Source organism: Thalia democratica, chromosome 5 (assembly GCF_965202585.1).
Source record: "Thalia democratica chromosome 5, ktThaDemo2.hap1.1, whole genome shotgun sequence".
Classification (NCBI taxonomy): Eukaryota; Metazoa; Chordata; class Thaliacea; order Salpida; family Salpidae; genus Thalia; species Thalia democratica.
Genome location: NC_139169.1, coordinates 73,753,962 through 73,884,967, shown reverse-complemented (window position 1 = coordinate 73,884,967; position 131,006 = coordinate 73,753,962). Strand labels below are relative to the sequence as shown.

The window sequence follows — 131,006 nt, the reverse complement described above, 5'->3', positions numbered from 1 at the left end:
GATTCTCTTCAATAAGTGTAGGGGCAGCAGATGAGAACGATTTAAATAAAATGAGGAAAATGGTTTTAACTGCCAAGAAAATGAAGCGGAATGCAGGTCAGATGAAGGAAACAATATTTTTAATTAGATGAAAAGGTTGAACTGCTAATAAAGATACGGAGAAAAAAAAATTTACTACATAAAATTAAAAAAAAGTGTCTGATTATCTTATTTTTTCTTTTAAGATTTTAATTGTAAAAGTTCGTTGTTGTTTTAAGGTTTTAGTTGTGAAAGTTTGTTACTAATTTAATGTATTAATTTTAAAAGTTCCTTAGATGTCTTTTCGTTTATTTAGATACATTTATGTTAGGAAATGCTAAAAAGTTTGTCTTTTTTCAGACAAGCTGTATTTATAAGGTAATGTTACAAGTATTTTGCTAGTAGAGCTGTGTATTGCATTTACATCAATCATACACAGATAGTTCATGTGATGTAGTGGAAGTTTGACGGTTGAATTCAGCAAAAAAAAAAAAAACTGTTGTTTCAACCTGTATAAAATTTAGTTTGAAAGCTTAATATAGTTTCAAGTGTTGATTATAAATTTAAGAATAAGTTTAAATTAACAGTTTGATTTGTAAAAGTCAGGAAAATTTTAGTAAAAAGTCAGGAAGTTTTTCTCTATTTGATCTGTGGCCACCCTGCTTTTGTATGACTCAAATTGTAATTTAAACTTTTGTGCTTCGTTTCTCACAGATTTTAAATCAAGTTTTCCTTTTGTTAAATGCACACATTTTTAAAAGGACAATTAAATGTTTTTATGAAGAGTAAAACTGCTCAATTGTTTAGTTTATTTTGATTATACTTAGACTTTCATTCAGTGTTTAATAAAAACGTTTTAATATAGTTCTTTTTTTATATTAATTTGTAGAAAAATATTATACACAGGTTCTTTATGAGTACTACCAAACTGTTTAGTACTTACTTTTTATAAATCTAAAGCAAGTAGTCGGAGTACTTTTAATTTATAGAATATGTATTAATGACTTTAATAAACTAAATCAAATAAAGGTTTGCAATAACTACCTAAGGCTAAAACTTGAATGCAAAATTTTAAATTTATTTTTTCATGCCTTTTTCGTTATGATCTGGTAATCAACGAAAAGTATCAAAAACAACTGTTTTTAAATCATACAAACATAGAAAACTCTATTTGCTTAAAAAATCATTTAGGTTAAGTACATTTCATGGGAAATTCCAAACTTACACTTGATAGTTCGAGTCTGTTGTGAAAGGTAAAAACTAAAATTGTGGTCCATGAATAATTTTATTTTCAAAATTTGGCTCGCTACTACCAAATGCCTGCTGACCCCTGATCTGAAATAACTAGGCTTATTTTTTAAATTGTTAGTATGTTTAGCCTCAAAATAAGTTTATAAAGAACATTTGTGTGGATTTTTTTTTTCATAACTATCTAGAAAAGTTGTAAACAAATTAATTAAAAAAGTTATTTAAAAATGACATGTACTTCCTATAACGATAATAAAATGATGTGTATTACTAGCTTACAACAATTAGAAAACTACTAAGCTTTTATAAAGTTTTATTTTTTTTCTGTATGCTGGTACTTAAATAAAATGGTTAACTTTCTTTTAACTAAACATCATATGAGTTTAAACGTAAGAATAGTCATCAAAAGAGACAGTTTATAAGTTTTCATATGTTTTTTACTTAAGTGTTTACTTGAGAAGTACGTTTTCAAATTTATCGAGTTAACTCTGTGAACATTTCGAGTCTATCTTAAGATATTAGTTTTGTAGAAAAAGTACTTGAATTAAGACATAGTTAAATAAGCGTGATAGAACAAGTTATAGACCAATGTACTAGTTGTCAAAAGTTCATTTAAACGAGGGTTTCTGAAAAAAGGCAACATGCGCCTTCAAGGACAATTTTTGCTATTGGGGGCAAGAACTAGCAAAAATTAAATAAGTAACTAATCAGTAAAAGGAAATTATTTCGTTAATTTCTCCCAAATGGCAACTATAAAAATGAGCTTGCAAAACCCTGATCTAAGTTATCGAAATTGTTAACATTTTTTGAGTATTTTAAACAATAAAGTAAGGTATAATTTAAGATTTGTATTTTTTTTATATTTTAAAAGTCTACGTACCTTAAACTTTGAATAATTTTAACTATACATACAAGCTACATAAAAAAATTTAAGATATAGTTTGTTATGTCATTTTAGAGCAATAACAATTTAACAAACTGAAAATGTTATTTTCAAAAACTTTAATCCAAAACTCTCTAGTTTTAAAAGAATAATACAAAGCAAAAAAACAGTAAGCTTGTTTAAAAAAAAAACTAAAATAGTTTGAAATGCATATAAATTGTTAAAGGAACCAGTTTAGGACCTTTTTTTAGTATTATCAGTTAAAATCGAAAAAGCTTTCAAATAAACTTTTGGCTGCATTAGTTTTCAATAGTTACTAAATACCAATAACAATGTAATTTATTTACAGAATCTATCAAACGCATAAATTCAAGTATGTCGTAAACTTAACTTTAGATACTATAACGATTATTGAAGAATACGAAGCTCGATAATCGTTTAAAAATAGCTAAGCATGAACTATACTTTTTTACTACTACCATTTTTCTACTTACATTAAAAAAGATAGTGTACTTTAAAGCTAAAAACATACAGTTTATCTTTGGTACAAAAACTATTTAAAGTTTATTAGACTGTAATTATAAAAAAATATAAAAAGCTATCAATTGTATAAAATTGTTTACTAGTTGCTTAATAAAAAATAATAATATTTTGTAGATTCGTTTTAATACTAAATAATATAACACTTATTTTCTGCATTTAGCACTTTAGTGAAGGGTATAACATTCCTTCACTAGATTTTGAATTAACAAACATTGTGATTCTCGTATGGTCAATAAAAATTATTGAATCCGAATAACGATTTTACAACTATTAAATCAAGAGTTAAATCGTCTACTAGTTGCTGTTACGTAAAAACTTTAGCAATGATATCCGTCAGGGTTTGTCAAAGTAAAAAACCCACAAGGTACTTTTCAACTAGTAAAACATTTTTTTAGATCATTAAAAAAGGTTGTGTAGTACAAACTTTAAACTAGGTTCTTAAATAAAAGAATGCTTCAGCCATATGTCCTGGACAAGACGTTAAAAGGTGTCTTAGAGGGGTACGCCTCGATAATCGAAAAGGTTCTAGTACCAAACATTTTGAACAATTTTTTTGTCGTTTGATAAACAACATAAATATATTAATACAACACTAAGTTTTACTGAACAGCTCTTTACTTAGTTTATTATAATAGTATCTTAAAATATAAATCAAAATGAACGTGAAATTAAGCAACAAACTTTAAGGATCGTTACGTCACTAAATAAATCATGAAAAATATAAGACACACAAAGTTTTAATAAACGTTTAAAATTAAATAAATCCTAGAAAAATGTTAACAATTATAAAAACCCATTTTGTTTATTTAAGACTAGATTTTGGTTTAATTTTGAGATGTCGTGCTTTTCCATGTTTCAGAGAGTGCAGCCATTTTTTTAATTAAATTTGTTCTTGTTACTCGATCTAAAATTTCCCAGCTAATGCTAAAATCTTCATTTCTATCATTCTAATCTCAAATATATTTCAAAAACGTAATTTTAGTCTGTATTTACTGTTGTGAAAAGAACATTTATATATATACTAGCTATAAATATATGTGACTAAACATTTCAAAATTTTAAAGAACCTGGCTATATTACATATTAAGAAATATGCATAAAATATTAACCAATAAAAAAATAATAAAAACTATCGTAGACTAGCCTTAAATAAATTTCAACACACAACTTTACAGTTAGAATACAAAAAATCATCTTACCTACACGACCAACAACAAAAGCAACAATTTAAGTTTAGGTTAAAATCGATTTATACGTCAACATGCGATTAATGATAATTAATATCAATTTGAACATCGAAAAGTTATAAATTAAGTCAGGTTTAGTGAAAGTACGTGTCAGACTTGGTTAAAAGTAGTGTTAAAATAGTTTCAAAATCCCTGGCGATACTACCGTAGATTTCAAACACTTTTAACTCTGCCTTTTACGAAGTCATGTACAATTCAAATAAGTTAAATACTTTTATTCAGAAAGTTACATACAAGTCTATTTTAAAATTTATTCTTAATATTTTAATTCAAGGAAAGTTTTAGTTTCTGGTCTGAGTTTGACTTAATAGTACGTTATTAAATTATTGTTTCCAAGTGATTGCATTTACACTAATTCTTTTTTTTTTTTTAACATTTATTTTTGTTAAAATCTTTGCATATAAAAAATCCATTTAATGGTGAAAAAAAAGTGTTAAAGTAACTGAAATACATTTTTTAGTTTAATTTTTTTACTAGCAGTCATAATTTAAACTTTTTTTTATCAAAGGTCTTGATTTGGTGCGCCAAATTAAACCTTTGGTCGACGAATTAATTTATTTAGCTTGATATCAACTCATGTAAAACATAAAAAAATTGAGTATGTACTTTTATAGCTTTCATTTTTCAAAATTAAATGGCTCATAAGAACTTTTTTTAATTCTGGTCTATAAAAAAACTTATATAGTATAGTTAACCACTTCTCTTAAACCCGACTTAAATATCAGTTTTCATCTTTTGTTTAAATATTTAAAAAGTTATATTTTTGCTTATTTTAATTTAAACAGTTGTACTATTAACCTTATTTCAAATAATCCTTTAAGATAATGATACAAATGTTCTAACACTAACAGATAGTTTACAATTTTATTTAGTAGTCGATTACCTTAAAAACAATTTATTGCAAACAGATATAATATGGAATAAAAAAAAGTGAACTATTTGCTTTTAAAACTAAACAGAATAAAAGACTGAAAAATTCGTGCTAGTGTCTAAAAATTATAAGGTAAATCATCAACACAATAAAACGTTCAAAAAATAATTATTTCAATGGTGATAAACTACAGATAGAATTTTTAAAAGCAATATTTGCTTCAAGTACTTTATTTCAAAGAAAAAATAAAAAATTTCTGTTACCTAAGACAAATTGTTACGCATATTTCTTATAAAAAATCTTAAAACTTGTTTTGCAATGGGCAAACAGCAAAAAAATATAATACCGAACTTTTGTGGATAGCAATATGTCAAGTAAAATAAAATAACCACAAATAATCCAACTCCAAGAAGCTTCATCATTGTAGGTCCATACTTTTTTGTAAAGCTTTTGATATTGTACAGAATTTTACGAACAAGTTTCGAAGCCCAACTGACTATAGCAATACAAATTTGAAACATCTTATTGAAACACTCAGTCGATTTAAGTTTATTTGCAACATAAATCAAAAACGCAACAATAAGACCTGCGATAACTCCTTGTGCTATATTATGTACTGTAGTTATAGTAGAATCCTCAGCCATCTTGGCGAGACTGAGTTTCAATCTAAAAAATGAATTATTTATTATAGTTTTGTATTACACAAAATTTGACCAATAATAAAACATATAATCTATATTTGAATTAGAGTTAAATTTTTATATTACAAAATTTTTAAACACCTTGAAGCCTAACTCTGTTCTTAATCTTTATATCTAAAATAAACTAAATTAATTTTAAAACTCTTTTACAGTTCAACTAGTTTTATTAAAAGTCAACCAATTCGCTTAATCAGTTTTTTGCTTAAATTCAGATCATAAATTAAGAAAATAATGTAATTAAGCAAAAAATTGAATTGCGCCTGATAAATTAAGTGTAACTTGGTGTTATTTAAAATAATGCTACATTTGAACTAAAAAATCGTTTTAACTTTTATTTTTTGTAAAGTATATATATATATATATAAATAAGAATAACAAAAGTTATTATAGTTGTTATTTTTTTAAACTTTTACTGAACATTGTTAATAAAGCAACAAACTTCATATTAATAAGCATTTTATAACGTTACGTATTTTACTAGTTAGTTTACAACTTAACTGCTTTTATGCATTTGCCATTAGTCTGTAAATAAATTACCTTTTCTATAATTGGTATTGAGTATGCATTTTAATTAACTATATTTACGTTACGTACTTTTAGTAATAATTATTTAGATATAAAGCAATAAGATAAATTTTTGTAGTAAATATTTAATTAACTAGTGTAATATTTTAATTATATGTTTTTGTTTTTTTTTTTATCTAACTTTACCTTTCAAAATGTTTTAGTGTTTAATATTTCTAGACATTGATCCTCTAATTAACTTAACTTTATTCTTTTAGAGCATTAAAGTTTTTAAAAGAGAAATATTATTTACAGACTAATAGCAAATGCATAAAAGCAGTTAAGTTGTAAACTAACTAGTAAAATACGTAACAATATAAAATGCTCATTAATACGAAGTTCAATGCTCTTTTAACAAAGTATAGTAAACATTTAAATAAATAACAACTGTATAAACTTTTGTTATTTGTTTTACGCCTTTTCATTGAATTGTACATTCTAGGAAAAAACTTTTTTTACAGCTTTAGTTAAGTTACTTTTTTTACATAGTAAAACATTTAAATTAATAGTTTAAACTACAACTTTTGAAGTTTTTCTAGAAATTACTTATTTTAGATGCCGAAATCCGTTAAAAAACATTTAAAAAGCAAAGTTTGAAAGAAAACATATATAAACAAAACTTTATGTTTTCAGCTTTTAGAAAAACAGAATTTAATTTTTGAAGAATTGAATTTTTACAGACAGTATTTCGAACATAAACACTTACCCTAAAATTCTTTTTATAATTAAACTAAACAATTTAAACAAAAAATGGAAGCTATTTAAATACAGTTTATTTATTTTTCCAGAACAGTGTATGTCAAACAAGAATCTAGCAAAAAAAACCATAAATAATTTCAATTTGAAATATTAGATTTTATTGTTGAAAATACTATTAAATAAATGGTTACAGATTGGACATGCTTTTTTGAAAGAAATTTTTTCAACTTAAAAATAAAGATTATATGAAGTAAACATACTGATATAACTTAACTAAGTGGTTTTATTTATTTAGAAAAGCAAAATAATAAATAAAACACGCCTATAACTACTACTTATCAAAAGAGAGTTAATACATCACAATTATTAACCATACTGTCTCTTACAACAAGCAATGTATACTGCACACCAAAACCAATAAATTAGTTAACTACCGTACAAGACAAACTTCTGAAGATTCGTTTTTTAACGAATGGTTATACACACAAAAACAATAACTAAAAAGTTTAAAACAAACAAGTTACTAAGTTATACGCCAGAAAGTTAATTAGGTTTGTTATGTAGTTAATTTTAAAGACGACATAACAGTTAGTGCTAACATTTTCTCTTTTGGAATAAATAATTGATATATTATTTACTGTTAATTATAACTTGGAAGCAGTTTTTTTAAAACCGTATTAAACTATTAAATACTGTTAAAAAAAATTACCGCAAAATTCAGTAAAGTTCAACAAAAGTTAACAAAGTGCTCTGGTTAGAACTGCTCCAGCTGAAAAACTATAACCAATGACACCTGTACAAATGTTTTTCACATTTATTAGGAAGTGTTGAGCAATTCGGTTACGTACACAGTCATAAAACATTTCGAAACACTTTTACTTTTGTAAATAATACTAACAGAAGTTTCAATCTGTAAAACTAATTGATCACTTTTTATTAAAACAAAAACCATTCATATCTTTAAAAGCTTAAACAATAAAAAAACTTAAGTGTCTCTACTTAAGCTATTTATTATATTTATAGTTTAACTACAATATACTTAACAATAAAAAAAACAATACTATTTTATAAATTATATTGATATAAATATAAAAACTTCATTATTGCTGCAATCGGCATCTAAGAACTGTATTCTTCTTCGATTAAATTTATTATAACAAGATAGAAATTTGTTTGATTTTAGAATTTTTTTCCATAAACAAATAATATTATTTTACTTTAAATCAAATTTTATAGTGTTTTTTTAGTTTTTATTTACTGTAGTTATGAATAAAGTTAAAGTTTACTAACTAAGTAAGAACACGAACATTAAACTAAAACTTTACAAAAATATTTTAAAGACAAAATCTTAGTGTCACTATAATTAAATATATTTCTTTTTAAAATACTAGTTCCTAACACTTACATTTCTACTTTTCAATCACTATTAATGCGTATTTAGACATAAAATTGCGAAGTTATCTTAGTTAGTCTCAAAATAATTTGATTTTTTTAATTAAACCGATACCAACATTTTTCGAAACAGTGTAAATTTATTGAATTTACATGTTTCCTATGTGTATATTTAATCATTTAGTTTGCTATACTCACAATTCCCACCCGCGTACAATTTTCACCACATCAATTCCAACAAAAATTGTCAATCTTGCAAGAACTTTCATTTTTGGACTGCGTCATTTTTCCTCGAAGTGTCAATTCTGCACGAGTGTCCACTTCTGCACGGGTCACATTTGAACAAGTCGCTAACTTAGCATTAGTTGTCACTTTTGCATTGGTGACACTTTTGCACAGTTTAGCTTTGCGAAACTTAAATAAAACTTTACTTAAACAAAAAATTCTATGTTGAATTTAACTTTTTTTTTAGAAATCAATAAAAGATTTAAAATTGATTTTAACTTACAATGTATAAAACATTTAATGAATTTAGTATAAAAAAACTAAAATTAAAACAAACTAAGCCTAAAACTACATTTTAAAAATTGTATATTGCTAATTAAGATTAATTAGTAAACAAAATAAATAAACAAAAAAAAGCTAAATGCTTACTTATTTCAATTTTATAATTTCGTTAAATAAATATCAACTTAAAAACGACTTTGACTCCTTTAAAATCAAAAATATAAAGTAAAATACATATAATAAACTAGATAAGTATTAAGAAATGCAGGTTAGAAACTAATTTTGAAAAAAGTTTAGTTTTTTTCTAATGTTTTCAGTTTAAGAAAACCTATATTTTAAAAACTTGAAATTATGTAAATATAAAATGTAACTACTTTTCTCGCAAACCTGGTTTATCATCTGTATATTTAAAAAGTTGTATGATGTTTTAATGTGATTATTATTCCGCCTGTTTTGATTGGTCAGTTTAAATTCAAATTCAAATTTTGAAACGTTGTTTTCATTCACAACAGCTAGGAAACCACACAAGCCACACTGCAATTAATTACAAGTAAGTGAATTTCATATTTTGATTGTTTTGAAAAAAAAAAGTAAGTATTTACCTAAAACGTTTTTTCTAAGTGATATAAAATACTGTTGTGTATCTTATAAAAGTTAAAGTGAAGTTTTTTAATTTTAATATGTTTAATGAGTGTTTAAGATTTTATTACATATTTAAACTTAAATTATAGTTTTTTTTACTACTTTAATTCATACTACTAGTTTTAACTTTATTTAATCATAGCAGGTTTAAACTATTGAGGTTTTAGTTTTTTTTGTCAAATTTGAATAATTCTTTTTAAGATCTTGTAGAAACCCCACAAATGGTACAACAAATATTTTTGTAGTGATTTATTTAAAACTAATACTTTCTAACAGAGCCTTTAAATATTTTACAATGTATAATTTAAAAATTTTAAGTTATTAATTTCACTATCAGTTTCATTTACTAGTTTTACCTTTATTTAATCATAGTAGGTTAAAATTATTGAGATATCAATTTATGTTGTCAAAATTTGAATAATTCTTTTTAAGATCTTAATTGTTAGATTAATTATCTAAAAACTTTAAAATCCCTTCAAATGCTAAAACACACATTTGTATAGTGATTTATTTAAAACTATTTCTTCCTATCAGATCCTTTTAACATCTTACTATGTATAAGTTCAAAATTTTCAGTTATGAATTTCATAATTTTTTAACTTTTATCAGTTTTGAAACACTAATTGACAAAAAAAAATATAAAGACCATTTTCCAATTTAAGCAATAGGTTTCTTTTTTTCAAGTATTTTTTATATAAGATAAACAAGTATTTATCAAAAAAAATAGTTAAAATTTAAAATAAATTCTTCTATTTTCAATTTGTTACAAAACAAGCAACACTTGAAGAAACAATAAAGTAAACTTCTAGAAACATTTTATTTAAAAGAGTGTTTTTGATAAAAATAATTAATGCTATTTATATAGCTTTTAAGCAGTAACTTTTGTTATTAGCGTCTTTTTGGATCACATTTTTCGAGATCACATTTTTGTTGAAAACAATTTTCTAGACAACATTTTTGAAGTGTTCTGTGATTAGCTTACTAAAAGGTTACTAAAGGTTAAAGTTAAAGTTATTTTATAATTATAAACAAATATATGAAATGTAAGCAAGTTAAAATAAATATTACGATTTTCACGTTAATAAAAAAGTAAACAAAATAAAATTTAGATAACCAGCAAAAGATATTTTATTAAAAAAAAATTACAAAAAAAAATTAAAAATGAGAATAAAAAAAAAAAAAAACAAATAAATAAATTAAAATACACTTTTAGAAAAAAAAAAAAAATCAATAGAAAATATTGAAACATAAGTTTTATAAAAACTTGAAAAATATTTTAATAAAATAGTAACAAGTTTAAGAATAGTTATTAAAACTAAAATTAAAAGTAAAATAACATTAGTTATAAAAAATTATGTTAATGATATAAAAGTTTAAAACCATTTTTTTATAAGTTTAGGTAATAAACCAATTTATATCAATCTAAAAATTTATTAACAAATAAAAAAAAATATAATCATATTAAAATTTTATGCCATTTAATTATAAAACTATATATATCTACATAATAAAAATTATTCGTGAAATGTATAGAAGTTATGTTTAAAAACGTAACGTGTATCATTTACTAATCGACCGTTTGAAACTTATCATCAAAAAACATTCATTTGGTTGTAAAAAACAGTCTAGTACCAGTACAAATCTGACTGACTCATTTCTCAATATAAATAACTGAAACTTTGCAAATATGTAATTAAGGGGTAAATCTTGAGACCGCTTTAATTTTTTGCATCTAGCTTAAATATTTTTGAAGTTATGACCGCCTGAAATTTACCTTGAATAAACACAGTCGGTTGACTTTTAAAAAGACAACTTAGTACTGCTGGACCTCTAACTCATTTGATTGTAAATAAAAACATATTAAACTTTGCCAATATGTTTTCTTATGTTTTCACTTGGTTGAAATTAATTATCTCATTTCTAACATGTTCGGTTTTGAAAATATGATTTGACCAATTAAATCAGCAAAATAGTTGTAAATTCCGTATAAAAACACGTTCATTTTATTAAAAACAAAACAACGTAGTACCAGTACAAATCTGACTGACTCATTTCTCAATATAAATAACTGAAACTTTGCAAATATGTAATTAAGGGGTATATCTTGAGACCGCTTTAAGTTTATGCATCTAGCTTAAATATTTTTAAAGTTATGACCGCCTGAAATTTACCTTAAATAAACACAGTCGGTTGACTTTTAAAAAGACAACTTAGTACTGCTGGACCTCTAACTCATTTGATTGTCAATAAAAACATATTAAACTTTGCCAATATGTTCTCTTATGTTTTGACTTGGTTGAAATTAATTATCTCATTTCTAACATGTTCGGTTTTAAAAATATTATCATATAATATATTACCATACGAATAATCATCATGTTGATAACAGCTTTTTTTTAAATTTAGTTAATGGTATATAATTTATCTTTATAATAAGAAAAATATTTTTAGGAACATTATAAAAAGTTGCTATTTGTCAAAGAATATTACTAAAAATTGTTAATTTTTAAGTATTTATTATGATTTTTATTTAAAAAACGAACAAAACATAAAGTTTAAAAGCTTTTTAACAACATATAAGTAACCCTTCCTTATAACGTTACATCCCTTGACCGAGCACACTAAGGTAAGTGCAAATGATTTGGTTTTAAGCTTATAGTACGTATTAAATGCGTAACAATGACAGTGCTTTATTTTAGGGTGCAACTTTTTGCGTAACATCTGTAATACAAAAAACATGATTTTTTAAGGTTTATGTACATTGTATGATTATAGTTAATTATAATTTAGAAGTTTTTTTTTCAAAATGAATAAATTTATTATGTTGAAACATTATAGTGTTTGAAGCTTAAATACATAATACCAATAAAAAGTAACTACTTACATCAGTCCAACCTAACTTAGTCATTTTGTATCTTTGATCATTTGGTTTTAAATATTCCTTGGTTTCATCATACATCTTTTCCCATTCATCTTTAGAAACTGTTAATGATATGCGTGTATTTTCTTCTCCTTCTAATTCTTCATTCCTTTCTTCATTTGAATAATGCGCTGGTTGTGGAGATTTTCTAAAAAAATCATTTGCTTCATCATTTTGAAATGGCGATTGAGAACTATCACTCAACATTGGTAGTAGTATCTCCACATCATCAATTCTCAGTTCTTCATCTGAATTCTCTAAATATGCTCTGCATGCATTTTATTCTTCTTTTTCTATTTCTTCCTCATCTTCATTTCTTTCTTCATCAAAAAAATGCGCTGGTGGTTGAGTTTTTCTAAAAAATACATTTGCTTCATCATTTTGAAATGGCGATTGAGAACTATTACTCAACACTGGTAGTAGTATCTTTCATCATCATTTCTTAGTTCTTCATCTGAATTCTCTAAATATTCTCTGCATGCATTTTCTTCATCAGAAATGTGAGGAGTTTCATCACCTAATTCTTGGTTTATGTTGTGCTCATTTTCTCCTGAAGTTTCAGGTTTTTCCTCTTCGCCCTTTTCCTCTTGAGGAACTTCTTCAACTATTTCTTGGTTTGTGTTGTACTCATTTTCTCCTGAAGTTTCAGGTCTTTCCTCTTCGCCCTTTTCCTCTTGAGGAACTTCTTCAACTATTTCTTGGTTTGTGTTGTACTCATTTTCTCCTGAAGTTTCAGGTCTTTCCTCTTCGCCCTTTTCCTCTTGAGGAACTTCTTCAACTATTTCTTGGTTTATGTTGTGCTCATTTTCACCTGAAGTTTCAGGTTTTTCCTCTTCGCCATTTTCCTCTCGAGGGACTTCTTCAACTATTTCTTGGTTTATGTTGCACTCATTTTCTCCTGAAGTTTCAGGTCTTTCCTCTTCGCTCTTTTCCTCTTCAGGAACTTCTTCAACTATTTCTTGGTTTATGTTGTGCTCATTTTCTCCTGAAGTTTCAGGTCTTTCCTCTTCGCCCTTATCTACTTGAGGAAATTCATCAACTATTTCTTGGTTTATGTTGTGCTCATTTTCTCCTGAAGTTTTAAGTTTGTCCTTGTGACCCTTTTCTTGAGTTTGAATAAACTCTATTGCTGCTCTTTTACTTAGTAACATAGATTTGTACTTGTAAACCTTTGAAACAATTATTTGTTTCATTCTTGAAGTTAAAGTGAAAGTGCGCTTTGTCTTAAGATACTTAAGGCAAATTTTTTTCATAAGAAAACTTCTGTTCTTTTTTTCTTCAAAAATTCTGAAAAATTTTTCAGGATCATTTTCAACCTTTCTAAACTCAGTTGGAGAACTGAAAAATTGTTCCATTTTCTCGGTGAATTCTTTTAAAGTAATACGCATTTTGACATTAAACACAATCTATAAATTATTAATTATGTTAATAGCATAAGTAATATGAAACTGCGACCTTACTTTAATGGCTAAATATCATAGATAAAATAACTAATGAAATAAAACTAAATAAAATCATTATCTGAATGAAAACTAACTTATGTTTAGTAGAGACTATCTAAGAAAAAAATACAATTTTAAAATGGTAAAACTTATGTTTAGTAGAGACTATCTAAGAAAAAAATACAATTTCAAAATGGTGTTTACAATAAAGAAGTTTGCTTAATATTTAACACCTAAAAAAACTAAAGTTAACCCAAATTCAATACTATCTGTGACTTGACTAAAAAATAAAAGTGAAAAAAAAAATCAAATTTTCATTCAATAATATGTTTAAAACCTTAACATTATTTTTAGTTCAGGCAGTTTTTAAACTATTAGATTAAAAAAAATTACCCAAGTACTTTTTTAAAACTATTTAAGTCTAAAAAATTAAAATTTTCTCAAATTAAGAAAATTCTGTGACCTTACTTCACATTTAAAAATTAAAACTGAAAATTTAATAGTTGTGCATAAAACCTTTATATCATTTTTAGTTCTAAACTGTTGTGTTATTTTTGAAAAGTTTATGCATTCTACTATGCTTGATATAAAATTATAAAAGAATGTAAAACTAATTTCAACTAATTATATCTTTTTATCTTACTAAAAACAAAAAGAAAACAAACTTTTATTACTCTGTAACAGGATATCAAATATTATTTGAATTATTTATAAATTCAGTGTAAATCTTCGAGCCTAAATCCATGTTTATCCGAGCGTTTAAGAGAAAGCTCGAAAGGTCATGTGTTATACTGATGCAAGTTAACATAATGAGAAAATAAAATGCAGACAAGATATTACTGATGTAATGTTGCAAAAGTTTAAAACGCTGCTTTACAAACCAGCCATAGAAAGTATTTTGAGAATCTAGCCAAAGCCTGCTGCAGTAAACATGTTATTCATGTTAAATAGACACTTTTAATGTAAAATTGTGAAATTTAAAGTAAAGATTTAACAATGTTACTTTTTATGTTCACTTTTAAATAAGTCGTAAGTATTTGAATGTTAATTTTATTTTATACAAACTAAAAGTATATTGCTGTTAGAATGATTACTAAGTAAAGTTTAATAAAATGAACGTGTTTTTATACGGAATTTACAACTATTTTGCTAATTTATTTTGTCAAATCATATTTTCAAAACCGAACATGTTAGAAATGAGATAATTAATTTCAACTAAGTTAAAACATAAGAGAACTTATTGGCAAAATTGAATTTTTTTTTTAGACAATCAAATGAGTTAGAGGTCCAGCAGTACTAAGTTGTCTTTTTAAAAGTCAACCGACTGTGTTTATTTAAGGTAAATTTCAGGCGGTCATAACTTCAAAAATATTTAAGCTAGATGCATAAACTTAAAGCGATCTCAAGATATACCCCTTAATTACATATTTGCAAAGTTTCAGTTATTTATATTGAGAAATGAGTCAGTCAGATTTGTACTGGTACTACGTTGTTTTGTTTTTAATAAAATGAACGTGTTTTTATACGGAACTTACAACAATTTTGCTGATTTATTTCGTCAAATCATATTTTCAAAACCGAACATGTTAGAAATGAGATAATTAATTTTAACCAAGTGAAAACATAAGAGAACATATTGGCAAAGTTTAATATGTTTTTATTGACAATCAAATGAGTTAGAGGTCCAGCAGTACTAAGTTGTCTTTTCAAAAGTCAACCGACTGTGTTTATTCAAGGTAAATTTCAGGCGGTCATAACTTCAAAAATATTTAAGCTAGATGCATAAACTTAAAGCGGTCTCAAGATATACCCCTTAATTACATATTTGCAAAGTTTCAGTTATTTATATTGAGAAATGAGTCAGTCAGATTTGTACTGGTACTAGATTGTTTTGTTTTTTATAAAATGAACGTGTTTTTATACGGAATTTACAACTATTTTGCTGATTTAATTGGTCAAATCATATTTTCAAAACCGAACATGTTAGAAATGAGATAATTAATTTCAACCAAGTGAAAACATAAGAGAACATATTGGCAAGGTTTAATTTGATTTTATAGACAATCAAATGAGTTAGAGGTCCAGCAGTACTAAGTTGTCTTTTTAAAAGTCAACCGACTGTGTTTATTCAAGGTAAATTTCAGGCGGTCATAACTTCAAAAATATTTAACTAGATGCAAAAAATTAAAGCGGTCTCAAGATATACCCCTTAATTACATATTTGCAAAGTTTCAGTTATTTATATTGAGAAATGAGTCAGTCAGATTTGTACTGGTACTAGACTGTTTTTTACAACCAAATGAATGTTTTTTGATGATAAGTTTCAACGGTCGATTAGTAAATGATACACGTTACGTTTTTAAACATAACTTCTATACATTTCACGAATAATTTTTATTATGTAGATATATATAGCATTATAATTAAATGGCATAAAATTTTAATATGATTATATATTTTTTTTATTTGTTAATAAATTTTTAGATTGATATAAATTGGTTTATTACCTAAACTTATAAAAAAATGGTTTTAAACTTTTATATCATTAACATAATTTTTTATAACTAATGTTATTTTACTTTTAATTTTTATTTTAGTTTTAATAACTGTTCTTAAACTTGTTACTATTTTATTAAAATATTTTTCAAGTTTTTATAAAACTTATGTTTCAATATTTTCTATTAATTTTTTTTTTCTTTTCTAAAAGTGTATTTTAATTTATTTATTTGTTTTTTTTTTTTTTATTCTCATTTTTAATTTTTTTTTGTAATTTTTTTCTAATAAAATATCTTTTGCTGGTTAACTAAATTTTATTTTGTTTACTTTTTTATTAACATGAAAATTTATAACTTACATTTCATATATTTGTTTGTAATTATAAAATAAATTTAACTTTAACCTTTAGTAACCTTTTAGTAAGCTAATCACAGAACACTTCAAAAATGCTGTCTAGAAAATTGTTTTCAACAAAAATGTGATCTCGAAAAATGTGATCCAAAAAGACGCTAATACTTTTGTTTGACCATATAGTAAGTATTTTTATTGCATTGTAAAGAAATAAACAGAATTTTATAAAACATCTCTATTAGCTGGTACAGCTTCTTTTACATGATAACTAGGAAGTTTTAGAGTCATTTAAGTAAAAAAAAATAGTGACTACTACAATGATAAGTGTCTTAAAACATAAAAGTTTTACAAAAATAAAATCCAAAAATTTAAGCTTGATGAATGTAATTAAATAGATTGAAAATACTTTTATGCAAAGTTTTTTATTTAAGTTTTTTTCACATGAAGTTTAAATTAAAATTGTTACTCAATACAAGTGATCTTGTTTTTGTCTTGGTGACATTTTGCTAAATGTATTTGCTAAATGAAATTAAATTTTAAAATGTTCAAGCTTGTGAAAAAAAAAATTATTAACTATGACCTAGCTAAGGTGTATTTTTAGTTTTACATATTTGAACAACTAATAATTTTTATGAAATCATTTTATTAAAACTCTTAACAAACCATAATTTATTTTAACTTTTAATATTTCTCTTGTAAAATACTTGAAGTTTGATTTCAATTAACTCGTCTTATTCGTTCTCTTTATTTTAAATTTTAAATAGAACTTTATTTTATTATACGTAACTCAGGTAATATTTTTAAATACTTTTTTTGTCATTTTTGTAGTTAATAAGATTTATGTAACTGTCAAGTTTTAACTGTTTATATTTTGCATAGCAAAAACAATTTGGTCTTAAAGAAAAAGCTGACCTTGAAATCTTAAAGGGATTTGGAAACTTTACTGCCTCTATATTTTCAAGTAAGATTATAACAAATTCTCACTTACTGTAAATTTTTCAAATTGAAGCATCTTAAGTAATATATTATATGGTTTTTAAATCACCCAATCAAAAATAATCTCATAAGCCTTTAGTAAAAGCTTCAAAAATATCGATATTAATTAATTTTTTTTGTCAAGTTAAGTAGTCAAGAATAAAACTTCATTGTCTAAATTTTACAATTTTAAATTCTATTTTAAGATTTTTACATTTTTTTTCATGTGGTTTGGTTTTATAAACTTGGTTTCAATTTTTTTGAGTCTAAATTTTTTGCCCTAGTTATCTTTTCTTGATGAATAACAGTTCATCAAATGTTAACAATTATTGTACAACACCATAAATTCTATATTTTAAATTCACAATGTAGTTCAATAGAAATTATTTTGATTCTGTAATAACTAGAAGCTGTTTGTTTAACTGTAACTACTGAATAAATATTACACAAGTTCAACTTACCAAAACTGAATGTAGTTTAAAATTTACAATCTTACTAAGCCTACATCACGAAACTATTTATTTAAACAAGTAAGATACACATTTACATTAAAACCTTTTTTGTATATCTAACTGAAAAAATGAACATTAATTAAGATTTTTTTTATTTATCCTTAGTTATCTTACAATTTAGTATGAAACACATATATTATAAGATGGGTAAGAGATGCAAAAATCATTGAGTCTAACTGAAGATCACAGAGACTTAACAATCATGGAGCTTATTTGATGATCATTGGAATATGATATTTGTGAGCTGACAACAGCAGATAAAATGGGACCGAGGACAAATGAGGAAGAAGCGAAGACGAATTTGCTGCATTGTTTTGTTTGTTAAGTTTATTAGTTTACAGCAAGAAGTTAAACTAGTTTTTCATAAGTTTTATTAGGTTTTATCCTCTACTAAAGACTAGCTAAAATAACTTGACATAATCTTATTAAGTTTTAAAGATTGGGCTGTAGCTTATATCAAATAATTATTTTCTAACAATTTAAGTTTGATCACAGTAAAGAAGCGGTATAACATAAAATTAATTTGTATTGCGGTATAATGGTTATATGTAGTTTATGCTAAGTCAAAGAAACAAATTGATCAGAATTGCTAGACTGATTTCATAAATATTGTTTGGTTTTTACAACTTAAAGTAATCACCTTTCAGAGTTTTTTACTACTTTCCAACAGTATTAACTTATTTTGATCTGTTGATATTTAAACTTATAAAGCATTTTTTAATTTCTTGTTTAATAACATTAATATTAAAGTAACTGTGTCATGTAGTCAGTACTTAAAAGCAAAATTATTTTATTTATTTTTTTTTATTATTATTTATAAAGTTAAAATTAATATTGTTACTCAATAAAACTGATCTTGTTTTTGTCTTAGGTGTTTGCTAATTAAATTTAATTTTAACATGTTTAAGCTTGTGAAAAAAAATAAATTAATAATATATAACCTAGCTAAGGTATTTTTAGTTAAAATATTTCAACAACTAATAATTTTTATGAAATCATTTTAGTAAAACCCTTAATGGACAAAAATTTATTTTAACTGTTTTTTTTTGCTTTTCATAATTAATGCCAACAGCTTTATCTAAAACTAACTCAAATTTTTTCTTTTAAAAGGTTTAATTTTGGCGCTTCAATTTTGATTTCAGTAAACTTGTAGTCTTATTTATTCTGTTTATTTCGAATATTTCAATGAATTTTTTTTTGTTTATATCTAACTCTGGTATTAATTTTAAGGTTTTTTGTGTCGTTTTTGTAGTTAACAAGTTATATGTAACTGTTGAGTTTTAATTATTTATATTATGTATAGCAGACCTAGTTTGTCCCCAAAAGAAAAAGCTGGCCTCGAAATTTAGAGGAATTTAGAAACTATACTGCCTTTATATTTTCAAGTAAGATTATAATAAAAGTTATATACAAGATAAGTATAACAAATATTACATACTGTACAACTTACTAAAACTTGAAGTAGTTTAAATGATACTAAGCTTACATAAATGTTTGATTAAACAATAAAATGTACAACTACATAATAACAAAAAATTTGTATATATAAAAGAAAATAAAACAAACACCTTGTTAGGGTTTATTTGATTTAAAATTGGCACAATTTTACACTTATTTATTTAAAATATTTTTTTGTAGTTTTTTAGTTAAAAAACTGTAGCTTTTTGTATATTTATTATAGGACAAATCTGAGATGTGACACTCATTGAGTCTGATGATAACAGATGTGACGATTATGGGGTCTATCTGATGATACAGTGACTTTTCAATTGTTAGGCGACAACAGCAGTGAAAGGACAAATGAGAAAGAAGTGATTATAAAGTTACTGCATTATTTTGTGTTAAGTTTGATAGTTTACAGCAAAAAGTTAAAATGATTTTTCATAACTTATTAAGCTTTAATAGTCTTGTATAGAAATAGCTAAAGTAACTTGTAACTATCCTATAAGCTATAAAAAATTGTCTGTAGCTTAAGTAAAAAAATATTTTTTAACAATTTAAGTAAGATACAATAAAAGAAGCAGTATTATATAAAATTGCAGGGTTGCCACACACTCAGGGAACTCAGGGAATCTCAGGGAATTTTCAAACTGTAGAAAATCTCAGGGAATCTCAGGGAAACTCAGGGAATTTTGGCATTTTTCTTTTAACTCAGGGAAACTCAGGGAAGTTTTGATTTTTTCTCTAAATTTCAGGGAAGTTTTTGAAAATCTCAGGGAAATTTTTTTCTAGATCTAGAATGAGGTTTAGTTAATCCAGTTTCAATATTTTGTTCAAAAGTAGTAATTTTTATTATTTAAGTGGTTATTTAGAATTTTTTTAGCCTTGCGGCTAGTTCTTCAATATTCTTACTATAAACATTGTAGTTTTTTTAAGTTTTAAATTTATATTTACTTAAGTAAAATCAAACAGTTTAGAGAAATGAAAGTTGTTGAAAAAAACAGAAAACAGTATAAGATTTTGTTATTAGGTAATGTGAAATTGTTTTAAAATCAAAATTATGTTTTCAGTTATTTAAAATAGATTGTGTATGAACAACTAAAATACATAAAAAAATTTTAATTTTAGATTATTTTGTATCAGTTGTTAGGTATTAAGTTCTACTTTGATATAAGATATTTCTTTAGGTATTTCTTTTAATTTTCTTTTTGCAGGTTTTTTTACAATAATGTTAAGCTTTTAAGTTTTAATTACTGCATTCAGAACAGTTGCTAGGAAAGACATACAAGTCATAATGAAGTTATTATGTTTGCATTTGAGTGAGTTCTTCATTTGAAATTATTATTATAGTATAATTAAATTTTGTTAATTAAAATTTCAAACAAATTAAACTTTGTTCTTTTATGTAGAAAGTTAAATAACAAGTTTACACAAAGTTGTGCAAAAATTTAGTTTTTAATTTTTAATTGGTTTAAACCTTTTAAGATTGAGTTTTTGAAAACAGTTTTTTTCATAAATTTAATGCAGAAGCATACACATACAACCTTCCTTTTATTATTAAAGAAGAAAAATGAGAATGAGGTATTAACAATTTGTGTTAGAAGAGAAAATTGTTTTTTTTAAGATTTGAAAAATACTCAGGGAAACTCAGGGAAATTTAAGGTTACTCAGGGAAATTTTTGGTCACTCAGGGAAGATTTTTTGGCACAAAGAGTGGCAACCCTGAAATTGACTTGTATTAATGTATTATTGTTTATAAGTAGTTTAGGCTAAGTCTAAGAAACAAGTTAATCCAGATTACTTAAGTAATTTTTATTTGGTTTTTACTACTTAAAATAAGCTATTTACAAGAGTTTTTCATTATCTTGCACAGTTTTAACTAATTTTTGATCTGTAAGTAGTTGAATTTATATAGCGTTTTTCAATATTTTCTGCTTTTATGATACTAATGTAAAAGTATCTGTGCCATATGTCTTAATTATTTAACTAAATAGTATAAAGTAGTAGGTAGATAAATGTTTTCTAGCTATAAAAATTATTAAGTATGTATAGCCAAAAATATTGTAATACATAAAAAATAGTTATAAAGTAAACATGAAAGTTTAAGCAAGTGTAAGTTAAAATAGTAAAAGAAATGTACACAATGTTTACTTTATAGTTACAATTACTGCACCCATTTGAAATATAATTTTTAGTGAAATTCTAGCATTCTGATTTTCTATTAATTATAAAGTACTAGTGTGTGAATTTTACAAAAAATATTTGTTACATTTGCTTATTAAAAATAATTTAGTTACAAATTTCATTAAATAGTAATTTTATTATTATTCTATATATATATATATATATATATATATATCTATATACCACAGATGTTTTTGTGTCAAAACTTTATTCCGATTAACGGCGTTTCACTAATCTCAAATAAATTTAAGAAAAGATCTACGGAGTCTCAAAAAACCTCTAAATCTATTGAGACTCCGTAGATCTGTTCTTAAATTTATTTGAGAGCAGTTAAATGCCGTTAGTCGGAATAAAGTTTTGACACAAAAACATCTGTGGTATATATTCCAATATGCTTAGCTTATCAGGATCTCCAGGATGTAACGCCTTTTAACGTTACATCTAATGTATAAGATGGTAACTTATATATATATATATATAATTTATTTAAATGTACGGTTTTAGAAATACTGCAACATATGTTTCATAAAGACAAAAAAGACTGTCTTTAATCTTCATATAAAGACTTTTTTTTGTCTTTATGATACATATGTTCTAGTATTTTTAAAATCGTACATTTCAATAAATTTATTTATAAAATAAAAAGCTTTAAGTGAGCTCAGTAGAAGGTGTTTAAGTTGGTAAAATAACCTTATTTTATATATATATATATGTATATATATTCAAAGTTTTATAAAAAAATTTGGTCGATAGTGCTCGACAAATTAAATTGAAGCTAAATATTTATCTAATTATATAAAAACTATAATTTATACAGCTGTTTCATACGTGAAATATAAAATTTCATGTACTCCCCAGTAAGCTACAATTTATTACAATAAGAAACAGAAATACAGATTTTGAAAAATTTTATAATAATTGTGACGTAGTAATAATACAGTTTACTGTACAGTTAGCTGAATTTGAAATAATACGCTGTAGTTGTTAATTTATGCATTTTAAGAAAGTTTAGAAAGGTTATTTTAGAAAAATGTCTTAAGCTATTTAAATTTTTTTTAAATTGTTGGAAAAATGTTATAAAATACTCATGTTTGCCGCTTAAATATTTATTTTTAATATTTAGTTGTTTTTAGTATCATAGTAATAAAAATCAAACAAAAATTTTAGTATCAAAAGTAACAATTTTTTTTTAATCAAAACCAACTAAATACTATAACAAAATAAAATTTAAGGGGGAAACACGATTATTTTATAACATTTTTCCAACAGTCTTAAAAAAGAATAATAATTCTAATAGCGTAAGACATTTTTCTAAAATAATCTTTCTAAACTTTCTTAAAATGCATAAATTAAAAACTACAGCGTATTATTTCAAATTAAGCTATCTGTACAATAAAATGTATCATTATTACGTTACAATTAATATAAAAAATTTCAAAATCTAAATTTCTGTTTACTATTGTAATAAACTGTAGCTTACTCAGGAGTACATAAAATTTTATATTTAATGTAAGAAACAGCTGTATAAATTATAATTTTCATATGAGATATACATTTAAATATATATATTTACAAGATTGATAACAGTTTATAACTATATCTTTTTAATTCGTGATTAATATTAAAATAATAGATAAATTTGTCAGTTTAGTTATTTACTTATCAAATTTCTGTTTAATTTTTTTATAGTACACAGCGTTATTTCGTAGTTTAATTTTATTTTAAATAACATTTTTTTAAACAGCCGTTTAATTTAAATAATGAATAAATTTAAAAAAAGTGTGATCCATAAGTAAAAAGTTTCAATAACCTTACTTGATTGTTAAAATTTTGTTAATAGATATTTGAAAAATATATTAACTTTGTAAACTAAAATCCTTTTTTAAATAATTTCAAAAGAATAATTTAAGAATATACATAAATATGGTATAAATTTTAATTGTTTATATATATATATATATAAAACCATAATATAACTAACTAAAATTTTATATATAACGTTGATTGTATGCAATTAAAATTCCGACAATTTGATTTATAAATAAAAAATGAAATAGAATAAAAAGCTAAAAACACCATATTTGATAAAGTGCCTATGTTGATCCAATTATTAAGATTATGAAAGAATAAAACTCGAAAAAAATCTATTTTTAAAGAATCTTCAAAACTATAAAATATTAACAATTTTACAATTTTTTTTTTGTCTACTTTAGAATTTGTTTAAATTTTTTCTAAACAAAAATGGTTTGTAGGCAGTAAATAGATCAAAGTACATTAAACTTATTCTATATTTTTAGTTTTGGCCATTTAATTTTTTAAAAGTTCGAACTGTCGGAATTCAAATTTTTTGAATTTGAATAGTTGTGCATCCTATAAAGTTAGACAATGGGTTATAGGAGGCAGCAAAACAAGTTTTTAAAATAAAATATTCGCGGGCCGTAGTTTTAATTATAGTGTTTACTTTAGTAACAGAACCCGAATACCTATTGTAGGTTTCGAACTTCTCGTGAAATTTATCTGAAATTGTTTTTACTCATTTCACTTCGAGTCCAAGAACATTTAGTGTAAATTTCAAAGTTATCATTCGCGAGACAAACTTGCGTGTTCTCAGGCAGTAGTCTTTAACTTTCATCCCATTTAGAATAAAAACATGCTTGTTGGTCGAAGTTTGCCGACCCCTGCGTAGGACATTTTTAATTATCTAAACTGGCAGTATTCAACCTTTTTACATATTTAACCCCTTTTTGAATGGTTATTATCGAATTTACCCCTTTTTGAAGGTAATTAATTACCAAGTTTTCCCTTAATGTACAAAACTGTGTTTAATTTGTAAAAAAAAGTTTTTTTTTGAGCTTTCAGCTAACTAAGAATATAAAATCTGTAAAATTCGAAGAGTAAAATTCGAAGAGTAAAATTTACCCGAGGTTAAGAATCTCTGATTAAACTGTATTAATACTTATTTATGCAATTTTCATTATTGTATTATAGATTAGATCTTGAACAACAGAGCAAAAATAACTCTTCTTATGACATCCCAATTTAAATTTTTTAATAACCGTAAGTTAATAAAATAAGGTGCACGACAATTCAAATTCTTGTTAAGTTTAAAGAATCACAACCTATTGTAAAATAAATTTAAGTGTGTAGATGTAATTGATGTCTAAGTACAAAAACTTTTTTTTCTTTTGAAATTTGTGAAAAAAAATTGAGATGAGGCTATGATAAGTTTTTTGATACAGCGATTAGTGAAAAAAATTAATATATACTTATATCCAAAGCCAAAAATTCAAATATTAAAACTTATTGAGTTGTGGCCCTTTAAAACATTTCTAAGAATAAGTTTTGTTTGAATATGAATTGGCATATAATCGTAAAAAACGTTATAGGTATATCTGGCGAAGTGTTTTGAAAGTTTGAAAACTGTACTTTTGTTAAAGCTTAATTTTGATCTTTCAGCTAAATAGTTCACTTAACCTGCGAGTATTAAGTAAAATACAATTAAATAGATAAAGAATTGAAGAACATCAACTTAAAACTTAAATAAGTTATGAACATACTTAAATATATTGAAAAATAATAAGTTAATAATAAGCACAACTTTGATTTTAAATCAAGTGAAATTATAGTATACCCTTTCGACTTCTACTTAGTTGTTTCCCATAAAATAAAAATTCATTTCTAAAAATTGAAAATAATAAAATGATCATCTTAGTTGTTAAACCCTAACATAGGTAAAAGTGTACTATGTTTTTCATAAAATATTTTTTTTTAACAACTAGTAACTGTATAGTATTAAAGTTAAAACTTAATTTTTCTTGAACTTTTTGCTGTAAACTAATCTTAATTTGCTTTTTCGTTATTTTGTGGTATTGTCTGTTTTTTTTGTCGTCTGTATTTTTTACATGTGCTTTATTATTTTGCCGTCGCATGCAAAGGTCCTAAAATGTTCTAACCCGGTAGTTAACATACTTAAAAACAAGTTTATTTTTTTGCACTTCCTAATTTTATTGCGATTATGTCCGAATTATCAACCCTAGGCGCATTTTAATTTATTCAAAGATCTTTATTTTTACGGGACTATGGACAAGGTTAAGTTAAATTGTAGGGTTTTAAAAATTGTATCTACGATAAGTGATTAATGTAAGGCATAAAATTAAATATTGAAAAAGCATAGAGCAAACGACCAAAATTTCAAGTAGAAGGTTATATAAAGTTCTCAATTATAAAGGATCTGGCTTTTTAATACGTTAAGGGTTAATATCTAACGTAGAAAGGTTTTAGCACTAAAGTTTAAGGTATGTTTTAAATAACAATCAAAAAAACTAAATTTTTTTACCGCAGTTTCAAATGTTATTTAGCAGAAAGCACTTCAGTTGTCATACTAATCAGATGTTGAACTTTCAATACATGCAATTGAATTATTTTAAGCAGGTTGATTAAAACTTAAAACTAAAGGAAAAGTTCTTAAACAAGCAACACTTTTAAATTAAAGGAAATTTTTAAAAGGCAATTACAATAATACTATTGTTAAATAAAAGTTAGAGCTTGTACATACCAGCCTCATAGCAAAGTCCTTTTAGCATTATTAATTTTTTTAACACAAACTTCTTTTGAGACTAAAAAAATATGTCCAGGGTTGCCACTCGGTCAGGAAAATTTAAAAAAATGACAAAAGTCAAGAAAAAATAAGGGTTTTGAAAAAAAGTCAGGAAATTTGATAAGATTAAAAAAAGTCAGATTTTGTCGGTTTAAATTTCTTTGTTTTCCAAAGCCTTCAAATAGTAAAAATTAATTGAAAGTTCTTTAAAGTCAGAAAAAAAATCAGTAATTTCCTATAAATTTACAATAATATTTAATTTTATTTCCAATGCCTTCATCTGGTATAAATTAGTAAAATATCCTTTACAAAACTTCAAAAACTTTCTAATAACATATTAAACAAGTACCCTACTTGAACAAGAAGATTTGGTAAGCTTTTCAGTATTGATGATCTGTAGCAAGGACACTTCCATAGTGAAACTGATATATACACTAAAGTTTATCTTGCATAATTTTAGAATCAAAGTGTTTTTTGTTAAAGTAAATAATTGAGTTCTTCATAACTAAGCAGTTAGTTTAGTATTTTATTTAACAAATTAATGTGTATACTTCACCTCTTTGTAGTTTTTTCAAAGTTGTTTAAATTTATAAAATAAGTTTTAAGAGAGGTATATGCCAGGATTAAGTTTACTTATTATTTGTATTTTTTGTAGAGTAACTTAAGTTTTAAAGTATATAAGAGTATATTTATTTGTTCAAGTTTAATACTAAATTATAAGAGGAAATATTTTATAAATATAAGTAAAAATAAATGAGTGCCAAAAGAAATGAAGCCCACAAGTTGTGGCTTGATTTAGAGAAAATATTCTCTTCAACAAGTGTAGGGGCAGCAGATGAGAGCGATTTAAATAAAATGAGGCAAATTATTTTAACTGCCAAGAAAATGAAGTGGAATGAAGGAAACTATACCTTGTTGGATGAAGGAGTTGAAGTGCTAATAAAAAACGGAGAAAATAAATTTTAGTACATACATTTTAAAAAACAGTATTTGATTAAGTTCGTATTGTTTTAACTGTAAAAGTTTGTAATTGTTTTAGGGTTTGAGTTGTGAATGTTCCTTATTGATTTAAGGTTTCAATTGTATTGTTCCTCATATGTCGTTTCGTTTATTTAGGTACATTTATGCTAGGATATGCTAAAAAATTGTATTATTTATTGTTTTAAGGTTTTAACTGTAAAAATTTGTTATTGTTTTAAGATTTTAGTTTTGAAAGTTCGTCATTAATTCAAGTTTTAATTGTAAAAGTTCCTTAAATGTTGTTTGTTTATCTAGATACATTTATGCTAGGAAATGCTAAAATATTGTGTCTTTTTTTAGACAAGCTGTGTTTATAAGGTAATAATACAAGTATTTTGCTGATAGAGCTGTTTATTACAAACACCAATCATACACAAATGGTTTGATTGATTTACTAAAAGTTTGATGATAGAATTCAGCAAAAAACTGTTGTTTTTAACCTGTATATAAATAAGATTGGAAGCTTTATATAGTTTCAAGTGTTAGATTATGTATTTTAGAATAAGTTTAATTTAGAAAAGTCAGGAAAATTTTGGTAAAAAGTCTGGAAATTTTTCTCAGCTTGATCAGTGGCAACCATGTATGTCGCATGCCAGAGATTTGTGCCAGACATTGTAAGCCCTAGGTTGAATATTATATTGCAGATTTTGTTTTTGACAGTTGAAGTTTACCTTATTAAAAACTATTGCCGTTGATTGGTAACCAATTTTTCTGCCCCTAAAGTTCAGAGAATTTTAAATACTAGAATAACCTTTGATAATATATCGCTATGTTCTCAAACTTTTTTTTGCCCTGTTCAAAATTATAAGTATTAAGGGAGAATTAATTTTTCTTAACATTTGCAACTCTGCTACGAACGCCCATAGAAGTTTTGAATATCCGGACGCTTTAAACAGTTTTGCTTTAATATCTTCTCCGTGCAACGTGTAGATTTATGATGCTTGAATAACTTTTTATTTTCAGAGCACAACAGGAAAGAAGAGTAAAAGAAAAGTAGGAACACTGCATACTTCTTAAAATAAGTTACTTTTCTAAATTTTTAATCTGCTGAATGTTCTTTGATATATTCTTAAAAACACTAAATACTTTAAACATGTATGTTGATAAATAGGTGTTGCCTTTAGATATAACTTAAATTAGTAATTTTTTACGCAACTTTTTAACATTCAGTTCATTTTTACCTTATTAGAAAATTCTTACTGTATTTCCTCAAGTGTTTGCTTTCATAATTTTTAATGTTAAAATTGGTTATTGAACGACAACAAAAAGCGTTTAAAAATTATTCCTACGACATAGTGAACGATAAAACTTTTCGGTCATCGTGTTGCACACCACTTTTACATTTTTTAACATCTCGTCCAGGACATTTTTTAACTCGTTTTCCAGCATTTCTGAAAGTTTAATTTGAATAAAGATTTTGCTATTTTTACTACAGGTTTGGTTGTTGAAGGATTAAGCATTTGTACTTTGTAGAGAGAGTAAATTTTATTTTGTTGTAATAATACTTACCAAATTAACTTTTACTACAAAAGCTCCTCCGTATACTAAATAAGACAAAAACTTTGAAAATTTAAGTGAAAAGTTATTTGTGCATTTAATTACATACAAAACAAATTGTCATCTTGAGACAAAAATAAACAACCAAGTGAAGTTTAAACCATAATTTTTAAACAAAAACAACAACTCTTTTAAAGTTACTTCTGTAATGTAGTAGTCTTAATAATTTGAAAAAATATTTTATTTATAAAATTTGTCTGCCTTTAGACTTACCTTGTTAGTCAATTTGGAACTTAAGTCAATTACCAAATCACTAATGTAAATAATTATTTCTACCGATTAGTTAATACCAAAAACTTAAATGCTTGTTAACTAACTAAGCCAAAATGTTTAAATGGGAACCTATAAATTGAATTAATTTTAAGATGAATTAGTCTTCAATATTTTGGTGTAGTTTAAAAATTACAGACAATATTTAGACCAGTCAATAAAAAATTAAACTATGTTTTTTTCTAAATACTCGTAGGTTGTAACTGGTTAATGTTAATAAAGTTGGTATTTTAGCCAGTGGCGACGCGTAGTATTTTAGTAGAAAGGTGCGAAAATTTCACAAGTTCTTAAAAAATCTTTTTATTTGACCAGATTACTGAGACAAATATACTGCTATTACAACAAATCTTAAGTTCTCAAAATTTAGTACTATGATAAGTTTTGATTTTATTAGGAGGAGCCGAAGATTATTAATATTGTAAGAAACAGATATAATGCTAGATTTAAATAAAATTGCATTTCTATTAATTCTGAATAACGTACTAATCCTAAATATATACAATTTGATAATAGGTTTTGCTTAAGTTTGAATGAAACTTCGCTATCTCACAAAACTCAACAAATAACATAAGTATGAGTGAAGTCATTTAATTAAACAAAAGTTACAGATATGAAGAAATTGTTATCTCTTAAATAGCTCGTAAAAAGTTATTCAGTAAATGTTATTCTAAGACATCTAGATTTTAGATGTAGTAAAAATTTGAGTTTATAACAATTATATTTATAGAGTACATATAATAGTATAAAGTTAAATTGATTAAAATAAACTTTTCTTACAATTTATAAATACTTGTTTTAACCTACTATTCATTAAATCCCTGATATAAAACGTTATAAAAACACAAAAAATAATTCTTTTGATAAAAAATAAAACTTGGCATTTGACCAAAAACTTCTTTTTAAATATTTAATGTTCATTTCTTTAAAGATTCAGCGTATTTTTATTTATTTTTTTATAAAGTAAAATGTAAAAATTAAAGTTGCAAATCATCATGCTTACAGCACTAGTAAAATAGATAACTTAAAAAGTTTCAAATAAACAAAAACTTTAAATTTTATATAAATTATTTGAAATTTTGTAAAACGATTAAATGAATTTTATACAACTAAAAGGTAACTTTACTAGTATAAAAGAATTATTTAAAATAACAAAATTTACAATCCAAAGTTGTCACAAAAATGTAAGTTATATAAAATAAGATAGATACAACATCTGAAAAATTATAAATTTTAAAAATAGTTAAAAGATATTTTTTCTTTCAATGCATCGAAAAAAAGGTTTCTTATTCATTTGAGCAATAATGTTCGTTACATGTATAAAAAAATTTGACGAAAATGTAACTAACACAAATAATATAAACGTTTTTTATCAATAATAACAGTATTACTTTGAGTACATAAAGTTTGTTTAATAAAATTAGTAAATAAGATTAGTATAATGCTATTTATCACATCAGTACTGCTTTCATTACTTAAAAAACATTTAAAATACGAAATGTTAAATTAAATAATGACAAATTAAAAATAAAGTAACAGTTTTGCTTTCTATGCTACAAAAATACAAAAAATAACAGTTATTTTAGATAATGGCAATTGAAAACACAACATCAACTATGACAAAGCAAAACATATGATAAACTTTAACATGATTTTAATGCAATATTTTATGTAATTTAAAAGATTGACTAGTTTTAACTGAAATGTTGAAGTTAACTTTAAATTTACATAAGCATCAACTCATTAAAATATATAAATACTAAAAAATTAAAATAAACAAAAAGAATTTCCATTGTTTTAAATTTTCATCTCTTTCGTAAATACATAAGTCTATGTAATAGAATCGGACCTGTAGGGTCAAATTAAATAAACATGGTATATGTTATTCTTTTAAAACATTTCAAAATGTTTCTTAAAAAAGTAGCTAGGGTTTTAGATATAAATTACAGTCATACTTTAGAAACAGTTAGGTATATTTGAGTTGTAAGAAATGCAAAAAAGTAAGTTGACATTAATAAATTCAAATTAATATTTTTCTATTTTAAAATTTAATTAGAATGATTATTATATATCATAGACTCTATAGAAAACAACCACTTGTCTTTTTTGAAAGATCACTCAAAAAAGATATATATTTTTTTTTAATTTAATAGATTATGTACTATGTAATATGATTATGTATTCAAATTACTTAAAACAAAAACTTCAATTGGTTTATTGAACTCCTCTCACAATGCAGACCTGTAATATTTAGAAAAAATGTTAATTTTGTTAAGAAACTAAAACCTGTTTTCTTATAAAAACATTATTGATTTTATAATATAATATGTAGGTATATATCAACTTTGATTAACTTGAACAGTTTTCATAACTTAGAATAAGTTTTATACAGGGTTGCCACTGGTTTTTAGCAAAATTTTCTCCAGGTTACAAAAGTACACGTTTTTGAGTCTATTTTTAGTGTGAAATTGAGTTTAAGGTAAAAAATGTGTATATTGGTTAAAAAACATTTAAAATACTTTGTAAAGCTACTTTAAATGTGTTTTATAATTGAAAATGATGATGACCAAAAATGTTGTCTATATGATAAACTTTTTGTTTAAAATTCCAGGTTTTTTTTACAATTTTTTAAATTTTAGGTTTTTCAATGTTTTGTGGCAACACTGTTTATAGCAAACTTATATAGTTCACATTGTAAAAATTTTAGTAATTTATAATTTTAAAGTTTAGATCTCAGTAGGTATGCTTACTATTTACAAAGAAACCTAAAAGAAAAAAAAAGTTACAATAAATATTAACTTTTATCAAACTTTAACCAAAACAACTAGCAACATATTTTCATTATACAATAATATTGTTCTATAATTTTTTATCTGAAAATTCATCTTTCAAAAGCTATCTACCACGTTTTAACAATCGATAAATTTTAATCTATTAAGATTTAATTTAATTAAAAACTCACTTGGAAAACTTCACAACTAGAATGAGACAACTATTTCTTTTTTAATTATTATAGCTTAGTTAAATACTACACAACAATATAAATGCTTCCTTCGTTTTTCCAATACCTTCTTAAAAGAACAAATACTTTTTCAAATCATCTGTGCTCTTTAAGGTTGCTCTACCGGATTCTGATTGTTTTTTCTGCTGTAAAAGTTATTTTCTGTCACACAAAGACATAAAAAGTAGTAGAAGTTTTTCAAATTTATGCTATTGAAAGGCAAAATAGTCTATTATATGTTTTCAAATGACCATAGTGAACTAATAAAAGATTAAATAATATTTTAACAATTTTCTACAAGAGTCTTATTGATTAATTGATTACTAGTTGAAATGTTGCTTAATACTTTTTAATGAAATGAAACCATATGATAATAAAATTATAACTTGGTTTTATTAGCTCCTAAAACATAATGCTTATGCAGTTTACTTGAAAATACTTAGAAATTTTAATAAACTATATTAATCATTATAGGTGTTGAACAAACAGTTTAGATTTATAAAAATATTGTTTTAATGCAAAAAAATAACTCAATAATTCTACTAAAAGCATATTAACAACTAGCAAGAACTCACTTATTTTTTAAGCATAATAGTTATCAAACTGAGACAATTAAATTTAACTTACTAACAAATCACTGTGAAAATTTGTTGAGTTATTTTAAAGATAGGCTACAAACTACAACAGGATATCTTTTTATTATTTAATTTTGTTAATAATATCTTTATTTTTTTTTAAAGACAAAAATAATTTTTTGTTGGTCATTGTATTTTGTTTTAAGTGTGATATTTACAAAAAAAATAGTTACAAAACTATGAAACTAAACAAAATTAAAAAAAACAACAACTTTCTACAAATTTTATACAAACTAAGCTACCTTTAGGTTAAATATATAATTTATCGACATTCTTACATATTTATATACAAAAGATAAATAAACACAAAAATATCAATATAAAAACTTCATCTAAGACCAATGTTAATCTTTTAACTTTAAATGAGCTATTGCATAGTTTCTTACTTTATTTAGCAAATTTTAATGGTAAATATTAAAATTTATGTACAATATAAGATTAGTTTTATATAAGAAAATCAAAAACTTATGTTTGACTATAGATCAACAATAAAAACACTTTATTTATACATTTTTAAACTAGCTATTTACGGCTAAACTTTGAAATGGAAAAGAAATAATAAATTGATGATATGTGATATTTAAAGTTATAAAATCCTAAATGTAATTCATAAAAAAAAAACAATAACACAAAATAAAAACAAAAATGTATTAACTAATTTTTAAAAAAATACTAATAAATGTTTAACTAATATGCATAGCTCACTTAGAAAATAACTAAAAATACAACATTATTGGGAATTAAAGCTTAACTTTAATATAGCATATAAAAATAAAATAAAATTTGTAAAGTATAAAATGCAGTTAATTAGAACATCATCACATATACATAAATACTTCATAAGGCAAACACTAATGGATGTAGCTAATTTTAACACAATATTTAAATAAAATTTGAAACCAAACAACACCAACAAACTCACCCTAATAAAACCCACACGAAACCTCTAACACAAATGCACACCAGGTCCTTTGCCCCTGGCCAAAACTAAACTACTGCAAATAGAAGTCAAAGTGGTCTTTCCAGTAACTGCTCCCGGCAAGGCGGGATTTCTCCTGACACTATTCACTGTGAATGTGTTGCCCATCTTGTCTGTCAAACCGGTCACTTCAACGTCAATCACGTGCCAGTTTTCAAGGCTCGGGTCAGCCACAATGCAGCCAATGACTTCGTCAAACCCAAGGTTGTGGGCAGCCAAGCAAGCCACTGCCATTGTGTTCACGTTAACCGGGGCAATCTGACACACTTGCCTGACAGGACCTTCAAACAAGACAACAGGATCCTTATTTGTTCCCATATTTTTTATCACTTCATCACATTTCTCCTTCACTGAACCATGCAATCTAAATGAAGAAGGGTGCTTTGCCATTTTTATCTTCAAACCTTTCAACACGTCCAAAGTGGCCATCTTCTGAATGTCAATGGAACCCCACATGGCACCCGCAGGGACGTAGAGGGCGTGGTTGTGCTTTTCAGCGGCTTTGTACAATGCATCTTCTACTTTGGAGTTGCTGAGTATTGAGGGGGAACCCATCATCAGGTCAGCCACTGAAAGCAGGAATTCCCCCTTTTCCTTGCAGATGATTGGATGAGCCACTTCGACTATCAAGTCTGGTTTGAACTTTCCAATGTCATCAAGGTTTTCCAGTATTAAGCTTTTTGGAACTTGAGATTCATAGAGTTTTTGTGGAGAACGGTTCCAAACGCATGCCAGTTGAAGGTCATGTTTTGCACTGTTTTCCTCAATGAACTTAATGAGAGTTTGTCCTATTTGACCATAACCAACAATTGCAACTCTCATTTTTATTTATATGTATTAAAATGATCTTGAAGTTTTGTTATTTTGTCTGTTTTTATTTTGTTATGAGAAGGAAATGGTCTTGATTATAATAATATAAAGTATATCACCTGCAAAATTGTTTAAAAAATAAATTGCATATTTAAATAACATAAAATACTACTAAAATTATACTTTTCTTTTATTTAGCATTTACATATCAGTTGTCTTAAATAGTATAAAACTTGGTATTTGGTACAAGTATATTGTTAATTCTAAAAAATATTTGCATACATTCAGTTAAATTCTTTTATTTTTGTACAATTTTTCCGAATGTCAATATATACAATTTAGTTAAAGAGCTTATTTAAAGTTACTTAGTTAGTCGTTTTTATAAAACTATATATACCCCATACTACTTTTATGACAATAAAATGCATGTTGTTTTTTAATTATAGATAAATTTTGTGACTGTTTTGCTTATATAAAACTATAACTTGTTCTTAAAAACATCTTACTTTTGTTTTCAAAGACTTGATTAGAACTTTTGAATGGAAAGGAAGAATAATAATCTATATTATATATATACTTACGATCAAAATTCTAAAGGAACTTAACAAAAAAGTGGTAAAAAGTTAATAACTGTTATAAAAATGCACCTCAAACACACATATTTATTATATAATTATTTTTCAATTTCAAAAACTAACCCAAGGCTTACACATTATACAATTTCAGTTTTTAAAGTAATAAAATGGAACTAAGACTTTCCAACACCAAGGTTGTACTAAAAATTCCAAAAGTTTTAAGAAAAAAGTCTGAAACTGAAGTAACAAATTTCAAAATAAATATAGTTATGGAGATATTATTTAAAGTTGTTCTACAACCTTTGATGATTTTGTTTCAAAACTTCTTTAATATGAAGTTTGTTTATTTAAATTTAAGAATTTAAATGTAGCTTCCTTCCTTAGTAAAATGAATTTTAACTTCCTAGAAAAATGTTTGAGTTGTAATAAAACTTCTACAAAACTCAGATTTGTAACTGAAAGACCTTGAACAAGACTTGACTTAAAATTTTGTAGGTATTTTGATCACAAATCAATAGTCATACTATTATAAATTTAAAACTTTAAATGTTATTTTTAATGTTGTTATAATTTATTTATAGATTGTTTCAATGTGTAAATTTAAAGATTATTTGACTGTAGGTCTAATATTTTCTGAACTTTGCTGATTTGTAAATTATTTTTTTCTGATTTTCTTTTCTTTTATGATTGTTTGTATAATAAAAATAGTAGGTTTAAAATATTATGTTTATATATTGTATAATACCTTAAAGTTGTTTTTTAAACATGAACACACCTACTATTAAAAAAATATATTAGTTTTAAAAAGTAGAATACAAATGAAGAACTTTAAATTTTCATCAAGTTTTATGTTTTTTTAAACTACTCAATACTCAACATACTGTTTTCTATTAAATATTTTTTTATATACTTCTATCTTTTAAGTACTGATTTTTTTTAAATTTTCAATAGCTGATGTTTACTTAGATGGCAGTGGTTTTAAAATTAGATTGTTGATATACTTTTTTGTTATGTTTATGTTAAAACTTGTTTGGGAAGTTAAACTTAATATTATTTCATTTTGTGCTTTTTGATGTTAACCTTGTGAGTTAAGTTGTTTATCAAATATGCGATCTTCAAACTTTCAGCTCAATAGTTTTTTACATGTGCCAATTATCACAAAAAAAAACATTATAAAATATTTTAGCTGATTTAAAACCTTCTAGCTATTGCTTTTTCAGTTTCTGTAAACAACTCCAATGCAAACTGTATGGGACCCAAAAACTATACTTTAGATAATTTAGCTCCTTTGGAATATTTTAATATGTGGTAGTTATCACAAAAAACACATTGTGATTAATTAAAATGATTTGAAGAAAGTTCATAGAGGATTTTTTTCATTTTCAGTAATTTTTTATAATTTCTTTTTTTTTGGACAAATTACAAAGTGCCTCCATAAAACTTTCTTTAAACCATCTTAAAATAAGCTTAATATTTTTTTTGTGATATTTTTCAAGCCTAAAAAAACTATAATAACTATAAGGCAAGGATTCCTAAAGTTTTTTTCAATTGGCCCCCTTTGAAGAAATTAAAAAATATTTGGCCCTCGTCAATAGTATTACTCAAACCACCATTAAAAACACCTAAGATCTTTTTTTGCTCTTCATTATCAACTCCAGAATATCTAGTATAAGTTTCCAAATACAAACACCTAAGATTATTTTTTTGCTCTCTCATCATCAACTTCAGAATATCTACTGTAAGTTTTAAAACTACCAATAAAAAACACCTATAACTTTTTATTGCTCTTTCATCACCAACTCCAGAATATCTAGTGTAATTTTAAAACTCCCAATAAAAACACCTATAACTTTTTTGCTCTTTTATCATCAACTCCAGAATATAAAGTGTAAGTTTCAAATTAAGACTTCATGGCTCCCTTGTGGCTACTTTACTGCTCATGGCCCTACCTTTGGCCCCTTTGCTGCTAATGGCCCCCTGAACATCTGTCATGGCCCCCAAGGGAAACCTTGTTATAATATCACACATTTTTCTGGTTCAATACAGTTTACATTGGGGTTGTTTTCAGAAGATCTAAAAAAATCTAACATGAATATTTTTTAATCAGCTTTAATTTTGCACAGTGTGTTTGTATATATGCGTGAGTGTATACTTAAATCTGTCAACAACGTTCTTTTGTAAGTGTAAAAGTCTTTTATTTAAACTATGAGATAATTTAAGGTTAGTTCCTAAAGGAATAGGAACAATTTTAGATGATTGTACTTTTGATTTTACTTGTACTTCAAAAATTATTTATTGTTGTAGATTAGGAGTGGGTAATTTTCTAAGTAGAATTACTAGAAAGTGCACTAAAAATCTGATAAATACCAAACTTTATAATATTTGTTAATAGAAAGTTTTTTTCTTTTTATTGTGTCTAAATCAGATTTTTATTAAAAAAAAATCAACTCAAAAGTATTTGATTTGCACAAGTTGTCTCTAAGAGCTGCGGACCAGAGCTTAAGTTGTGTTTGAATTAAAGTAAAACAATAACTGGAGATATCTAACAGAGTCAAAACTTGTTCTATACCTAACTCTTTGCAATATAACAATTGTATTTGTCTCTTTGAACCCAAGTTGAATAGTATAATTGTTGAACTGAAAACCTAAAGTATACATGCACTTAATTCAACTTATCTTGATTAGCATCTTTTGCAATTTTTAAAAAATGTCTAAACTTTAGAGTCAATTATTTTCCTTATCATTAAAGCTAACAAAGATTTTTTTATTCTAGAGAACGCTCCTTTGCCTTTAATTTTAAAAAATGCATTGAATTGGGGGTTGAATTTTTGAGTGGGGCCCTTTAGAATTTTTTTTTTAAACAATTTTTACTCTAACAGATGTTTTAGCCAGAAAATATTTTCTTTTTTAATATTCTTACTTTGCTGCGTTCTCAATAGTCTGGTTGTTGTTTTTATTTTTCCAACTTTATAACTTTTTAATAATATATACAAACATGACCAATTGTAAAATTGATAGACCTTTATATTTTTAAGGGTCACTGAAGCAAAAAAATATATATATTTTAATACACTTAATTATGACTGTTTTAAATACTCCAAGCTTTTTTTTATCTAAACTGTTTTTATGTAAGACATGACTCATGCACATTTTACTAAAATCAACATTATTTGAACATAAAACTCTTCATATTTATCATTACAGTGCTTATTAACTTACCCAGACTTCACTTATACGGACGCTCACTTATCCGGACAATTTCAGTCAGAAGAATATTCAAAAAAAAATCAATATTAAACTCTTACATTTTTGTATGATACAAATATTTAAGCTCTTATGTTGTGAGAAATTTAAAATGATTTCATAAATTTTACAATTTTGTTCATTATTATAATGTAATAATACTACTAAAGATTACATTCTATCTTTGCTCAAAACTAGCTTAGTTATCAGCAATTTGTAAGCATGTAAAGTTAGTCAGTTTAGAAGTTTTTAATTTAATCAATTATTTTTTTTTAACTATATTTTCTTATAAACAATAATTAATCTCTTTTCAGAATTAATAGTTAGGGCAGTTGGAATTACAAATGATAAATTTTACTTGCTTGACCTTCAAAAAACGTATATCGTTGCAGAGGGTTAGTAAGTCTGATGTTTTTCTACTTTCAAAAAATTAATTAATTAATCTGTAATTTAGCTTCTATTATTTATCATTTTATTATACATTACTCACAATTATTATGTATTTGATTTTATCATAATATATAGGGCAGTTATATCATTTTATGTAAAAATTGATTTTATGTACTTATAAGGATTTTTGGTTACCCAGACATGTTTACAGAAAAACCTTGCCCAATAAGTCCATAAGTGAAAAAGCACTGTACTTTCAATTTTGCAAAAAGTTTCAAGTTTTGTTTAAATGTGGTTTCAAGCTAGGTTGTTTTTAGAACTATGATTTGGCTTTTTTTAATTAAGATTTAGGTGGAATGAAAATAGTTTAAAACAAATGTATTCTTTTTTTTTCGAAAACAAAACCTTAAAAACAAAACACCGTATATTTTAAAAGCACTAATAAAAGTTCCGATTATTTAAAAACAGTTTAAGTTACATTACTACCAAACACTTTTTATTAATTTATTTTGTCTGCAGAAAAAGTTCGCTGATAAGATTTAAAAGATAACAAAGTACAATTTTACACTAAAAGTCATCAAAAAAAAACAGTGATTCATGCATTAGGAAATTTTACAAAAAATTTGAACATATATTATTACTTATTAGGGAAGTTTACAATTTATTAACGTTGCTTAATGCTCAAAACAATTTGTATTTTAATGAACTTTAAGTATTAAATTGTAATCGGTTGTTAAATTATATAAACTTTATTAACAAGCTGTAGCTGTTTCAAGTTAACTTTAGCTTGCAGTTAGTTTACTTATAGTCTTAAAACTTATGGCTTTTTATATAATTAGTTTAAACTATTATTTAAGTCAAAAACCGGTCAGCCAGCGGGGAGGTTTTGGCACGAAGTGTAAACATTTATGGTTTTTGAGTTGTTTTTGATTTAACGAATTTTTGACAGTAAACCATAATAAGAATTTTTTTTAATGAAACGTAATGTTAAAAGTAAGTCATGATTCATGGCTTTAGTTGATAATTGTATTCCTATTGTATAGTTTTTTTTTTAAGATCAGTTTAAAAAATTAAAACGGTTTAAAAAATTTCAGAATCTTATGTCCAATCCGAGCTCCGAGTCCGAACCGATTCGTTTCTTGTAAAATGTTTCTTATTCTTGATTTAAGTCTTTAACTACATTACTTAAATTTAAACAAACCACTTAAGTAAATGCTCACTTTTTAAATACTTTATATGAGTCAAATACATTTGTTTTCCATATAAGCTTGATCACTATTTTACTTAGCTTCAACTTTTTACTTATTTTGAATATACAGCTTAGATATATAAAAATAAAGTTCAACATTTATTTTCTTGTAAATACTTTTATGAAATTTGTTTTTGTTAATAGTTGTTTATAATAAAAGTTACTAAATTTATTAAAAGCAATGTGCATTGCTATAAACAAAATGAAAGTTAGGACAGACCTTAGCGACAACTTATATAATTCTTTTTTTAATACAATATTTTAAGCTAGAACAAACGTATTTAGCTTAGTTTATAACTACTGAACAATATTAAAATAAAATAGATACGTTTAAGAAAAAATACAATACATTTTAACATATTTTTGTGATGCAAAAAAATGTTAAAATAAACTTCATTGAAACAGTTTTATAAATGATGTAATAGTTTAACAGTCAGTATAGTTATTATTTTTTAACTTTTAACTTTTGAATTAATTTTTTCTTAAATTTATTTTCATGTTACTAACTTTATCTTTAATATCTTGAAGTACAAAATACACAGTTTAACTATAGAACTTTTAATAAAAGTTTTCAATGAAATTTTCCCTGAAAATAATTTCCCTTATATAATTGAATTTAATACATATACGATACGCTTAACAAAATTTGTATAAGAAACTTCTTTAAATTATTAAAGGAAAAAATATTTCCAAATCGATTGATTTATTCAAATTGTATCAGATTGTCATTTTTGAAAGGTTTAGAATTAAGTTATCTGTGTAATTTTTTAAAATGCAAGTGGGCAATGTAAAGCTTGTGACTGGATTAGATTAACAAACCTGATGGAACATCAGTTTCTTAAAAAAGTATGAACTTTGAACATTGTGCCAGCAGTACTTATTTGAAGTTGCATTCAATTAAATGCTTATTTCAAGTTAATTTACTTAATAAATTGCAAGAAGACTCACACTTATGGTAAATGGACAAGGTGTTAAAAAAGACCTTTTGATTACCAAGCTGCAAAACATTTTATTTAAACAAAAAAAAGCAACAAAAGTCAAAAACTTGAAAAAAATTGTATCTAAAAACATGTTTAATGCTCATTACAGAAAATCCAGTAGTTCTTATTACACTTTAATTATTCTCTGAGTTGAACTTTGCAAGATCAAAACCCAATTGTTGACACATATACTATAAAAAACAGTCTACAATTGACACTATACCATTTACTGCCTTATATTTTGATTTAAATGATAATTTAAGCTCAATTTTATATTCTGTTCCCCTTGTTATACAAAAGCAACTGTAATATAATTCAAAACATGACAGAAAAATAGTTTATAAAAGAAAAATTATTTATATAATACAAAAATAAATTCTTAGTCACAATTCACCTTTTATTAAAAGGTTACCCTAAAACCTAGAATCCTTAAAAAATGTTGAATTTGACAATAAAAGCAAAAAATAAAACTTGAAAAACTTATGAAATTTTATCATAAAAAATAATTAAGTTTAGACTGTATTCAAAAGAGCTTTTTTTTATAAGGAATTTATTTCTACTTATTTCTATTTATTTTGTAAAACATTTTCAAAGTAGCATTACTGTATCTATTAATTTTAAGCTATTTAACACAGTTCTCTACCATAAATATAACTTTGTACTAAAGTTGGATAAAAACATTTGTACTTTCAAAATCCTAAAGGAAATTAAGAAAGCCTAAAAAAAGTTCTAATAAAACATTTTTAACGACAAATTTAGTTCATTCTGACCTATCAACCATATCATACAAAGAGCAACAAGAAAAATGTGAATGTAGATGATCATATAAATTGAAATCTAAGGGGAGGAAAGAGTCTGGTGCCCATGGTAGACTATGGTTTCCAAAGTCAATATTGGCAGAAATGGGTATAAAAAAGAATGCAAACTAATTTTTTCTTTAAAAAATAAGTTTATTTAAAGTTTATTTAAATAATGTACTTGAAAAAAAAAACAATTAGTTGATAATGATATTGTATTTTCATTGATCTTAAATTTATTTTTTATTGTTTTAATTAAAACTTCTCAAAAAATGTTATAAATTGTACGGTGTGAGGCTCGATGACCAATCCATTGACCATAGTTGTAAGTGTTCACATTTTTCTTTCTTTCTATCAGACATTTTTAATTGCTTAACAAAATTTAAAGTAATTTTCAAGATATTAGTGATCAAAGTTAGTTAGTGACCTCAATAGGCTTCTTGAAGAAGGCACAAAACAAAAATGCAGAAAAAAAGACTAAAACACTAAAAATATATGTTCTTCATAATTTCTAATTAATCTTCTTCAAATTTTCACAGTAAGTCCACAACTATAATTTAAATTGATTGAATGCAGGAATTTTTTTTAATTAAAAAAATTAAAATTTCTTAAAAAGGAACCACCTTTTTTAATCTAAATTTTTGTTTTTAACATTTTGAAAACCAAACATTCAAAGTCTTAAAAAATAAAGAAAAAAATAGATTTTTAGTGAATATATAAATATACCAGATAATTGACAATAACAATGGATTCATATGTTTATAATGGAAAATTGAAAAATAATGTCTATATCTCAATAAAAATTAGAGTTTTTGGCTTGTAGTCTATACTTCAAGCTTTCACATTAGAGCCAATGTTAATTTTTGTAAAAAAAAATGCTGGGCCCCTCTATGTCCTTAACTTTGAGCACAAAGCAAAAAAGTATAAAAATTATTTTGCAACAGAGTACAGAGTTGCAACTATTTAAGGCAAATAATCAATTCTGATTGACCAAAAAATAACCTGAGTTACAAGAAGCCAACTTGAGATGGACTAAGTTTATAAATAATGAAAATATATAAACTGATAACAAAAAAATTGTTAATCAAGATTAAATACCTAAAAAATAACAAAAAAACTTAATACAGAAATAATTTTCAAAAAAAAAAAAAAGTCATTAAGACTAGCTTTAAATATATAAAACATAACAAACTAGCTTTAGTTTTGCAAAAGTTAAAAAAGTCCGATTCAGCCTGAGTTTTTCAAAAATATTTTACTAACCTAAGTTATCCTGCGCTTGTTTTAATTTTGCAGGGTTGCCACACACTCAGAAACTTAGTATAACTTAGGCTAATTAATTTGTTATGATAAAGACCAACTCGGGCATGTTTGCATCTTTTTCAATACTGGGATAGCTTGTTTTTATTTCTCAGAAATTTTGTGCTACCTTTTTGAGTTAAAATTATTAATATTTTTCTAAATAATGAGTCTTGTTAATGTTTTTACAACTTTTAAAATGTATTCAAGCTTAAATAAAGCAGTAATTTTTTTTAAGTTTTTGCTCTTACTATTTAATTTTTTCTATAAACTTGAGCAAAATTGGACTAGTTTGATGTTACTCAAACTAGTTTTTGGTCACTCATGCTAGTTTTTTGCTTGTAAGAGTGGCAACCCTACTAGAACAACTCAACAGTATTTTTTGTTAGTTAAAAAACTTCTGTTAGCAATAAATTAAAACCCAATATTAATGTAATAATTAGTTTGTAAATCTTGTTTGAATACAAATAAAATAAGTTACCTTTTAAAGTTTACGTTAAAAAAGAAAGCTTTTATATTTACAATATTAATAAATTTGTAAACGTTAAAAAATAATACTGTTCTAGTACTAAATATTATTTGTTAATATTTAACAGTAAAGTTAAAATAATATAGTTTATTGTTAATAAGAATAAAATAATATGTTGTGTAATTTTTGTTATAAAGTAGTTGATTGATGTTTATAACAAAAATATTCATTTATAGAAATAACTTTAAGATGACTTCAAAACAAGAAACATTTGAAAAACTTGAAAATTTAAAGCTCTTGAAGTAATTATTTTATTTTTATTATTATTATTGTTTCATGGAAATTTATTTGTTTTAAACAACCAATTGTATTGTTATTTGTGTAAATTATAGTTAAAAATAACAATTAGTTAAAAATTTACTTAAAAACAGTTGCAAATTGCTAAAGCTAAGTTATTTAAAAATTCAACACCATTAAAAGTTTGATTGTAAATAAAAAAAAAAAAGTTTCAATGAAACTAAAAATATGTTTCAATTTCTTTCAAAATAAATATAAAAAAAAGTGACAACTTTGCTTATAATAAGCAATATTAAAGTTTAGCTGAATATTTTTATTTAAAGTTTTGCTGAATATTTTTATTTAAAGTTTAGCTGAATATTTTTATTTAAAGTTTAGCTGAATATTTTTATTTAAAGTTTTGCTGAATATTTTTATTTAAAGTTTAGCTGAATATTTTTATTTAAAGTTTAGCTGAATATTTTTATTTAAAGTTTAGCTGAATATTTTTATTTAAAGATTGGCTGAATTTATTTTTTTTAAATAGTTCTGATAAGCAAAATACAAAATACAAATAGTCTCTTATAATTATTAAAGATATTTCAAGACAATATAATGAATTCCAGGGACAAGATGTCGGAGATGAGTGAGAAGAGGGATAAGATGAGGAGTTTGTACGAGGAGGTAGAGGAGGAGAGTGACAAGTTGCAGGAGTACAAGCAGGAGGTGCAGATGCTCCACCAGGAGAAGATGGCTCACGTTGAAGAGCTGAGATTGATTCACACTGATATCAACACTGTTTGTTTTTGTAAATATAAAAATTAATTAACTAAATTAATACTAAACTAATTCACTATGATCCAATACTATTCACACTGACATCAAAACTGTTGGTTTTAGTAATTGTAAAAATTTATTAAATAAATTGATAGTAAACTAACTCACTGTGATCCAATACTATTTATATTGAAGTGCTCAGAGAAGTTGAAGCTTATTCACACTGACATCAAAACTGTTAGTTTAATAGTGAAAAATAATAACTGAATTAATTAGCTTATGGATCCTGTTGAAGAACTTAGGCTCATAATATTTAGCTCCCTTTTGCTGAAACTGTTTAAACACGTTTAAATAAAACAACATGAAACATTAGAGTAAATATAAAACTTATGTGTAGTTGTTAGAATGCTTTGGTGATGTAGTTATTTAAACTTCATTAAAAGGATAACAATTTAAAAGTATAACAATTTAAAAGAAAAACAAAAAGTAGAAGTAGTACATTTGATAATGATATTAACATATATGTATAATATTTGGCTAGTTTTTTATACCAGTTCCTTAAAGTTTTATTTGCTCAATACAATTTAACAACTTTTTATACATAATTGAAATGAAAAAACAACATGGATTCTTAAAACAAATCTTACAACAAAACATTCAAGTAAAATTTAATGTGAAAAAATGACTGGTTTATTACAGATTGTGAAAAACATGTTAGCTTTTAACAGTTGACAATTTTTGTTAAACATTATTTTGACTAGAATAATAAATACTGACTTAAATCAATTTCAGATGGAGAATGTAGTGAAGCAGAGCAGTGTTGAGTGCACGAGCAAAATGCAGCAGATATTGCAGATGATGAGCGAACTTCAGCCAATCACGAGCGAGATTGACACGATCAGGTGCGAACTCGGGTTGAATAAAAGTGATAATGGTGGTTCAGTTGAAAGCTTTGACTCCCACTACAACAGGGTTGACCGGTAAAATATTTTATTTTTTCATATGAATAGTTAGATTAAAACGTTTCAGATTTAATATTAGTTTTGAATAATTAATAATAATAATTTATCATTTTAGGCTTATAGGCTATAAAATATTTGAGAATTTTGTTTTTGAAAAAAATTAAATAATAAAATTGCCTTTTTTCTTGATTAAATTTAGTACAGACATTAATAGACTATTGAAGTGTTAAATATTTTTTTGCTACAAAAAAACAACTTCAAAGCATATTTTGAATTATCTATACCATGTATAAACTTTATTTAAAAAATTAATTTACATTACATTACTTGCTAAATTTTGTACCAAGTAGTTAAGATATCCGAGTCAATAAAGTTTTAATTTACAGGTTGTACAAGAAACTGGGAAATCCGCATCGCGACCTTCACCCTTCCTTTTTGACATCACAACGCCCAACAACTTCGTCACACTTCACTGGTTTCCACCAAAGTGATGTCATATTGGGCGATGTCATTGCGGAAAGACACGCGTCACAGCCTCCTCCCATGAAGGTATATATATATATATATATATATATATATATATATATATATAATTTTTGTGTTACTTTTTTTCTTGTATGAAGGTTTAAAGTATTGTATTATACCAATATCTACCTCAACTTAACCAATTAAACATTATAACATGTTTATAAATATATTTATTAGTACTTTAAAGTTTTTTTTTAAGATGTAAAAACTTAAGTTTGATAATTCATTGTTAGCCGTTCAGTAATTGAGGCTTTAAGGGTTTGACACATATTTTTGGTTTTAGAATTAGCATGTCTTGCAAAGTTTAAAAATATTATTATAGTTATATGATTCTGTACAACTTGTTAGGCTAAACTGTTAATTTTTGTTTTTTCAAATCAACTAATTAAGTGATCTAAAGAAAGACTTGAATCTAGTTGTTTTTTATTTGCATTTTGTAGACTAACTCTCTCTGTGTATACACAAGCCAAGAATTATTTGCAAAATGATGTATAAAACAATTGTATTTTTTTTTAGTTTTACGCTTTGTAGTAACTTATATACAACTATATAAGTACATATCATCATATAACTTAAGTTATTGTTGTTAGAATCAACAATTATTACAAACAGACTTGCATGTCTTGCCACCAGCAAATACACAGAAACGCGCCGATATGCCCGCTTTGCAAGGCCAAGAGCAGGAGCAAGAATCCGAAGAGGAGCAAAAAGTCGAGCGTCAACAAGTCTCAACAAAAATAAGCATACTATATAATTTTCTATACTGTCACATTGCATTTGTATGACTTTAAGAGGTACAAGTATCTATCTGAGAAGATCGTGTCAAAACATATTTTGGAAATTGAAACTTTACTGTTTTATTGTTATGTAAAAAGTTTTAACAAATGACTGAATGATTTTTTCTGTACTAACTGTTTGTGCTAATGGTTGAGTTTTAGCTCTTAATTTTTGTTTGGCTGGCATTGTTTTACATTGTAAATTTAATATTGATGTATACATTTTTTCTAATCATTTAAAAAATTACCGTCCGATTCATTAAATAATCATACTTTACTTTCTTCAAAATTAATATTTCATAAAATCATTGTAAAGCTGCTGGTATTATTTTGATTTATTTTTCAGTGTTGACCACTCTTTTATTCGGTACACAAAACTACCTTCTTCTATAATTGTTTTTTCTTTAATTATGTTGAGATTTTAATAAACGAATTTTTTAGCGTAACAAAATTTTTTCATACTCAACATGACAATCTTGTTTTTGTTGCAAATATAAGTATTAACTTATTAAACCCTATTTGTTTTAAATTTTCTAATGATTTTAGTTACAAATCGTTTTTATTTGTCTTTTTTGAACTGGTTAAGGAACAGTAAAAAACTAATCTTGCTAATTACCTATCATTTTAATATCAATAATATTTTTTTTTGTTGACATAAAGCATTTTAACTGTTTTAATTTGTCATAGGTCTTACGATTATCATGAAAATTTTGTTTTCTGTTAAAAACTTTACAAAAACTTTTATACTCTCTCAGTTTTTTAAGTTTGTACGGTTTCTATTTTTGTGTTTGTAGTCTAGTTTGTACTTGTCCTTTTTAGTAGAAAATTGTAGTAAATTTGTGTTAGTTTCCAGGTATAAATATATAATAATGGGTAAAAACAAGTATTCTATTCTTCTCCCCACCTACAATGAACGAGAGAATTTACCAATTATTATCTGGTTGATCGTCAAATCATTCACTAAAAGGTTAGTTTTCTAAACAAAACCAATAGAAAAAAATAGTGTATGTGTTTATTTAATTTCTCTGGTATTTAATAAAACGTTCATGTATAATTATAATAGTTAGTTTAAAGAATCTGATTTATTAAAATATCATGTCAAATGTATTCAATAAAACTTGAGTTACACTTGTTTTGCTTAAGCTAATTAGATGCTAAAAAGTAACTTTTGTTAATGCTATTGCTAAAATTTTAAACTGTTGAAAATAATTTTTTGATAAAGTTTTCACCAAAATGAATTTTTTATAGATATCATTGTTCCCAGCGGAGAAAATTTTAAAAATTTTGTAATATTTGTTTTACTTTAACTATTTAAAAGTTGAAAACTGCGTTATAACAGTAGCATTGCTAAAACGCATACAAGCTGTTTTATAATTCCAGCGGAGAAAACTTCGAAGTGATCATTATCGACGACGGAAGCCCGGATGGAACACTGGAGGTCGCCAAACAGCTGCAAACTATTTACGGGGATGATAAAATTGTTAGTTTTTTTTTTGTAGTAAAACGTCTTAAACTTGGTTTTGTTTTTAAATGAAATTACAGCCAGTTATTTCTAAACTGTAAGTTTTTCAGAAGACTTAAAATGGTTAAATGTAGTTTCAAGTTGATAGTTTTTGCTGCAAGACCACTGTTAAGATCATATATTGAAAATTATATAAAGGTTTTTAATATATCATAGTAAGATATTTTAATTGAATGTTATAAGTTATTATGGTATTTGTACTTCATTAAGTTAAATAAAATAAGTTTAAAAGACAATATAAAGTTATTGAAACTAGTATGATGTTATCACTAAATATTATTTATTCTTTATGTAAAAAATAGAATCTTGTTAATTTTTAATTATATTTGATATTCTACTATTATTCTTTTATAAGAATAATTGAGTATTAACTTTCACAAATACTAAGGTAGTGAAATCCCATTTTAAAAATTAAATTTCAAATAAGCTTATAAAATACTAAGCAAAATCAAAACTAAGTAATTGTATTTTTACGAAAAGGTTTTGAGACCGCGTGCAAAGAAGTTAGGATTGGGAACAGCTTACGTACACGGAATTAAAAATGCCACAGGAAACTTCATCATTATAATGGATGCTGATCTGTCTCATCATGTTTGAATTTCATGTATATTTAATAAAAAAAAACATTATTTATGTGAACTTATACGAACTCATATTTACTTTGGTTTTACAGTTTTAGTTTATTAGCATAAGCTTTTTGTTTAATTTTCTAATTGTTAAACTTTTAAGTGTACTGAAATTGTTCTATTTTATAAATAATGAATAAATAAATAAGTCTACTAAATTACATATTTTTAGTTACTGAATAATCAATTTTTAGCGTGCTAAAGTTTCAAGTATCGTTTGTAGACACAAATAAGTTGAACACTTTAAAAACTAAATTAAAAGTACTTTATTAATGTATTTTTTATTTTGCAGCCTAAGTTCATTCCAGACTTTATCAAGTTAGTTCATATTATATATTGATAAACTTTAACTTAAAAAAAAATTTTGATAAAACATTATTTTACTGCTTCGATTTATAAAAATTTTTTGTATATGTGTTTGAAAATTTATAAATAAATAAACAAGAAATTGTAAAACTTATTTTAATTATTCAAATACTATCAAATAATATTGAATAATTAACTTTTCGAGAAGCAGAGAAATTTTTTAGTTCTAATTTTTTTAAATATCCTAATATTATTTTTCAGGAAACAAAGCGAGGGCGATTATGACGTAGTAACCGGAACCAGGTATTCTGGTAATGGAGGAGTGTACGGCTGGGATTTGAAAAGAAAACTCATCAGGTTTTTACACAGTATAAAAAATTATCACTATATAGATCAAACGAAACTAACTTTGATGCTTGATGCTTTTTAGGATTTAAACTTGTTTTTTACAGTTTGTAAAACCACTACACCATAACCAAACTACTAGGGTTTGGTGTTTTTTTCAATTTCCTAAAAAGCTCCACTAGTGTAAAAGTTTATTGATCATATGTTTAGTTTTTGTGTACTTGTTGTATAGTTTTATTTATCATATACTTTTTTTTTAAATACCACGTCTTGTGTTTAATCAAAATACTTTAAACTCATAAACATTTAATGAAATATACTTGACAACAATCTATATTGTTTTATTATCTATAACATTTGTGCATTCAATTAGTTTAGTCCAGTCTAAATATAAACAAAAACTTGTGATCAAGTTGTCGAATTTATTTCGATTTATACAAAACTTGAATTTTTGAGTTACTACAGTTACGTTTTGTTATCTTTTAAAAAAGTTGATAAATATAATTATTTATTAAACGCAGCGGTGCATCCGATATTCAATTTTTATTGGGACCTATTTATGAAAAACCAAAGTTTATTTTAATTTTCTGTGCCAGTTGACTAACTTTTTTTCTCAAATTTTAAAAATCTGTGGAAATAATTACTTTCATACAACGGAAGGCTCTGAAAAACGAGCTTAAATATGACTATGCCAAAATATTTGATTAAATATCCACTTACAGCCGCACAGCCAACTACATCACTCAGATCTTACTGAGGCCAGGAGTGTCAGACCTGACGGGTAGCTTCAGGTTGTACAAGAAAAATGTTCTGATGAAACTCATTGAAAGTTGCACTTCGAAGGGGTACGTGTTAAATAAAATTGTATATTTGTAAATTATATAATATTAATTTGTTTGTAAATTATTATTTTTTTAGTCATATTTGTATTTTTCGCAAATGTATGGGTTTCATAAAATAGTATTTATGAATTACATAATATAAATTTGTTTGTAAATTATTATTTTTAAAAATTACTTTTGTATTTTCTGAAAGGTATGTGTTCCAAATGGAAATGATGGTCAGGGCAAGGCAACATGAAATGACTATCGCAGAGGTTCGTATTCTTTATTTATATATATATATATATTTTTTATAATACAAACTAAGCACTGTTAATAAATAAGTTTAAAATTTATAGTCATCTTAAATTTTTTTAATCTAGAAATTAATATTATATGTAATTTTTTTGTAACTAAGGTAACTCTGACTAGTTAAAATAATAAAAATGGGACTAACCCATTTTTGTATTTAGAAAAAATTACAAGTTTTTTTTTATTATTTGTAGAATTATGTCTAAATTTAGACAGTAAGTAGTATATATTATGCTTTACTGTTAGCACTTATGTTTTATTTTAATAAGCTAGACTGGTGTTCAGTTTTTAATTTATAAAAATTTCGTTATTTTAAGTTTTTTCAGCGTTTAAAGTTTAAACTAAATGGCGGATGACTTTTAATTTAAAATAAAATAAAAGTCTAAAAGTTTTTTTTTAAGTGTATGTATTACAAACTACATGCTTAAAAAACTGTAATTTGAGTAGAAAATTAAGTTAAAAATTTTTAACATTCAGAATTAACTACCTAAAGCCAAATTCTAAACATTTAACGACTTGCAAGCATAAAAAAATACAAAATCTTTTATTTTTTGATAAGTGTATATTACAATTTACACGCGTATTAAAACAAAACGTGTTTGTCCACAACGAGAATCGTTGCAAATTAAATTATTCCATACAAATGAATCGTTACTTCATTTATTATTTATACTCTGCCTTGCTTTTTCATGTGCTACTCGAGTTGCTAAATTGATAAGTCACATTTCAGCTTAAAATTGTTACTTTTGTCTGACTAAACCCTTTTAGCTAATTTGTGATTAAATTATTTATGACTCAGTGTTGCTAACATCCACTTTTTAAATTCTTATGCTTTTATGTAAGATATCAGCTGTCCTAATAATAATTAAGTTTTAATTCATAAAAAGTCTTTTAAAAAGTGGATGATTTAGCATTTCTATTTAACTTAAAATAAAATTTTGTTTATTAACGTGTTTATAAAACTTTTTTTTTTGAAATAATGTTTTTTTAAACATAATTAGTATAATTATGCTCTACAAAAAAAACCACTCATTTTTTTAAACAGTATTGTAATTTATAAGAAACACTTTTAAATGTGCTGGTAAAATTACACATTAAAAACAAACTGAAATTACTTGTCATCTTAGTCCTAGAACTAAAAATAGTTAAAGATTTTAGTAATTAAAAAGTAAATTTAAGTTGGTCATTAAATTTTTGAAAATGTTTCAGTTTTGCACTTGGTTAGTTTTGTAACTTTGTTAGAAATGAATGAACCTTGATAACATTTCATATTTGCTAATTTTTTGTTATTTTTTATTTATAATATTGTAACTTGTTTCAAATTAAACAAGTCAAAGTTCTCGATTCAAATTTTTTCAGATTTATTTACAACAACTGAGGATCTCCTATATGCAAATATAGGAGTGAAACATTGTTTTGTTAGTAATAAACTATTAAAATAAATAATATATTTTTTATAATATTCTCAAATTATAACAGGTCCCCATCACATTCGTCGACAGATTCTATGGTGAGTCGAAACTGGGCGGAAATGAAATATACGGTTTCGTGAAAGGACTTCTCACGCTCTTCGCTACTACCTAATACAATTAGCCAATATTTCCTTACATTGTGTCTGTTTTCAGAAGCTTTTTTCAATGCAGTAGTATTGTTACGTATTTAATAATTAAAACTAGGTTTTATGTTAGATAAGTTCGATATTTTTATAATTAAATTTATTGCGTTTACTTTAAACTTGGTATCATTAATATCACCTACATAGATTATTGAATTACATCAAAAGTTAGTATATTATCGTTATATCTTGTGTTGTATGTTTTTTATATCTTAGCGTATAAAAATAATTTTTGTTAATAAAATTTCACTAAGATTTTTTTTTTAAGTCGTCTATTTTCAAAGGATTTTTACCAATTAATGACATACTTAAGAAAAAACTAAGTATTTTTTTAAATCATAAATATGACAGTTAAGTTTAAAAAACAAACAGATCTTAGTTGTTAAGATTTTAATATATACATACAAACATTAAAATGGAGTTATTATTCGTAGCGGAAGCCTTTTTGCTGGTCACAGGCCGAATTTTCTAGAAGAAATTACACGCCGCAGTTATTTAAAAAAATTGCAGTTTACAGGATTAAAGAGCTGTTTTAAACAAAAATGTGATAATTTAGATATAAAAATTATAAAATAAGGTAGTAATGCACTAGTTACTAGCACAATTTGTATTAAAATGCCAATTGTAATTTTCACCTCTTCAATTTTATGGTTGTTTTGGAAAAGTATGTTTGTGGCTAAAAATTAAAGTTTGCTTGATGTAGTCAAAAAACTCTTATGTAGTTTCAATAATGCAACAAATATTTATTTACAAGTAAAATACTGTTTTCAGAAGGGTTGCCACTCGGTCAAGAAAAATTTCAAAAGTCAAGAAAAAATGGGGGGTTTTGAAAAAAGTCAGTTTAAATTTACGAAATTCCTTGTTTACCAAAGCCTTCAAATGGTAAAAATTAATCAAAAGTCCTTTAAAGTAAAAAAAAATTTTCCTAGAAACTTACAAATATATTTATTTTTATTTCCAATGCCTTCATCTGGTATAAATTAGTAAAATGTCCTTTACAAAACTGAAAAATTTTCTATTAACATATTGAACAACTACCCTACTTGAACAAGTAGATTTTGTAAGCTTTTTAGTATTGATGATCTTTAGCAAGGACAATTCCATAGTGAAACTGTGATATATACTTAAAAGTTTATCTAGCATAATTTTAGAATCATAGTGTTTTTTTTATGTATATAATTGAGTTCTTTATAACTAAGTTATTAGTTTAGTATTTTATGTAACAAGTTAATGTGTATACTTTACCTCTTTAAATTTTTTTCAAAGTTGTTTAAATTTATAAAATAAGTTATAAGAGAGGTATATGCCAAGATTAAGTTCACTTATTTTTTGTAGAGTAACTTAAGTTTTTAAAGTAAATAAGAATATATGTATTTATTACAAATTGTATACTAAATGATAAGAGGAAATATTTTATAAATTAAAGTAAAAATAAATGAAGCCCACAAGTTGTGGCTTGATTTAGAGAAAAGATTCTCTTCAACAAGTTTAGGGGCAGCAGATGCGAGCGATTTAGATAAAATGAGGCAAATGATTTTAACTGGCAAGAAAATGAAGCGGAATGCAGTTCAGATGAAGGAAACCATATCTTCATTAGATGAAGAGTTAATAAAAAAACGGAGCAAATAAATTTTAGTACATACATTTAAAAAAACAGTATTTGATTAAGTTCTTTATTATTTTATGTTTTAACTGTAAAAGTTTGTTATTGTTTTAAGGTTTGAGTTGTGAAAGTTTCTTATTGATTCAAGGTTTTAATTGTAAAAGTTCCTTATATGTCGTTTCGTTTATTTAAGTATATTTATGCTAGGAAATTCTAAAAAATTGTGTTCTTTATTGTTTTAAGATTTCAACTGTAAAAATTTTTCAGACAAGCTGTATTTATAAGGTAATAATACAAGTATTTTGCTTATAGAGCTATTTATTACAAACATCAATCATACACAGATGGCTTAAGTGGTGTACTGGAAGTTTGATGATAGAATTCAGCAAAAAAACTGTTGTTTTTAACCTGTATTAGAATTAGATTTAAAGCTTTATATAGTTTCAAGTATTAGATTATGTATTTTAGAATAAGTTTAGTTTAAGAGTTTGATTTAGAAAGGTCAGGAAATTTTTCTCAGCTTGATTAGTGGCAACCATGTTTCAGTGATATTGAAAATTTAACTTGCATGTTGACTACTAAGTTCTAATTGCGAATTTCGTGTAGATACCAACTTGCATAAAAAAGTTTCAATGTCGACCGTTAAATGTCATACCTAAAACTATTTCAAACTAGTTTTATTTTTTTGTTGAAATACACTTATAGTACGCAGTTAATGAAAAAGAATTAATTTTACTAATGGGTTAAAAAGGGAGTTTAAGCGTCAACCAGGGTTGCCACAAGGTAAGGAAAAACTATATGGAGTCATAAAACATAAACATAACAAAAGTCAGGAAAGAATTGGGGTTTATGAGAAAACATCAGATTTTGTTAGATAAGATATACAAAATTCTTAATTTTACAAATCGTTCAAATAGTAAAAAAAAATTAAAAATCCTTTAAAGTCACAGTGAAATTTTAAAATTTTCCTTGAAATTTACGAAATTACCCAATTTATAATGCCTTCATCTGGTAAAAATTAATAAAATGAGTGCAAAAAGAAATGAAGCCCACAAACTATGACTAGATTTAGAGAAAAGATTCTCCTCGACAAGTGTAGGGGAAGCAGATGAGAACGATTTAATAAATTGTAGCAAATGGTTTTAACTGCCAAGAAAGTTAAAAGATATGCGGACCAGGTGAAAGAAACCATACCTTCATTAGATGAAGAGATTGAAGTGCTAATAAAGAAATTAAGAATATAAATTATGGTACATATAGTAAGAAAAAACTTTGTTTGATTAAGTCCTTTATTGTTTTAAAGTTATAGTTGTAGAAGTTCGTTATTGTTTTAAGGTTTTAATTGTAAAAATTCCTTGTATGTCTTTTCGTTTATTTAGATACGTTTATATTAGGAAGTACTAAAATATACATTCTTTTTTTGAACTAGTTGTGTTTATAAGTTGGGAAATAAAAGTATTCTGCAGATAGAGCTGTTTATTGCAAATACATAAATCATACGCAAATAATTCGAGTGATGTAATTGAATTTAGATGATTGAATTCAGCAAAAAAACTGTTGTAAAACCTTTATAAAAATAAGATTGAAAGCTCTATATAGTTTCAATAGTTTTATTATGTATTTTAGAATAAGTTTAAATTAACAATTTGGTTCAGAAAAGTTAATAAAATTTTAGTAAAAACTCAGGAAGTTTTTCTCAGCTTGATCTGTGGCAACCCTGGTCAATTGACTACAAAAAAGTGTTTGGTAAATCAGAAATTTAAACCAAGTGTCGTACATTTTTAGATAAAACTTGGTTTATTATTTTCAAAACTGGTTTTATTTCTTTGCTGTCTCTAGTACTTCAGTGTAATTCCAATGTAAGTTCAACAGTAAAACCTGTTTTTTTTTTGTGTCAGTTCAAAAACTATTCATATTTTGTATTAAAAAAGGCTTACAGAAAAATACCTGAAATATTTGTTTATAAAAATTAATCTTAGCGTTTTTCTTAAAATGGTACAATAAATATCAAAAAATAAAAGTTTTTTCAAAACTTAAAACTCTTTTTTTTTAAGAAATATCTTTAAATCGTAATAAGTTATCGAAATATAGTTTACAAAAACATATCAAAAACTAATACGGCAAGTTTAAAATTAATATTACATTTATTTTCAGCTACTTATTTATATATAGTCTAGTCTATTAAAACAATTAGCTGTAGTCTACTTAATATTCTGAAAATCATTTATACTCATTATTCCTTTAAAGTTGCTTTTAAAACATCTCTATGTTTTAGAATAAAAAAAATCACTTTTATAAACAAATTATAAATTTTGAGTTTCAAACAACTTATGTTATTCTCTATAGAAATTATACGAAAAAAAGTAATAACTGTAAATGTAAAATATTTAGATATTTTTCTATAGTTGTTGCAAGCTTTACTTATGTAAATTTGAAAAATATTTTGGGTAATTTAACAAAACTAACAAAAATCGACAGTGCTGACACTTACATACCTTCTAAAATACTTGATGCAAAAAAGAAACCAAACAAGTTTTCACAAGAAGAGACACAGTTTTATTCAATAATATCTAACTTAAAGTTTAGTTTTTCAGTCACCTAATTAGTCCTTACCGCTTGACAGTACATTATGATTAATTTTAATAGTTGACAAGATTGTTTTGTCGAGTGTCAGATGCAAATGATGTCTCATTGTTTTTAGTTTTGTTTGGTTATTTTGATTAAACTATTTTAAGTCATTGAACATATAATTATCGTACTTTAACTAGTCAAGTATGGTTATGTAAGAAATACAAAATGTTTATTCTACTTTTTTCAAACGAATTTTTTGACAAGTATTTAATTAAAGTAATTCAACTAAAACAAATATAGTTAAAAATTTAAACAAGATTCTTTTAACTTTTAGATAGACAGCTTAACATTTCTGCTTTATAAACATTAAGCTTACATATAATTACAAAATGTCACAGGAAACCTTAAACGAATAAGCTAATAAAGTAAGAGTTTTTGCAAAATAATTCAGTTGTAGCGATTATCAATGTAAAATATACTTCAAAACTTTAAAAAACTACTACAACAAAATCAAATCTGGTATATTGATAGCCTTAATATTCACTTATCAAAATACAAAAAAGCTTAGTTTATTAGGCTTTAAAACAAACCCTTGTTATAATTTAATAAGTTTAACACAGAGTACTAATTATTAAAAAACATTTTAGTTAAACAATATTATATATCAGAAGTAAAACTTTACTGTTTGGTGTTTGATTTGAGCCTTAATAAATAAAAAAAAAAAACACTGCTAAACTAAAAGAATGTAAAACACCAATTTATCTCCAAAGAACTCGCAACAAATAAAATATTTTGAAGGAAAAACGTGTGAACGATGAACACTAAACATATCAAAGCATTAAACACTTGGAATTTAAAAAGAAACTTGAAGCTTCATTCGTTGGAAATATATATTCCGTGTATGTCGGGGGGTATGTTGGCGTCGAAGTGGACTCTCGCAACTTCCGTGAAATCTTCAGCATCCAACATCAGCAGGAACGGGTTCCCGTTGGCATGGTGAACGGATGATATCAAAATACCTGTAGAGTGTGTTAGTTTTAATTGTGAAACTGAGTTTTAGTAGACTTATATAAAGAAAATAAAAGTCTATACTCAATTGTTGTGATGATTACAAATTAGAATTAGAAGTAGCCAGTGAAAAGTTAAAGAGTTCTACCGTAGAGCTTAAAAGTACAAAAATAACACAAGTTTTTCTGTAAAAGCTCAAGGAACTTTATTTCAATAAAGCGTTTAACTATAACTGAAGAACTCTAGTTGACTAGAACACTGTTATATAAAAGAATATTTTTAAACAGTGTGTTTTTATTTATTTCGTTGGACAGCACTTAAATATTATTGATATATAAAAAGTGATGATTACTAAATCTAAAAGATTGTTTTTTTGTACTAGGAGCATAAATTTCATAATAATAATCTGTGAATCTAGTGATTAAGCCTAGATTAAACGTTAATTTTGTAAAACTTAAAGGTTTTTGACTTTAAATAAAGTATTCAACTCTAACAATGTTTGATAGGAAGAAAATCATGGCTAATTTTGTAACTATAAACTATCTTTGGAAAAGTTCATTTTGAAATGTTAATTTCACAAAGTGCAAAATAGTTGTAAACTATTTTTTTATATCTGTTGTAATTTTAAAATAATACTATGTTTTGTTAAAAGTTATAAAAATACTTGTGTTTAATTCTGAATCTCTCTACATAAAAACAAAATACACATATAACACTTACTTTACTAAACTTAAAATAAAAAAAAATTTAAACAAGAAAGTTTAAAAAAGGTAAAGTTACTATGGATAGAGATTTATTCAACTAATTTTGTTATTACACCTTTATATTATCAAACTGATAAAAGAAAAATAAGTAAACTCGTTTAAAAATAGAACTAACTTCATTTTTAGTTAAAACAAAGTAAAAAATTAACTTTGGCACATAATATGTAAACACAGAAGAGCTAAAATCAACTAGTTAAAACTAGTTTACTTTTAGCAACCAAAGGGCTGTACAACAATAAAACATTATTTTAAGATAAAGATGCATCAGTTTTTTATGTTATTTTTAGATTACTGTTATTTTTCGCTATGAAGTTGTAAAGTTCAACTTTTAGACTAAGGTGTTATGCAACCATTGTCAGATTTTATTTTTATCATTTTATTAAATCAAAATTTTTGCTACTGTAAAAGAATTCTGTTATAAATCCTAGGCAAGACATTAGAAGGTATCCGTGGTGTACGAATCGATAACCGAAAAGTTTTTCGCGCATAAGGTCCTAGGACCAAAGATTTTATTTTGATTGTTTTTTTATTGTTCAATTAATTAATTACAACAGCCATTTCAATATTTTTAGTCTAAACCCCTGCAAAACCATTTAAAAGTGAAAAGTAGTACAAAATAGTTTGAGTTACGATTTTATTCAGGTATGTAGAAAAAAAATTAATAACAAAATTCTCTATTATATAGGATCTCAATGTTCTCTTAGATTTAATAATTTTTTCACTTTCATGTTGTTTAAAATAATCAAATGATACTTTTCAAAAACTCTTGGTGTATATACAGTTTTTATTTTAATATTAACTTTTGATCGATTTTTAGTTTTGCATGTAAGATAAAAGACTTAACTTTAGTATTAAAAGTTTTACAAATTAAAATTATCATTATGTAGCGCATAAGCAACTCTATTTTTTTAATTAAAAAGAAAAAGAAAAACCAAAAATGGTAGCGGTTATATGTAATATATATTGTTTATTGAATGATAAAAAAGTGCTCAAAAAGTTTTGTCTTTGATAGATAAGAGCATTTTATTTTAGACGGAAGTAAAAATAATCTGCATTGTCTTCTTTATTGTTTAATTTTTTCAAGTTTCGTAAAAGGACATAAGCTGCATTTAAAACAATAGATAAGTCTGTACGTAAGAAAAGAGAAACATTCTTTGCTTTCCATACAAACAGACAATGTTTGAAAGCACAATCATTCGGCAGTCAGGTGGTGAGTTGAGCGTAAAAATTTTAGGTTTTATTAAATTGAGTGTTTAGAAATTTTTGAAATTATTAAGGTATGCAAATATAAGCAATCAAATAGTATATTTATCTTTGTTTATGTTATAATTAATTGTCTTGATTCTGTTGTGTTGATTTTTCTTTCTATTCTTTAATTTATAAATAAAGTATAAATTAAGTTTCTATACATAACAATCTAGATAATCTTGTATACCCTCTTAACCCATGAATAAACTCCGTGTTTACAAACAAACAAACTAATAAACTGTTCTTACAATGAGTCAAAGTATTCTAAAGTAAAAAAAAATTAAATAGAATTCATAGTCGCAAGTTGAAAAAAAATTTTTAAACATCATTTTAGAAAAATGACAATTTTATATTACAAATAGCATATCTTAAAAGTTCTAACAACTTTATTTATATTAATTTTGTATCATTTTTAGATTGTTGTAACTAAATAAGAATTACTTAAACATAAAGTATGCCATTGAAAGTTACTTATTCAATAAAAATTGTTAACATGAGAAAACGAGATTTAATTTATTGTACTTGTAGTTTTTTAATAAAAAATGCTCGTTGAAAATTTCATTATCTGGATTTCAAAAATGTTCAGTAAAAAAGCACATATTTAAAATCGACATTACACCTTTATAAAAAAATCGTACTTTGTTTTGTAATACATTTAAGTTTGAATATAAGTTGAAAAAATTAACCTTTTAATTTTATACATACCTAAGAACCTAATATAAAAACTTAACCGTTTGCATATACTTTTTTTAATCTTGTTTTGTTTTTATTTAAAATAATATAAATTTTCCAGATCAATTGGTCACTGACAACTTATAAAAATACGTACTGCATTAGGTCAAACGATTTAAACACTTTACTAAATATTGCGTTTACTAAATCCCCTAATTCAAAATTATTTGCAAAGTTTCTACAATTTCCTTATAAGTATGTATAATTTTTTTCAAAAGCAGAAGTATCAACAGCAGAACAAAAATGAATGTGGATCACGAAGTAAATCTTTTGGTTGAAGAAATAAAAAGACTTGGAAGTGAAGGTTTTTTATTAAAACAAATATGTTTTATAATTTTAGATGTAAATTTTTGCAGTTACATTTTTTACTTTTAAATGCAGAATTTGAGTATATTTTAACATAGTTTGGACTAAAAAGCTTATAGTTTATGCATATAATAGTATTCGTATATACTTTTAAGTTTTACAAACTTTAATCTCCAATATTATACAAGAATATCACAGTTTAAGGGCAATAAGGGGTTCACCTTGATTTTTACAAGTTGATCTAATTTTATAGAGTTTTATCTAAGCTATCAGAAAATTTTAACCCTTGAAAAAATTCAAAGTAGTTTTCAAAATATGAGCGATAAAAGTTGGTGACCTCAATAGGTTCGTAATGGGAGGCAAAACTAAAAAGGCAAACAAAGACCATTTCACTAAAAATATATCTCCTCCTTCACTTTTTAAGCAATCTTTTTCAAATTTTCACAAAAAGTCTTTTATTCAATTTTAATAAGATTAAATGCAGCAATTTTTCAATTAAAAAAAATTAAGCTTTTATTTAAAAAAATCACCTATTTTTATTATTTTTATTACAGGGTTGCCACTTGGTCAGGAAAAGTCAGGAAATCAGGAAAAGTCAGGAAAAATTTAAAAAAATGACAAAAGTCAGGTAAGAATGGGGGGTTTTGAAAAAAAGTCAGGAAATTTTATAAAATTTAAAAAAAATTCAGATTTTGTCAGTTTAAATTTACAAAATTCCTTGTTTTTCAAAGCCTTCAAATGGTAAAAATTGATTAAAAGTCCTTTAAAGTCAGAAAAAAAGTCCAAAATTTTCCTGGAAGCTAACAAAAAAATTTAATTTTATTTCCAATGCCTTCACCTGGTATAAATTAGTAAAATATCCTTTATAAAACTGCAAAAATATTTTTTTTTAACATATTGAACAAATACCCTAGTTGAACAAGCAGATTTTGTAAGCTTTTTAGTATTGATAATCTGTAGCAAGGACACTTCCATAGTGAAACTGTGATATATACACAAAATTTGTAAAAGTTCCTTTTATGTCATTTCTTTATCTAGATACATTTATGCTAGGAAATGCTAAAAAATTGTGTCTTTTTTCAGACAAGCTGTGTTTATAAGGTGATAATACAAGTATTTTGCTGATAGAGCTGTTTATTACAAACATGAATCATACACAGATGGTTTAAGTGATGTACTGGAAGCTTGATAGAATTCAGCAAAAAACTGTTGTATTTAACCTGTATAAAAATTAGATTGAAAGCTTTATATAGTTTTAAGTGTTAGATTATGTATTTTAGAATAGGTTTGATTTAAGAGTATGATTTAGAAAAGTCAGGAAAATTTTGGTAAAAAGTCAGGAAAAGTCAGGAAATTTTTCTCAGCTTGATCAGTGGCAACCATGTTATTATCTTAAGTTTTTAGTTTCAAATATTTTTAAAATTCCAACATTTAAAGTATTTTAAACTATAAAAGAAACTTTTCCTGAACGTTTGAGGTCTCTAGCTCTAAAAATGAAGGAGAAGATGGATTTTTAGTGATTTTTTAAAATTCAAAGAAAATTGACCCCGAAAAAATTTGTAGTCCATGTGTTTGTATCAGAGACTTTTTATAAAAATTACAATATCTCAAAAGTTAAAAAAGAATAATCAGTCATAAGTAATAAGAACAATAGTCAAATAATTATATAAAACTGATCATGTGTATACTTATCTAAAAAATTTAAACATAACTCACTCACTTTCGAAAAAAGTTTATTAATTAATTTTGTTTAGCTCATCCTCAACTAATAATATTATAGTGTAATTTTAGTTATAATCATTGAATTTGAAAAGTCTAGCTAAAAATAGTTACACCATAAAGTATAAAAGTCTGTTTAGAGAAAGTTTAAAATAGAATTGAGTTGTACTAAGCTAATACTTATATGTTTAATAAATCATTACTTAAACCTTATTAATCAACTATTAAAGTATTAAACCAAATTACTTTTTACTTAATTTAGATAAAGTTTTAGTGTATTATTGTCAATTGTTAATGTTTTTAATTTTTCACTACCTTTGTCTATTTTGTCTTATTATTTAATAGTCTTTAAAAACTGATCATCTATTTTCAACTAATATTATTTATTGCTATTGACTTCCATTTAAATTTGTCTTTTTACTGAAACATAAAAAATGTTTTTATTTTTAACATTCTTAGATAACACTAGAGCAGGGTTTCCCAAAGTGGGCGATATCGCCCCCCTGGGGGCGATTTTAGTAATTTGGGGGGCGATAACTAGTAAGGGGGCGAAAAGGGGGCGATTTTAAAATTTTGGGCTGTCATGAGATTTTTACTTTTTTTCTTGCTATTTTACTAATTTTAGCTTGCTCTAAATTGTATGACCCTGAGGTAAAACTTAAACAAAAATGTTTATTTTATTAATGTAAAAAGTAGAAAAAAATCAAATGTTTATGACTCCTACTTTCAAGTAAATACTATATTTTCATTCATATATTTCCTTGTTTAACAATTACATATATCATAGATGATTGAAATCCCTCTAACTATTTTATAACCTGAGATATATGTTATTTGGGATCATAAATGGTTTGTAAAAATCTATGTTATCTTTTATTAACTATCACCTCATGATATTTCCAGTTGTTTTTTGAAAAGTCACCATGTTAGACTAAGAAATAAAACTATACAGGGTTGCCAGTTTACCTAGAAGCCTTGAAAAACCTGGAACTTGACAAGTTCGGCAAAAAAAAAAAACTGGAAAAAATCTGGAATTTTTAACGATTTTAACAAATTAAGTAGTAAATTTAGATCTGACACAAAAAAGCTATCACATAGATAAAAATATGGATCCCTTCGAGGCAGATACTTTTGAAATAAACGACATACAGGAAACCTTCTCAGACTTACAAACTGACCTTAAACTTAAAGTAAATTCTTCCAAACAACGATATGAAAGCTTTTGAACTCAACAAAAACTAAGGCAAAAGTATCCAGTCATTTAAAAGGAATTTAGATTGTTGTTTATAGCTTTTCCTTCTAGCTATGTTGTTGAGAAAGCTTTCAGTTCAGTTATCAACGTCTTGAGCAAAAGATCTAATCTAGATATTTATAAAGGAGGTGACTTAAGGCTCTATTTTACTGATTAAGAATCAGATTAGAAAAACTTGCAAGCAGTCATGAACCTCATCCTTCACATTATATTAGACTTCAGTAGCAAACATTATTTTATGAAAGTTTTTTAATTTGATTTGATATTTTGAAAACTTCTTATTTAACCTGGTTTGTATTGTATTTAAGTAATTTTTTTATAATAACAACTTTATTAAGCTATTTATTCTACAACAGGTTTGCATAATGCCTAATAAATATTAATTACGGTGGACTTCCTCTTGAGTTCGCACTTTTTACCCAAATAAAAAGAGCAAATTTATATTTTCTTGTATATAACTAAAGTAAAGTCTATTACTAACCAAATATTAACAAAACAAAATATAAATAGTATTTGTTAGCTTATATACATCTGTTTTATTTTAATGAAAGTTTGTTTTATGTTTTAGTGGATTTCATGTTTATTCATAACATTATTGCATATAACATATTGAAATTTGTCATTTTGTAAAAAAAAATATTGTAATAATTCTTTTAGTTTGCACTTTTTAGTTTTTTTCAAAGTGCGAACTTAAGCGGAAGTCTACTATGTTTATTAAATGGTTTATGTTTTAAAGTTGTTAACAGTTTTATTTTGACCTGTTTAATTTTGAAGTTTATATTCGTCGTTTTACATTACATTCTAAAAGTTTTTATAGCATAGTGATAAAATTAAAATATTTGTTTGAAAGACCTTTATTTGACAGGTTTTTGTTATTACTTGTTTAATCTGTATATAACTTATATAACTATATACCTATTATCTGATTGTAAAATTTTGATAAGTATTAAAGTTTTAAATTCTAATATGAATTTTTTGGTTTTAAAAGAGTATAAATTTGAGGTTTCTATTTTAAATGACTTCTACTCTTTCATTTAAAAGTTTCTTAAACTCAATTTTATTTTCTAACTTGATTTATTATTGTTAAAAAATTATTATCATATAAGGAGTTTTAGACTATTAATAAAACTGTTTTTAGTTTTTTCTTAATTCAATAATATTAGCAATTAGAATATACTTAGTTTATTTTAATACTTCAACACTAGCTTTTAGTTTTTCACTATTTTCCTCTGTTAATTTATTATGGGCTAATAGCTAGAAAAAAAAAATTAAACAGAATTAAATAAGCCATCAAAAAGACTGCTACAGTTACAAAACAAAATTTTATCCTAGTTAAAAGTTTTTTTATTTGATTACTTTCTGTTCACAGAATTAAGTGTAAAACATTGGATTTTTTTTTGAATTTAAATAAAGAAAAAAAATTGTTAGAATTAAGGTTTAGTTCCTTAAATATTATTCTAAGTCAAGTACTATTTCATGGTATTCTACTACGAAGCAAATAGTTTAAAAAGTTTAGAATTAAATTTTAAATTTTACAACTAACTTGCTTACAATATATCTTAGTATTGAAATTAATAAATTTACTGCATTAACTGAGGCTGTTGATGAAACCACTTTTCATGTGAGAAAATCAACCAGTCGGTCAAACTTCCTCAAACTAGATCAGAAATTAATTTTTATTTTTTATTTTATTATGTGTATAATTAACTGTTCATTTTTTAGTTTTTTTAATCTCTGGTATAGTTATTTTAGAAAATGCCTATTTATAGAATAATTTAAGTATTTTGTGCGGCTTAAATAAGTTACTTAGTATTAACTTCTAAATTTCCGAAACTTGTTATATGAGATATTATTATAATTTCAGGTTTCAGTTAAGATTTCAGATAGGTAACGTAAGGCTCAGATCCAGTCGCAGATCCAGTCGAATTTCGACCCGCTAAGTAAATTGAAAACTACTTGTGCATAATAAATAAAATTTAGTTTTTTGATACTTAATATTTTGAAATACGCTTTCATTTCGTTTTCAGTTCACAATAATATTTCCTAGATCACAATAATAGTACATGAGTTTATTACAATTTTGCTAGAGTTTTTTAATTTTCTTAGTTGTTATTTTTTTAAAATCATGCAGTCCGCAATTACATTTTTTTAACGAGTTGAAACTAGAAAAGATTTTTTAGTAAATATGAATAGCAGACTACAAAAACTGTCCACCACTGACCTAAAAGTTTCATTAGTTTCAAAACAGTTCATATATAAACAGGATTGATTACAGATAACACAAGGCTTTTTAATAATTAAGTATTTTAAAACACTTTACTGGGCTTCTAAGAAAATAACTGTAAATTATTTTCTCAAGCCCTGTAAACTACTTTGAACACAAAAGTGCGTGCATAAGAAGTACCAGACTAAATTACATTTCGAACACAACTTTTTTAGCTCAAAAGTTTGTACTCAAAAGAAAAACTACTTTGTGAAATCAGGGGGGGGGGGCGATTTTTTTTCAAATTACTGAAAAGGGGGCGATTTAGTAAATGAGTTTGGGAAACCCTGCACTAGAGCTAAAGTTTCAAATATTATAAAAAAAACCAGTCATATGTTGACTATTAAGGGTTCAAGGTATTTTTTTAATAAAGTTAGATCATATGTATAAACTATAAGTGACTTTTTATACAATATGAAAACTACATAACATTTTAGACCAGATACTGGTATATAGTCAGTTTTATAGAAAATTTCCAATACAAAGTATTTACCTTTATTCCTTTGTAGTAAAATTTCTTCTAAATCAAAAAAATATTTTACATTTACTTTTTTAATATTTTTTTAATTAATAAAAAATTTAGATTATATAATTTAGAAAAACAAATGTTTTGTCAAAATGTAAATTTTTTTTGTTGAGTTATAAAATTTACTACAGATAAATGTTCTAATTATTAGTTATTAACCAACTGTAAAAATTTGAAGAAAAGTAGTTGAAAGTTAGGGAAAAAGATAACTTTTTTTGAAATTTTTTATGATACTTCTATACGGAACCTCTACTGAACTCACTAATTTTAATCTCTTATATCTCGAAAGGTACTTTAAGTTTTATAAGTTGGTAACACATGTTTGATACCTAAGATAAAACTCTTGAAAACAATATCAATGATTTAAAAACTTGAAAACAAGAAAACCTTTATAGCTTTACCAATAAAAATATTTAAGCTTTGAAAATACTCTCTAACGTTGTTTGTTTTAAATCCTTATAGCATTCATTAGTTTTGTAATCATTTAAAGCTTTAGTGGTTTAACTTGAGAACATAATTTTCCTAGTTTTTATCAAGACAGTTTGGAATAACTTAGTCATTTAAACCCTAATAAAATAAAGTTAAAAACTAAACCAAAATAGTATTTAAAAAACTTAAATTCTGAAATTTTATACTTAACTATATAACTAAATAGATTTTAAATTATATAATACTTTAAAATATTACCTCTTTTAGTTTTTAAATTATATAATAGTTTAAATTATTTCCTCTTAGTTTAAAATTGTTCACTTAAAAATGACAACATAATGTTAAAAAACAAATGTACTAAAAAATTTCTATGTGCATTTTAAAAAAACTTCAATTTACAACCACAAATTTTACAAAAAACTGAATTGTACTAGTTTTAGCCAATAAATCTAAACAGTTTTTTGAGCTTACATGACAATTCATGTACTTATTTAAATTTAAAGCACATTTTTTCTAAAAAAGATTTTGTACTTTGAGAAATAAGAAATACGCATTTAAGTCTAACAATAAGATTATGATGATAAAATAATACTGAAAAAACTATTACAAAATAATAAAATTTGTATTAACTAAACTGTCTATATTTTATTTTGTATCAATTTTTTTACGCCAAATCTCAATAAAAGTATTAGTCAAAATTAAATTTTTTTTTACTACCAGGTTTACGACCTTGTCAAAAACAAAAAATATGACTTTGTCAAATATAATAAAGTAGTAAACTATAAATAAAAAGTATTATTAGCTTGAAGGGTTGTAATTTTTTGCTATCGAAACCTGGTAGTAAATAAAATGTTTAATTTGCAATAATATTATTACTTGAATAAGCTTATCACGTTTCAGTAAGTTCAGCAATATTCCTTTTTTAAGACAAATAGCTATATAAGCCATATCTCAAAAAACACTTTAACTTTGAAAAAATAAAGTTATCATGTAATACTAAATTTCTAGATTCCAAAATTAAAATTAAAAAACATTAAAAAATGTTTGTTAAAACAGATATTTCTCAAAAGCTGAAAATGTTAGTACTTTAATAGGTCATGCACCCATTTTTGTTTGTTTTATTCTATAAAAAAATTAAAGCTCAGTATTTCTTGAAGTAAGTTAAAATGCACAAAGTAATTTAAAGATAGTACTTTTTGTTAACTTTGTTTCCCTCTTCAACGGAAAACTCTTGAAAAAATTTTGTTATCAAAAAAAAAAAAAAATGGGAAACAACTTGATAAAATCAAATACATAAAAAAAGTTTAAGAGAAAGTAAAAACTTCTTGTTTTTAATTTTTAAGACGATCTTTCTAGTGGTATATACCAGTGGTTATCAAAGTGTGCACACTAATTTGCATAAAAATTATTTTACTGTGCATAAAAATTTTTTTAACGTAAAGTGACAGTAATATTTTTTCTATTGAAATATGCTATATATAACACAAATTTAATAGCTCTTAAACCGCCATTTATGTATTAAGACACTCAAACATAAAAAATTGTTTTTCAATTGGAAATTATATAGTATCATAGTCATAATATTACATATATATTTTTATAGTATATAAATTTAATGCACATAATTTATTTTCTAGTAATTAAACGCGCACAGCTTTTATAAAAGTTGAAGACCATAGGCACATGCAATTGCTTGAAATATAAGTTTTTATTGAGTAAGTTTTTATTGTGTGGGGAAGTATGTTTGCAAAATTTAAAAGTGATCTGGCTGAAATTTTTTGAGAAGTATTTCGATATTTGAGTTTTTTAAATGAGGTCTAGTTTTAGTATTGTATATACTCTTGTAGTTTATATAAACAAAAAGTACACTTATCAATTTATTAAGTGTTGACAAAATTTACTTATGTTAATTTTTTTTATTTTTAGTTTAGGGTTGGGCAAACATAAATCTCCTGCCTGGTAAATATTTGTAACTTTGAAATAATTTGTGCAACACTATTACATACTTTTTAAATAAAAACTTTTTTAATAAATAATTAAAATTTTGTTATAAACATATTTTCAATAAACAGCAATTCTTGTTTCACTACAATTTTTATTAACTTTTATTTCAAAAGTATGTTTCCAATAATGTTTTTTGTCAGTTTTACCAATATTATTATCAGACACAATTTTTTTCGTCGTAAATCTGGTCCTCTGAATACAAAAATTGTTCACTCATATGGTAGCTAGTACTGCTTAACTTATAGTTTTTGATTTATTTTAAGGGTCAAATATAAATTGTATGATAAACGAAAATTATTAAAAATTTATGGCCACAGTAGTCTTAATAATTTAACCATTACTTTATTTTACTCATTAGTGTTGTTGTAAATATTTTCTTCGTATACTAGTATAGGTACAGTATAGTAGTTAAAAAAGTACCTTTTGTTTTTAATGTGATAAAAAATGATGCCTAAAACTTTAAAGGTATGTTGTTATATTGAGATCATTTAAGCCAATTTTCTTTTAGCTATTTTTTTTCTAAAATAAAAAACAAAACTTTTATAACTACCTATAAATATTGATATGTGTTTTAATAAACCTTTGTCAGTTTTCTTATTAAATTCCATTGATAAACTTTATAAATATCAATATGTGCTTCAAATACCCCTTTTTAGTACCCCATTTTTTGCTTTTAATGTGATAAACAGAGAAGCATAAATTAAAAGTTTTGTTGAAATGTAAAAAAATTTTTTAAACCTAACTTGGATACTTTAATAATATTTTTATAACTGTCTTTAAAAATTGATATGTGTTTTAGTAAATTTTATCAATTTTTTTATTGTCATATTATTACAGTCGACGGAAAACACACATTGAAGTTTATTAAAAAAATAAAAATAATTTGTGCTTCAAATACCCCTTTTACCAATTTAATAAATTTTATCAATTTTCTTATTCTTATATTATTACAGTTGACGGAAAACACACAGTGAAGTTTATAAAAATACAATGTAAATGCTAACTTTTTATAAAGATTAAAATGTCCTTTAAATACTCCTTGAACCAAATTAATGAAATTTATTTAATTTTTATCCTAAATACAGTCGACGGAAAACACACGGTGAAGTTCGGAGTCCTGTTCAGCGACGACAAGTGCGCCAACTTGTTCGAAGCATTGGTGGGAACACTGAGGGCGGCAAAGAGAAAGAAAATTATTAAATTCGACGGCGAAATGCTGTTCCAGGGCGTCCATGACAACGTGGACATCGTCCTTTTGTAAATTTTATTGCCTTATATGGTTATAACCCTCATATTTTAGTTTTTTAATGACATATTATGATTATGATCCATGTTTTGTAAAAGAATTAATATTTTTCAAAAACACCCTATGTGCTTTATTATTATTTACTAATATTTTAGTCATTTTTTGTAATTTTTTGAGATTAATCCAACTAGCAATTGTTATTCCACATAGAAAACTTACAAGCTTTTATTCCTGAACTGATTGTTTCATTGCTCTAAACATTTCATGTTTTTGATCGTTGTTATGTGTTTTTTATTTCTATTTGAAAACAATTTTTTTAACGATGATAAATATTTAAAAATATAAGTTGCTTTGATGAAGTCATTTTTATAAATTATCTATTTTTCTCAAGTGTATCCATACTATGTATTTAAAATAACAATCTGGCAGGCTATTAATGAAAGTTTCAAACTATTTTGCAAATAGTTATTTTATTAAGTTTTCTGAAATTATATTAAAGACTGTATGATGTATAATCGTCATTATACTAAATTTTATACTTTGTTACCTAATAGTAGTAAATGACCTCGCTTTGAAATTAATTTCTAAGTCTAACTAAGTTTAAGTTTAATATTTGGTTTTGTTCAATACAGTAAAATATTGGTTACCTTTACAAGTACATCCTTCAAACTAAGTTGCACTTATTTCAGTTTTGTAATGATTCTTACAGTCCAATTATATTTTTTAAAGCTACTTAAATATTTGTTTTTGAGATTCACTACTTCGTATAAAAATTTAACAATATTTTTTTTAATAATCCTGCTTACCTTGGTCCTCAGCAGATTTTTCCGGGTTCGGTATGAAACAGGGTTGGGAAAACCAGCAATCCTTTTCTTTAAACTCGTGCGTTTTTCGCTTCGTTTTCGTTGAAACTTTGCACAACTGTGGTTTATTATATAAAATAATTCTTAAAAAAGAAATTTATGCATAAAGAGAAAAAAATAAATATTATATTTATGGCAATGAGCATATACGTTAAATTATTGTTGCAAGCTGTAGTTAAATTGTATATTTATTTATGTTAAAATTTAATCTAATAGCAAAAAAATATAAAATGTTAGTTTTTTGAAAATTTGTAGCTGAAAAATTTATATTTCAAAACAGTAGACTATTAAATTTTTAATCTTTAAGCACTTCCTCAAATGATGAAAATTAATACAAAAAATTAATTCTTTACTAATCTGCTTTATTTCAGGAAGTATTAAAATTATCTTAAGTTTGATAATTTTTGTTTTTATTGTTATACGAAATTAAAAAAAATATTTCATTACTAACCTACAAGTTTTGAGAAAATATTAAATTACCTTTTAGTCAAGTTAATTAACTAAAGTTTTTAGATTAGGTGAAAGATCTAAATTTAAAAAACTCTTTTGCATAAAGTTATTCAACACTTCTGTAAAATAATATTAGTATTATAGTTACGGTTTAGATGATGATCAAATTTATAAAAAGTTCTTTGTAATATTGTACATTCAGTTGATTATAAAGCATGTAGCCATATATTTTTAACTTGGTTAACATTATCAAACTAAAATGGAATAAATTAAATATTTAGAAAAAATTCGCAATTTTATTTGTGTACATGTTGCGACAACTGGGTTTTTAATCTTGCATTATTTTAAATGTTGTCCTTAGGACTTCTAAGACATCAAGTCAAATAATTTTTGGAAATTTTCTTTCATAAACTAGCATTTGAAAGTAAGTTATAGTTCTTTCAAAAGTTGTTGTAAAGTCTGTAAAAACTTTTATGATTTAATTAAGAGCTTTTAGTTAGACCATGAAATTAGTGTGTGGGATGTTTAATATAAACATAAATTTATTTTCATTTAATAATTTAAAACTTTTATTAAGAAAAAAGTGAACTAATATTTTTATTAGGTTTTTGAAAAAATGAACAAAACTTTTTTACGATTACTAAATATGTAACAAAACTATTAATAAGGAAAAATAAAGGTAATTTTAAAAGTATAGTTTATATTATTTAGTACTTCTATTAAAATAGGCTAGTTACAGTATTTAAACTTCTTTAATTGATTATTTAGTTTTAATAATATATTAGATTAAAAGTAACATTTGTATAGAGAGCTATTGTTTGTTATCAACAAAGCATATCACCCAAAAAAGTTTAGATCGCTTAAAGGTTTAACCTAGTAGTTTGTAGTTTCCTACATAACAAAATTGTTCACTAAAAGTCTCAGTTATAAAAACTACTAGTTTCTTTTTATTAAAAATTAGTCTTACGTAGTTTAAAGACGTGTTGAGTCGATTTTAAGTTTAACTTGACACGATGTCAGTTATATTTTGAAAAACTTAAAAAAATTTTTTGATAACTAAGTTTTAAAGTGTCGTTAAGCTTTTTTAAACTTATAAACTTTATTTATTTGTAGAGTAAGAACTTTTTAAATTAAAAAGGTAAAGACAATAAGTCTGATTTTGTGTGATGTTTGTCATAAAAGTATTCATTTTTAAAGTACTTAAACAGTATTAATTACAAAGACACTTGAAGCTCTAAAAATAAACATTTGTAAAATAATATACTCTTAATAACCTAGTATACATAGGATGTTAAAGTAGTAAAAGTTTTGCGCACATCATATTCAAAAAGTTTGTGAACTACTGGTAGATACAACGTTTGCGAATTTAATTGCATATAAAATGTTGTGATGTTTTACATACAGTGGAATTATTTTGATAATAAGCTTATTTATGCCCTACATAGATTTAAAATGTTTTTCTACAATATTTCATAAAAAGTGATTATGTGTTATGTTGTTAAAATACGACTAAAGTCACAATAGAAGAACATTGTTCAGTAAAAAGAACTTTAACATTATAATCTAAGGTACACAAGGTTTTAAAAAGTAACAGAACATCTGTAAAAGTTCTTGTTGATTTAATTAAAAGTTCATTGAAAAAGATACCATGTCTCCGGGAGGTAGGTACTCGCCACCAGGGGAGTAAAAGTACTCGTAATCGAGTCCCCGGTAGTTTTCGTTGATGACAGGAAAGTCAACGCCCTCGTATATGGTTTCGCTGGTCAGATTGACCATGTTGTTTTTCATCAGCGTTGCTGTGCAAGAAGTCCATGACAGCTGCACCAAGTTGTCACCGACTTCTGCAGTCTGTGTTTAAAAAACAGTAAATTTAAAAAAATCTTATGTTTAGTTTAAAGAAAATAAAAACATTTGTTAGTAAAAACCATTGGTTTTTAAAAACTGGTTTAAACTTTCTAGTTTAGAAATTAAAACTTTTCTTAGAATAATTTGTAGAGATACTTTTCAAAGTGTTACATGGTAAGAATGAACTGTTTACAACGTTTTCGTTATTAGTATGTAAAAGTTTTGCACAACTTAACTCATAATGTTGTATTTAACTAATTTAGAAATTATTTAGATTAAATTATTAGTTGTTCGAAAAGCAATACTTTAAGTTAAAATTAATACCATATTCTCAAAAGATTGAAGGAGATACCAGTACTAAAAGTTATGGCAACTGATGTTTAAAAATATCAAAGAAATTTTATAAGTTTTATGTTTAACAAAAAACGAGAATTAAACTTACTGGTTTTTTAGACAGTGGTAACACCATCCTGATAATTTTGTGAGACCTTTCACGAAATTTTTCTGCGTATTCGCTAGGTGGGAGCAACAAGTCCTCTATGTAAAACTTTTTATGAAAATCTGCTCCTTTGTAAGCACACACTGAAATAAAGGAAACGTTTAATTTCAAATTTATTTAAATCTCTAAACAGAAAAAGAATTTAGAACTGACAAAAAGCTTCAAATAAGTTTATAAAGATTAAAACAATAAAAATATTAAAAACTTTTATAAGAAAACTTTAAAATAATTCCAAAAATTTTACTAAGTGTCAAGTTTTAGAGAAAAGTAGGTTCATTGTTTATGAATTTTTAGAAAAATCTAATTAAGAGTACTATTAACAAAAATTTATTAACTTATAAGGTTTTTACTTAAAATAAAAATGGGTATTTAGAAAGTTATGAATAAAAAACTTTTGAAGAAAATAAAGACTAGTTAAAAATGCAATGTTAAAAGCAGACAAAACGTTTAAAGACACAAAAATTAAAATCAATCGAGTTATTTTTGAATGTCTTAGTGATAACTTTTTAAGCTAGATAAATTGTAGCAATGCTTAAATTTTAAGTACAAAGCCGCATACTTACAAGTACCACACGCAATATATATATATATATATATATATATATATATATACACATAGAATTAAGTTATTAAACTTGATAAATTAAATCTTTCACACTGAGCCCACCTTAAGGGCTTTATTAATAAAAGGGTATATTTAAAGATGTAAAACTCAAAGGACCCGAGTTTTACATCTTTAAATAAACCTTTATATATATATATATATATATATTGTTTATTAAACGATAAAAAAAGCGCTCAAAAAGTTTTATCCAGGTTTAATGTACAAAGGAACCTTTTAGTTATCGAGTCGTAAGTAAAAGTTTTTTACTAAACTTGAAACACCAAAAACAACTAAAATTCATTTGAAGTAAGACTAGAAAACTTTTAAACTGTTTAAAAAGTGATATTATTTTAACTTTAAAAATTTATTTAGGTACACAAGGAATATAACTTTTTAAAGTAAATGTTTTTTTGATAAAATAAAAAAAAGGCATGTATTTTTTAAGTTCAAACTATTTAATTAAAGCTCAGAAACTAATTTATTGTTTTGTACTTCTCTTTTTAATAAATCTGTTATACATTTTTATGAATGAACAGTTATTGAAAAATAATACCATAAATTAACATACATTCTAAAACTAAGTGGCCATCGTCTTCATAAGTATTTACGTAATGCCATATGTACATTGGTTCGCATTGGTAAGTAAGTTCTTGCTTTTTGTTCTTTTGCTTTGGCACAACATGAATGGTAGTCTGTTTTTAAGTTGTTTTTTATACTTGATATGTTGATATAGTTTGAAATAGTTTATTGAATTCAATAGTTTAAAACATAAACAAAATTATAGTAAGTGCAGTGATGAAAAAAGTTTAGATAACAATTATAAAGAGAAAAATATATACTACGAAATATATAAAGAAAATTAAAGCATTTCAATATACATATTACATAATAGTAGACTATAAATTAGCATCAATTAACTATTGCTGATAAAACTTTATAGTTAGTTAACATGTAAAAATTATCTAATATATGTAAGAAATGAAGAAATAATAAGTAAATGAAAGATTAATTTTAGCAGTACCTTCATATACGTAACACCGGCATTAAGAAGTAGTTAATTTATAGAAATTATCGATTTTAAATTATATTTTGTGATAAAAATAATTATCTCGCTACTTCTTAAAGGCTTTGAGTAGACTTATCAATTGAGTTTTGTGCTTTCTAATTTTGTTGAACATTCGTATTGTCCTTAACTCAAAAACTATAAATAGTGCATAATTAAAAAAGTAAGATTAAACAGGAATTAATGACAATGTTTTTTAAATAAAATTTTGAAGTATTAAATATTCTCATAGAACTGAAATTGTTTTTAAGGATTAAAAACAATATCGTTGTTTAAAAACATCTTTAAAACTACAATTTCAAAAAAGTAACACTTTTGTATAGGGTGCAGTTCAAACAGCTAGATTTAGATTTTAGGTAAGTTATATAAAAAAGCTATTTTCATTGACTAAAATTAAGAATAGTTCAAACAAAAAAACTTTGAACTTTTTTATTTCGGTGGTTTGAAAAGCTTTTAAATTACTAGTTGTGCACTTTAAAATAGTGTTCTGTTCTTCTAACAAAAACAAACACAAAAAACATTTTAGTCTCAAAAAATCTACCATACAAACTATTGTTAAAAACATTTACTCAATAAAAGGATAGATTGATACGATTTTAAGTAGAAATGTACATACAAATTTTCTGGTAAAAGCTTTAAAACTGTTTTATTTTTTATCAAAAGTCGTTTGAGCTTAAAACCGTACAAATCATTAAAAAACCTGCAGGTTTTCCTGTATCTGCATGCAGTCTATGCAAGTTTTGCCCACCAGGTGCGCTGTTGCCAGGGAGCTGATGTCAAGCCTCAACGGCATTTCGACGAATATGGCGTTTTCCTGCGTCATGCTGAAGCTGTGGTGGTAGGAGGGACTGAATCGGGACGCGGCGTTGATCGAGTTGACCACCTTGCATTTTTCCAGCACCTGCTTGCACGTCAGGTCTGCAATTGAGTTTTGACTTGATTCAAAAAGTTTCGTGACAGTATCAAGAAATAGTTTTTTTTCAATTTATGAGTTTTAAAAAGTGTATATTATAACCACTCCAAAAGCATTGTAGTCGAAACCAGGGTTTCTTTAAGTGGGCGATATCGCCCCTGTATGGGTAATTTTAGTGGGAAATAATCGTTGAGGCGGCAAATGCAGACGGTAATCAACTAGTGTTAAGGAGTAATTATTTATTAAACCTTTTTCAAGTGGGCGACCATCAAAATGAGTTTGGAAGCACTTGTCTCAACAGCCTTGTTTAAAAACGTGAGCATTAAAAGTTATAAATCAAACAAACCGGTAGAAAGACCGGCTTTCGCCCCGGGTATCGACACCAGGTGGTACTTGGTGTGGCCGTGGTCCAGTATGGAGCTGGTGAAGGTCCACATGAGCTTCTGGTCCACGTCGTGGATCGGGTGCGACCCCATGACGTGCACCGGAAAGTACTTTGACAGGTCCAGCTGTGACGGAATTTTTTTTTAGTCGTTATAATGTGTGGAAAAGTGTGGAATTCAATTTGAAAAGTTAAACTGTTGTCCGGATTTGGTCAAAAATTCTTGTAAGCTGTCATAGAATATAGTCGACGCTTTTCTTAAGTTATAACAGAAATGTATCATTTTTCAATATATATTTTAAAAACGTGTTAAAAAACATGAAAAATATGTTTTAGTATGTACTAACAATTTTCATGGTATCCAATGTACTCGGGTCGAGTTGTATGGCAGTGTTGCTTTCAGTTATGGCCATTAGGTGTCTCCCTGCGCACATAAAATTTATCAGGCAATTGTCCGTCAAATCAGGACCAGTGACCATTTTGATAACTCTAAAATTAAAACAATATTATTGAAATCTAAAGTCAAGTATAAAGTAGTAGAAACTAAGTATATATTAGAAAAGTGAGAAATTATTTTTTTAGTTTTAAACAAATTTTTAGTTTTATAGCAACTTTTAAAGGTCCTAACTTTTTATGCTAACATTTTCTATTCAAACATTTTTCTATATTTCTATAAATATTTCTATATTTTGTTAGTTTATCAATAACTAATCATCTGCAAACTTTTCAAGACCCTGATGAGTCGCTGATGTTCCGAATTCGGAAACGACAATTTTTCCCGCCTTGACGTTCTTACACTTGCTCTGACCTTCTATTAGCCGGCTCACATAGGAAACTTTGCCGTTTTGTATCAGAAATCTGAAAAAAAAAGAATCTTAAAGTATAAAGTACTTATCTTTATTTGAATTTTTTTTTAACATAACGATAAACACATTTTTTCTATAACGCCTAAACTTTTTGCTTTTCAAAAATAAAATTTAAAATAATAAAATTATCGATAATTTTTACACATAAAATTAAACATATAACGTAAAGATTAACTTGATTTAACGGTGAGAGCGCTCAAAAAGATAAGCTAACCAATACACGCTTTTATCAGTAAAAAAATTTAAATTTTGATGCAAAACACAAACAAATTTAAAGAGTTTTAATAATTGAAGTAGATTTCGATTTTAGGTAGAATGTAAATTATAACTTTCGTTTAAATATATCTTAAAGTTGTTCTACTAATAAAGAACTCTGTTTTTTAACTAAATTTTTAAACCGTTTAATTTGGAATAAAACATTCAAGAGATGAAATTTTTAAAGTTATTACAAAATATTCAAGTAAAAACTATTTAAAACATTAAGAAAACATTTATACATAAGCATACACATAGTTACTTTTATCCACTGGAGTTAATGAGTCTTGGTTTTTATGGTAAAATTTAACAAGCAACTGTTTTTAACATCTTTTAATTAGATTAAAACTGTTAATCATAGTTTTATGTCAATTTTAGATAGATAATTTATAGTTTTGTAAACACTGAAAACTTTAAATGTCTTGATTAGCATAAATTATAAAACAAATAAGTTTGAAATTAAAACATTGACTACATAAGTGCTTGCTAAGTTAAAAACAGTTTGTACTACGAAATTAGACGTGACAAAATTACAAAATCACTCAAGCGTAAAAAAGCCGAATGTTTTTCGCTACGTCATGACATTCTATACGTCATAATACCTCCTAGCCAGTGCCATGCCGTCGAACCAGTGGTTGACAGTCTGCTTCTCGAAGTGAATGATCCCGGGTCCATTCCGGTACCAGCTGCCGTTTATCCATTCTGGTACATTTCCTAAAAAAAAAAGACCATTACAATTGTATAGGTTGCGAAAAATTTTTTTTGTTTTTAGCGTAACGAGCGTAAAAACGTTAATAACCTGTAAATGACGGAATGAAATGTGTTTTAATACACGAAGTGTGTTTGAACTGTTTGTTGTTCTAAAATTTCAAGTTATCTTTAAGTTTTTCTCAATGTAGTTATTGACAGCCTTTTTTTAAGTAGAATACTTTAACTTCAAAACATTTATTGGAGAATATAGGTTATTAGTTTTATAGTCAATGTAGTTATTATTCATAACCCTGATTAAACTGGTTTTCAGAACTTTTAATAGTAAAATTTTTTTATTCTAATATAGTTTTTGTTGTATAAGTTAATTAAATAATAACTTTTTAGGGAATTATTTATATTTAAACTCACCGTTTTTCAATAAACTATATTATAAAACTAGCAAAACTAAATAAACTTACTTCAAGGTTAAATTGTGTTAAGCCAAGTTCTTAAACAAAGCCAATTAGTAAAAAACAAATTGCATACAAACAATTTTTTAAATGGAAAAACAGATAATTTAATGATGGCTTGTAGACAAGTTTTGCAATCCGGTTTTGAAAATCGATAAACTTACGCCGAACATTAAGCAGAAACATTAAGCCGAACATTTATCAAACAATACCTTTTAGTGATCAAATTAAGCGAAATTATCTCTTTGTTTTTTAACTAATTTTTGTTGTTTAATTTTTAGTTTTGTTTGTTTAAACATTTTTATGACTTTCAGCGCTTTTGCAGAGGTATTTCATAGATCATATGACAAATAATATTTTGATGTTAAATGTCAAGTGTGAAGTATGAATAATAAATAATTTTTCAATGATTGATTTATTTACTAATAAAAGTAACCTATGCCAGTTAAATTAATAAACTTTTTCTATAAAAAAGTATTTTTGTTGAGCTACGTTTAATTACAAATCAATATTTTTAAATATTTTTAAGTTTCGAATTTTAAGATTAAAAAGTACACATTTTCAAACAAAGCAATATGTAAACATAGGTTATTTTTCCTCAGAATACAATTTTTTACTTATTTTTAACCATCAGTAATGTTTATAAAAGCAATAAAACTTTTTTTTACACTTAAACAACAAAATCCATTTGTTGTTTGAGCTATTTTTTTTTTGATCACTATATAAATGTCTTTTTTTTGTTAAAGCAGTAAACGCTTTTATTTAAAAAACCTTGCAATCGTAGAACTTTTTAAGATTTATAAATATCCCTTTTATACTGTAATAATCAAAACAATACAAAGAATGACTATAAAATTTTTTAAAAATTTTAACTTTAACCAACAAAGTCACTGTTGCAACGAAATTAAATGGCAATTTTGTTTTTTAAAGTTCAAATTTTCAAACTTCAATTTACTTTTACGTAAGCGTGGAATTTTTTATATAACACTTTTTTGTTTGTGCGCGAAACGATGGTTCGGCTGTGAACTCGGGAAAAATAATTCACGTTTGAAAACAACAAACAAATACGTTGTCGTCAACTTTGAGTGTTCAAAAACAAATTTTTAAACAGTTGTAATTGACACCACATAAAATTCGTAACAAACTGGTTTTTGAAAGAATATTTTTTGAGTTTAGCAGAAAAAAACATTGATATGTTTTCTTATGAGTCGTCAAAATTAATATAAAGACATAATCTAAGATAAACAAAATTAATTTATGCGTTACATTTCTATTAGAAATTAGCTTTCTTGTTGCTAAACTTGTAATCTAATAACAACCTGTAACTTGTCCGACGACAGCTTCCTTGTATTCGACTTGAAGGTCCTTGTGCAGCGAGGTCACGTGGGGTAGGTTTTTCAAATCTTCCATCATCAGCACTTATCAGAGTGATATTTGCAGCAGTCTTTCGTGAGATATTTTTAAAACTTAAAATTTCGTTGTGCGAGAGAAAGAGAAAAAAAAACTGTTGAAATATGAGAGAATGATTCTTACTTTAGAGTTTCAAAACTGTTGAGTTACTTTGTATATGTAAAAATTGTATAATAAAGTTATTTAGTAAAAAAAGGTTATAATTCACAGTTTTGTTTTATTGTAAAGCACTCTGCATAATACTATTTCTGCTGTTATATAAACCGTTTTTTAAAAATAGCTTTGATACTTTAAGCATGTATCAAATTCCAAAAGAAATTAAAACACGAACATGAAAGAAAAAACATGTTTACGTCTTTATGATATAGTATACTTAATTACAAAAAAACTGCGAGAAAATATTTATCTGATTTCTAGTCATAAAGTAACCACAAGAAAACCTAAACATTATTAATTACATGCTAGTACACCGCAATTGGAAAATTTGTGTAAAACTAAGTAAGCAGACTAAAAATAAAATTAATGATAACTGATAGAACCTTTATTTAATGTTTGTCGAAGAATGTTGTTACAATTTTTTATGTAAAATTAGTATAAACTCTGCTGTAAGGATTATTTTCATTATTCTGTATTATGAGCACAAATGCTATTTTGTTTCAAAAAATTCTGTTACGAAACAACGTTTTATGCTACCTTTGTGAACTTGAACCAAAGTTGAGAGCTCTAATTGTTAGACGCAAAAAGTGTACAAAATATACACATTATAAAAAATTTACTTGGTTTATTACTGAAATTAACTGAAAAGAATTTAGGGCAACATTAAAAAAAATAAAAAAAATAAAAACACAAACATGTTTTACTAATACTTTAATTTTAGAATGATTTGTTGTATAGTTATTTGTCTCAACTAAAAAAGTTGCCCAATTTACTGAAATGCAAAGAGCTTAATTAAATAAAGATGTGCAATTTAAATATTTTATTCACAACCGGGTTTCGGTGACAGAAAATTGTGACCTTTTCAAGTTAAATAAAATACTTGATTTTACAGTATTTTATTTAACTTGAAGAGGTCACAATTTTCTGTCACCGAAACCCGGTTGTGAATAAAATATTTAGTTTGCACGTCTTAATTTAAATTGATTTGTTTAAACTTTTTTTTTTGTTTAGTTTTTAACGATTTGTTTGAATTAAGATAAAAAGCTATAAAATTCAACCAACAATTCTATAATGAATAATTTTATATAAAACTTCCCCATTGATTAGTTTGGCGTGTAGTTTGTGTTTTTTAAATAAAAAAATTCTGGAGTATTACATGAGTTAGGACAAAAAATACGAAAAATTTTAATAACTGTACGCTTTTTGATAAAAATCATTAAAATTAGTTTACTTGCTTTTAAATATTTTTTCTAGTTTTCAAGCAAAAAAAATTGATAAAAAATAAAGGATAAATAATTAAGTGATTAAAATATTAATTCAAGCAATATTTTTAGACTAATATTACTGATTAATGTACAGATTTAAACACTTAAAAGAATCGTAAGGATCTTCATGCACCAGGTCTTAGGACCGAATATTTTGAGCGTTTTTTTTATCGTTCAATAAATTCTATAAAACTTATAATAATTACATTGTGTTTTCATATAATGTTTTCATGAAGTTGGTCATACTACGCCCTGATTTTTGAATTTAAAAATTTTTAACCTTTTGGAATGTAATCTAAATAAAAATACAAACCATCTGAACCTAAACGAAAAGTTTATTAGTTATAGTAAAAATATTTTTTTTTAAATTTCTGATTTACTCAACAAAAAATGTTTGTTACTTAAAATAGAAACAATAACTAATTTTTCGATTAATCAGCACAAAAATAACTATTTTTCAACTTTATTAAACATGATAAAAACATCGAAACTCAAAAAATTGGTCTAAAAAACTTATGTATGAAAAAAATTTTGGGTTATCGAGCTTCACATCACTGTCTTCTTTAATTTTTTTAAGCTATAAAGTAAAAAAATAAAAAACATTTAAACATCAAAAACTTGTATTCAAAAATAAAGAAAATATAGCAATAAGTAAAAATACATTAATGGAAAAAGAAAACAAACAGTATACGACTTTAACTTAGAAAAACTTGACATAAAAATTAAATGGTAACTTAATATATGCTTAAAATATAAGCTAATGCCTATTTAAATGTTAAAGTTTGTTAAAACTTGTTATAATAAATAAAATCTTAATAGTTGAGATCCTATGTGTTTCCCAGAAAAAGAAAACGTTTTTACATCTGGAAATGTATATTTATACACATATTTTTAACTGAAACTAGACAAATCACGAAAAAAACACTAAGAAAAGTACACTTAAACTGTTTACTAAAATAGATTCTTTTTAGGATGGAAACAAATAGAAATTTTAGCTAAGATTATTTTAAACTTTAAGAACAATTCTAGTTAACATATTAGACAGTCAACTTGTTTAGGACCATTAATACCAAAGAGTTAATAAATGTACCAACTCAAAAAAAAAGTATTAGCTAAATAAATAAAAAATTACGCCCAGTTTAATTTAATAGAAATATAATTGTGATTGCTAAAATCCAGACGAACCATAGTCATTACATACAGCCAAATTAACATACTAAGTAAGGACAACCTTTATGTACAATGTAGTTATCAGTGTACTCTTATAAAATAAAAGTTCCAATTACAACCTATTTATAATTTAACACAAAGCTTAAACTAGAAACTTATTTCCTGGTATACTCATCAAAATAAAGTTTGTAATTTAAACTAAAAACTAAGTGTTTTTTTTTTACTCAGCAAAATAAAGTTTGTAAGTAAAACTAAAAACTAAGTGCTTTTTTTTTACTCAGCAAAATATATTTTGTAACTAAAACTAAAAATTAAGCCTTTTTTTTACTAAGCAAAAATAAAGTTTGTAATTTAAACTAAAAACAAGTGACTATTTTTGGCTAATTCAGCAAAAAAATTTAAACCTTACTTAAATCAAATACATTTCAAAATAAACTCAAGACTGACTAAACTTTAAAGAAATATGTTAAGCATTACCTCAATTTGTCATCTAGTATTTATATTAACTCTGTCAGAACTTCAGCTTATTGTGACAAATTAAAAGTCTGGTTAAGTGTTTTGTTGAACTAAAAAAAAACTAGTAAATAAATGTACACATATTTTGCAAAACATTTTCTCGTCTTTGTATGATTTTATTGAACTTTATCAGTTTCTTTATAAAATTTACAATACTATTGTTTTGTTTTAGTAACCATTAAACGAATAACTTAATTACAAACTTTATTTTGTACTGTTTTGATATTTTTACTTTAAAACAGTCTTGAGTCTTTAGTACCAAAAGTGTTTACAATACAAACATAAATATTTTCACTTATTTTATAGAAAATATTGCCTACTTTATACTTGGAATTTTATAAAAATTACAGTCGGTGATAGAGGTGTCTCTAGCCTGAAATCATTGAGCCTACACCTGATTAAGGGATGAAAACCACTAAAATACATTTGAGGTAGAAAACTCCACTGTCAGTAAAAAAGTTTGCTTATTTGTTTCATTCTTACTTGTTTATGAAAAATTTTTAAGTTCGAAATAATCAGTTTCAAACTATTACAAAATAAAAATAGTTGTTTTTTTTACTCATTCAATTACAAAAATAGTAAAAATATTTTCAAAATTATTTGGTAAACTTTTAAACTTTATAAATGACAAAAAGTAGAATTTCATATTAATATGGAACTTAAACTAACCTATATCGTAAGAGGTGCTAAATTAGAACATAAAATATGTTTCATGGTAGACTTAAAGTGTCCTTATAATTTAGTTATTTTGAGTTCAATATTAAATACTTTGTGCTTGTTATCTGATCTTTCTATTAAACATCATAAGTTGCAACGAGCTTTGGCACAAACTAACTTTCACAAAGTTAGAAAGTGAAACTTTTAAGTTGCAATTATTTTCTATAATCTGTTATCTGCAATCTTTCAACTAATTTGAGTAGCTACTAGCAGTTAAAATTTTGTTGTAGTTTAAACATACGTGACTATTTGAAGTGATGTACAGAAAAACATTAATAACTTTATACACAAAATTGTATGAATTTAAAGCATTTATCATTGTAAAACGCCAAGTCTTTTTAAGTCAAACATAAAATCTTAAAAGTAGTTTAAAGTTAAATTTATTAGTTATTACGAAGCATCAACTTTTTAAACAATGTTAACATTTTCATTTAAATAATTCACAATTTTTCAATGTAGGTTTTTTAAAAAATAATCAAAAACTACCAAAATTAAAAACTTAAAATTATGTCCGATAATTTCACAAACAAAAAGCATTCAGTATATAAGTTGCAGTTTCTTTTTACTGCGTTTAGTTTATAGAACTTTTTTTATCTGATGCAAGTTAAAATTGTGCTACTCTTAGTTTTGAAGCCTAAATCCGCCCTTATTCGGTGATTTAAATAAATGTTTCACAGATTTAAAAAAGTTTTAATAAACTTATTAAAAAGTGGCTAACGATTTTTTGCTTATAAGTAGTAATTAATACAACTATTAACTTGTTTTTGTTTTACTTTCCTTTTTTTGTTTCCATATTTGAAGTTCATTGTAGGAATTAAGAATTTTCTTGACTAAATACTTTTGTGCATTAAATTTTGTGAAACTTTAAAAGAGAAAACATATTGGTAGTTTATTTTAACATTAGTTAAGAAACGCCAAAAGTAAATAAATGTAGTTATTTACTTTACTTATATATTTTCAAACAATGTTTGACACTCTTAAAATTAAAGTAAAGTTGTTTCTTCAAAAATTTAAATAGATATACTACATTGGTACTAGGTAACAAATGTTACAATAATTATTCATACTGTTTGGAATTGAAAAAACTATCTAAAAATTTATTTGAAACTAAAACAGGTACAAAATAAGTATCAAAATTATTATTAAAAAATAATAGGGAGAAGTATTGTTAAAATTTGGAGATCATATAAGTCAAAAAAATATACAAACTACAAAATATGTAGCCCGTATCATTATTTTAATTAAATTAAATATACACCATGGGCTTTTTTTTTTGTTTTTAAACAACTGACCAAAATTGTTAACCTGAGTAATTTATCTTAAACAACCATTGTATTAAAACTTAAAATATACAGCTGTAAAAAAATGTAATAAAAATGAGTTTCAAAAAGTATCACAGTATGAATAAAAAAAACAACTATTAAAGTAAAGAACAAAAATATAAGTTACAGTGAAAAATTGTAGACTTAAAAAAAAACATTTTAGCTGCAACTAAAACTATATGTCTAAACATCTTTGTTTTTCCCTTGAAAATGTATGTTTTAAAGTCACTTATTTCTATGCTTAAATAAAATTAAAACCTTATTTTTCAAATTTCAAAAGAGTTCAAATATAATCCTTGCTTTCTAACATACAGATTATATTAAATTTTTAAACAACATCAAATTTTTACAGTCAGAAATTTAAAAAAAAATCATATTGCAAACTAGAAACTTTTGAAAAAAAACATACTGTAAATAAAATCAAATATTTTTCTTGCTCATGTATAAACAGTAAATGGTAAAAATTAAAAAAAAATACAGTCAATATTCCTTAAAAAATCTAAAACATTGCCAACAAGAGTTATTTAAAAAGTAAATAAAATCAAACATTTTCCTTGCTCATGTATAAACAGTCGATGGTAAAAATTAGAAATAAAAATACAGTCAACATTCCTTAAAAAAATATAAACATTGCCAACAAGAGTTATTTAAAAAATTATTTTTAAATCAAACATTTTCCTTGCTCTTGTTCTCCTCTTGCTTCCTGACCTCGTACAGGTCTTCGGCTTCCAGCCTCTCCTCCTCCGCGAACGGATCCTTGTCGCACCTCTCCAGCTTCCTCAGCAGGATCAGCACCTCCACCCGGAAGTTCTCCACTTCCTCCGCTATCTGGTTGTCTGTGTGACGTAATAATGTAATTAAATAATACTAAATGGTAGGGCATACTTTCAAAATCCACCCGCGTTCAAAATCCGCCCAAACTATTTTTTTTATTTATCTATTTTATATAAATTTTCCATTTTTTAAATTTATTTTTCACTATCACTGTTACTCCTAACCCTTAGCCTCGATCGGTAAGCGGCTCTTGAATTTGACTGGGTGGATTTTGATCGGGTGGATGTTGAACGTGTCCCAATGGTAGTATTGTAAATAAAAAGAGATTTATAATGAAAAGTACTTTAAAACTTAACATACAGTTGTTGTAAATTAATATATTTTATTTATAAGTAATAGCTATGTATTAATTTAATGAGTATATATAATAAGTTAATATTTATTTATGAGTAAATTGATACATGGTAATGTATTTTAGTTATTTTGTGAAAAATCAGAACATGCAGGCTATCTTTATGTCTGTTTGCATAATTTTTTTAATTTGTTTTTGTAATGTATATGTACATATATATAAAGTAAATCCTAAAATAAATACAACACCTTAATCATATAAAATTTCTGCTTGATAATTTTCAAATTTTTTCTTAGACTAAAACTAAAGATAATTTTTTAAGCTTCAAACTCAAAAAAGAACAGAAACAACTGCTTCGTACAATTACCATGACAACCAGAACATAATCAACCACAACACCTATCTTTTTGAACAAAGCTCATTTTAACCAACATCTGCCAATGTTTTCGTAACGAGCCGCAGACTAGGAAGCACAGTTTTCACTTTAAAATTACATGAAAAAAGCTCTTTGATTGTTTGTGTTAACTACAAAAAATTGCTCTGAATGCGTAAAAGTGCAAAAAGCTTCAAGTTTTTGTATTTTAAGTAGTAGTTGAAGTCTAATCTAAAAAAAAAATTCGATATGCCTTGTTTTGCTCTCAAAACGATTAAGGACGATTTTCTTTTGAATTACATTCAAAAAGCATTGAATCTTTGTATTTTAAGTAATGGTTTTAATATGACATATATCGCTCTCAAGAGATTGAATAAAGTTCTGTTTTATATTAGATTCTACAACTTAGATTCTTAAAATCAAAGTTTAATGAAACAGTAACAATAAAGTATTTAAGTAAGTTTGTGCTTAACTAATAATTTAGTATCATAAAAACTGACTTTTACAGTTCATAGTGTTTAAGAGTGTTTAAAACAGTGTTAACTGTGTTATACTAAAAGAAAAACAATTTTATACGAAATTGCAACAATCTAAGAGAAGTATATTTAAAATATACACAATTTGGCTTTAAACTTTATTTCTATACTAATAAAAATAAGTTAAAGAAAAAAACTAGTGTTTGTATACTAAAAAGAGTTATTATCCTCAAAAAGAAAACAATAAAATTAACTAGACATTTTCGAAATGCTATTCTACAAATTTAAAAACTTAGAAATTTTTAAAACTGTTTTTTAGTAAAATAAACTCTTCGCAAACTAAAGTTTAGTTGTATATTTTAAACTTTTTTCTAGTTATTAAAAACTAAGTTGTTCAAAAATAGTTACTAACCACTTAAAATGCAAGCTTTTAGTTGTAGCAAAACTGCTAGCTTCGAAACTTCTTCTAATGATGTTATTTCATTTCCCCTAAAATAAAAGCGAAATATAATTACATAAACAAAAGAATAATTCCAATATGAATGTTAAAGTTTATTTAAGTAATTTTGTCCTGTTAGTTTTCAAATATTATGTATAAGTAAATTTTTAACAATCAAATATTAAAATAAGCATTTTTTAAAATGCTTTTTAAAAATAGTTTTTATATTAAATTTAACTAAAAATCATTTTTAGGTCATTTATAGACTAAAAATAATTTTTAAAAATGTTATAAGTTAATTAAACTATTCAAGAAAATACATTGTGAATTACTTTTTTGCAACAATACATTACAATCATAATTGAGGCTCTATAAAACTAGCTAATAAAAAATTTACAAATAACTGGAATTAAACAAACCTGAAATTAATGTAATTTAATTTCTTGTTCTTAGCGGTGAAGCCAGTCAAGTCGCTAATTTGATTATCTCTAATGTGTAGTTTCTGCAGATTTTCTAGATTGCCAATTCCGTTCAAATTGTTTATTTTGTTTGCTGCCTATAAATTAAAAAGTTGTTAATTTGAAAATAAGTTGAACTGTTATATTGTACAAATTTAATATGTTTTGACTAAATGAAGTTATTACTACAGAACAACTTATTTAAGAAGCTCATTTATTTTCTGCATACAATTACTACCGTAAAACTAGATCCTATCTATATATGATTTTATTAGTTGACAATACAACCCAAAAAAACTACATTTAAAAGTAAACTATGAAACTAAATACACAAAAATATATATCTATATTTGAACATTTGATTTAAGGATTTAATTTTTGTTGTGACAATATTGACAGTGTTTGAGATTTTATAAGCGTGATTAATTTCGTTCGTTATCCTGGTTTTATAACACAATGAACTCAAGAAAACAAAAAAAATAGCTAATATGTATTTTTTAATTCAAAATACTCATAAAAATATAAAACAGGTTTTAAGATCATAAAAACATTTCATTTAACTTCAAAAATCAAAAATTCATTTTTAAATAAATTTAATTTCGTTTTAAATTTCAAACTAGATATGCTTGTTTATAACTTTATATTATCGTAATTTAATATATGAAAGCAATGTTAAATTTAATAGCTATTTTTTTGTTCATAAGTTTTAAATTGATTTTAATATGGTCGCTTTCGCTATTCAAAAATTAGTCATGGTCAAATATACTACATTATTACTTTTATTCTGCTATATAAAGCAATTCATTTTATAGTTTGCTTTTGAAAAGCAAAAAAAAAAGTTTTTGATAATAAAACGCGAAATTCAAATCTTTTTATAAGCTTAACATAACTATTTTATGCAATGTAAGAAACATACCAGATATAAGTTCTTCAGTGAACGGAGCTCTGTGATGCCATCTAGCGTTAATAGTTTGTTGCCTCTTAACTCGAGTGTCGTCAGGTTTATCAGAACTTCAGGGTTCAGCCCTGACACCCTCTCAATATTGTTTGCTGTAATATATAGTTGTTTTTATGTTTATAAAAAAAACAACTGAATATTTATTTAAGAACACTTATTCATTTATTAGTTTGTATGTTGGATTTTCATATAAGATCCAATGTTATTTTTAGTAAAAAAAAAAAAGTTGGATCCCCCTATGCCCTTAAGGTGTTTTAGCCCTTCTTTATTTTTTTAATCAAACAATGTTTAGTTTCTCACAACATTTATGTGAAAAAGTTTCATTTTAACTCAATAAACCTCTTATTTTTGTAATAAAAGTTTTTATGTGTAAAATTTTTTTTTCTTTGTTCCTTTCCCACTTAAGATTGATTTTGTCTTGCAAGGAATTAGAGAAAAATCTTTCTCTAATACAATGCAAGACAATTTTAAACTTAGGTTGGAAAGGAACAAAGAAAAAAAAAATTATACATAAAAACTTTTATTACAAAAATTTTCATATTTATGTACAATTTGAAATTGTTTTCGTATACAAATAAAGTTGGAAAGTCCCCAAACTGACATTTATCAAACGCATTATATGAAAACAAGCAATTAATAAGGTACATTTTCCACCCCTTGTTTAGGTACTTTTGTTGTGGACAAATGTGCGTAGATTCGCTAAAAGTAATTGTACTTACAGTTAGTTGAGAATTGTTAGCAACTGATAACAGTTATTTACATAAAAACGATAAAAATTTATAAAGCTTTTCTTGCTTAAACTTATATTTAAAAACCTTAATGTTATAGTCTTCATAAAACAACCATATTGTAATTACCTAAATTTGTAAATGTAAAAACTTTAAAAAATGAGAAAAAAACTCACAGCTTAGATTGAGTTTTTCAAGCATCGGATGTTCCAAACCCTCTACTTCTTCTATTTTGTTGGCAGAAAAATCAGCATTCTAAAAAAAAAACAAATTACTTACTGCACAAGATTTTTTTTAATTACTAGCTTCAAAATTTTGGATTCTAGATTGTTCCGTTGACACTGGTATTTTGAAGGTATTATGGTAATGTTGTTCGTATAACAGCAAAACTAACTATTAAAATTAAGTTAGGAGACATTTTATCAAAAAAAAAAAACATTTAAAGAATAAATACTAAAGCTAAAAGTGTTATTGTAACATTTTTAAAATCAAATAAAACTTTTCAAGGTCTAATTTTGGTTTGATAAACTTTTCATTTAAATCAGCTGAAACTTAATGAGCTCTAATAAATTCAGTATTAGTACAACCTTGTTATCAACTTCTAAGTGGCCTTTGAATACTGTTAAATTTTAAGTTTAAAAAAACTGTAATCTTAGATATGAAATTTATAAAATCTTTTAGAAATTTAATTGCTTCTTTTTTCGCTCTACTGGTGTGTTTACGTTAGTATTCAGTGCAAAAAAAAATTAAAAACATACGTTCTCAAAAATTAATAAATGTTATTTAAAAACTGATTAAAGAAAACATAGCATATTAAAAATTTTAGAAACCTACTTGCAAATAGCTCATTGTTTTCAGCGACGTCGATGTGAGGTTGTTCTTTCCAACGTTGAGCACAAGAAGCTCGTCCATACACTTTACAGGGGAGATGTCGGTGAGGAGGTTACCGCTCAGGTCCAAGTACCTGATGTGGGGGTAGGTGGACAGGTGGTCGATGTTTGTGAAGTCTCTGTGAAATAATGTTGTTGAGTATGGTAACAATGCATTTTATGGTTTTTAATTTGTAGAAGCATCTAGATACTTGGTAATTTTTTTATTGTAGGCTTAGTTAAACTCTAAAAAAAAACTCGAACAACTTTGGGTTCAATTTTAAATGTTCTATATTCTTCAAACATTTTTTTCATAAAATCAACAGCTTAAAATTACAAGTACAAATCTATGTTTTAGGATTTCAGTATTTTAAACATTTAAAACCACTAAATGAAAGTTTTTATAATTTTAAATTAAGTTACAAAACCATGGCAATGCTACTTGGAAAGTCTACAGCAACAAATAAACCTTTCTTTTCCATCAAATCTAACGTATGCATGCTCCAAACCACTACCTATTTTGCACAACAGAGAAAGACATTCAGGAATATATTCTTGCTTCAATGGGTTATCAGGTATTTTCTGTTGAAAAAAAAGATATAAAAAGTTTTGAGGGTATTTTCAAACAAATTTAACAGCATAGCTACCTTTTTTTACTAATTGTGCATACTTTAAAAACCAGATAGATTTAGCAATTTTTTAAAATACAAAATGTCCAACTTTTTTCTGAACAATGAATTCAAAAAAAAACCTATTTATTTATTCTCTTTTTTTATACAGTGTTCTTCACTGTACAGTGTAAATAAAGACAAACTTAAAAAGAACAAGCTCTTGTCAAGGTGGAGGAAATTAACTAAACAGTAAAACTGAAGAAAATCTAAAAAACAGTTGTTTTTAAAAAATATTTTGGTTACAATATGTGATAAACTTATAAGTAACGTTTCTTTTTATGTAACTTTGACACAGAAGTTTATAAATAGTATAAATAGTAGAAGCTTGTAAACTACAATCTAAGTTTTAATATAAACAACAATAATTTAAACACATAACCAAGTTAAGTACACAAAAATCGGAAAATTGGTTTAGGACATAGGGAGATAATTGTCTTTTTTTCACATTTATAAAAAGCTACCAGGTAGCTTTACACTTAAAAAAAATTGACTCAGAAATAAAATTTATCAAATTTTATTAGCTTTAAAGGTTTTTTGTGGTAGGCAGAAACTGGAAAAATTTTTTACCAAAAATCGATTTTTTTGTGCAATTTTAGAGCAATAATTTTTAAACTTTCTCAGTATAACCTTAAAAAAACTATGTAGGTAAAAATTTTTGCATTAATACTAATTTTTTTAAGTTAATCCTTAAATTTTTAAGAAAATTGTCAATAAAAAAAAAGAATGTTATACATAGAAAACTTTTGATAAAACTGATAAATAATAATTACTAAAAATAGACATAAACTTAATAGTTTAAAAATTATATTGGCCATGTCTCAATAATTTTTTTAAACTAAAAAACATCTAACCAAAATTCCCATTCAGGTAATAATGCTAGTAAAAACACGAAAAAAGTATTATCTTAGTCAGGGGTCGGCAAACTGTGGACCTCAAAGTGAAAATCTGCGGCCCGCTGTAAATGTGGCCAGCTAGACACAACTATATTTCAAATTGACTTAAAAAAAAAAAAGTATTTTTATTAATTTTGTTTTTAAAAACCTAGATATAACTTCATTTATTATCTTCACTGCTAAAGCTTAAATATGTGAAAAAAGACAGATAGTAGTTCTAGAAGTTTTTCTTTGAAGTTTAGATTTTGCTTTTCCTTTCGAACAATAACATCTTGGATTGTATACAAAACTTACCCACTTGGATTGGAAAGTTTATTAGATTCAGTAAGTTGACACTGCAATAAGAAATTTTATTTATTATAAAGATTTTATGTGTACAAACACTGTGCAAACTTTACAATGTTTTACTAACATGTCAATTCTTTATAAATAAGGTCTTTTCTTTGACATGTAATTATAAAAAAAATCTTTTATAATTTCATTATCACTATATTGCAATTTGCAAAGAAACATTTAAAAGAAATCAAAAATTATTTACTAAAACTAAAACTAAAATATTTTTTTTATTTGTAAATTATTCTTTTTAATGGCAAAGTTTTTCAATCTTGCCATTTTTAAATTTTTTTTATCTTTTAAAAACACTGACTGGCTTGATGCAACTGATTGTAACTTTTTTGTTTCAAAAAATGGTAACCAAGAAAACTTTAATAGATTTAAAGGTGTTAAAACAAAAACTTGCGCTGTTTTAAACTAAACTAATAATATAAGCTTTGTTTATATTTTAATTAAATTAACAAAATAACTGAAACTTAAATACGTGCTGTGCAATGTATTGAATATAGAAAGATTATTTTTAAGAACTTAAAATAAAATAATAACTAAAGAAATAGAAGTTGATTATATAAAAATTGTACAAAGTGATCCACATCTGTTTTTTGAGCTTAGTTTTTTACAGATATCAGTGAGAGTTGCTTGTAAATGACGTGAAATGGCTATTTACAAAATGTAAAATACTGGAAAACAAAGAAAAAAAATCACTTAATGAAATCAAACTAGAAAAGGATATCAAATTTTACTTTATTATTATTTATTATTATTATTTTTTTTTTATTACATCACTAGTTTGTAATTGATCTTTTATTGTTGTGTATCGTGTTATTTTTTTTTAAACACAAAACGTCTGATAGACGGCTTATTTCAATGTTAAAGAGTTAGGTGGTAATGAAATGAAAAAAATATTTTATAATAAGAAATAATTTAAATTAGGACATAAGTATTATATTAAATATTAATTTTAGACTATAAAATAAAAATACATCTTAAATAGACCCCTATAAGTAGCTAAACGTGACTAAAACTCAACAAAAATAAAAACTAATTAAACCTGCGGCCTGCGGAAAATTTTAAAAATTGAAATTTGGCCTGCAAGAACCAATTGCTTGCCAACCCCTGATCTTAGTGAATAATTTATTATTACTCAGAATATAAAAATACTGAGCTGCTTAAATTTTATATGTTGAGTACCATATAAAAACAACAAACACTAAGGATATGTTTAAATAAATATCAATATTATCTTATTATTTTAAAAATACAAACAGCATCATTAGCAATCAGTTAAAGTAGCAAAAATATTATAAAAAAATTAAAAATAGCTTCAAACGATTTATCATAAAAGTATTAGTAAACATATTGAAAATAATTTGTAAATAAACTAAAAATAAATGTTATAAAATAAGTGAGGATTTAAGCCAGCCTTCACAACAAAGACTCTAAAATTTTATCTTTTGAGACTATAACAAATTATTTAAACGAATATATCAATTTAAAAGTTAAACAAAGTAAAAAAACAGCTTTACTATTAATTTTAAGCTATTAGTCTCTATTGTTTAAAATAGCAAACAAATAAAGATACTTTTTATATTACTTTTAAACAATAACTAACATCAACATGTTACCCTTAAACGGTTTTATTGCTCAAAAGAACTTTCAAATAACTTTGTATCATTACAATATTGAAAGATTTAAACTGACAAAAAACTTGTTGATTTTAAATAGTTTCACAATTTTATAACATGCAATTGAATGTTACTAACAGCAACATGTTTCCCTTCAGATGTTTAGTGTTAATTAAAAACACATAGGGTTGTGCTATGCTTTAAAAAAACTGAAATATTAAACCGTATAACTTTACAAAAAAACACTAACAGCATCATAACATAGACTGATAATAGTTTTTATTCAACATTCTAACATGTTTAAACACTAACAGCGTCATAACATAGACTAATAATAGTCTTTATTCAACATTCTAACATGTTTGAACACTAACAGCGTCATAACATAGACTAATAATAGTCTTTATTCAACATTCCAACATGTTTGAACACTAACAGCGTCATAACATAGACTGATAGTAGTCTTTATTCAACATTCCAACATGTTTAAACACTAACAGCGTCATAACATAGACTGATAATAGTCTTTATTCAACATTCCAACATGTTTAAACACTAACAGCGTCATAACATAGACTAATAATAGTCTTTATTCAACATTCCAACATGTTTAAACACTAACAGCGTCATAACATAGACTGATAATAGTCTTTATTCAACATTCCAACATGTTTAAACACTAACAGCGTCGTGTTCCCCTTCACCCTGCTCCCCTCCCTGCATCAGCTGAGGAGTTTCTTCCTCTCCTTCCTGGTGCTCCTCCTCTCCCCCTCTGTACTCTTCGGATGAATCATCAGACATTTTTGTTTTAACTAGTTACTGTATTCTTGCTTAAATTTATTTTTAAAATTAAAACTTTAAGGTATGGGTAAATTTTAGTTTTAATAAGTTACTATATTGATACTTACATTTAATTTTTTGAAATTAAACTTATATCAACATTTCAATATATGAGTGCAGATACACTATAAATTGTAGTTATGTTTATAAAAGTGAGACAATATAAGATTTAAAGGCATGAATAAAATGTTTATAATCATGTTTTAAACTGTTGCTTAAAAAGACTGTTATTGTATCACTTTTTTAAAAATAGAAAGAAAAATTACTGACATATAAAATACTTGTTGATTACTATATTTTTTTAGTTGTAAAATGTTTGCTTTATAAGATTAAACAAGCACTAGACTGCACCCTACAATCATCAAAAACAGTCCATGTGACAATCTGTGACCTGGTTTTGTCCTCATTAGGACTCATCAGGCAGACATATCACAATGAAAATTTGTACCAATCAAAACTAAAGTGCTTTAAGTTTTTTAAGGTTATGTTTTTTTTTTGTTATGAATTGTATTTTAGGGAAAAGTTTTATACTGTATTTTTTAACCAAATCTTGTCAAAACTCAAGTTTAAAAAAGTTAAAAGCTTGGTTTTTAAAAAAGTAAACTTTAAAGAACAATTTAGACTATTGCAGGGTTGCCACTCTTTAAGTCAAAAATCTTTCCTGAGTAACCTTAAACTTAACTATGGAGTTTAGAACAAATAAATAGGACACAGTAATCTATCCACTAATAGGAGATTGATAATTAATAATATATTATTTTTGAGAATAAACAACTACTCAGAGCGGATTTTCAAATTGTAAATCTGTAGTAAAATGATAATGTTAAAAATGACAAATAATTAAAAATTGGTTTGAGTTAAGTTTTTATACAACAAAAACTAATAAATAAGTTAAAAACTATGTTGATGCTAAACAACCTTTAATTTAAAAACTATTAAACTATAGTCTATAAACAATACAATTAAACCATGGTATACAATAGGGTTTTGATATCTAATGGATTTAAAAAGATAAAAACTTTTACAGAGTTAGAAGTTATGGAGTAGTAGATACATATTATTAAGCACACAGTTCTAATAATAAATCAATAATATAATAATGTTTAAAATAAAACCAGGGAGTAAACATTAACAATTTTTATGAAAGCATTGTTGTTGTTAACACAGTTATATTATGATCACAAAGAGTTGGATTATTAGTAATTTATACTCTCGTTGATTATCTCTCAACTAAATATAATTAATTTTTATCTTATTTTTTAAATTTAACCTCTGAAATCTAACCCTCATTCTATTTTTTGCTTATCTAATATTTTTCACAAAAAGACATTTTATTCTTTGTCATCATAAAATAACTGTGTTAACAACAAGGCTTCATATAAATTGTTAATGTTTACTCCCTGGTTTTATTTTAAACATTATTACATTATTAATTTATTATTAGAACTGTGTGCTTGATAATATGTATCTACTACTCCAAAGTTCTAACTCTGTAAAAGTTTTTATCTTTTTAAATCCATTAAATATCAAAACCCTATTGTATACCATGGTTTAATTGTATTGTTTATAGATATAGTTTAATAGTTTTTAAATTAAAGGTTGTTTAGCATCAATATAATTTTTAACTTATTTATTAATCTTTGTTGTATAAAAACTTAACTCAAAACAATTTTTAATTATTTGTCATTTTTAACATTATTATTTTACTACAGACTTACAATTTGAAAATCTGCTCTGCGGTGAAACTGAGTAATTGTTTATTCTCAAAAATAATAAATTATTAACCTTAAACTTCCCTGAGGTTTCTTCAAATCCTTAAAAATTTTATTATTTATTAAAAAAATTACAATGTTAATTCTAAGAATATTGAAGAAATAGCCTCAAGGCTTCAAAAATTTCTAAACAAGCACTTAAAAATAATTAAAATTAACTTGTTTGAACAAAATATTGAAGCTGGATAACTAAATATCATTCTAGATCTTGAAAAAAATTTGCTGAGATTTAAAAAAAAAATTAAAAATTTTCATGAAATTTTTAGAAAAAACCAAAACTGCCCTGAGTTTTTGTAAGTAAAAAAGAAAAAATCAAAATTCTTTGAGTTTCCCTGAGATTTTCTATAACCTATAAATTCCCTGAGTGTGTGGCAACCCTGCTATTGTTAAGTTTCTATAGTTAGCTGAATATTTGCATCCTTATATTCATATTTATATCCTAGGGCACCAAACCTTAAATTGAGGTTGTATAGTTTTAATACTTTATATATGTGTTCTTGTAAGTCGTCTGAACCTAAACTTCAAATTAAAATTTTTTAAAAAGCATTTCTGACGTCATAATCAACACTTGAAGACAAAAAACCCGTAAAAACCCTAGTTACGTATACCCTAGGGCACCAAACCTTAAATAAAAACACCAATGTTTAGTAAAAATTAGTATAAAGTTAATAAAACTCATGGAAAACACCCACGATAACCAAAAGGTTTGTCGTGCACCAGGTCCTAGGACCAACAATTTTGAGTGTTTTTTTTTTCTATAAAGATGTTTATTACAATTTAAACATTTTCAATTATTATGTTAGTTGTTTGTAATATGACAGGTTGTACTTTTTTGTAAAAGTTATGACAGATTATGACGTCAGAAATGCTTTTTTTTTTTAATTCCAAGTTAAGGTTAAGACAACTTACAAGAACACATATATAAAGTATTAAAACTATACAACCTCAATTTAAGGTTTAGTGCCCTAGGATATACGTTACTAGACGGTTAATACAGGTTTTTTGTCTTCAAGTGTCAATTATGACGTCAGAAATGCTTTTTTAAAAATTTTAATTTCAAGTTTAGGTTAAGACGACTTACAAGAACACATATATAAAGTATTAAAACTATACAACCTCAATTTAAGGTTTGGTGCCCTAGGATATAAACATGAATATAAGGATGCAAATATTCAGCTAACTATAGAAACGTCTATTGTTAAAGCAATTTATCTTTTGACCTCAAAAACAAAACAATACTTGAAAACTTTAATGGTATTGTTCACATATTTGTTATGCTTTTAATTGAAATATTTTTTATAACTTTTTTTGCCATGTGTTTAATGATATAATTTAACTCAGTTGTTTACTTATGGGGTCCGTTTAATTGTTGAACACAACTTGGATATTATTTTATTTCAATCAATGAAAAACTCAAGGTTTGTTAAATAATATATATAGAGTATCAGTTTAAAAAAAAATGAACATATTTAACATCTAACTTGAATAGAAGTAAATGTTACATAAACTTAACTAAAAATTAATGTAATAACTCTCTGATTTCAATGTTGCTAGATCAAACCCATGACCTACACAAAAAAAAAATCAAAAAGAAAAATATTTATTTAGTGGCAGCTTTCATCTTTTTTTTATTTTTGCCAGTGAAATCTTACTTTGAGATTTGCAAATAACAGTTTCCTTAAATATATTATTTAAAGGTTTAAATTGCAACACTATATGGGTTTTCTATACACAACACTTCTTAGAGGTAGAATCAATGAAAATATTTAAAAAACAAAATATACTTTCTAGTTTTAATCCAGTTCAATATATTTTTTTAATGGTAAAAACATCAGTCTCAAACTCAATCCCATGAAACAATAAATGTATTTCTTAAGAAATCTTTACTAGAGAAGAAGACGTTTATTAATAAAAATAGAATTAAGTTTTAATTACAAATAACTTCTTGTTTTTATTAAAAATAAAAGCTTTTCTTTTTGAATATTTATTTTTGTAAACTGTGAATTGTAAATTAGGAAAACTGTTAAATAGTTACTATCTAAAAATTAAAAAGTATTTGAGCAATAACTGCAAAAAATTATAACATAGTTGCTGGTCTTTTAAAATGTTTTTTTATTATTATTCTTAAGTAACTTTAAACAGCAAGTTGAATTTAGTGGCATAGTAAACTTCATGGCAACTAAAAATTGAGTAAAGTTAGATTTCGCACTTTTTGAGAAGCAAAATAGCTTTTCATTTTGTGTAAGATAAAAAAAAACAAATACGTACTACAAAACTTATTTGCTCGATTTATAAAAAGTACATAATTATGATGTATAAGTTGACAAAAAAAAAAAACTAACAAGAACATAATTTTAATGGTTTTGGTAATTCTGAACACATATTTTTTGGTTTTAAAAGTCTAACCAAAAAAAATCAATTTGTATTTTGAAGCAAATCATTGTAAAAAAAAATTATTTCATTATCTTTTTTGTAAACATTTTAGACCTACTGTATATTTAGTTACTAATATAGAAAAGTTGTGCAAAAGAACTTTAATTTTATCATTCTAGGGTTACAAAAGTTCCGATACAAAAAGTTCTGATTACTAAATACACAGCTCATTTTTTACTTTACGTGCCATGCTTCATTTATTTTTAGCGATATGCACATTGTTAGTTTAGCAAATATTTTGGACAGATAACAAATCTTTTATAACTTGATCATTAAATAATAAATATGATAAGTAATGGTAATTATGGTAAATTCTTTAACAACTATTGTGTACGTTTTAAATCAAAACTAAAAGGTTTTTTTGTGCACCGATTATTTAGACCAAGTTTTTGAGCGTGTTTTTTAATCGTTCAATAAAGAATTGTCCGCTTAAATTTACCATCAAAATTGTGCAACAGTCAGAAATAGTAGGTGTATTGTTTTTTAAAGTTATGATCTGCTTAATTCTTTCAAAAAACATTAATTTTTAATGATGATACTTGTAGAATTATTGTTACAATATTTTTTAAATATTTTCTGTGTATTGGCTGAAAAAAATAACTTACTTTAAATAGTTGAAACTTTAGCTACTTAAACTTAAGTTTTTAACTAGACACATAGCTTGGTATGTTTATCACTAAAAAATGTAGCTTAAGTTTTATTTTTAGCTTATAATGGTTTTCACTCTATTTATATTCATTTTTACTTAGTTTATTACAGCTAACAGATGGCTTTAGGAAACTTAAGTATTAACTAGTTATATATTTTTCAATTGATAACTTTATTAGAATATCTTGATTTTTTATTAAATAGTGTAAAGTATTTTACCTACAGGAAGAGTAAGTGGCGCTTCTACGCTTTTCTAGTGGATACGACAGGTTTCAATTGCTTTTAAGAAGCATTAAATATAAAGTACTTCACAAAAAGAAGTACTTTATCATCCTAATAACATTGCAGATTAATGATTTTAAAAATACTAACTTTTAACTGATAAAGTTTAAAAAAAATTGCTGTATGTATATGCTTTTTTTACAGGTAAAATAAAGTAATTCAACACTTTTGGTGTAGCGTTGCGGACTTACAAAGCAAAATTCTGTAAACAGTGTGAAAATATACTTAAGTTTAATTATTTTACACACACTAGCTCACGGGCAGCGTTATGTATCGAAGGCAAACATGTTTAAAAAAATTTTCAAGCCGCACTGTACAGACAAAATTATTTCACAGGTCGGAGTAAGAAGCTTTTCGGATCAAGCTGACAAAGTTCCAATCTAGCTTGATTCCAAAAACTTCTTATTAAATTATATTTTAGTACCATGTTTAGAAAACTTTAGTTTCATAACATGTATTACATAATTTAAATCTTTAGTTTTACACAAGGTTTAATGGAAAGAAAAAGATAGTTGAAAAATTATGTTTAAGTAATTCAAAAAGCATTTTTAAGTTCATTTTAGTAGATCAATGAATTGACAAGCATGTAATATGTATACAAAAAGTAAAAAATATTCATAGTATACGCATTTATACTTTAGAAAAAACTGCGAGTTGTTCAAAAATCAAACAAAAAATATTTTCTATTCATTTGGTCATGTTTACTTTTTTTCCAAAAAATTCCAAGTTTAATATCTACACGATGTTTATGCTTGAATGTTACAAACACTTCTTCCTTTTTGGACATTTTGAACCTGTTTTACCATTAATGTAAGGTTTACCTTTATATTTACCAGCTGGACCATAATTGCAAACTGTCAAGTAAACTGGATCCACTTTTTCTCCATCAAATACATCACATTTTCGTACTAAAAATTTATTAATTCAATTGTTGAAAGTAAAATGTCAATTACTACACTTTTATCTAGATTTAAACAATAAGTTGTTTGAGTTTTGTTCTAGAACAAAGTTTTTTGAATTGTATTTTCTAAGGTTTAAAAGTCTACTTGGTAATGAAATTAAGGATCAAAAATACACATAAAAACACCTTCTTAACATTCAAGCAGACCTAATACCTAGAAAGTTTCATATAAGTTAACGGTTAAAAAACATGGCATTGTTATTTATTAGCTGTAAGCTTTCAGGATATGCTATTTAGAAAAGAATTATAATTTGTTAAAAAAAAAAGAGAACCGTGCAAACTCAAATAGCTTGTACTTCAGCTTTTTGATCAATTAAACAAGAATTTGAAGTAATCAAATAAAAAGTAATTTAAGGTTTTTTCTTTATAAAAAAGTAAGGAAGCTTTGCTTCTTTGTAACTATGTTAATTTTTGTCAAAAAGAAAAGATAATGTAATCTAATTTAAACAAGTCTACACCTGCGCAGCCAACAGCTTCTGTTCGTGCGTTCACAATCATCTTGTACCCATCACAGGATCCTTTCTCACACTCGTCATCTTCATACCTGTAGTGCCTCCCCTCCTTCTCCCAAGACTTCACCGCCATTTCAACAGCTCTTCCAAAGCTCCGTTCTTCATTGAAAAAAGTGGCGTTTTTCGATTCGTGCGCGAAACCATCAAAGTCGTAGTCTTCATCGACCATTATGGCGTTTTTCGATTCGAAGTTATCAGAGTCGTAGTACAGATCGTACAGCACGTCGTTCAGGTCCGTTTCGTAGCTGAAGATGTGCTCTGTGGCGCCATCGGTGTGGTGGACGTTTTTCCGATGTCTGTCTTGTACTTTTTCGAGGTCCTGGTTTCTGGTTTGCTTTTGGTGGACAGGCACTTTTTGGCGTGTTTCCGGGCAAGGTGCTCAAGTCTGGCGTCCCATTTCAGTTTGATCATGTTGGCCACTTCAGGTTTCACCTTTAGTTTGAGCAAAAATTAAATTAATAATTTAAAATATTTTGTTTATAAATAAATTTATTGAAAGTCGTAAGAGTCGTGCATTAAACATGTATCAACCTTTTGATATTCAACTAGAAAGTAAAAGCTAAACCGAGTTTTAAAACTACTTTAATTAAAACTAATATTCTATTTTCTTACCTACTTATTTTCAATAATAAACTTAACTGTTTCAGTAAAAGTGTTTTGTATTAAGTATTAAAAAAAAGTTATCCTTTTTTTAACTATTTAGTAGTATTTAGTTATTGAAATAGTATTTGAAAACGTTTTAAGTCTTGATACCAAAAATGTAAACAAGCTGTTAACTTTTTGAAAAAATCTTTAACAGCTTGTTTAAAAGAATTAGAACTATTTTATTGAAACGAATTTTTTGTTTAATTATGTAAACAACATATTACTTACCTTTTTCCTTGTTCGGTTGTGAAGCAAAACACAATGGTCTCTGTCTTTTCGGGTTGCTTTCAAAAACCTTCCATTCTTCACTTCTTTATTTTTACCAGCTTCTATTTTATTAAGCAGAAACAAAACGAGAACTAAGATTGGTTGAAATTTGAAATCCATAGAGAAAAAACCAAATTGAAATTATTATAAACTCTTTTTGATTTTAAAAATTATTCAACTTCAAATAAAACGCTTTCAGTTTTTTTTAACTTTTAAAAATTTTAGATTTTAATGCTTTCAAGTACTGTTATCTAAAAGCTTATTGAAGTCTGAGTTTAACTAATTGTCTTTCGTGTCTTAAAAAAATTACTCAAAATAAACCAAAATACATTGTTTTAGTATTTAAATACAAAAAAAGTTTTGTTTTACATGTTGTAAAAATTAAACTAAAATCAAAAATTTTTATTTGTTTGAAATATTTACATATAACCGATGTAATAGCACTTTACTGCATAAAACTAGTTCAAGTTAAATTGCTTTAAACTGTATGTAAGCTTTAAAATTAAAACAGTGATGTTTCTAAAAGTGACTCTAATCACTTTAAATCTAGTAAACTTTAACTCTAACTTTTTATAGTTTTTTTTAATAATCTTTAAACTAGCAAAGAACTGTTATGTGAAGCCAAGAGAATTAAAAATAGTTTTATATGTAATTTGTTAATTAATTTCGCTGTTTTTTGATAATAACTTGATACTTTAGTTTTGTTGTTAAACAAGTTTAATCCTAGTCATAAAAGTGATTCTTGTTTATTACCTAATTACCAATTTATTTTCTTATCGTGATACTTTATTGCCTTTAAGAAATAATATGCTTTAAACTCAATGTTTATGACTTATTTTATTTAGTTCTTATAAATTCCAAGTAAAAGAGCTGTTAAAGAAAGACTTCTGTAAATAACTCAAATAATATTTTTATTTCTTCATTTATATCGAAAGATTAAAAAAAAACAACAACTTGAAAACAAAAAAAAAGTCATACCCTCTAAATTAAACTTTATAAATGCATGTTTTAATTTAAGCTAGTCGTAAAATAAATATAGAGATTTGTTTTCATATTTAAAAAATAGTTTGGTATAAATATTTCATCAAAGTTTGTTTACTTCTGATTAATATCATTGTTTACACTTTTCAAATACTTTATCTTTCTTAAAATACAAAAACATAACAAATCTAAAAGATTGAAAGCCGAATCTTTTTTACTATTTGTTTTATTTTCCAAGAGACTTTTTATAAAACTTACAGTAGTTATTTTTCAAGTTAAAATGTAACTTTGTGCAAATTTTATAATCGTCTTAAATTGTATAACTACATTTGCAGATTGGTATGAGCTTATTTTATTTTGTAAATTCTTTGAATTGTTTTGAAAGTATCTTTATTTTTTACTTGACCGTTTTATTCAATGTCGTTTAGCTTCTCTTTAAAAGTTTTTAAATTCATTTTCAGTTATTAAAACAAAAGCTTTTGTTTAGCTTTTAAAATTTAAAATACAATTTAAAAAATTTAAATTAAACATGACTGTACCATAAACATGCAGTTGTGAACAAAAACTTTACAAAAAAAAAAAATAGAAGCTACTTATTACATAACTTTTACTTATAAAGTTTTTCCCAGAGCAAAAAAATTGTCAAATACTAGCTATATTTTTTTGTGTTACATGTCTTCTTGCTTTAAACAAAAGTATTTCTTTCAAACATAACTTCGGTATAATTTAAAACGATGAAAAACTTCAAAGTTAAATCTTGAATCTTTTGCTTCTCAATATAAATTGATAACTATTTTTATGTAATTTAAGGGTTTTTAAAGTTGAGAAATTAAATGTCATGTTCGTAAAAACTAGTGATCTACCGTAAAGTAAAAACAGGATCCGGTTCTTAAGTAAAAAGCTGTATTCAGTAGTTAACTTTCAAAAAGTAAAATAAACTTTATTTGTTAAAGAACTAGCTTTTATAAAATAGCTTATGAAAAAGAACTTATATAAAAAATATATATGTCACTTATTTCTACCCGTTTAAAAATATAATAATTATAATAAGTGATAAAAATGTTGTGCCATTTATTTAAACTAAACAAAGTTTAATTTTAATTTAATAAAATTGTTCCGATTGTCAATAGAATTTTTCAAAATCTTAGTTTAGAGTTTAATGTCTTCAAGTTCAAATGTGGTAATATGCAACAAAAATACTTTATACGCATTTATACATAAGTCATTTAAGATTAGTTATGTATTTTGACATGTTTGAAGTATATAACTAATCATTTGATTTTGGTAATTTTCTGTAGATGATAAAATAAGTTTAATTTATTTTATAACTTACATGGTTAATTATAAATATCATCTATTTAAAATGATTTCAACAAAGTAGTTGAACTACTTAAACTGTTATAGATTTAGTAGTTTTTTTAGAACATTCGAAAATAAAAGTTTAACATTTAAAGAGATTAATTTAATAAATAGTCTAAATGATGAATAAAAATTAAAAAAATTAGTTTAAACTATTTTTTTATGTTGTCTTAAAACCAACTTATTCAAATCATGTTTTTTGACTAAAAAGAAAAACAGTTCGATTAATTTATTTGATTACGACCATTTTTTACCAGATTTTAAAAGTAGAGAATTTATTTAAAACTGAATAAGATTTTTGCTAAAACCTCTGAAATATGATTTTCAAATTTAGTTTTGAAAAGTCTGCCAGAATGAACTTCCAATCAGAATGCTTGTCAGTTTTTTCTACAAAGAAGGATATCAATGACGAAATTGGTAATAATCTCTGACATAATTTTGCAAATGTTTACACTTTAAAAAAAAATAGTTCTGTTTACTATCTTTTCAAAGGTTAAAAATTTATAAAATTAAATTTAAATAAAACTAGATTATAAGTCAAAACTTTTAAGAAAGAAAACAGCTAGTAAAAGTATAAAATTTGTAATAAAATATCAATGCCTATATTTTGGTAAGTCATGATCGATGATAAATAACTTTCGTTATTGTCTAATTGATCTTAATTTATTTTTTAGCCAAACTAAATAAAATAATTACAATTTACAACCAACATCCTTCTTCGTAAGTTACTGTCGTAAAAACTATCAAAAGAACGTTTAATTTTGTAAAAGCATTTTTAAACAATTCGAAGTCCACGGTGACTTTTAACACTTATCGATTATAAAATTTGTCGAAATAAATGAGAGACAAGGTACATATTACCTCAGATAAAAAACTTTAAAACTACGTCATTAGGTTTATTGTTACCTTTTTAAGAAAAAAGTTTTTACTAAGGAAAACTTTTTTACACCAAAATAAATATGAAGTTTACATGTATAAAACTATAGCTGCCAATATTCTTATGTATACACCGCAACACATTTACTGAATCTTGAAATTTTTAATTAGAGCAAATAAACGTTTATGTGCTTTCTATCATTATTGTTGTCAGAAGTTATGAAAATTTTTGAAGTAACCTTAGCAGTTGCCAAAAACAAAAGAGCCAAAATGTCACAAACGGTGTAGTTTATGGATACTACGACCTACATTTTAAAGTTTTATAGGTACAACAGGGCAGGAAAAGTTGGGTGTAGGTTCTGTTAATCTTTTTGACCATTCACCATTCAGTATGTAATAATAAAAAAGTATTTCATTACAAATAACAACGACCTTGCTTCCAATAACAACACAATCTAAGGATAACTTGAACGGATTTTGAATGACTCAGGAATGTGCTTCAGCAGTACAAACTTTTCACTAGTTGAACCATTAACTTCCCCTCTTTTTAAATGATAAATTTCAATTACAAACAGCTTGCTGCTGGTAGCCACTGATCTGTGATAAATTCTGCTTTCTACGATACTTGGCATTCTTGACCATGAATCGGTAGTACTGTCGTACGCTTCAACAGTTTTTAACATGTTGTCATCATTAGACTCACCACCACACACGACAGTTTTTCCTTGAAACACAGAACTAGTTGCATCACACCTCGCCTATGCATGCTAGCGACTTTTTTCCACGAACAATTAATAGTGCAAAATTTGTAGCAAGAGGCAAATTTTTCTTACGTCATACTAAAAGCGCTGCCACCTAGGATGCATATGCTGTCATTAAAAGAAGTGATACAATCACAGTGTCGCATACTCAGACATTTGGGCAAAGAATCTACATCTTGCCAAATTTTGTGAGCGGTTGAGTACTTTTCAATGCTTGAACTAGAAATTGTGTATGCTTCGTTTTTTATGCAAACAGTATACCTGACTGTTCTCCATTCATCGCGCGGTGGCAACATATTTGCACCAGAAGCAATTGAAGCTGTTTTGTAAAGCGCCTCAGTTGCAATATATGGAGTTTCGCCAGCCTTGCACCCATGAAAGTTTGTCTCTAAATTATTTTCCTCGCTGATTTTGATGGCAATCATGTGTTTTTTTGAATTTGATATTTCACTAATCATCCTACAACACTCATCACGAACGACAAAGCAATCTTCCTTATCCATGAAAGTTAAAGTCGGAACTGACTCGAGTGCACGACAAATGTTCGACAAAAGGTAACCCGCATACTTGCTACGTTCTTTATGACGTAACCAGTTGTACGCTGCGTTGAATATCTGCACATCTGAATCCACAAACAGCTTAGCGTTTGAAATTAGTTTCACAACAAAAACATAATCCAACTCTTTAAAACTTTCTGACTCGGAAACCGCTAGAAAGCAACGGCCAACGAAACAAGCTGAAATTCTATATTTTGAAAAGATTTGATGAAACATATGCAGCTACACAGTTCTTCGAATTTAGTTCGGTTGTCATGAAGTTGCATATTTTACTTACTTTGAGTTCATCCAATAAAATACTGTTCCTTTTCATGCATTTCATTAGAATGCATTTGTCCACAAGTAGGTTTTCTGTAAATTTACAATCTAGAATGTGTTCTTAAAAAAGATAATTTTATGATTTAAAACTAAAATATAGACATGGCGAATTTGGAGAGATTAATTGAGTCACACAGTCAAAGGAATTTAAGCAAAAATAAATTAATCAAAAATCAGTGTAATTGCGCTAGTGGCTGCAAATATGATTTTAAAAGGGGCAATTGCTGTTCGGAGAACATTATTTACAAGGCAACAGTAAACTCTGACCTTGAAAATAAGTTCTACATCGGCTTATGTTCATATCAGTTCAGATTCCGGTATGCTAACCAAAAAAAATTGTTTTAAAGGTGGTGTATACGAAAATAAGACTTAGCTTTCAAAGTATGTTAGCGGTCTAAAGCGCTAAAACGTATACTTTAAATTAACTAGGTAGGTGATAAAAAGAGCGCAGCCAATAGCAGATGGTGATAACCCTGTTTAGAGGCTGTGCTTGAGAGAATCAACAACAATTGTGTATGCGTTGAAAAAGGAATGTTGATTAAATAAGAGGAGGGATCTCATATCGTCTTGTTGACATATTATAAAGCTCATTTTAAAATACTATATATTTTAAAGTATTTTATAGTCATTTAACTGTGGTTTTTATGAATTTTAGTTAAATGGAAGATCTATTTTCGCACCGAATATTTGTAATGCACAATATTCAATTCTGACGTCATATTATTATGTTTTGTTTTTTGTATAACTTTTGCATCTCGGTTTACCAAAGTGCTTTTAATTTTAAATTGAAGCAGCTGAAATTTAAAGACAGCGTTTTTTTGTCTTTATGAAACACATGTTCTAAAATTTTTAAAATCGCACTATTATATTATAATATATACATGATATATATTAAAGTATGATAGTATTATGATATGTAATAAATTATAATTGCAAAACATAAACTTAATTTGTTTAACTTATTGTGGAGTGATATATACTCACTTAACAAAACAATCTTTTATGACTGCATATAATAAATTTATAATATTTATTAAGACTAAGGACAAATAAGAAATATTTTTATTAACATTTGCTGCAACTTGTTTCCAAAAAAAACATAAACATTCAGAAATTATTCTCACCTGTTTTTACGAAATAAATTTTCGAAATGATATTTTCTTTGCACAAATTGCAAATTTTAAAACTTTCAATATGTGTACTAGATGATTTACTTGTTTTAAGGTTGACTTTTTCAAATTGGCTATTCTCACCGTTAATACACGTAGACGAACTATCAACTGGTGAGTATTTTTTGTCATTTGAAGTACTTTTATGCATTTTTATAATATATCTAAACAGTTTTTGATTTAACATTGAAACATGTACGTACTACAAACATGTCTGAAACTAATGTCTGCTCTGCACTACATAATTTTTATTAAACTTATGAGCACTTTAAACTAGTTTTGAACATTACAATATGTAATCTATACATAATTATGTTCATGATATTGCTAGTTAGTTTAACAAAAGTATGTATTTGAACAGTTTTAAAATTATACTTATCACTACACAGTTTACTATTCTATTGACTATAGTATTTTTTATAACTAACTATTACATTAAAAAATCTATTATTTAAACCTTTAAATACCTTATAACTTTAAATCTTAGAAAAATCTTTATGTGTATTATACGGTCTGTAAAAATGCTTAAAGTGTATCGTAATAAAAAATAATGCAAAATTAGTTATTCTTAAGCTTAATTAGATATTTCTAGTTTTATAATTAGTTTCTATAAAAGACAACTGATTCTTAGTCTAAGATTTTAGTACTCACAAAAGTATTTTAAAAAAGTTAGGTATAAAAACTATAAAAAAAATATTAGTTTAAAAACACGTTTTTCAGTTAAGTTCAAGACATTCTAGTATAAAATAATTAAAAAAAAGTGCTGATCATACGAGTTCGATCATTTAAACTCAGGCTTCGGTAGACTGAGACCGGTTTCGTCCTGATCAAAACTCATCAGTCTGTCACAGTCAAAAGACTTGCAGTCATCAATCTGCAAACGGCATACGAGAGTCAAGGTTTCGGCTCTGTAGACTCTCGGCCATATTTGTGATTTTTTTGGGGACTCTACAGAGCCGGCACCTCGACTCTCGTATGCCGTTTGTAGATTGATGACTGCAAGTCTTTCGGTTTTGACTGACTAATGAGACCTAATCAGGACAAAACCGGTCTCAGTCTACCGAATGCTTGTGGTCTCATGATTAAACCTTTTGTTAACATGAGCTAGTCTCAGGGCATACGAGAGTCAAGGCTTCGACCCTGCAGAATCTCGGCGATGTTTTTGTTGATCTTATCCAACACAAGCAAACCAGCTGTCTTGCCTAGTGGACAACGTATTAAACGTTGCAACAGGGGCACGTCTACACGTCTTCACTGGGTTTGCACAATTTTTCTTCATTGTAAATTGTCATCTAGGTACGCACTGTCGGTTGGGTACGCATATTTTAGCCGAAAAACTCTTTGGTCAATTATTTTTTAATTACTTTTAAGTTCAAAACTAAACCTGATTGTTAGTAAGACAAAATTGTTACTGGTTTTAAAATAATAAGTAGTTCAGTGATTTTACACTAAAACACCATAAAAAAAAGTTATGAAGCTACAGATTGTATATCAAATCCTATCAAATCATAATAATTAAAACGGTAATAAGCTTTTACAAAAAAACTAGTTTGTTTAAAAGTTCAAGACATATTTGGATTTAGTTCTTTTGAATTTTAATTACACTTGATTTAAATATCTTTTGTTATAAACTAATAATTTAATATAGTTTAATTAAGAAAAGTATAAATTAAACTTAATCATGAAAGTTTTATTAAATGTTATGGAATGTGTATCCGGATGGTGTAAAAGTCCTATTAATGGTTTTGAAAACTTTTTTGACTAAATATTTTGAAATCTAAACCCTATGGTCAACACACATACAAAAAAAAAAACTTCATTAATAAGTTTTATGTATCATCAAATGACAATTATATGCGTTGCCTGATGGTATTTGGGCCTAATGTTGGTTTTTTATTTCTTTTAGTTAAACATTACAAAACTAAAACCTAGTAGTAGATACATATATACTTGAAAAGACACGAAGTTAAATGATGTTTGAGGAAAATGTTTAAGTTGCACTAAATTAATGTCGTGGTCAAATTGGTGAAATGACATAGTCAGTTTTTAGTGAGCATATGAATCAAAATTTTAAAAAGTAATTGTTTATGTGTTGAGCTTGGAATATTCAAATAAATTTTCAATTGCTATGTAGTTTAAAATTAAATGGTTTGTTCCACAATTTTGTTTTTTTTTACAACAAAGTAATTGTAATTAGACCTCAATAATTACATTGAACATTTTTGAAGTAAAATTTTACTTACTAGTTTATGAACAATGCCTAATAAACATTTACTTATATTTAATAGCACGTTATAATGGAATTTAAGCAACTTAGTAAATAGTTTCCCAGATCAAAGGTGAAACTTAAGTACACTATTGTTTGTGGCATCACAATAAAAATTTAATTCTAAATTTAATTCAGCTGGTTTCAAAAGATGCCTAGCTAAATGTGAAATTGTAATCTTTCTATGTAATAAATTCAATATTCATTGTTTAAATATTTATTAAATAAGCTAAGGCAAATATACTTACAATGCTTCTAATGAATAATCTAAGCTTTTTTTTTAATTTTCTCTTTGTTAGGGGGTGCACAGGAAACAGGAAACCAGTCAATACAGATCCCTGTTATATACTGAAAAAAACAAAAAAAAAAAAGAATTAATTGTTTTTGTAAAATACAAAGCAATAATTTCTTTTTTCAACTCTCATATTGTAAATGTTCTAATAAATTGAAGAAAAATAATACAGGCATCCCTAGTTGGTAGTTCAAGTTAAGTCCAAAAGAACTTCTGATTCTTTAAAGCAGTAGTTTCATGGTTTGTCTTTCTTAAAACTAAAACAAAGTCAGCCTGAGTAACCAAGAGCAAGCATGAGCAGAAATCTCTCGATAGAAAGAAAACTGTCCTGAGTAAATTCTCTTCAAATATTGGAATAATGAAACTACAACAAATAAATGTCATTTCATACCTAGAAAAAATCTGGAATGAGATTTTCAGAAAAGTCGTAAAAGTATCTAGAGATTAAAAAAAAATTTAAACTGTTCTTATTTATTTAAAGTGTGTGGAACACTGCATGAATTACATAAAATTAGCTTATGTTATCTAGAGTTTTAGACAAAAAAAAAAAGAGAAAAAAAAGCTAAAAAAGTACTGAAGCTAAATAAATAAATATATAAGTATATAACTATATAACATTATAATAATTAAATGAACCTAAAATAAAAAATCATATTTTCAAAAACTCGAGATATGTACCCTGAGATTTAACACAAATATTAACACTAGTCTAGTTTTCGCATAAAAACATACTTGGTCATATTTTATTTTTATGAAAAGTTAAACTAGGCTAAGTGTGTGGCAAAACTGAATCATACTAAAACCTAGATCTGGATAAAAACAGGTTGCAACTTTTCAGAAAATAAGTCTTAGTTAAGATTTAATAATATCTAGCCTTAGCTACATCAAACTAGTATTAGTTATGAGTTGTTGAAAATAATAAACTAAGAAAAGCATAAGTAGACAAATTAAAAAACTAGAATATGTAGTTAACTTAAATTATTTTTTTTGTTAAAACAACAGAAACAAGTAGGTAGAAAAAAAGTTTAAGGAACAAAGTTATAAAAGTCAGAAAATAATATATTAAACTAGCTTGTATTTTATTAATAATAAACCTAACTAGCCTGAGATTAAAAAAACAAATCAGAAAAATCTGAGCCAGTCTGAAACGTTTAAGAAATTCACACTAGCTTAGTATACAGAGGCAACTCTGTATTAATCAATTATTATATATTGTTTAACTTTTATATGAAGAATTCAAATTCTACATAACTACACTCATAAGTATATAACGTATACAATTGTTATCAAACTTTGGTTATTTGAAAATTACTATTATCATTTAGTAATTATCTGATGTTATTAAGTATTAATTATTTTATTTTAAAACAGAATTGATACTTTAATTCAACATTTTTAACTTTATTTATATTATTTATTAAATTACTTTGTAACTATAAAACTTAGGGTTTAAACATAACTGTTACTGAACTACTTTTGGTAGAATCATAGAAACAGTTTATAAATAAAAGAGTATTAGTTGTTTTAATTTAAAATAGCTTAAAAAAAAAACAAAAAACTAAACATTGTAAATATGAACTATTTACTACTAGTGTTACGAAACATAAAACCATTGTTTTCAAACAATTTTTATCCAATACTTTTTTTACGTTTTTAACTAATAGAAAGCCTTTATAAACGCTGCGAGCAACTAAACCATTTTTTTTTTGTATGTCTCTTTTAATTACGTCAAGTAAATTTGATAAGTTTTACTTAAGCGGTAAATAAATGATTAAGTACGTTAAAATAATGTAAAAAGTATTAAGATATGTTTATCATTTAGCGGTTTTACTATAAATTTATAAAACAATAAACAACATAATTGTTTTTGTTTTTTTTTCATGATCTCCGGTGACAATGGCTAAAACTGGACTTTTTTTTCTATGATTTTAAAAGTAAAAATTATAAATAAATATTAAGAAAAAATTTATAATAATTTTTGTACAATATTAATCTACAATATCATCAAAATGTTTAAACAAATGTACGTTTATTACAAATCGTAACTAAAAAAAGAAGTTAGGTAATAAACAAATCCGTAGGTAACGTAATAAAAAGTAAAATTTAAAAAAAAATTGACTTAAATTGGGATTTATATTTACTAAAAATAGAAAAAAGAACTTTTTAACAAGAAAAAAGAACATATTACCTAAGGTAAAAACTTTTAAACTATTTCATTAGGTTTGTTGCTACTTTTTAACAAATATTTCTACTAAGGATAACTTTTTAACACCAAAATAAATATGAAGTTTACATGTATAAAACCATAGCTGCCAATATTCTTATGAATACACCGCAACACATTTACTTAATCTTGAAATTTAAGTTAGAACAAATATACTTTTATGTTTTCTATATAACTATTGTTGTCAGACGTTGTAAAGTTCTTTGAAATTTTCTTGGCAGTTGCCATAAACAAAATCAAAAGGGCAAAAATGTCACAAATGGTGTAGTTGAACAACCATTATGGCAAAAATGCCAAGTTATGGATGCTACGCATCATTTATTACAGGCGTATAGGTATTATAGGACAGGAAAAATTAAGTGTATGATCTGTTAATCGTTTTGACCATTCACCATTAAGTATGTCATAATATAGAAGAAGCTTTTCTTGACAAATCACAACGAGCTTGCTTCCAATAACAAAAACATCTGTAGGATAACGCGAATTGAACTTGAATGACTGTGGAATTTGCTTCAGTAAAACAAACTTTTCACAAGTTGTATCATAAACTTCTCCTCTTGTACGAAAATGTCGATCAATTACGAACAGCTTGCTGCTGGTAGCCACTGATTTGTGCCACAATCTGCTTTTTACCATACTTGGCATTCTTGACCATGAATCGGTAGTACTGTCGTACGCTTCAACCGTTTTTAATATGATGTCACCATTAGACTCACCACCACTCACGACGATTTTTCCTTGAAACACACAACTAGATGCATCACCCCTTGCCTTATGCATGCTAGCGATTTTTGTCCACGAACAACTACTAGTGCAAAACTTGAAGCAAGTGGCAAAATAATCGCTCGGCCAACCAAAAAACTCTCCACCTAGGATGTATATGCTGTCATTAAAAGAAGTGATACAATCACAGTGTCGCATCCCTAGACATTTGGGCAAGTAATTTACATCTTGCCAAGTTTTGTGAGCGGTTGAGTACTTTTTAACAGTTGGACCAGAAATCATGTATGCTTCGTTTTTTATGCAAACAGTTCGCAAGACACTTCTCCATTCACCGCGCGGTGGCAACGTATTTGCACAAGAATCAAAAGAAGCTGTTTTGTAACGCGCCTCAATTGAAATATATGGAGTTTCGCCAGCCTTGCACCCATGAAAGTTTGTCTCAAAATTGTATTCCTCGCTGTTTTCGATGGAAGTACTGTGATTTTTTGAATTTAAATCGTTCCTACCCTGTGAAATTTCACTAATCATCCTACAACACTCATCACGAACGACAAAGCAATCTAACTTATTCATAAAAGTTAAAGTCGGAACTGACTCTAGTGCACGACAAATGTTAGACAAAAGGTAACCCGCATACTTGCTACGTTCTTTATGACGTAACCAGTTGTGAGCTGCGTTGAATATCTGCACATCTGAATCCACAAATAGCTTAGCGCTTGAAATAAGTTTCACAATAGAAACATGATCGAATTCTTTAAAACTTTCTGACTCGGAAACCGTTAAAATGCAACGGCCAATGAAACAAGCCGAAGTTTTATTCAAAGCTGAAAGCTTGAAAAGATTTGATGTAACATATGCAGCTATACAGTTCTTTAAACTTATTTCGGTTGTCATGAAGTTGCATGTTTTACTTTCTTTGAGTTCATCTAATAGAATACTGCTCCTTTTCATGTATTTAACTAGAATGCATTTGTCCATAAGTAGGTATTCTGTAAATTTACAATTTTAAACGTGTTCTTATAAATGTTAATTTTATGATATGCAAGTTATACATACATATGCATAAATAATATTATAATATAATAGTTATGATATTATCATACATAACAAATAATGATAATTGCAAAACACAAACTTAATTTGTTTAACTTATTGTGGAGAGATATATACTCACTTAAAAAAACAAACTTTTAAGACTATATTAAATAAAAATAAAATATTTCTTAGGATCAAAGACCACTAAGAAATTTTATTATCAACATTCGCTGCAACTTGTATCCGAAAAAACATAAACATTCAGAAATTATTCTTACCTTTTTTTACGAAATCAATTTTCGAAATGATATTTTCTTTGCACAACTTGCAAATTTCAAAACTTTCAACATGTGTACTGGATGAACTACTTTTTTTAAGGTTGACCTTTTCAAGTTTGTTATTCTCACCGTTAACACACGTAGACGAACTATCAACTGGTGAATCTTTTTTGTCACTTGAAGTACTTTTATGCATTTTTATAATAAATCTAAACAGTTTTTGATTTACCATTTAAACATGAACATACTATAAACATATCTGAAATTAATGTCTGCTCTACACTACATAATTTTTATTTAACTTATGAGCACTTTAAACTAATTTTAAACATTACAAAATGTAATATATACATAATTATGTGCATAAACAGTGCTCATTATTTTATAAAAGTATGTATATGAACATTTCAAAATTAAAATTATCACTACACAGCTTACTTTTTGTACTTTAGCCTTTTTTTATAGTTAAGTACAACACTTAAAGATGAACATCTATCATTTAAACCTGTAAATATTTCATACTTATAAATACTAAAAAACTTTATATGTTCATTTTACGATCTGTAAAAATGCTTAAAGTGTATCGTAATAGTAAAGAATTAACTATTATTAGGCTTAATAAAATATCTAAATTACCTTAAATAGTTTCTATAAATAACAACAGCAATTAAATAACAATTTGCTATGTCTTAGTCTAAAAATTTAATACTCACAAAAGTATTTTTTAACATTAGGTGAAAAAAAAAAACTATAAGAAACTAAAACTTTAAAAGCACGTTTTTCAGTTAATTTAAGACATTATTAGTATAAAACAAGGTAACAAAAGGTTTGATCAAACCACAAGCATTCAGTAGACTGAGACCGGTTTCGTCCTGATCATTCAGCCATCAGTCTACAGTTTCAAACAAAGTTTTGTTGACTCTCGTATGCCGTGAGTCTACAGAGCCGTTTGTAGATTGATGACTGCAAGCCTTTCGGTTGTGACTGACTAATGAGACTTAATCAGGACGAAACCGGTCTCAGTCTACCGAATGCTTGTGGTCTGATGATCGAATTGATCAAACCTTTTGTTAACATGAGCTTGTCTCAGGGTATACGAGAGTCAAGGCTTCGACCCTGCAGAACCACGGCGATGTTTTTGTTGATCTTATCCAATACAAGCTAACTAGCTGTCTTGCCTAGTGGACAACGTATTAAACGTTGCAACAGGGGCCTGTCTACACTTGTCCACTAGGGTTGCACAATTTTTCTTCATTGTAACTTGTCATCTAGGTACGCATTTCTTAGGTACGCACTGCCTGTTGAGTACGTACTTTTTAGCCGAAAAACGTTGGATCAATTATTTTTTATTTACTTCGAAGATTAAAATCAAACCTCAATGTTAGTAATGTAAAATTGTCACTGATTTTAAAGTAATTAGTAATTCGGTGAATTTTAAATAAAAAAAGTTATGAATCTACAGATTGTACATCAAATCCTATCAAATCATAATAATTAAAACTGCAAAAAGCTTTTACAAAAAAAGATCATTTATTTAAAAGTTCAACGTATACTTTGATGAAGTTCTTTTAAGTTTCAATATTCATTTTTGATTTAAATATATTTTGTGATAAAATCAATTGTTCTTGGTAATGTAATATTTTAAAAGTTTAAATGTAACTTGAAAAAAAAAATTAGTTAAACTTAACAATATCATAAAAGTATATTAAAATGATATTAAATGTAAATCCTGATGGTGTAAGAGTCCTAATGAAGGTTTTTAAAACTTTTATGATAAATATTTTCAAATCTAAACCCTGTGGTCAACACACATACAAAAAAAAATGTTATCAAATGTCAATTATATGCGTTACCTGTTGGTATTGGGGCAATATGGTTGGTTTTTTAAACTCTTTTTGCTTGCTGAACTTTACAAGATTCAGACCCAGTTGCTGACACATATATACATGAAAAGACACTAGTTAAATGAATATTTTCAGAAAATATTGAAGTTTCACTAAATTAATTTCGTGGTCAAATTGGTGAAATGACATAGTCATTATTTAATAAGCACAAGACTCAAACTTTTTAAAATAGTTGTATATGTGTTGACCTTGCAATATTAAACTATATTTTGAATTGCTATGTAGTTTAAAATTAAATGGTTTGCTGTACAAAAAATTATTTCATATAATAAATTAAACGTAATTAAACTTTAGTAACTACATTTTACTTACTAGCTCATAGACGATGCCTAATAATCATTTATTTACATTGTATAGCACTGAAGTTTTAAGCAACTTAGTAAATAGTTTCCCAAATCAAAAGTGAATGTTAAGTATACTATTTTATAAGACATAGAACAAAAATTTTAATTTCAAATATATTATAGCTGGCTTCAAGAGATGCCTAGCTTAATGTGAAATTTTCTAATTGTAATCTTCCTATGTAATAAATTCAACATTCATTATTTAAATATTTAACAAATAAGCAAAGCTAAATATATATACAAGGCTTCTAATGAATAATCTAAGCTTATTTTCTTTCATTTTCTCTTTTTTTTCAGGGTTGAACAGGAAACAGGAAACTACTCAACACACGCCCCTGTTGTACATTGTTCAACTCTCATATTATAATTCTTCTAATAAATCGCATAAAGACGAAAACTGACATACATAGTTGGTAGTTCAAGTAAAATCCAGAAGAATTTATTATTGTTAAAAGGAGTTATAACAAGGTTTGTTTCTCGTGAAAATAGAACAAAATCAGCCTGAGTAACCAAGAAAAAGCATGAGCAGAAATCTATTTGAGTAAAAAAATATCCTGAGTAAGTTGTCTATAAAATATTAGAATATTGAAACTACAACAAATAAATGTCATTTAATATTTAAATAAAACACTGGAATAAGATTTTATAAAATCTTAAAAGTATTTGGAGATTACCTAAAAATTCAAATTGTCCTTACTTATTTTAAGATGTCCAAGAGTAACCATGGTTGCCACTGATCAAGCTGAGAAAATTTTCCTAACTTTTTCCTGACTTTTTACCAAAATTTTCCTGACTTTTTTAAATCAAACTCTTAAATTAAACTTATTGTAAAATACATAATCTAACACTTGAAACTATATGAAGCTGTTCAATATGTTATTAGAAATTTTTTGCAGTTTTATAAAGGATATTTTACTAATTCATACCAGATGAAGGCATTGGAAATTAAATTAAAAAAATTTGTAAATTTATAGGAAAATTTTGGAATTTTTTTCTGACTTTAAAGGACTTTTAATTAATTTTTACCATTTGATGGCTTTGGAAAACAAGGAGTTTTGTAAATTTAAACTGACAAAATCTGACTTTTTTTTAAATGTTATCAAATTTCCTGACTTTTTTTCAAAACCCCCCATTTTTTCCTGACTTTTATCATTTTTTAAAATTTTTCCTGACTTTTCCTGATTTCCTGACTTTTCCTGACCGAGTGGCAACCCTGCATAAACTAGCTTATGTTGTCTGGAATTTTAGAAAAAAAAATTAAAACCCAAAGCTAAAAAAGTACTTAAACTAAATAAATATACATATAAATTTGTATAACATTATGATAATTAGATAAATTAAGATCTAAAATAAAGAATGACAATTTAGAAAAGTCTGAGAGAAGTGTTTCCGGGGATTTAACACAAATATCAAAACTAGTCTAAGTTTTCAAAAGAAAAATTAACATACTTAATCAGATTTTATTTTTATGAAAAGTTAAACTAGGTTTAGTGTGTGGCAACCCTGAATCAAACTAAAACCTAGATCTGGATATAAACAGGTTGCAACTTTTTAGAAAATAAGTTTTAGTTGAGATTTAATAAAATCTAGCCTTAGCTACATCAAACTAGAATTAGTTATGAGTTTTTGAAAAGACTAAATTAAGAAAAAAAATTAGTAGACAAATTCAAAAACTGAAAAATATGTAGTTAATAGACTTAAATTATTTTTTTTGTTTAAACAACAGAAATAAGTAGGTAGAAAAATATATTTAATGAATAAGTTATAAAAATCAGTAAATAATATTTTATACTAGCTTGTAATCTATTAAAAATAACCTAACTAGCCTGAAATAAAAAAAAATCAGAAAAATCTGAGCCAGTCTGAAATGCTTAAAAAAATTCACACTAGCTTAATGTGTGGCAACTCTGTGTTAATTTATGCCTATATGTTGTTTAACTCTTATATTTAGAATTAAAATTCTATATAACTACACTCATAAGTATATAAAATATACATTTGTTATTAAACTTGGGTTGTTTAAAAATTAATATTATTATTATTAAGCAGTTATTTGATACTATTAAGTAATAACTATTTTGTTTTATATTAGAATTGATATTTTAATTTTATATTTTTAACTTAATTTACATTATTTATTAGATTATTTTGTAAGTATAAAACTTAGCTTTTAACCATAACTATTAATGAATTAATTTTGGTAGAATTATAGGAACAGTTTAAAAAATGAAGAGTGAATGTTGTTTTAATTTTAAAATAGGAAACTTGCTTTACTAAGCATAATATTGTAGTTTGCTTATACTACTTGAAGCATAAAATACTAACCTTTTAAATTTAGTCCTTTAAACTCTTCATCACATTGGCAGCTAAATGTACAAAATTATTATTTTCATTTTTTTAACTGAGATAACTAAACAAGATCGTTTCTCAAAGAACTAAATTCTTGAGACTAAAAGCCAAAATAGTTGTGAGTAAAATGGCCTACAAATAAAAGTCTAATCAAACACCAGGGCTGGTTTTAAATATTTCGCTTGAAATAAACAAATATCAAAAAAGAAACTTAAATTTTTTTTGGTGTACCCTAACAACTTAATGCAACCCAAAAAATTTTTCGTGTACATTAATGCACACTTTGACGACAACTATTTTAAAATACTTTACCTTAGAAACTCACTTATACGGGTAGCTGTCAAACTTGCACGAGCGTACAAAATTACACAAGTGCACAAAATTGCTCGAAGATACTTTTGCAAGAAGACTAATTTACACGAGGGCACAAAGTTGCACAAAGACATTTTTGCACGAAGTTTTATTTTGCACGAGCAGACAATTTTGCACGGAGATATTTTTGCACGGGTTAATTTTTTTTTAATCTAGTTTTTAATTTTTTTATTAATTTAGTTATTTTAGTTTAGTTTCTCATTTACTATCACTGTTACCTTTAACCCTTACCCTAGGTCGGTAAGTTATTATTATTTTTAGCTGTTATTTTTATTCTTTAATAATTTTTACTATCACTGTTACCCCTAGCCTTTACCCTCGGTCGGTAATTTTTTTTCTTTTTTCAATAATATTTTCTATTAGTTATTTTTATTTTTTTCACTATTACTGTTACCCCTAACCGGTCAGTAACTTTTTTTGTATTTAATTACTCTCGTGCAAAATCGACCCTTGGTGCAAAATCGTTTACGAGCAATTTTTTTCCCTCGTGCAAATTTGACTTTGTAAAATTTTGTCCTCGTGCAATTTAGTAACCTCGTGCAATTTAGCCCCTTTTACGTTTGGAACAGTTATACTCGTGTTAAAGTTTTAATGTAATTATTTATTCATAGATATTAATTTCCTTGAAATTTTTAGGATTTAATTTAAGGTATGGTAGAAGCTATTTTTATATAACAATTGGTAGTATCATATACGTATTTGTATATTTAGATTTGTACTTTGTTAGAAAAAAAATACACTTTTTTTTACAAATCAAAGTATTTCTTGCCTACTTTGAATATAAAAAGGTAACAAAAAAAACTTGTTCAATATATAATTGAAATATACTTGATAAAATCAGTTTTAATTAGTGATGTACCGGATTCACTATCCGGGTCCGGATCCGGTCGGATATTGCCATTTTTGTCTGATATCCGGATCCCGCCGGATCTTGATATAAAAAAAAATCCAGATCCGGTTCCGGCCGGATTCTAATTTGAAAAAAAAGTCTGGATGCGGGTCCGGCCGAGTATACAGAAAAGTATTTTTTCAAAAACAAGCCTGTGTAAATTAAAAAGAGTCATTTTCGTCAGAAAATACGTTCGAAAATTAAACACCTACCGTGATTGGCTCATTTTGTACACGTGACTAATTTACATTTGTTTATATTTAAACTATGAAACAAACATTTCAGAAATGCAACTCTTTACATATGTTGTAAAATTAAAAACTTTACTACCAAATTATCAACCTAATGGCTAGCTGTTCTACTTATTATTAGATTAAAGTAATTTTAGACTCGGGCTAGTTTATACTCACTTTAGCTAGTTTTCTTTTGACTTAAACAGTGGCAACCCTGCTAGTTTGAAAATTTTTGGGAACTTTTGAAAATCTAAGGCTGCCTCAGGCTAGATTAGTTTTTTATAACAACTCAAGCTAATTTTAAGATTTTTTGAAAAACTCAGGCTTGTTTTTTTTAGATTTTTAATGAGTTTGAGATGATCCAGTTTTCAATATTTTGTGATTTTCTTGTTAGTTTTATTCAAGAACTTGATTTTAATTAATTTAAGATTGGTAAGGCTATAGGGAGGTCCACCTTGATTTTTACAAGTTGATCTTATTTGGTAGTTTTTCATCTTAGCTACCAGATACTTTTTAAAGCTTAACAAAATTCAAAGAAGTTTTCGAGATACAAGGGGTCAAAGCCGGCAAGCTCAATAGCTTCCTAATAGAAGGTGCAAACTAAAAAGACGAAAAAAACCATATCATTAAAAATCTATCTCCTCCTACAGTTTCACAGTTTACTTTTTACTAAATTTTAAATCATATAAGTGTAGGAAATTTTTTTATTTTGAGAAAAAGTCCCCTTTTTTCAAAAAAAGTGTTTTTTTTTTTAATTTTAGACCTTAAATACGTAAATTTCAATTATTTGAAATTCCAACACTCAAAAGCTTTTAAACTGTCTAAGGAATATTTTTTTTGAAAATTTTTGGTATCTAGCTTAAAAAACCTCGAAGGAAATAGATTTTTAGTGAAATGGATATTTCCGCGTATTTAGCTTGCGCCTTCCATTAGGTCCCTATGGAACTCTCCGGCTTTGACTGCTTATATCTCAAAAACTACTTTGAATTTTGTAAAATTATAAAAAGCATCTGGTAGCTAAGATAGTATTCTATTAAATAAGATCAACTTGTAATAAAAGTGTTTAACCCCCCTATAGATTTAGTTGTAAACATTACTTAAAATGTTCAACCTTGTGGCTAGCTGTTCTACTGATTATTAGCTTTAAGTAGTTATTTTTTGGTTTTCCAAAACCTTATTCTGACTCAGTAAAGTTTATAATCACTCAGGTTAGTGTTTTTGAATCAAAGAGTGGCAACCCTGATATTAGCTAAAATTAGGTGATATTCTGGTTGTCAAAAATTATGGAAAGTTTAAAAGTTTAACAAAAAAGATATTTTAGTGTTTTTTATTGTTCTTTCTATTTGAAGTTTTTTTTACTGTTCTTTCAATTTCAGGTTTTTCTTTTGTTCTTTCAATTTTATTAAAATTTTAATGTAAATATTGTTCAGAAAATTAGCAAACATACCATCTACTATATTTAACTGTTAATCTTAACTAGACCTTAATAACATATCATAAACTTACTTATTATTTAACTATTTTAGCAGCACATTAATATTTTTTAGTCTAAACTTTTTTTAAACTATGATTTTTCAAAATTCAAAATATATAGTTAGATATAACGAGTGATGTACCGGACCCACAATTTCAGGTCCGGCCGGACCCGGATCCAGACTTTTTTTTCAAATAATAAACCGGCCGGATCCGGATTTTTTTTCAAACTAGAATTTGGCCGGAACCAGATTTTTTTTTCAAATTAGAATCCGGCCAGATCCGGATATCAGACAAAAATGGCAATATCCGGCCGGACCCGGATAGTGAGTCCGGTACATCACTAGATATAACACATAAAAGATAAACTTCACACAATTATACTTAGTTAGTAGTTAGTTATATAATATTGCATTATTGTACATAGTAGTTTTTTTACTACTTACATCACAAATAACTTAGAGTATTAAGAATCCGGTTCCGGCCGGACGTTAATTTAAAAAAAAAATCCGAGTCCGGCCGGATCTTAATTTGAAAACAAAGTCCAGATCCTAATTTGAAAAAAAAGTCCGGATCCGGGTCTGGTACATCACTAGTTTTAATTGAAAGTTAGCAGAATATAATAAATATATTTTCAGAAGATTTCTCTTATCCACCATATTTACATATATATACTATTATATCATATACGGAAGCCGTATGCATTTAATATATAAGACCTAAATTATTTAAGCAGAAAAAGTTCGTATATCAGAATAGTCTTTAAAAATCTTTATGTTAAATAATTTAATAGTAATCGTTTTTATTGTTTTATATATACAGTGAAAGGATATTACAGCAGTTGACTTATGGTATGGCGAAAAAAGTATGTAAAAAAAAATTCCTTTCAAAAATATATTTATAAAGCTAAGGATTTAGAAAGGAAATAATCAAAGACAGAGTCAGTAACTTATTTATATGGTCAGATTTAACCTTAATAAAATGTTTAGAAATACTAAGCAGTTTTTATTGCATTTAAAAATATACAACCTTTAATAGTTTATTAGAAACTATTGAACACAAAGAGTCTACCGCTCTTAAAATATATTTTCGTTTTTAATTTATTTTGTGTACACTGAAATTATAGGAATAAATTTTAGTGGGAACGGGTCAGAAAAGCACGGGTGACACTATAGCACGGTGTGACACTTTAGCACGGGATGACACTTTAGCACGGTGTGACACTTTAGCACGGGGTGACACTTTAGTACGGTGTGACACTTTAGCACGGTGTGACACTTTAGCACGGTGTGACACTTTAGCACGGAGTGACACTTTAGCACGGCGTCACTTTAGCACGGAGTGTCACTTTAGCACGGGGTGACACTTTAGCACGGTGTCACTTTAGCACGGTGTGACACTTTAGCACTGTGTGACACTTTAGCACGGTGTGACACTTTAGCACGGGGTGACACTTTAGCACGGGATGACACTTTAGCACGGCGTCACTTTAGCACGGAGTAACACTTTCGCACGGCGTCATTTTAGCATGGAATGACACATTTGTTTATGCTTATATGTTATGTTGAAAAATATAAAAATAAACTATGCAACATAATACTACAAGCTTTTAATATGTTTCAAGTTAAAGCTTCAACTAAAACTTTGTATTTAATATAGAATTACACTAGTTACTCTATGGCAAACCTCAACTTAATAATAACAATACAAAAATAATTTTAAGAATTCTATCAAATCATTTTATTAAGATATTTTAACTAACGTATTTAAGTATTTACTATCATATTTTAAACGTAAAACTACTTGTTTAAACCTAGCAACAAAAGTAAAAATATCATTCATGGTATTCAACCATCGGCCGTTTCCTGCGATTTTGAGCTCGGATTAATAAATGCCGTAAAAGTAAGTAATATTAACTGTAAAGCTTATTGTAATAAATTTAGCTAAATGTAACTTTGTATGAATCAGAATGAGTTTTAAAGCTGTAATGTTAGAGGGTGCCTTTTTCATTTAGGTCAAATGTTTTAAGAAAATTGCAAAGGTCCGGTCTTCAATCAAGGTTACAATTTACATATACTATCTATTTTACCACAACAAGAGCTATTTTGTTTTTAAGATATTATTATTAAAACACTATGGTCAACTAATTCATTTCAAATAGATAGGATAGGTTTTTAGTCATTTTACCAACTAATGTAAACTAAAAGCGCATATGTTATCACTTTAAAAACAAACACAACTATTTTAATTATTCAAATAACTAGCTTACATTTTTTTTAGGTTTCAAACAGATTCTAATTTTGCAAGAGATGCAAAAATGATTCTGTCATTAGCATTTTTACCCACAGAGAAAGTTGTTGACGGTTTAGAGGCTTTAATTGCTAACATTTCTGAAGAACTAGTGACAGTTCTGGAGTGGTTTCGACACTACTATGTTGAAGGTTAAATACATTTAAAAGTTTGTGTTAATGATAAGTACACTTTAATTTATTGCCTATTTAAATTTGTTTTTTAGTTTGTTAGAATAAAATTGTAAATATCAAAATTAAATATTTTATTTGTTAATGTTTGATTGGTATATTTATTTAAAATTTAAGCGTAACTTTTTGAATTTAGATTATGAGTTTATATTTTGAAATGTACACAAACTTTAGGTTAAAAAAAATTAAACTTAAAGGTGCTAGAGGTGAGCCATTGTTTCCAATTCCTTTGTGGAGTCAGTACGAACGAGTACTTACAAAAAGTGATCGAACGAACAATATTGCGGAAGCAGCGCATCGAGCTTTGTACGCAGTATTAAATGGAAACCATCCCAATCTGTGGAGTTTTATAAATATTCTGAAAACGACTCAGAATTCTCGGGATATGGGACTAGAACACCTTCTGGCAGGGATAAAACCAGATCCCAAAAGAATAAGGTTCAGACAAGCAGATGAGCGTCTGTTTTATCTGGTGTCAAGTTTTAATGAAAATAATAATATACTTGAATACCTACGCGGTATTCAATACAATTTTGATATAGATTAAATGTATATATTTGTAAATATCGTTTGTGTTCGTTTTTATAATAAAATTTAGTGCTATGCATAAATTTTTTATTATTGTTTTACATAAATAAAGTTATTTTAACCATGTCAACTGAGCAAAGTAATTAAATAAAATGTAAGTAAAGTCTTACTATTTTATTAACAGAAGTTAAAAAGAATACAGTATAAGAACATTTATATAATTAAGGATTTTTAAAACTAATTACCATTTAATTTACCAACTTCTTGTTTTTCAGTACTTATTTTTGTTATTAAGTATAGTTTTTCTTCAAAAATACAGGCCACTAAAGATGTTTTCTAACGTTTTGCTACCTACAAATGATTTTTCTATATATAGTTCAAAAAGACTGCCAAACTTTGTCTTACAATTTACATCTCACTTAAATAATATTTTTATTAAAAATAATTTTGGAAGACACACTCTTTCTTGAAATCACACTTTAAAGTGCCTAAATTGCATAATTAACAGCATGCTGGTTATATAAATTAATTTTTAAACGTTTTATTAAATACAAACTTTACACGTATTTGATTAAGTTACTTAAAACTATCGATGGCGCTTAAGTGTCACTCCGTGCTTAAGAATCATTTTGTGCAAAAGAATCAATCAGTGATAAAGTTACACTCCGTGTTAAAGTATCACCCCGTGCTAAAGTGAAGCCGTGCTAAAGTGTCACACCGTGCTAAAGTGTCACACCGTGCTAAAGTGACGCCGTGCTAAAGTGTCACCCCGTGCTAAAGTGTCATCCCGTGCTAAAGTGACACTCCGTGCTAAAGTGACGCCGTGCTAAAGTGTCATCCCGTGCTAAAGTGACACTCCGTGCTAAAGTGACGCCGTGCTAAAGTGTCACTCCGTGCTAAAGTGCCACTCCGTGCTAAAGTGACGCCGTGCTAAAGTGTCACACCGTGCTAAAGTGTCACACCGTGCTAAAGTGTCACTCCGTGCTAAACTGTCACCCTGTGCTTAAGTGTCACACCGTGCTAAAGTGTCACCCCGTGCTAAAGTGTCACCCTGTGCTAAAGTGACGCTGTGCTTTTCTGACACCTACCCAAGAGTGTTGAAATAATTGTGTTGTTTGAAAAAAAGTTGAAACTTTTTAAAAATAAGAGTGTTAAAAATATTGTGTGGTTTAAAAACTTATTGTCTAACCAGTTATGACGTCGACCCCAAACATTTGTTAATTTAAGATGTTTAGCTAAATTAAATATGTCAAAAACCTACACATAATTAATAACCATATTGTGATACCATAAATGTATATTTTTTTTAAGTGACACATAATGTTAACAAACTACAAGGCAATAAACAATAAACAGAAATTTTTATATATAAAAATGTTATCCAAACATACCTTAATTCAGACTTAACAGTATTTAATTTAATTCTTTTTTAACCTAACACCAATTAATATATTCCAATTGTAATAGTAGAACACAAAAAAAAGCGTAAACTGAAATTAACTTAAGAAATTCAATTACATTTCCTAAATTCATAGTGGTCTTTTTAAAGTGGTGACAATCTGTTGCCGCTCTTTGTAGATAACGATTAAAGTAATTAGAAGTATTGATAACCATCTAAAAAGCGGTTAAAAACCATTAATTTTTCACACTAAAAATATTTCAAATTAAAATTAACTCTTATATGTTTATAGGGAAGAAAATTACAGAAGTGATATAAAAAAGAACGGAATTTACTGGAACTCATGGAAACCTGATTACTCGTTGAAAAGTGTCGTTATGATGATGAGACCCAATAACTAGTCAAATTATTAAAAATTCTTTTGAACTGACCTGCTGCTTTTCATGTATATTTTCTCCTGTAACTTCAAAACTGCTGTAAGGGGAGGTAAACTGTTTGGATGTTGAAGAAAAACAAAAATAATTTTCAATTGCGTATACACTACAAGACAACTTTGCTAGAACTAAAGGTGCAGGCTACGCAGGTGAGAAAAAAACTGATTTTTATGATTTTAATTGAATAAAATGTTATTTTAAATGGCTTTACTTATGATTTTGTTAAATTTAAAAGCTTATTACATATTTAGAGTACTTTAATAATTTTTTGTAACGATAAAGAAATAATTGTTACAATATGCAACGCATATTTTTTTTAGAGAAGTTGACTAAGCACTTTTTGGTTTTTTTAGCAATTTCTGTTATAACTTTTTATTCAAAAAGTGTAATTCCTAGAATGCTTCAAATGATGCTAAATTCGTAACAGTTAATTAAGTCTCAAGTTTCCATAAAGTTCTAAGGTATTTTTAATTCTATACCTAGTAATTTTGTCTTATTAATTAGTTTTGCATGTTATATTTGTTTTTACAAAAACAACATTTTAGTTGAAGTTTAAAGTAGGTCAATTATAAAATAAAGACAAATTGTTTTTGTACAAACAATGTGAAGTAATTGTTTAATATTAAATTTATGACTTTATTTCATTTTAGTACGAAAGTGTTATGAATGTGAAGGATAGAAGTTGTTACCTGACAGTTTTTCTAAAAGGAAAAAAAAAGTTTGTAAGTAGGAATCATTAACATCTAAAGGAAAAAAATAATACTTGTTAAAAAATTGGAAAAACAGGAAGCATTAATATGTGTCTTTGGTTTGCTTCAAAACTTTGTTATGGTGTGGTTTTATGCTACGCTTCTTTTTATATTGATTAAGAAATCAACAAAAAGTAAGGATTTTAAGCTTTTCGTACTTATACATTTTAACTATCAGCAAAGTAAATGCATCAACTTCTCTTTTATTACAACATTTTTAAAAAGAAGGTTAAACTTTATAGCTAAGAATTTATTTTAAAAATATTTGTTTACCAAATCATGTAAAATCAACATTTATTTCATTCATGTTTAACAATTTTTATTAGTACAACTTGGTTAAAAAAAATTATAGTTAAATAGTTTCTTTTACTGATGTACGGTTTCTTCTTTATATATTTATATATTTCATTTGATAATAAATTGTTTGAAACAAGAGGAAATTTTTTTTAAGTTTTAAAATACTTTAAAGTTGTAAATGACAGCAAACATAACTATTTTTAAAGGTGTATGTTGTATATAGATAAAATTATGTTTTAGTACACAATATCTTTGAGTTTGTTTTAATATAATTTTTGTTGATAAGGATTACCAAGCATTAGAAGAAAAATGCAACTTTAAGTTGATTACGGTGTTTTTCCATTGTTCAAACAAACATTAGTAATTTTTTATATTAAATACTTATCAATACACGAAGTTTATAGATTGAATTTACAAAAGTTTAGTTGACAACAACTTTTATTTTCATCAGCACATCAAAGGCTGGTTTATAGGGAAAGTATCAACTAAAACAAACTAAAAAGTATTGTTTATTGATACACATAATGAAATTAAAAGACTTTTAAACAAAATGCAGCTTTGTACCATTAACTAGTTTTTGATTATTTTGAGCGAATAAGGCTGAATGTGTTTAAGGCAAGCTTAAAAGTACTGTGAACCATTATAGTTCAAGTAACACAGCCTAGCTTAGTTTATATAAAACACGATTTATCTTAGTTTTTAATAAAAGTAATCGTTCATGTACGAAACACAAATGTGTGTTATCAAAATACAAGTGTGTTTTAATAAGTAATTATACTTGTTTTGAAATAACACAACCTTCTTACATAACTAGTTGTAAGTTGAAACCGATTAAATATTTTTTAAATATTAAATACAAATGTTTTTTTATTATATTTGTTTATGACCGTTTTTAAATGCAATGACTATTAACATTTCGTAATATAACTTAATATTTCTATTTTTAAAAACAAAGCTTAAATAACTTTATAAAACACTTAAACTGTTTAACAAAACACAATTTGTTCAAATTAAAAACTTGTAACCATGTTTCCTAAATAAACAGCCTCGTATATCCGGATGTTCATCGTTAATCCATTTGCGAAACCGCATTACTAAAAAGTTCGCTTTTTCCCAAAATGCATGTGTTTCTCAAAAGCAACTAAAATTGAAACTCCGCCCGCGAATTAAAAACGAGACCACATCAACGCCAAACAGCTTTGAAAATTTTGTGTTTTTTAAACGTTTATAAGTTCACACCTTTAAACAATTACAAAAACGATAAAAAACACCAAATTTTGGCAGTTTTTCATGAAGAAATGTTTTAATTATTTTAGAGTATTTATTAAACAATCACTTAATTTAATTAGTTTTAGTTTTGGACAAATAAAGCTTACATTACTTGCTTATCATTTAACATTAATACATAAGATTGCATGTGTGTCAAAAAGTTGTTTTGTATATAAAAACTGACTACTATAAGTTAAATGCAAGACTTTTAAACCAGTTTAATGTGTAATCGCTTTATATTATTAATAACTAATAAATAAAGAAGTTGCCTTATTTTAAGTATTATAAATCAACAAAAAAACTTAGTGTTTAATACGAAGTAAAAGTTTGTCAAACTGATAGAAAAATATTTGGTACATAATTACGGAGGTTCGTTTAGTTATCAAACTAATTTATGCACGTTTAATAAAATAAAAGTTAAAATCGATTTTGTTTGTTAAAGAAACACGAGCTTAAAACTGCGTTTCTAATTAATATAAAACTTATAAAAATTTACTTATTTACATGCGTAATAGTACGTAAAACTAGTTTGATAAGGTAATAACATAAAACTTAAAGTTTAAACATTTAAACATAATATAAATTTAAACTGTTAACTAGCTTATAATATAAAAGTTAGATAAAACACATGCGTCAAATTATAAA

General features: G+C 25.8%; 6 protein-coding genes across 8 annotated transcripts; 2 read left to right on the top strand and 4 right to left on the bottom strand.

Moving 5' to 3' along the window:
- Positions 1 to 30,960: 30,960 nt before the first annotated feature.
- LOC145835750 (aspartate dehydrogenase domain-containing protein-like) lies at positions 30,961 to 34,616 on the bottom strand. Of its 2 annotated transcripts, none has more exons than XM_082943459.1 (3): positions 33,635 to 34,616; positions 32,039 to 32,223; positions 30,961 to 31,317 (listed from the first exon to the last, which is right to left on the bottom strand). In XM_082943459.1, the coding sequence occupies exon 1, from the start codon at positions 34,511 to 34,513 to the stop codon at positions 33,659 to 33,661; it is 855 nt and encodes a 284-aa protein (XP_082799585.1). In that variant the 5' UTR covers positions 34,514 to 34,616; the 3' UTR covers positions 30,961 to 31,317; positions 32,039 to 32,223; positions 33,635 to 33,658. The 2 variants fall into 2 exon arrangements, with proteins under 2 accessions (XP_082799585.1, XP_082799586.1); XM_082943460.1 differs by having other exon boundaries at positions 32,039 to 32,220.
- A 9,126-nt stretch (positions 34,617 to 43,742) lies between these two features.
- LOC145836880 (uncharacterized) lies at positions 43,743 to 52,623 on the top strand. Its single transcript, XM_082944653.1, has 13 exons — positions 43,743 to 43,802; positions 44,403 to 44,574; positions 45,346 to 45,533; positions 45,902 to 46,064; positions 46,656 to 46,779; positions 47,639 to 47,786; positions 48,200 to 48,299; positions 48,822 to 48,932; positions 49,260 to 49,285; positions 49,535 to 49,630; positions 50,341 to 50,463; positions 50,654 to 50,714; positions 52,231 to 52,623. The coding sequence occupies exons 1-13, from the start codon at positions 43,750 to 43,752 to the stop codon at positions 52,333 to 52,335; spliced, it is 1,470 nt and encodes a 489-aa protein (XP_082800779.1). The 5' UTR covers positions 43,743 to 43,749; the 3' UTR covers positions 52,336 to 52,623.
- A 4,790-nt stretch (positions 52,624 to 57,413) lies between these two features.
- LOC145836879 (beta,beta-carotene 15,15'-dioxygenase-like) lies at positions 57,414 to 80,347 on the bottom strand. Its single transcript, XM_082944652.1, has 11 exons — positions 80,257 to 80,347; positions 78,380 to 78,491; positions 77,380 to 77,514; positions 77,004 to 77,145; positions 76,633 to 76,783; positions 76,062 to 76,279; positions 74,867 to 74,990; positions 73,638 to 73,777; positions 72,998 to 73,198; positions 70,844 to 70,958; positions 57,414 to 57,559 (listed from the first exon to the last, which is right to left on the bottom strand). The coding sequence occupies exons 1-11, from the start codon at positions 80,345 to 80,347 to the stop codon at positions 57,414 to 57,416; spliced, it is 1,575 nt and encodes a 524-aa protein (XP_082800778.1).
- LOC145835509 (costars family protein ABRACL-like) lies at positions 60,512 to 70,421 on the top strand. Of its 2 annotated transcripts, XM_082943149.1 has the most exons (3): positions 60,536 to 60,596; positions 63,695 to 63,697; positions 69,877 to 70,421. In XM_082943149.1, the coding sequence occupies exons 1-3, from the start codon at positions 60,536 to 60,538 to the stop codon at positions 70,050 to 70,052; spliced, it is 240 nt and encodes a 79-aa protein (XP_082799275.1). In that variant the 3' UTR covers positions 70,053 to 70,421. The 2 variants fall into 2 exon arrangements, with proteins under 2 accessions (XP_082799274.1, XP_082799275.1); XM_082943148.1 differs by lacking the exon at positions 63,695 to 63,697 and having other exon boundaries at positions 60,512 to 60,596.
- A 5,561-nt stretch (positions 80,348 to 85,908) lies between the features above and the next one.
- LOC145835725 (leucine-rich repeat-containing protein 23-like) lies at positions 85,909 to 95,265 on the bottom strand. The gene is made up of 8 exons (XM_082943432.1): positions 95,127 to 95,265; positions 91,390 to 91,502; positions 90,886 to 91,060; positions 90,228 to 90,306; positions 89,282 to 89,415; positions 88,327 to 88,463; positions 87,881 to 87,957; positions 85,909 to 86,329 (listed from the first exon to the last, which is right to left on the bottom strand). The coding sequence occupies exons 1-8, from the start codon at positions 95,241 to 95,243 to the stop codon at positions 86,160 to 86,162; spliced, it is 1,002 nt and encodes a 333-aa protein (XP_082799558.1). The 5' UTR covers positions 95,244 to 95,265; the 3' UTR covers positions 85,909 to 86,159.
- Positions 95,266 to 101,176: 5,911 nt separating this feature from the next.
- On the bottom strand, positions 101,177 to 102,059 carry LOC145836878 (peptidase inhibitor 16-like). Its single transcript, XM_082944651.1, has 2 exons — positions 101,837 to 102,059; positions 101,177 to 101,325 (listed from the first exon to the last, which is right to left on the bottom strand). The coding sequence occupies exons 1-2, from the start codon at positions 102,057 to 102,059 to the stop codon at positions 101,177 to 101,179; spliced, it is 372 nt and encodes a 123-aa protein (XP_082800777.1).
- Between the last annotated feature and the right edge of the window lie 28,947 nt (positions 102,060 to 131,006).

What these genes read in the sequence shown, in the direction of transcription:
- LOC145835509 (XM_082943149.1), top strand. Translation starts at nt 60,536, where the DNA reads ATGAATGTGGATCACGAAGTAAATCTTTTGGTTGAAGAAATAAAAAGA.
- LOC145835750 (XM_082943459.1), bottom strand. Translation starts at nt 34,513, where the DNA reads ATGAGAGTTGCAATTGTTGGTTATGGTCAAATAGGACAAACTCTCATT.
- LOC145835725 (XM_082943432.1), bottom strand. Translation starts at nt 95,243, where the DNA reads ATGTCTGATGATTCATCCGAAGAGTACAGAGGGGGAGAGGAGGAGCAC. An exon ending in TGAAAAACTCAATCTAAGCT is followed by an intron (nt 89,416 to 90,227) that starts GTGAGTTTTTTT and finishes TATATATTACAG; the next exon opens with CAAACAATATTGAGAGGGTG. An exon ending in AAAAGCTTGCATTTTAAGTG is followed by an intron (nt 86,330 to 87,880) that starts GTTAGTAACTAT and finishes TACGTCACACAG; the next exon opens with ACAACCAGATAGCGGAGGAA.
- LOC145836879 (XM_082944652.1), bottom strand. Translation starts at nt 80,347, where the DNA reads ATGGAAGATTTGAAAAACCTACCCCACGTGACCTCGCTGCACAAGGAC. An exon ending in ACTCATCAGGGTCTTGAAAA is followed by an intron (nt 77,146 to 77,379) that starts GTTTGCAGATGA and finishes TTTTAATTTTAG; the next exon opens with AGTTATCAAAATGGTCACTG. An exon ending in CATTGGATACCATGAAAATT is followed by an intron (nt 76,784 to 77,003) that starts GTTAGTACATAC and finishes ATTCCGTCACAG; the next exon opens with CTGGACCTGTCAAAGTACTT.
- LOC145836880 (XM_082944653.1), top strand. Translation starts at nt 43,750, where the DNA reads ATGACTTCAAAACAAGAAACATTTGAAAAACTTGAAAATTTAAAGCTC. An exon ending in TTCATTCCAGACTTTATCAA is followed by an intron (nt 49,286 to 49,534) that starts GTTAGTTCATAT and finishes ATTATTTTTCAG; the next exon opens with GAAACAAAGCGAGGGCGATT. An exon ending in GAAAGTTGCACTTCGAAGGG is followed by an intron (nt 50,464 to 50,653) that starts GTACGTGTTAAA and finishes ATTTTCTGAAAG; the next exon opens with GTATGTGTTCCAAATGGAAA.
- LOC145836878 (XM_082944651.1), bottom strand. Translation starts at nt 102,059, where the DNA reads ATGGTCGATGAAGACTACGACTTTGATGGTTTCGCGCACGAATCGAAA. An exon ending in AGAAGCTGTTGGCTGCGCAG is followed by an intron (nt 101,326 to 101,836) that starts GTGTAGACTTGT and finishes ATAAATTTTTAG; the next exon opens with TACGAAAATGTGATGTATTT.